The following is a 135,733-nucleotide window of genomic DNA, read 5'->3' on the forward strand; positions in this document are numbered from 1 at the left end:
TGATACAATGAATCAAATTGAGCTGATAAACTGAACGTAGCTGAGTTGATACTGTGAACCAAGTTGTGCTGATACTCTGATCAAGTTGGCCTCTGATACAGTTAATCGATCTGACCTGAAGCACAAATCACGTTGAGTTCTGATACAGTGAATCAAGATGAGCTCTCACTCACTGAATCAAGTTGAGTTCTGATAGAGTGAATCTATTGAGCTCAGATACAGTGAAGCAAATTGAGCTCTGATACAGAGGATCAAATTGAGCTGATACACTGAACCAAGATCAATTCTGATACAGTGAATGATGTTGTGCTGATAGACTGAATAAAGCTTAATCCTAAAGAGTGTATCAGGTTGAGCTGATGCACTGAATCCAGTGGAGCTTTGAGACTGTGAATTAAGTTGAGATCTGATACACTGAAGTTGAGCTGATATACTGAATCCAGTCAAGCTGATACAATGAATCAAATTGAGGTGATATGCAGAATCAAGTTGAGCACTCATACAGTGAATCTCCCTCTCTTTACCTCCTGCCAATCAGTCGATGCTCTATCCATGCTTGTAACTTTCCTGTAATATCATGGGTTCTTATCTTGTTAAGCAGCCTCATGTGCAGGACCTTGTCAAAGGCCTTCTGAAAATCAAAGTAAACAACATCCACTGATTCTTCTTTGTCTATCCTGTTTGTTATTTCCTCAAAGAATTCCAACTGATTTGTCTGGCAAGATTTTCCCTTGAGGAAACCTTGATGACTATGGAATGTTTTATCATGTGCCTCCAAGTACCCTGAAGCCACATCCTTAATAACTGATTTCAACATCTTCCCAACCACTGAAGCTGGGCTAACTGGCATATAATTTCCTGCCTTCTGCCTCCTTCCTTCTTGAAGATTTGAGTGACATTTGCATTTTGAAGTCCTCATGAACCATGCCAGAATCTATTGGTTCTTGAAAGATTGTTACTAATTCTTCTACCATCTATTCAGCTATCTCTTTCAGAACCTTGATGTAAACTCACTCTGGTCCAGGTGACTCACCTACTTTCAGTTTCACAAGCACCTTTTTCCGAGTAATAGCAACTGCGCTCACTTCTGCCTCTTGACACTCTCAAACTTCTGATATCCTGCTAGTGCTTTCCATTGTGAAGACTGATACAAAATATCTACTCAGTTCATCCGCCATTTCCTTGTCCACTATAACTACCTCTCCAGTGGTCCAATATCTACTTATGAATCTCTTTTTCTCTTTCTATATCTGAAAAAACTTTTGGTATCTTCTGTGATATTATTGGCTAGCTTATCTTCATATTTCATCTTTTCTCTCATGGCTTTTTTAGTTGCCTTCTGTTGGTTTTAAAAAATTTCCCAAATCCTCTAACTTCCCAACAATTTTTGCTCTGTCATATGCCCTCTCTGTCATTTTTACATTAACTTTGATTTCCCTTGTCAGCCACAGTTGCAACATACTACCTTTAAAATACTTCCTCTTTGCGATGCATCTTTCCTACATCTTTTGAATTGCTTCCAGAAACTCCAGCCATTGCTGCCCTGCCATTATTCTTGCTAGTGTCCCCTACCAATGAATGTTGGCGAGATCCTCTCTCGTGCCTCTGTAATTCCCTTTACTCCACTGTAATACTGATATATCTAACTTTAGCTTCTCCCTCTCAAATTGCAGAGAGAATTCTATCATTGAGATTGGGGGAGATTCAAACAAGAGGACGTGAGTTGAGAGTTAAAGGAAAAAAGTTTAGGGGTAACATGAGGGGGAACTCCTTTACTCAGAGAGTGGTAGCTGTGTGGAACGAGCTTCCAGCAGAAGTGGTTGAGGCAGGTTTGATGTTGGCGTTTAAAGTTAAATTGGATAGATATATGGACAGGAAAGGAATGGAGGGTTATGGGCTGAGTGCAGGTCGGTGGGACTAGGTGAGAGCAAGAGTTCGGCATGGACTAGAAGGGCCGAGATGGCCTGTTTCCATGCTGTAATTGTTATATGGTTATATTATGATCACTATCTCCTAAGGCTTTCTTTACCTTAAGCTCATTTATCAAATGTGGCTTATTACACAACAGCCAATCCAGAATAACTGATCCCCGGTGGGCTCAACCTCAAGCTGCTCTAAAAAGCCATCTCCAAGGCATTCTACAAAGTCTCTCATGGAATCCAACACCATCTGATTTTCTCAATTTACCTGAATATTGAAATCCCCAATGACTATCATAATAAATGATTATCATAACATTTTTGACATGCTTCTTCTATGTCCCATTGCAATTTGGAGCACATATCCTGGCTACTGTATATAACTCCCATCAGGATGTCTTTACTCTTGCAGTTTCTTAACACAAGGATTCTACATTTTCCGAACCTATGTCACCTCTTTCTATTGATTTGATTTCATTTTTTATCAACAGAGCCACCCCACCCCCTCTGCCTTCCTGCCTGTCCTTTCAATACAATGTGTATGCTTGGATGTTAAGCTTACAGCTATCATCTTCTTTCAGCCACATTTCAGTGATGCCCACAACGTAACACCTGTCAACCTCTAACTACGCGACTTCATCTCCCTTATACCACTCTATGCATTCAAATATAACACCTTCAGTCCTGTATCGGTCGCCTTTTCTGATTGTGTTCCACTTTAACACTGAAACATGCCCCACTGACTGCAATGTTGTTCTATCATCTGCCTGTCATTTCTGACAATCTTACTACACACTGCTTCTGCTTATAAACCCATTACCCCACCCTCAGCCCTATTACTCCAGTTCCACTCCTCCTGTCAAATTCATTAAACCCTCCCCAACAGCAAACCTGTCCACAAGGATGTTGGTCCCTGCGGGTTCAGGTGTAACCCACCCCTTTCGTATAGGTCATACCTTCCCCAGAAGAGACTCCAATGATCCAGAAATCTGAACCCGGTGCCCCTGCACCCATTTTTCAGCTGCACATTCATCTGCCAAGTCATCCTAACCTCACCCTCATGTTCTTCTTCATTTTTGACTTCTTTTTCCACTATTAAGCAGCCTCCTGGGATTGAAGCTGGTTTTCAACCACTCCAGTTCTGAGGAGGTTGAGGAGGCCAATATGGGACCTGCAGGGAAAGGTTTGAGCAGTTCTGATGTGTCAGTGGGGATGTTCTTAGAGAAAATCCAATCCTCCACAATAAAAAGTGACAGGGAACTTTGCAAGTTTATGATCCATCCCCTTCTGAAGAACTGAAATGCGTCAGATGTGATTAGATGTATGCTGTTGCTGGTCTGTAGCATGCTCATCTCAATAACAAGCGGCAGATAAAGTCTTTGAGAATAAACTGCGTGTTAAAAAAGTGGTCCCAATACCAATAATTGCATGGTAAAAGGTCCGGAGGACTGGAAATTTGCAAATATCACTCCACTCTTTAAGAAGGGAAGGAGAGTCAGTGGATGTTGTTTACTTAGATTTTCAGAAGGCCTTTGACAAGGTGCTGCATTTGAGGCAGCTTACCAAGATAGGAGCCCATAGTATTACAGGAAAGATACTGTAGTAAATAGAAGATTGGCTAATTAGCAGGAGGCTAACAGTCCTAATAAAGCAGGCCTGTTCTAGTTGACTGCCGGTGACAAGTGGTGTTCTGCAGATGTTGGTATTGGGACCACATTTTTTAATGATATATGTCAATAATATGAATGATGGAACTGATGGCTTTGTGGTTAGGTTTACAGACAATACAAGGGTAGGTGGAGAGCAGGTAGTGTTGAGGAAGCAGGGAGTCTGCAGAAGGACTTGGACAGATTGGAAGAATGGGCAAAGAAGTGGCCGTTGGAATATAGTGTAGGGAAGTGTATGGTTATGCACTTTGGTAGAAGGAAAAAAGGCTTAGACTATTTTCTAAATGGGGAGAAAATTCAAAAATCAGAGATGCAAAGGGACTTGGGAGTCCTTGTGAAGGATTCCCAAAAGGATAACTTGTAGGTTGAGTCGGTGGCAAGGAAGGCAAATGCAACGTCAGCACTCATTTCAAGAGAACTAGACTATAAGAGCAGGGATGCGATGCTGAGACGTTATAAGGCACTGGTCAGACCACACTTGAGTCAACTCTTCATTCCTACCCCTTGAAGAGGGTCGCACTCCGGACAATCAGAAAACTGTCTCCAACACCATTATTGACCTCATCAACTCTGGAGAACTCCCATCCACTGTCACCAAAAATAGTTTCCTTACCCTGTACCTCCCATCCAGGATCCATAAACCAGACTGTCTGGGTAGGCCTATTGTCTCTACCTGCTCCTGCCCCACTGAACTCATGTCCTCATACCTCGATTCCATTCTATCCCCCTCAGTTCAGTCCCTTCCCACCTACATCCACGACACCTCTCATGCTCTCGATCTCCTCACTAACTTTCAATTCCCTGGCCCTGACCACCTCATCTTCAAAATGGATGTTCAGTCCCTATACCCTTCTATCCCCATCAAGAAAGCCTCAAAGCTCTCCGCTTTTTTCTTGACAAAGGAACCACCAACTGCCCTCCACCACCACCCTCCTCCGTTTGGCAGAACTGGTCTTCAGCCTCAACAATTATTTCTTTGGATCCTCCCACTTTCTCCAAACTGGAGGGATGCCCATGGGCACCCATATGAGCTCTAGCTATGCCAGCCTCTTCATTGACTATGTAAAACAGTCCATGTTCGAAGTCCTCCCCAGTAATACTCCCCACCTCTTCCTCCACTGCATTGATGACTGCATTGGTGCTGCTTCACGCACCCGTGCTGAGCTCCTCAATCCCATCAACTTTGCCTCTAAATTCCACTATCCCCTTAAATTCACTTTGTCCCTCTCTGACACCTCTCTCCCCTTTCTTGATCTCTGTCTCCATCTCTGGAGACAAACTGTCAAGCAACATCTTTTTATAAACCTACTGATTCCCACAGTTATCTTGACTATTACTCATCCCACCCTATCTTCTGTGAAGATGCTATTTCCTTTTCTCAGTTCCTTCACCTTCACTGCATCTGTTCCCAGGACACAGCTTTCCACTCCAGGACATCAGAGATGTCCTCCTTTTTTAAGGAATGGAATTTCTCTCCCTCCACTATTGATGCTGCCCTCACCCACATCTCTCCCATGTTCTGTACATCTGATAGAGTCCCTCTTGTCCTTATCTACCACCCCATGGGCCTCCGCATGCATTTTCCGCAACTTCCACCATCTCCATCACTAAACATATCTTTACCTCCCCATCCCTCTCTGCTTTCTGCAGGGATTGCTCCCTCTGTGATCTTCTTGTCCATTAGTCCCTCCCCATTAATCCCCCTCCTGCACTTATTCCTGCAAGCAGCCTGGATGCTACACCTGCCCATACACCTCCTCCCTCACCCCAGACAGTCCTTCCAGGCGAGGCAACACCTCACCTGCAAATCTGCTGGGGTTGTCTACCATGACCGGTGCTCCAGATCCGGCCTCCTCTACGTTGGTGAGACCCATCGTAAATTGGAGGATCGCTTCGTTGAGCACCTCCGTTCCATCTGCCACAAGCAGGTTTCCCGGTGACCAATCATGTTAAGTCCAATTCCCATTCCTATTCCAGCCTGTCAGTCCATGGCCTCCTCTTGTGCCACAATGAGGCTACCCTCTGGGTGGAGAAGCAACACTTTATATTCCGTCCTGGTAGCCTCCAATCTGATGGCATGAATATCAATTTCTCCTTCTGGTAAGAAATTTTTCCCTCTCCTCCTCTCTTCTACCCCACTCTGGCCTCTTAGCTCTTCTCACCTGCCTATCATTTCCCCCTGGATCCCATTCTCCTATGATCCACCCTCCTATCCTACTAAATTCCTTCTTCTCCAGCCCTTGACCTTTGCCACTCAGCTGGCTTCACCTATCACCTTTCAGCTGCCCACCTTCCCTTCCCATCTACCTTTTTAGTCTGACATCTTCCCCCTTCCTTCTCAATCCTGGAGAAGTGTCTCAGTCTGAAATGTCGAGAGTTTATTCATTTCCATTGATGCTGCCTGAACTGTTCAGTTCCTCCAGCATTGTGGTGAGCAGTTTGGGGCCCCTGACATTGGAGAGGGTCCAGAGGAGGTTCATGAGAATGATTCCAGGAATGAAAGGGTTGATAGGTTCTTGGTTAATCAAAGGTTCCAGAGAGAAGACAGGAGAATGGAGTTGCGAGGAGCAAACTCAATGGGGTGAGAGGCCTGATTCTGCTCCTATGTCTTATGGGTTTTTCTGAGAGCTGACGCAGACTCAGTGTTGTAAAGAAAATATATTAAAAAATGAGAAATACTGACTGGATGAAAAGTGGAATTTGTGAAGTGTGTAAATCTACATTTACTATATAGCTGCACTCAGGCGTGAGAAAAGCACCACATCACCCCTAATCAGAAAGAAACTGATGTAAAATTCAACTAAACCAACATCGAGCTGAGATAGAAGGAAGTTTAAAGGTACTGAAATATTCATGTCAATTTGTCATATTTTTGAAAAATGAGACCAATAAACTGATCTTGGACTAATGTAAAGTCCACCACTGAGAAAAGCCACTATGGCCCAGCATCAGGCAAAGGTGGAGAGAGAGGGGCGCGTACCAGACACAGCAGTAACAGACCTGAGGATCACCAAGCACAATTTAGTCTCCAGCGGATTTGGCTGGAGGAAGCCAAGTCAAGAATTTCAAGCAAGAGGAGCTGGTGTTGTTTTCTTTAGAGTGCAGTTTACTGGAATTGATTGGAGATGTTCAAGATCATATCTGATAGGAGAAATTGCATTCAGTGACAATACTCAGTGAGGAATGACACAGTTATAGATGGAACCTGAGAAGCAGATATATTTTATGACAAAATGGGTTCCTTAATCTTTAAAAGCATAGATTTTAAATTAACATATAATTCAAACTGCAGAGCTACTTAGGTGGGATTTTAACTCCTAACTGTGGTAACTTCAATAGTGCATCACCATTATGATGGCACCTTTTTGCTGATTTTATCCACCAACCCCCTACCATCGTGCTGTGAAAGTACTTGAAAAACATTTAGAAAAACTGAAAAACAGGAGTCATTTACGAATCGAGTATGTCATTATGATAATAATAAGATGAAGAAGGTAGCTAGGACAATGCATAATAACTGTCTGGATACGATATTACAGGATAAACAAGCAAGAACAACTTATTCAATAGATGCAGCCATTCCAAGCACACATAACTTACAGAAATCAATGTGAAAAACACCAGAAATATGCTGAATTAAGAGAGGAAATTGAAAGACTATGGAACATGAACAAGGTATACATTATCCTGATAGTAATATCTACAACTGGTGTCATCCCAAAATCACCACACAATAGCATTAAACAATTAGGCTGACACAGTAATATCTATGTAAATCTGCAGAAAGCCACAATACTAAACATCACGCTAGTCTGAAAGTTCCTAGCGATTGAGAAACGAGTGTGTTTGGCTATGCCCATACCTCAGGTTTTTCCAGCCTGAGCTGAGAAATAATAAAAATACAATATGATATATTATAGTCCGTCTTAATAAGTCAATAAAATGGTAAATGATTTTTGACTGCCATGATTAAGTTCCATGCAGTAACTCGAATTTGTACAACATCACTCACAAACACAACATCCAAGATGTTTTACAGCTAAGACACTGTCTATGAAGTGCACTGTCATGCTGTAGGAAGCACAAAACAACTAGTTAAGTCTCTTTGAGACACAGATGTCACAGCAAACACAGCATTCCCTGTGATGGTGGTATCACGCTCTTCCCTTCCATCCTCATGTGGTTGTGATAGGGACGGCCACATTGAAGGAGTCAAGGAGGCGTAAAGCAGACTTGATGTGTGCATGGTCACCTTGATTAATTCTCACATTCCATTGCAGATATTTTGAAAACTGATTACAAATTATGAAACAGTCTAGATTTGAATTCTCTTTCTCTGCAGAATCAAAGTCTCAGCCTGTAATCTAAACACGCCACCACATTCCTGTAGCAATGTGCTCATGCCAGATCCTAGAGACAGAAGGGAGCCAGACATGGAGGTAGTTTGCTTTGCTGATGTTGTGCGGGGAGAAGCGAGGGAACTAAAGATCAGTCCTGGGACAGGATGTCCCTCCTCTCATTCTAGAAATTCACAGCAGCCGAACATGTGGAGATCTAATTTCCACTCAAGAGCCAGAACCCAAGACCTCCTGTGCAACCAACTCAATTTCTAGCAATGCTGGAACTGTTCACTTAATGAGCACTGTCTATAATTTAATTGCTGTTAAAGTCATTCTCTCTCACACACAGAGTAGGTGTGATGATGGGAAGAGGGGGTGCACACACACACACACAGACACACACACACGTATATACATAGAACATAAAACATAGAATAGTACAGCACAGTAACAGGCCCTTCGGCCCACAATGTTGTGCCAACCCTTAAACCCTGCCTCCCATATAACCCCCCACCTTAAATTCCTCCATATACCCATCTAGTAGTCTCTTAGACTTCGCGAGTGTATCTGCCTCCACCACTGACTCAGGCAGTGCATTCCACACACCAACCACTCTCTGAGTAAAAAACCTTCCTCTAATATCCCCGTTGAACTTCTCACCCCTTACCTTAAAACCATGTCCTCTTGTATTGAGCAGTGGTGCCCTGGGGAAGAGGCGCTGGCTATCCACTCTATCTATACCTCTTATTATCTTGTACACCTCTATCATGTCTCCTCTCATCCTCCTTCTCTCCAAAGAGTAAAGCCCACTTCTGCATCCTATCAATGTCTCTCCCTTAATCTCTGATCATAATGCACACTCTCTAAACCAGGCAGCATCCTGGTAAATTTCCCCTGTACCCTTTCCAATGCTTCCACATCCTTCCTATAGTGAGGTGACCAGAACTGGACACAGTACTCCAAGTGTGGCCGAACCGAGTTTTATAGAGCTGCATCATTACATCGCGACTCTTAAACTCTACCCCTCGACTTGTGAAAGCTAACACCCCATAAGCTTTCTTAACTACCCTATCCACCTATGAGGCAACTTTCAGGATTCTGTGGACACGTACCCCCAGATCCCTCTGCTCCTCCTCACTACCAAGTATCCTGCCATTTACTTTGTACTCTGCCTTGGAGTCTGTCCTTCCAAAGTGTACCACCTCACACTTCTCCGGGTTGAACTCCATCTGCCACTTCTCAGCCCACTTCTGCATCCTATCAATGTCTCTCTGCAATCTTCGACAATCCTCTACACTATCCACAACACCACCAACCTTTGTGTCGTCTGCAAACTTGCCAACTCACCCTTCTACCCCCACATCCAAGTCATTAATAAAAATCACGAAAAGTAGAGGTCCCAGAACAGATCCTTGTGGGACACCACCAGTCACAACCCTCCAATCTGAATGTACTCCCTCCACCATGACCCTCTGCCTTCGGCAGGCAAGCCAATTCTGAATCCACCTGGCCAAACATCCCTGGATCCCATGCCTTCTGACTTTCTGAATAAGCCTACTGTGTGGAACCTTGTCAAACGCCTTACTAAAATCCATATAGATCACATCCACTGCACTACCCTCATCTATATGCCTGGTCACCTCCTCAAAGAACTCTATCAGGCTTGTTAGATACGATCTGCCCTTCACAAAGCCATGCTGACTGTCCCTGATCAGACCATGATTCTCTAAATGCCCATAGATCCTATCTCTAAGAATCTTTTCCAACAGCTTTCCCACCACAGGCATAAGGCTCACTGGTCTACAATTACCCAGACTATCCCTACTACCTTTTTTGAACAAAGGGACAACATTCACCTCCCTCCAATCCTCCGGTACCATTCCCGTGGACAACGAAGACGTAAAGATCCTAGCCAGAGGCACAGCAATCTCTTCCCTCATCTCGTGGAGCAGCCTGGGAAATATTCTGTCAGGCCACGGGGACTTATCCATCCTAATGTATTTTAACAACTCCAACACCTCCTCTCCCTTAATATCAACATGCTCCAGAACATCAATCTCACTCGTATTGTCCTCACCGTCATCAAGTTCCCTCTCATTGGTGAATACCGAAGGAAGTACTCATTGAGGACCTCACTCACTTCCACAGCCTCCAGGCACATCTTCCCACTTTTATCTCTAATTAGTTCTATCTTCACTCCTGTCATCATTTTGTTCTTCACATAATTGAAGAATGCCCTGGGGTTTTCCTTTACCCTACTCGTCAAGGCCTTCTCATGCCCCCTTCTTGCTCTCCTCAACCCCTTCTTAAGCTCCTTTCTTGCTACCCTATATTCCTCAATAGACCCATCTGATCCTTGCTTCCTAAACCTTGTGTATGCTGCCTTCTTCCACCTGACTAGATTTTCCACCTCACTTGTCACCCATGGTTCCTTCACCCTACCATTCTTTATCTTCCTCACCAGGGCAAATTTATCGCTAACATCCTGCAAGAGATCTCTAAACATCGACCACATGTCCATAGTACACTTCCCTAAAAAATCATCATCCCAATTCACACCCACAAGTTCTAGCCTTATAGCTTCATAATTTGCTCTTCCTCAATTAAAAATTTTTCTGTCCTCTCTGATTCTATCCTTTTCCATGATAATGTTAAAGGCCAGGGAGCGGTGGTCACTGTCCCCCAGACGCTCACCCACTCAGAGATCTGTGACCTGACCTGGTTCATTACCTAATACTAAATCTAGTATGGCATATACACAAACAGACACATACAAGCACAAAAACACACCCACACGCACACAAAAACAGACACACACAAACACAGACACATATAGACACACAAACACAGACACATACACACACACACAAACACAGACACATACACATACACAGACACATAAGCACACACAAACACACACTCATACACACACAGAGACACACAAACACACACAAACACAGACACATACACACACAGACACACACACACAAACACACATACACACACACACAAACACAGACACATACACAAATACACACACACTCAAACACACACGAACACACACAAACACAGACATGTATACACACACACACACACACACACACAAACACACACGAACACACACAAACACAGACATGTATACACACACACACACACACACACATACAGAGACACACACAGAGACACACACACAGAGAGACACACACATACAGAGACACACACACACACAGACACACACACCCCAGAGCGATATTGCAGCCCTGCTTCCAGCAGGCAGACCTTTGCTCCGACCAGCGCAGTTTGGAGTTAGGTGCTGTCTGAGAACCAACCTGTTAGTCTGCATCAGTGCCTCTTGAGCTGTCCAATGTTTCAGCAGGGACTTCAAGCCAGCATCGGGCGAGTAGGTCAGATGACCCGACTAACTAAGTGGATGAGTTTACAACCAAGCTTTTGAGTGTCTGTCCTGCAGATGGGTGCTGTGCTGCAATGTGTTTCCCAACAAGTGCCCATCACATGCCTCAGCGTGCTCTCTCTCTCTCTCTCTCTCTCCCCTCTCTCTCTCCTCTCTCTCTCTCTCTCTCTCTCAGTCACTCTCTCACACACACACTCTCTCTCTCTCCCCCTCTCTCTCTCTCCTCTCTCTCTCTCTCTCACTCACTCTCTCTCTCTCACACACACACACACACACACACATACTCTCACTCTCTCTCCCTCTCTCTCTCTCTGTCTGTCTCTGTCTCTGCCTCTCTCTCTCTTTCACACACGCACACATTCTCTCTCTTTCTTTCTATCTCTGTCTGTCTCTCTCTCTCTCACTCACTCTCACTCTCTCTCTCTTTCTCTCTCACTCTCTCTCCCCTCTCTCTCACTCTCTCTGTCTCACTCTCTCTCTCCCCCTCTCTCTTTCTCTCTCTCTGTCTCTGTCTCTCTCTCTCCCCCTCTTGCGCGTGCTCTCTCTCTCTCTCTCTCTCTGAGTTCGTGCCTGGCTCCTCCCCTTCTGCCTTTCATCCAACTCTACGGTCAGTCTCTCTGTCTGTCTTCTCTCTCTCACACACACTCTCTCACTCTCTCTCTCTCACACACTCTCTCACTCTCTCTCTCACTATCTCTATCTCTCTATCTCAAACACACACACACACACACACACACACACAGAGGCAGAGCCACGAATCACAGCCAAGAAGCAGCAGATTCCTCTGCCTCCCTATTCAACGCAGTTCTCAGATTCAGAAGCCTGCAGTAACAAGGCAGGAAGACCTAAAAGGCAAGAAGGTAATGCGAGAATTATAATCCCTGAACTGACATTAAACAACAAGCATCCTATTGAATCTCCGGTCAAAACTTAATCTCCAATGCACAGACCAGATCTTGACCCAGGCCAAGGCAAATAAAACTCTAATAATCAGTTACCTTAATATTGGGAATGCCAAAGGTTGCAGTAACTGGTGGTGAAGTTTACAATCTCACCACTACTCAACAGGATTCCTGTTGTAGCATTTCCTTCACACAAAACGAGTTCAATGGAAAAACTATAAAATTGTATAACATAAAACAAATGAATTCCCGTACCCTGTGACCTGGTTTCTTTCTCATCCTGAATTCCCCATCACCTTCAAATTCCCCACTGGGTCACCCCTTCTGCATTCCCCATCACCCTCACATTCCCCACTGGGTCTTCCCTCCTGCATTGATCTTCACCTTCACATTCCCCCACTGGGTCTCCCCTCCTGCATTAATCTTCACCTTCACATTCCCCCACTGGGTCTCTCCTCCTGAATTCTCCAACACCCACACATTCCCCACTGGGTCTCCCCTCCTGATTGATCTTCATCTTCACATTCCCTCACTGGGTCTCCGCTCCTGCATTGATCTTCACCCTCACATTCTCCCACTGGGTCTCCCCCCCTGCATTCCCCATCACCCTCACATTCCCCACGGAGTCTCCCCTCCTGCATTCCCCATCACCTTCACATTCCCCACTGGGTCTCCCCTCCTGATTGATCTTCATCTTCACATTCCCCACGGAGTCTCCACTCCTGCATTCCCCATCACCTTCACATTCCCCACTGGGTCTCCCCTCCTGCATTAATCTTCACCTTCACATTCCCTCACTGGGTCTCTCCTCCTGAATTCCCCAACACCCACACATTCCCCACTGGGTCTCCCCTCCTGATTGATCTTCATCTTCACATTCCCTCACTGGGTCTCCGCTCCTGCATTGATCTTCACCCTCACATTCTCCCACTGGGTCTCCCCTCCCTGCATTCCCCATCACCCTCACATTCCCCACGGGGTCTCCCCTCCTGCATTGATCTTCACTCTCACATTCTCCCACTGGGTCTCTTCTGAATTCCCCATCATCTTCACATTCCCCACGGGGTCTCCCCTCCTGCATTCCCCATCACCTTCACATTCCCCACTGGGTCTCCCCTCCTGATTGATCTTCATCTTCACATTCCCCACGGAGTCTCCACTCCTGCATTCCCCATCACCTTCACATTCCCCACTGGGTCTCCCCTCCTGCATTAATCTTCACCTTCACATTCCCTCACTGGGTCTCTCCTCCTGAATTCCCCAACACCCACACATTCCCCACTGGGTCTCCCCTCCTGATTGATCTTCATCTTCACATTCCCTCACTGGGTCTCCGCTCCTGCATTGATCTTCACCCTCACATTCTCCCACTGGGTCTCCCCTCCCTGCATTCCCCATCACCCTCACATTCCCCACAGGGTCTCCCCTCCTGCATTGATCTTCACTCTCACATTCTCCCACTGGGTCTCTTCTGAATTCCCCATCATCTTCACATTCCCCATGGGGTCTCCCCTCCTGCATTGATCTTCACCCTCACATTCCCCACGGGGTCTCCCCTCCTGCATTGATCTTCACCCTCACATTCCCCCACTGGGTCTCCCCTCCTGCATTCTCCATCACCTGCATATTACCCCACTGGTTCTCCTCTGTTCTTCCCCATTCCTATCTGCCAAGCTGGCCTCTTTATCTGGTTTCACAGTCCATCTTGTTTTTCTATTAGATTTCATCATCTGCAGCCTCCACCTTTCACCTCCCTGCTTCTAAAGCTTTCCTGTCTCGCCGTGCCTGTATCTGTCAATTCTTCTTCACCTGAGTCCACCTTGGCAGCTCCTGCCCGGCGACTCGCCCCTCACCTCCTTACCCTGGTTATCTGCCCTCTTTCAGTCTAGGTGAAGGACCTGTCCATTTTCCTCCTTGTGTGATGCATTTTCAGCATCCCTGCAGGATGAGCAGAGGCTTACTCATGGTGTTGATGGCAATCACCATCAGATCCACCAACATCGCTCTATGTTCTTCTCGAAGTACTGCAGTCTGATGTAGAAGTTGAATATCAAGCTGCCTGCTCCTGACAACATCTAGCAGCTAAAGAAGGATCTCAGAGGTTGGAGAACTGGGAAGTCCCTCTTTGACTGTCCAATTCACTGGGTGGGAAGCAACCAAGGAGAACTTCAGGAACCACTTGTAAAACAGGAAGGCAGCAGAGGGAATTGTGACTTTCTCAACTCCCCATGCAGGTGGGGTGGATGTGAGAGGAGAACTCCAAGATGTTACGAGTTCCGTTCTTTCCCTCAGAGCTCCGTAAGATCTTCAGATGTCCTTCTAGAACAGGATGAGACATGCTCAGGCTTCTTCGTTTAAAAGAGCTCACAGACAGAGCTCTGTGATCCACAGCGTTAAGGAAGAGGAAGGCTTAGACGTATTGAGGACATGCAGATCTTTCTATGCTGTTCTGTATTACAAAAAGGCCACAGACAGCACATCCTCCCAGAAATTCTTGTCCCCTTTCATGGATGACGTACAACAGCAAGCGGGAGAGCCTGGAGGAGTTGACTGGCTCCATCCGTTTTCTTGGAATGAATAAATCTCCCAGAAATGGTGGGCTTACCAGCCAGGTTGTATTCACCTCTGGGATTGGATTAGCATGGGCCTGCTGACATTGTACAAGGCTATGCTTCAACCATGACAAACTCTATAAGGAAGGACATACTCATCTTCTTCAATAAGGAGAAGGGGTCGAGGGAGGGCAGTAGTAATTGGAGACCTATTTTGCTGTTGAATGTCCATTATAGAATCCTGTCCAAAGCCATCACTGACTGAGTCAGATCTACTCTGCAACAGATGAACCTTTGGGACCAAACCTGTGCTGTACCCACCCAGGAAAATATTTGAGGCTTTGCACTGCGCAGGGATAAAATCACTTTGTATGTAGAACAGAGGGTTGAGTGTTTGCCTGGTCAACTTGGACCAGCTTCAACAGGAGGCCTTCAACAGAAATGTGGCAAATGTTCACAGGATATTTGCATGGGGTTCTGCGTAGATATGTTCCAATGAGACGTGGAAAGGATGGTAGGGTACAGGAACCATGGTGTACAAAGGCTGTTGTAAATCTAGTCAAGAAGAAGAGCTTATGAAAGATTCAAAAACTAGGTAATGATAGAGATCCAGAAGATTACAAGGCTGGCAGGAAGGAGCTTAAGAATGAAATTAGGAGAGGCAGAAGGGGCCATGAGAAGGCCTTGGTGGGCAGGATTAAGGAAAACCCCAAGGCATTCTAGAAGTATGAGAAGCACAAAAGGATAAGACGTGAGAGAATAGGACCAAGTATGATAGTGGATAAGTGTGTCTGGAACTGGAGGAGATGGCAGAGGTATTTAATGAATACTTTGCTTCAGTATTCACTACGGGAAAGGATCTTGGAGATTGTAGGGATGACTTGCAGTGGACTGAAAAGCTTGAGCATGTAGATATTAAGGAAGAGGATGTGCTGGAGCTTTTGAAAGCATCAAGTTGGATAAGTCACCGCAACTGGACGGGATGTATCCTAGGCTACTGTGGGAAGTGAGGGAGGAGATTGCTGAGCCTCTAACAATAATCTTTGCATCAATGAATGAGGATGGGAGAGGTTCCAGAGGATTGGAGGTTGCGGATGTTGTTCTCTTCTTCAAGAAAGGGAATAGGGATAGCCCAGGAAATTATTGACCAGTGACTCTTACTTCAGTGGTTGGTAAATTAATGGAGAAGATCCTGACAGGCAGGGTTTATGAACATTTGGAGAGGCATAACATGATTAGGAATAATCAGCACGGCTTTGTCAAAGGTAGATCATGCCTTACGAGCCCGATTGAATTTCTTGAGGATGTGACTAAACACATTGATGAAGGAAGAGCAGTAGATGTAGTGTATATGGATTTCAGCAAGGCATTTGATAAGATACTCCATGCAAGGCTTACTGAGAAAGTGAGGAGGCATGAGATCCAAGGGGACATTGCCTTGTGGATCCAGAACTGGCTTGCCCACAGAAGGCAAAGAGTGGTTGTAGTTGGGTCATATTTTGCATGGAGGTCGATGACCAGTGGTGTGCCTCAGGGATCTGTTCTGGGACCCCTACTCTTCGTGATTTTTATAAATGACCTGGATGAGGAAGTGGAGGGATGGGTTAGTAAGTTTGCTGATGACACAAAGGTTGGGGGTGTTGTGGATAGTGTGGAGGGCTGTCAGAGGTTACAGCGGGATAAGAGGAGAAGATGGCAGTGCGACGCAGCGTGCACAGCTGTACGGTGAAATGATATCGTATCTGTTAAATAGGGGCCGTGGACAATTCTGATTTGATGAAGACAGACGTGGGAAGCACAGAGGAACATCTGGAGAAATTTCTGAAATGCCCGGTTCGCTGCCACTGCTACTGTGCGATCGAGAATCTCCAGAGGGAAGGCCCCAAAATCCCCGGCTTTGACTGCTGCTGACGACCGAGGCTGAGGTCGAAGCATTCGGATAGAGATGGTGCTTGGTACTCGGTGTCGGAGGGCTGATCAGAGCTCGAAGTTTTCGGACGACTCAGAGTCGGACTGTGGTCGGGCATGGCGGGAGAGTTTTCTTCCTTCTCCCGTCTGCGTGAGATGTGGGACTTTTGAGAGACTTTGAACTTTTTTACCGTGCTCATGGCCTGTTCTGTATCAAGTTATAGTATTGTTGCACTGTTGTAACTATAGGTTATAATTATGTGGTTTTTGTCAGTTTTCCAGTCTTGGTCTGTCCTATGTTTCTGTGATATCACACTGGAGGAATATTGTATCTTTTCTTAATGCATGCATTACTAAATGACAATAAAAGAGGACTGCGTGTCCTCATAATCTAAATATTGATAGGATGTAAAACTGGGCTGAGAAGTGGTAGATGAAGTTCAACCCAGATAAGTGTGGGGTGGTTCATTTTGGTAGGTCAAATATGATGGCAGAATATAACATTAAAGGCAAGACTCTTGACAGTGTGGAGGATCAGAGGGATTTTGGAGTCCGAGTCCACAGTTCACTCAAAGCTGCTACGCAGGTTGACTCTGTGGTTAAGAAGGCATGTGGTGCATTGGCCTTCGTCAACCATGGGATTGAGTTTAAGAGCCGAAAGGTAATGTTGCAGCTATATAGGACCTTGGTCAGACCCCACTTGGAGTACTGTGCTCAGTTCTGGTCGCCTCACTACAGGAAGGATGTAGAAACCATAGAAAGGGTGCAGAGGAGATTTACAAGGATGTTGCCTGGATTGGGGAGCATGCCTTATGAGAATAGGTTGAGTGAACTCAGCCTTTTCTCCGTGGAGCGACTAAGGATGAGATGTGACCGGATAGAGGTGTATAAGCTGAGAGGCATTGATTGTGTGGGTAGTCAGAGGCTTTTTCCCAGGGCTGGAATGGCTAGCATGAGACGGCACAGTTTTAAGGTGCTTGGAAGTAGGTACAGGGGAGATGTCAGGGGTAAGTTTTTATGCAGAGGGTGGTGAGTGCGTGGAATAGGCTGCCGACGGTGGTGGTGGAGGCGGAAATGATAGGGTCTTTTAAGGGACTCCTGGATGGATACATGGAGCCTAGAAAAATAGAGGGCTATGGGTAAGCCTATGTAGTTCTAAGGTAAGGCTAAACACAAAATAATCTGCAGATGCTGGGGTCAAAGCAACATTCACAACATGCTGGAGGAACTTAGCAGGTCGGGCAGCATCCATGGAAACCATGAGTCGACGTTTCGGGCCGGAACCCTTTGTCAGGACTGAAGGGGGAAGGGGCAGAGGCCCTATAAAGAGGGTTGGGGGAGGGTGGGAAGAAGAAGGCTGGTAGGTTCCAGGTGAAAAAACAGTAAGGGGAAAGATAAAGATAAGGTAAGGGCATGTTTGACACAACTTTGTGGGCCAAAGGGCCTGTATTTTGCTGTAGGCTTTCTATGTTTCTAACAGGATATCACACATGTACGTAATGAACGTGCGTTTCAAAATGGTTTTGGGGAGGGAATCAGGAAGTGGATCCAACTGCTCTTCATTGAGCCATTTTACTCGGTGGTTGATTGGAACAGGACTGCGCAAACGCATGTAAGTCAGTCCGTGAGACAGCGGGAGTATTTAAAAGAGAGCAGTTTGACGGAGCGGGCAACGTTGTAGCGGGCGATGGAGTAGAGGGAGACAGAGTAGGAAGGCTTTGTCTTGAGAGGCTTCAGCAAGCAGAGGCTGAGGACGAGCTTCACTCCAAGTGAGGTAAGGCCGGGTAAGTTCCTTTAAAAGGAGAACGGTCTGCAGTGGTATTTTATTTGAAGCAAGGAAGGTGGCAAGTCTGTAGTGTCTTGGGTAGGTCATGACAGCTGAGATCGGCCCCGTGGTTTGTTCCTCCTGCAACATGTGGGAAATCCCGGATACGTCTAGTGTCCCTGACGACTATATGTGCAGGAAATGTGTCCAGCTGCAGCTTCTGGCAGAACGCATTGAGCGGCTGGAGCTGCGACTGGATTCATACTGGAGCATCCGCGATGCTGAGAAAGTTGTGAATGGCACGTTCAGTGAGTTGGCCACACAGCAGGTAAAGGCTACACAGGCAGAAAGGGAATGGGTGGCCACTATAAACAGCGTAGCAGTAGGCAGGTAGTGCAGGAGTCCCCTGAGGTCATCTCCCTCCGAAACAGATATACTGTTTTGGATACTGTTGGAGGAGATGTCTCATCAGGGGAAGGCAGCAGCAGCCGAGTTCATGGCACCATGGGTGGCTCTGCAGCACAGGAGGGAAGGAAAAGGAGTGGGAGAGCTATAGTGATAGAGGATTAGATTGTAAGGGGAATAGATAGGCGTTTCTGCGGCTGCAAACTATACTCCAGGAGGGTATGTTGCCTCCCTGGTGCAAGGGTCAAGGATGTCTCTGAGCGGCTGCAGGACATTCTGGAGTGGGAGGGTGAACAGCCAGCGGTCGTGGTGCACATAGGTACCAACGATATAGGTAAAAAACGGGGTGAGGTCCTACAAGGTGAATTTAGGGAGTTAGGAGATAAACTAAAAAGTAGGACCACAAAGGTAATAATCTCCAGATTACTACCAGTGCCACTTGCTAGTCAGAGTAGAAGTAGGAGGATATTTCAAATAAATACGTGGCTTGAAAACTGGTGCAAGGGGGAGGGATTCAAATTTCTGGGGCATTGGAACCAGATCTGGAGGAGGTGGGACCGGTACAAACAGGACGGTCTGCACCTGGGCTGGACTGGAACCGATGTCCTAGGGGGAGCGTTTGCAAATGTTGTTCAGGAGGATTTAAGCAGGGGGGTGGGAACAAGTGCAGAGAGACAGAGGGGTGTAAAATGAGGGTAGAAACAAAAGTAGTAAGGTGAAAAGTAAAAGTGGCAGGCCGGCAAATCCAGGGCAAAGATCAAAAAGGGCCACTTTTCAACGTAATTGTATAAGGGCTAAGAGTGTTGTAAAAGCGAGCCTGAAGGCTTTGTGTGTCAATGCAAGGAGCATTTGTAACAAGGTGGATGAATTGAATGTGCAGATAGTTATTAATGAATATGATATAGTTGGGATCACAGAGAGATGGAGAAAGATCGCATGGATGAACTACAATTGTTCATCCCAGTTTGGCAGAAGAATAAACCAGGGAAGGTAGTGCACCCGTGGCTGACAAGGGAAATTAGGGTTAGTATCAATTCCAAAGAAGAAACATACAAATTAGCCAGAAAAAGCAGCACACCTGAAGACTGGGAGAAATTCAGAGTCCAAAAGAGGAGGGCAAAGGGCTTAATTAGGAAACATAAAAAAGATTATGAGAGAAAACTGGCAGGGAACATAAAAACTGACTGTAAAAGCTTTTATAGATTTGTGAAAAGAAAAAGATTGGTTAAGACAAATGTAGGTCCCTTACAGTCAGAAACAGGTGAATTGATCATGGGGAACAAGGACATGGCAGACCAATTGAATAACTACTTTGGTTCTGTCTTCACTAAGGAGGACATAAATAATCTTCCGGAAATAGTAGGGGACCAAGGGTCTAGTGAGATGGAGGAACTGAGGGAAATACATGTTAGTAGGGAAGTGGTGTTAGGTAAATTGAAGGGATTGAAGGCAGATAAATCCCCAGGGCCAGATGGTCTGCATCCCAGAGTGCTTAAGGAAGTAGCCCAAGAAATAGTGGATGCGTTAGTGATAATTATTCAAAACTCTTTAGATTCTGGATTAGTTCCCGAGGATTGGAGGGTGGCTAACGTAACCCCGCTTTTTAAAAAAGGAGGGAGAGAGAAACTGGGGAATTATAGACCGGTAAGCCTGACATCGGTGGTGGGGAAAATGCTAGAGTCAGTTATCAAAGATGTGATAACAGCACATTTGGAAAGCGGTGAAATCATCGAACAAAGTCAGCATGGATTTGTGAAAGGAAAATCATGTCTGACGAATCTCATAGAATTTTTTGAGGATGAAACTAGCAGAGTGGATAGGGCAGAACCAGTGGATGTGGTATATTTGGATTTTCAAAAGGCTTTTGATAAGGTCCCACACAGGAGATTGGTGTGCAAACTTAAAGCACACGGTATTGGGGGGTAAGGTATTGATGTGGATAGAGAACTGGTTGGCAGACAGGAAGCAAAGAGTGGGAATAAACGGGGCCTTTTCAGAATGGCAGGCAGTGACTAGTGGGGTACTTCAAGGCTCAGTGCTGGGACCCCAGTTGTTTACAATATATATTAATGACTTAGACAAGGAAATTAAATGCGGCATCTCCAAGCTTGCGGATGACACAAAGCTGGGCGGCAGTGTTAGCTGTGAGGAGGATTCTAAGAGAATGCAGGGTGACTTGGATAGGTTAGGTGAGTGGGCAAATTCATGGCAGATGCAATTTAATGTGTATAAATGTGAGGTTATCCACTTTGGTGGCAAGAACAGGAAAACAGATTATTATCTGAATGGTGGCCGATTAGGAAAAGGGGAGGTGCAACGAGACCTGGGTGTCATTATACACCAGTCATTGAAAGTGGGCATGCAGGTACAGCAGGCGGTGAAAAAGGCAAATGGTATGCTAGCATTCATAGCAAGAGGATTCGAGTACAGGAGCGGGGAGGTACTACTGCAGTTGTACAAGGCCTTGGTGAGACCACACCTGGAGTATTGTGTGCAGTTTTGGTCCACTAATCTGAGGAAAGACATTCTTGCCATAGAGGGAGTACAAAGAAGGTTCACCAGATTGATTCCTGGGATGGCAGGACTTTCATATGATGAAAGACTGGGTGGACTAGGCTTATACTCGTTGGAATTTAGAAGATTGAGGGGGGATCTGATTGAAACGTATAAAATTCTAAAGGGATTGGACAGGCTAGATGCAGGAAGATTGTTCCCGATGTTGGGGAAGTCCAGAGGGGTCGCAGTTTGAGGATAAAGGGGAAGCCTTTTAGGATCGAGATGAGGAAAAACTTCTTCACACAGAGAGTGGTGAATCTGTAGAATTCTCTGCCACAGGAAACAGTTGAGGCCAGTTCATTGGCTATATTTAAGAGGGAGTTAAATATGGCCTTTGTGGCTAAAGGGATCAGGGGGTATGGAGGGAAGGCTGGTACAGGGTTCTGAGTTGAATGATCAGCCATGATCATACTGAATGGCAGTGCAGGCTCGAAGGGCTGAATGGCCTACTCCTGCAGCTATTTTCTATGTTTCTATAGATATTTGTGGTGCAGTTCAAATCAACAGATGGGAAACAGCTTTCTCATCAAGTCTGGAGTCAGGCAAGGTTGCTTACTCTCCTTGCCTTGCTTGTGTGTTATACAGAACTCTTTGCTGAATTCATCAGGAAGGGCGAGAGCATAGGAGGAGTGACATTGCAGGCAGTAGAGACACCCAGCTCAAAACCTCCCTGTAAATGGCACCATTTTCTGCTTAGGTTCATGGTCATTTTGCAGACTGATCAGTGTCAATTTGAGTTGGCATCAGATCAGAGTCAACTACAGGAAGATCGAGGCCATACTCTTTGGCAGCTGGCCTGATTGATTCAATGTCCTCTACACTGTCAGGTCTGACTACCTGAAGGTGCAGGGCATATGTTTTGTAGAGGTTGAGGTGTGTAACAAGAAATGTCTGAGTGGGTAGGAACGGTCAAGCAACAAATCACTGTAAACAACGACAACAACAACTAACATCAACTAAAGTAAAATATTCCCATTCTCATTTAGGATACCCTGAGTAATTCCAAACATCTTCCTGGTGCCCTTGCATTCTTTCTCCAGGGATACCTGGCATGAACACACCCCCAGAAGATTGCCAGGCAGTCAGGCCTTGACTACCTGTCCCCATTATCTGCAGATAGTCAACGTGGTCAACCCCAGGAGCGTCCTTCTCCTGCACCCCCTCCATTATAGGTGGCCAAGTATGAAGAGGGTGAAATGCAACCAGAAGGCTGGTGGCAGCCCCTTTGGATGCAACTAGGGGCTTTCAGCCTTACATACTCCATGTACAAGGGGTACACAGTCTCTTCCAACCCACAGAGGCAACGAGCAGCTGGGAGATCTGGATGGAAGAACAGCAGAAGTGTGATCTAGTATACATTAGATTGCAAGGACATTGTGTAGGGCAAGAATCTGTCCTGTCTCAGGACAACATCTGGCACCCCAACAGTGTCCTGTGGCCTGCTAACCTACACTGTTGACTTCATGTTGAGAAAGCTCAGGACGTTTGCAGTAAAGGATGTCTGCTGCTTCCTCCACTGTAAGGGATCACCTTACATCAACCTATCTGTGGCCAGCATGGAGTGGTGGATCTAACAAGCCAATTAAGAAGGGAGCACAAAAGTGATTATTTTGTATAATTATAGTATTATATTTTGGTTGCCTTAAAATATCACCATTTTTTCCATTGTGGATTGCATAAATATGGTAATAGTTCTCTTTTCATGAGATCATAGAATTTTATGCTACAGGGGAGTAAGGCTGAGGAGGAGAAAAATGGATCAGCCATGATTGAATGATGGAGCAAACTCGATGGGCCAGATGGCCTAATTCTGCTCCAATGTCTTATGGTCTGTTCAGCCTATCCTGTCCCTGCTGGGCATCAGGGAGCTATGCCCACTTAGAGCAACTCACTTGTTATAATCTGTATACCTGGGTGAGTACTCTTTGGTATCTCTTGTAAGAAAGTGTTCGCTTGCCTTTGCTTCAAAACTGCAAATATTGCAAGCTTTAATAAAGGTCTGTGTCACTCGACAAAGTGTAAGAGAAAACAGAAATCCTTCAGCCATATTGTTGAATGTATCTTAAGGTGAAGCCATCACCCAGGTCTTATTCTCATAGGCCCACAGATTTGAGGAAAACTTACTTTTTCTGTAGTTGGGCTCCCAGGTGGCTGATGTGGGACGCACAGATTGTCACAGAAGACCAGGAAGTGCATTACAACAGGGTGGGGGGTGGGGGGTGGGGGGTTTGGCAGACTAGGTCGGTTGTGGGCCCTTCAGTTGAGATTATAGCTTGCCTACCATTATGAAGCTGATGAATGAGGCAAGTTTCTCCAGGTAGACAAATATGAGAAAGGTGAAACACTGACCCACTCAAATGGCTTTTGGCTCACTGTAGGTTCTCATGGCATTGTTGCAGGGTGAAGATTATGCCCATTGTGCAATTAGATGGCTAAGACAAATATCATGTAGGACACCAGACAGTACAGATTTCCTGAACCTGTCTTAACCCATCTCCCTGTAATGCTTTGTCTTTCTCCTCATTCCTTGCCTTAGCTCTGCTTTGAAAACTTTAAACTCTCTACTCTTTTCCCAGTTCTAAGGAAGCATCCCTGACTCATCGTGTTGAATAGATTTCCCCTCCGATCTCTCATGTTATGCTTTAGATTGACTGGTTCAGTTTTTCCAGCATTTTCTCCTTTTGTCTCAGATTTCAGCATCTGTATTTGTATTTCTATTTCAGTTAAGCATGAGGCAAAACATCTGACTTTGTCTGCAGAGCATTTATTGTGGGTCTGAAGACCTGCTGATCCAGGTTTGAGACAGCGTCCCATTGCAAGTCATAAGCAGTTTCATAAATGTTTGTCAAGAGCAGTATTGATTATAATGGAATCTGTCTGGTAAATATACTTCAGTAGCTCAGGTGGAGATAAGAGTTCAGCCATGTAATAAATATAGTAAAGAATGGAACAGAGCAATAGATGGCAATGTAGCATGGTACTTGGAGTACATTCGTCAAGTTGCCAATATCAATCTCACACAAGGACACAAATTTCAGCAACTGATTAACACAAAGATTGAAGCAGATGAACAAACAGAAAGCAAATGGAACCCTTACATAAACATTAGGCAAGGTGATTTAAAATGAGTTCTTCATGATGTAATTTATCCTTTTAATTCTGTGAAGGGTGACTCCTTTAACTGATACATTCATATATATTCATACAGTTTTTATTATGGTCATCAGCCTGTCCAAAGTTTCATGTCATGGTTCCAGGAGCATCATAGTTCACAAGAAAGGATAAAAATCGTTTAAAAAATCAAAAAAGGAAAGACCACTGATCTCTGAGGGAACTGTTTGGTTTAATGCCTCCATAATAGCACAGGATGGCCAGGTGAACTCCACAGCAAAACCACAAACTATTTATTAATGAAACTAGGTCCAATATAATGCTCCTCAGGAATTTTCTCCCATAGGGTAGCATGATTGCTAAACAGGATCATAAACTGCTTAAACAAAATTGAGGACAAATGCAGTCTTCAGGAGACGAGGACACGAGAGATAGGGTGATGGAATCACAGGTGGGTCTGGTGTCATTGACCTGAAAGAAGTACTTCTGTCTAATTGTGAACAAGACGACGTCAGGGGTTACAAAATGTTCAACATTTGAGCTCCTTCCAAATCTTTTTTTTACTATCCTCAGGTGACTGAAAAAGTCTTAAGGGACATGCGCAGTGAATTACAGTCGCAGCCCATGAATGTTACAGCAGTCTGTTTTCGGACACAACACAGCCGTCTTCTGCCGAGCGAACACGGGGCAGGGGCAGGGGCGGGACAGGGGCAGGGGCAGGGGCAGGGGCGGGGCAGGGCAGGGCAGGGGCAGGGGCAGGGCAGGGGCAGGGGCGTGGCAGGGGCAGGGCAGGGCAGGGCAGGGGCAGGGGCAGGGCAGGGGCAGGGGCGTGGCAGGGCAGGGGCGTGGCAGGGCAGGGGCAGGGGCAGGGCAGGGGCAGGGGCAGGGCAGGGGCAGGGGCAGGGCAGGGGCAGGGGCGTGGCAGGGGCAGGGCGTGGCAGGGGCAGGGCAGGGCAGGGGCAGGGGCAGGGGCGTGGCAGGGCAGGGGCGTGGCAGGGCAGGGGCAGGGGCAGGGCAGGGGCAGGGGCAGGGCAGGGGCAGGGGCAGGGCAGGGGCAGGGGCGTGGCAGGGGCAGGGCGTGGCAGGGGCAGGGCAGGGCAGGGGCAGGGGCAGGGGCGGGACAGGGGCAGGGGCGGGGCAGGGGCAGGGGCAGGGCAGGGGCAGGGGCGTGGCAGGGCAGGGGCAGGGGCGTGGCAGGGCAGGGGCGTGGCAGGGCAGGGGCAGGGGCAGGGCAGGGGCAGGGGCAGGGCCGGGCCGCGCCGCCTCCAGCACTCCGGTTGAACGCCCGACTCCGAAGCCGGCCTTGGGCAGCCGCAGTCGCGGTTTGAGGCCTGGTCCTCACTCCAACCGACCGGTCCCATCCAGGGTGGGTCCGACTCCACTACTCCGCCCTGTAAGTGTGGCCAACTCTGGCGTCTGGTTGCCAGGGCGATTCCGGTCCATGGTTCCGCGGGGTCTTGTTGTCAGGGGGCGGGGTCAGGGTTAATCTCTCCGCCCGGTAGTTAGGGGCAGAGTCTGGTTGCTAGGGGCGGGGTCAGGGTTCATCCCTCTGCCCGGTAGTTAGGGGCGGAGTCTGGTTGCTAGGGGCGGGACATCGGCCTAGGGGGCTGGGCTTGTGCTCCCCTTCCGCCGTCCAGCCTCGGCTCTGGCGACAGGATGGCGGGCGCTGAGGCCGCGGTGCTGCGTTCCCCGGCTCTCCTGTGCGTCCTGGTGCTGCTCGGGGCCGGGCTCCAGAGACCGGTGGCAGGACGGGCTCTGAGATTCGTCAACATGGTGAGACCGGGAGAGGGAGCGGGTGAAGAGGGGACGGAGGGAGCGGGAGGGCTGCGGGAGGGAGGGAGGGAGCGGGTGAAGAGGGGACGGAGGGAGCGGGAGGGCTGCGGGAGGGAGGGAGGGAGCGGGTGAAGAGGGGACGGAGGGAGCGGGAGGGCTGCGGGAGGGCTGCGGGAGGGAGGGAGGGAGCGGGAGGGCTGCGGGAGGGAGGGAGGGAGCGGGAGGGCTGCAGGAGGAAGGGAGGGAGCGGGAGGGCTGCGGGAGGGAGGGAGGGAGCGGGAGGGCTGCGGGAGGGAGGGAGGGAGCGGGAGGGCTGCGGGAGGGAGGGAGCGGGAGGGCTGAGGGAGGGAGGGAGCGGGAGGGCTGCGGGAGGGAGGGAGCGGGAGGGCTGCGGGAGGGAGGGAGCGGGAGGGCTGAGGGAGGGAGGGAGCGGGAGGGCTGAGGGAGGGAGGGAGCGGGAGGGCTGAGGGAGGGAGCGGGAGGGCTGCGGGAGGGAGGGAGCGGGAGGGCTGCAGGAGGGAGGGAGGGAGCGGGAGGGCTGCAGGAGGGAGGGAGGGAGCGGGAGGGCTGCAGGAGGGAGGGAGCGGGAGGGCTGCAGGAGGGAGGGAGCGGGAGGGCTGCAGGAGGGAGGGAGCGGGAGGGCTGAGGGAGGGAGCGGGAGGGCTGCAGGAGGGAGGGAGGGAGCGGGAGGGCTGCAGGAGGGAGGGAGCGGGAGGGCTGCAGGAGGGAGGGAGCGGGAGGGCTGAGGGAGGGAGGGAGCGGGAGGGCTGCAGGAGGGAAGGAGGGAGCGGGAGGGCTGCGGGAGGGAGGGAGCGGGAGGGCTGCGGGAGGGAGGGAGCGGGAGGGCTGGAGACAGAATGGAGGGAACGGGAGGGCTAGAGGGGTTGCTTTCTTGTTTGCATGATTTGTTTTTTTTCTTGTTGTGCATTTTTAATCTCTTGCTTTGTGGTTGCCTGTGAGCAAGCAAATCTCAAAGTTATATTTTGAGTCCTTGAATGTAGCAACAAAAGCATAATAGTTTTTAATATTTTAAAATTATAAGGTCTTATGAGCCCGATTGAATTTTTTGAGGATGTGACTAAACACATTGATGAAGGTAGAGCAGTAGATGTGTTTATGGACCTCAGCAAGGCATTTGATAAGGTTCCTCATGAGATCATTGTTGTGAACCTCCTCCGAACCCTCACCGATGCCAACACATCATTTCATAGATAAGGAGCCTAAAACTGCTCACAATACTCCAGATGTGGTCTGATCAATATCTTATAAGGGCTCAGTATTACATCCTTGCTTTTGTTATCTAACCCTCTCAAAATGAATGCTAACATTGCATTTACACAACCTGCTCAATCCTGTACAGTCCCAAGTCCCTTTGCACCTCCAATTTCTGAATTTGTTTTCTGTTTAGAATCTACTTCTTTATTCCTTCTATCAAACTACATAACCATACTCTTCCCTACCATATGCTATTTTGCCCATTCTAATCCGGCCAAATCTTTCTGCAAATTCCCTACTTCCTCAACACTACACTTATCTTTGTATTGTGTACAAACTTGGCTACAAAGCCATGAGTTTCATCATCCAAATCATTGACATAGTATGTGGAGAAGCAGTCCCAAATCGGGCCCCTGCAGAACACCACTACTCACCGACAGCTAACCCCTTTAGTCCTGCTATGCATAGCCAATCTTCTATCCATGCTGGTATCTTTTCTGAGATATCATGGACTCTTATCTTATTAGCAGCCTCATGTGCAGCAACTTCTGAAAAACCACGTAAATAACATCCAATGACTCTCCTTTGAATATCCTGCTAATTATTTCCTTTAAGAATTCCAAATGATTTGTCAGGCAAGATTTCTCCTTAAATCCATGCTGATTTTTATCTATTTTATTGTGTGCCTGCAAGTATTCAAAAGCTATCCTCAATAATGGGCTCTAGCATCTTGCCAATCACTGAAGTCAGGCTAACTGGCCTACAATTTCTTGTCTTTTGCCTTCCTCCTTAACAAATGGAGTGACGGTTTCAATTTCCCAATCCTCTGGAATCATTACAGAATCTAGTGATTACTAAAGGATCACTACTAATGCTTCCACAATCTACTCAGCTAGCTCTTTCAGAACCTGAGGTTGTAGTCCATCTGATCCGGGTGACTTAACTGCCTTTAGACCTTGCAGCTTCCCCAGCACCTTCTCCTTAGTTTTTTATACAATATAATTATTAAAACATCGGCTAGTTTACCTTCATTGCTTTTTACCTTCTCTCATTGCTTTTTTGGTTGCCTTCTGTTGGTATTTAAAAGCATCCCAATCCTCCAGCTTCCCACTAATTTTTGCTATAATTAGTATGCCTCTTCCTTTGGTTTTGTACTGTGTTTGATTTTCCCCTGTCAGCCACAGTTGCCTTATCCTCCGTTTAGAATGCTGCTGCTTTGGGATTAATCAATCCTGTGCCTTTTGAATTACTCCCAGAAACTCCAGCCATTGCTGCTGCGCTCCTGTCCCTGCTAATGTCTCCTTCCAATCAACTTTGGCCAGCTTCTCTCTCATACTTCCAGAGTCCCTTTACTATACTGTAATATCGATACATCTGATTTTAGCTTTTCCCTCAAACTGCAGGGTGAATCCTATCATGTTATGAATTCACCAAGGGTTCCTTGACTTTGTGCAGCCTAATCAAGTCTGCTTCATCACACAAAACCCAATCCAGAATCCAGAACCCAATCCTTTTCCCTAGTGGGCTCAACCACAAGCTGCTCTAAAAGCCATCTCATAAAGGCATTCTACAAATTTCTTCTCTTGAGATCCAGCACCAGTTCACAATCTACCTGCATATCTCCCATGACCGGCATAACATTGTTCTTTTTATACCTCTTTTCTATCTACCTTTGTCATTTATATCCCAGTTCCTGCTAAACCCTCTACTGCACCTTTCGTTCCTGTACATTGGAACTTCCACATCAGGTGGTGTTGCAAATAGTCTGAATGCTCTCTAACATACATCTGTAGAAACTTGAAGCCTTTGGTGACATACCAAAACTCTTCAAACTCCTAATGAAGTAGAGCTGCTGAGTTGCCTTCTTTTTGATAGGTGTTCGGTCCAGTATAGATCCTCTGAGATGTTGATGCCTTGGAATTTAAAGCTGCTCATCCTTTCCAATGCTGGCCTTGTTTTGTGGATTCCCCTTTCCTGAAGGCCACAATCAGTTCCTTGGTATTGCTGACATTGAGTGAGATTGTTATTGCCACACCACTCAACCAGCCAATCATCTCCCTCTTGTGTGCCTCCTTGTTGCAACTCTGATTTTGCCAACAACAGTGGTGTCGTCTGTGAATTTATAGATGGTGTTTGAGCTATGCCTAGCTTACATAGTTACGTGTAGAGAGAGATGGCTAAGCTCACATCATTGAGATGTGCCTGTGTTGAGGAGATGTTGTCAGTGATCCTCACTGGCACCGGTCTTCCTGGTAAGGAGGTAAAGTAAGTGTGTGTAGGGGAACACTTTCTATCCAGTGATCACAATTATGAAGACTGACAGGTCCTTGGGTTGAGAATCTAAGTTGGAGAAAAGGCAATTTTGATGACATCAGAAAGGACCTGGTAGGTGTGGAGCAGGATGGGTTGTTTTCTGGCAAAGGGATGCTTGTTAAGTAGGAGGCCTTCAAAAGTGAAATTTTGGGAGTGGAGTTTATATGTTCCTATTAGAATAAAAGGCAAGACTATGTTGAGGGAATTTTGGTTTTCAAGGGTTATTGAAGCCTTGGTTGAGGAGGTGCAGAGCAAGGTAAGGCAGCAAAGAACAAATTAGGCACTTAAATGTCAGATGCACGAGAACACTTCAGAAGGAAATTAGGAAACTGCAGCTGGATGAATTCCAGATCATTTCAGAAGCTAGGGAGTTGTTCGACAGGAATTATAGAGAACTAGTTACCTAAAGGGGCAGGTAACTGAGTGACCATCAGGAGGAGGAAAGGAGCTGGGGAGTTGGTGCAAGATACTCCTGTGGCTGTTTCCCTCAATAACAAGTTGGGGGGGAGCAACTGGATACTGTTGGTGGGGGGGGGGCAACCTAGCAGAGGAAATCCAAAGCGGTCAGGTGTCTGGCACTGAGTATGGCTTGTGGCTCAGAGCGGAAAGGAGGTGTAGTGTTCTCGTGCAGCGTGTTGAAACTCTGACTAAAAACCAAGTTAAGCTGGACCCAATGAAGACAGTCGTAGTAAGGTTAACTATTTACTGTTCACTCTTCCACATTAACATCGTATGGTGAAAACTGTTGATAAAAAAATACAAACACATACAGCATCTGTTTCATTCTGGAGACCGCGCGCTCTCTTCTTTTAGCGGGTGTCTCCAGCTGCCCCGAGTAGTGGGTGAGGAGGGTCCCGTCAAACGGCCGCCAGGCCCGAACCCACCCCGCATTTGAAATTGAAAAGCCGACACCCACGCCACCGGAACCGCCGCTTCCTTAACAGAAACCGCGTTAATATTTTTACTTCAAATACTTCCATAGGAACTTACGACGTTGCTTCTATAATGTTTCTTTGTGGGTAGACATGGAGCTCTTCACGATCATGCTGCACGCATGGCACCCACCTTTACACCTTCCCGAACTGGAGGTTACACATAAGACGCGAAACCAGAGGTGACATCATCACATGCTGCAATATACCATAGACAATGACTTTACCTTTGTTATACTGTAACTTAATTATCAACCTTTAACTTTAACTAGAAAATAGTTACTGTGACGCTAAACCAAGCTATCGGACGATTGATGCTAATGGGAGAGATAAGAGAGACAACGGAAAAACATTCAAAATGCTAATAAGAGAGGAGAGAGGGATTAACGGAAAAGAAACACAATTCAGAATATTGACAGACCGGTTGCTTTGAACCTGAACTGTTTGAAGTTTGATGGACAGGTGATTCCCCAGCAGGGGGATAAAAAGAGCAGGTTCCCTAAGACACGGGACACCACGAGACAACGAGACCCTGGAAAGAGCGGTGTGCCCCCACAGGTGGTGAGAGTTTGGAGGTCCGGTTCACGGGAACCAACCATAGGCTCACAGGGTGTAAAGGTACGATCGGTGGGAACCTGGTGTGTGTGTCCGCCCTTGCCTGGGTGCCGGGTTCACCGCGGAAGAACGATTGTATCCGGAACGGAGGGGTCACAGTCGGTGACCACAGCGGAATAGAAGACATCAAAGGTCTGTCTGAACCAAATTGCATCCCCCCCCCCCCTCCAACGGTACAACAGTGATTACTGCAAACTGCACTAAGCTGAAATGAACTCTGCGTCACTGTAAGACTGATCATTTTACCCCTAGACTGCGATAGAGCTTGGTTGATTCCTATTACCCTAGTTCTGTGTATAGGCGTGTATTATCATTGCTAACCTGTTACATTTATATCCTTACGATGAGAGCACTATTATTTGTTTGTTTAATAAAACTTTATTAGTTCCTAATAATCCAGACTCCAACGAGTGTTCCATTTCTGCTGGTTTGGCAACCCAGTTACGGGGTAGGTAACGTAAGTGGGGATCTCATCCGGGATTTTGAACGCCAAATTTGGGACTGGGTAAATTGATTGGGTTAAATTTCCGGAAAGAAAGAAAGGGCAAACAGCAGAAATGGAGATTGAGGAATTTCTAAAGGCGCCAACCTTGGAGGCATTAGAGGATGCCATGAAATCAGAATTGGCGACTGTTGCCAAACGGTTGAATCTTTTTAAGGGGAAGCCGACAATGAGGAGAGCGGAGATGCACAGAGCTATTATTGAGCATTATGTATCTAAAGGTGTGTTTCCCCATGGGGAGCTGGAGGTGGTGTCTATGAGCAAACCTGGTGGAGAAGCAGTGCAGCTGCAGATGGAAAAATTAAGACTTGAGCACGAGTTCCGGGTAAAGCAGCTGGAACGAGAAGAGAGAGACAGGCAGTTAGAACGAGAAGAGAGAATAAAGCAGCTGGAATGAGAAGAGAGAGACAGGCAGTTAAAACGAGAAGAGAGGGAGAGAAGCAGAAGGACAGGGAATTTGAGCTGGAGAAGTTAAGGATGACGCTAGCGCAGGGCCCCATGCCGAACCAAGGTGGAGGGTTCAGGGCGACCCAGGAGGTTAGGCTGGTTCCCCCATTTGAGGAGGCTGATGTTGATCGGTACTTTCTACATCTTGAAAAAGTCGCTGCAAGTCAGGACTGGCCGAGGGATAAGTGGGCTGTTTTGCTTCAGAGTGTACTTAAAGGAAAAGCCCAACAAGCTTACTCAGCATTGTCCGCAGAAGATGCCCAGAGGTATGATGTGGTGAAAGAGGCGATACTTAGGATTTATGAGTTGGTCCCGGAGGCATACCGGCAGAGATTCCGGAATGTGAGGAAGCAGTTGGGCCGCACGTATTTAGAATTTGCCCATGAGATGCAGATGTATTGTGAGCGCTGGTGTGCCTCGAAAGGGGTCAATGGGAATTATGACAGACTGCTACAGCTAATACTGATTGGGCAATTTAAAGGTTGTGTTCCTGAAGATATGAGGCCCTATCTAGATGAGAAAGAGGCAGAAACCTTAGCTGCAACTGCTAAGTTAGCGCATGAGTATGCGTTAACACTCAAAGCAAAGTTTACCCCAAATAAAAGCTACCAGAAGGGTGGTCGAGAGGGCGGAGAGAGTCCGCCGGAAAAGCCAGAAAGTAAGCCGGGGACTAGCGAGAAGGATAAGGTAGACCGGGAGCTGTTTGGTAGGAAGTCTCCTGGGGTCGTATGCTATAATTGTGGGAAAGCCGGTCACTTTGCGTCCAGCTGCTTTGCCCCAAAGAAGGAGATGGGGAAAGGAAAAACGACGACTCTGACTGGCTGTATTGAGCCGGCAAACAAACTGCTAGGGGAGAAGAGGTCTGATAGAGTTGAGGAAGGGCGCGAGGAGTTTATTTCGGCTGGATTGGTGTTGGTGAAGGAAGGGTCAAACCGAGTTCCAGTACGGATCTGGAGAAGCACTGGGGCTTGTCAGTCATTGATCTTAAGGAGTGTGTTAAACTTTAATTCAGAGACCGAGACTGGGGAGGTTAGTGTGATAAAAGGCATTGGGAAAGGGACTGAAGCAGTATCTTTGTACCAGATACACCTAAAAAGCAACTTAGGCTCCGGACCGGTCACGATAGGGGTGAGGCCCGATGTACTAATGGAAGACGTGGAGGTCTTACTCGGTAATGACCTTGCAGGCGGAGAGGTGTATCCAACAGTAAGACTGACAAGCAAACCTGCCAGGATTGAAGACCCGCCCATGGACTCGCAGGTTTATCCCGTTTGCGCAGTGACTTGGCGCATGTCCAGAAAGGCTGCCGAAGCGAATGTAGATTTAGCTGAGACATTTTTATCAGCCTTGTGCCAAGAGGGGTTAGAAAGTGAGAAGAAGGAGCATAGTGGAGCGGAAGGAAGTGAGGGAGTTGAGGTAGATTTATCATTAGCAAGGAAGGAATTTATTCAGGCACAGGAACGAGACGAGGAGCTGATGGTTTTGACGGAGACAGCTGTCTCCAAAGCAGAAATAAAAAGGGAGCCAGTGGGCTATTATGTGAAGGAGGGAGTACTAATGAGGAAATGGAGACCAAGTACCGTGCCCGCAGATGAGGAATGGGGGGTGGTGCACCAGGTGGTAGTGCCGAAAATTTATAGGGACAAGATTTTTAACCTGGCTCACAAGATACCCCTCAGTGGACATTTTGGGGTGAGGAAGACAGTCGATAGAATTATGAGAGAATTTTACTGGCCGAACATGAAGAAGGATATTGTTGACTATTGTAGGCGATGTCATTTATGTCAGATGGTAGGAAGGCCGAACCAGATCCTGCCTAAAGTGCCCCTTTGACCGATAGCCGCTTTCAGGGAACCTTTTTCCCAAATAATTGTGGATTTTGTCGGACCCCTGCCCAGAACTGCAAGTGGGCGAGAGTATGTGATGACTATGATGTGCGCCGCCACCAGGTTTCCGGAGGCTGTGCCCCTGGCAAGCGTCAAGGCTCCCACAGTGGTAAAGGCACTTGTGAAATTTTTCACTACGGTGGGGCTGCCCAGGGAAATCCAGTCAGATCAGGGGAGTGTCTTCACGTCTCACACATTCCGACGGATGTTGGATGAGATGGGAGCAAAGCAGATTTTGGCGTCCGCGTACCACACAGAGTCCCAAGGGGCGTTTGGAAAGATTCCATGCAACATTAAAGACCATGATTAAAATTTACTGTCAAGAGAACACTTGGGGCTGGGATAATGCCTTGCCTCTTCTGCTATTTGCCATAAGGGATACGGTTCAGGAGTCATTGGGGTTCAGCCCATTTGAGCTCATCTTCGGTCATCGGCCCAGAGGCCCTCTGACCTTACTGAAAGAGCAATGGTCCAGTCCGGCAGTCCAAGTCAATGTGATTATGTTTTAAAATTTCGTGAGAGGCTTAAAAGGATCTGTGACCTTGCCAAAGAAAATCTACGACACTCCCAAACTAAAATGAAACAATGGTATGATAGGCATGCCCGTGAACAAGTGTTTCAAGTGGGCGATCGGGTCTTAGTTCTGTTCCCAGTGGTAACCAACCCCCTCCAGGCGAGATTCCACAGTGCATACAAAGTGGTTAAAAAGATAGACTCTTTGACCCTTTGAACAATGGTATGATAGACATGCCCGTGAGCAGGTGTTTCAAGTGGGCGATCGGGTCTTAGTTCTGTTCCCAGTGGTAACCAACCCCCTCCAGGCGAGATTCCACAGTCCATACAAAGTGGTTAAAAAGATAGACTCTTTGACCCTTTGAACAATGGTATGATAGACATGCCTGTGAGCAGGTGTTTCAAGTGGGCAATCAGATCTTAGTTCTGTTCCCAGTGGTAATTGACCCCCTCCAGGCGAGATTCCACGGTCCGTACTCTTTGACTTATGTTATTGAAACGCCGGACAGGCGTAAGTCCACACAATTGGTACACATTAACATGTTAAAAGCTTACCATGATCTTGGGCTATGTACACTATTGAAGTATTGGTTGCGTTCTCCTTCCCGGTATCTCTTATTTGTTCTGTTCCCTTTCCGGGTTCATGGGTCGAGCCTATCGTCAATCCTCCTTGTTGCGGGTTGACTTTAGGGTTTATGGAGTCTATTATCAATTTTGTCTCCTGGAATACTAATGGTCTTAACCATCCTATTAAAAGGAAAAAAGTTTTTAAAGTGTTCCGGTTAAAGACCCATGTGCGGAGGGGGGACAGACTACGTTTTTTTAAATTCTGGAAGGAACAACAGTTTCATTCGAACTCTAACGCTAAGATTCGAGGCGTCACTATTTTTATAGACTCCTCAGTTAGTTTTATACAACTTGATATTATCTCTGATCCGAATGGTAGATTTCTACTGGTTAGTGGTCTACTATTTAATAAAAAGGTAGTTTTGGTTAATGTTTATGCTCCCAATATGGACTGTCTGGAATTTTATAAATCATTATTCAATCCGTTCCCGAATTTGAATGAGTTTTCATTGATCTGGGGTGGAGATCTTAATACCTGTTTATCTTCAGCTTTGGACCGTTCGGCTCCTCTACGGACCTTACCTAATAAATCTGCAACTTTGATTAATTCATTCCTCTCTGATTCTGGGTCGACGGACATTTGGCGTTTTTTGCATCCTCAGGAAAAAGATTTTTCTTTTTTTTCACATGTTCACCATTCCTATTCAAGAATTGATTATTTCTTTATTGACTCTCGTCTTATTTCTTCAGTGATTAAATGTGATTATGACTCTATAACCATTTCGGATCATGCTCCACTTAAGCTTTCTATTAAAATTCAGGCCAATATACAAAATAATAGACAATGGCATTTTAATTCGCTGTTGCTTCAGGACTCGGATTTTGTTAACTTTATGAATGAACAGATTGATCTTTTTTCTTTACAATCAACTATACAGAGGATATTTCTGTGAACATTCTTTGGGATACTTTTAAAGCTTATATTCGCGGTCAGATTATCTCGTATTCTGCTGCTTTGAGGAAGAAGCTGAAGCAGGAGGAGTTGGTAATTGTGGACAAGATTAAGGAAATTGATAAGAAATATGTTACAGCTCCCTCTGAGGAGTTATATAAACAAAGAACTGAACTTCAAATGGAACACAGTTTATTACTTTCGTCCTCGATTGTAAACCAATTAAAGAAAACAAGAAGTGAATTTTATGTACACAGTGACAAAATTGGCAAACTGTTGGCTAACCAATTGAAGTCTAATTATGCTAAATCTCAAATTAGTCAGATTTATAATCAAAATGACTGACTGATACTTGATCATGCGGGGATTAATCAAACCTTCTTTGATTTTTATTCTTCCTTATATCAATCAGAGTCTCCTTGAGACTCTAAATATATGAATGATTTTTTAGATAATCTAGACTTGCTTGAGATTTCACAGGATATGTCTTCTATGCTAGATACTCCCATTACCACTGATGAGATTAAGAATGTTATTTCCTCTATGAACTTGGGGAAAGCTCCTGGCCCTGATGGGTTTACCGTAGAATTTTATAAATGTTTTGCACCTTCATTAATCCCTTGGTTCTGTAGGGTTTTCGAGGCTTCATTAAAACTTGGTAAACTTCCCGAATCTTTCAATAGAGCATCAATCTCTCTAATATTAAAGAAGGATAAAGATCCTGCTCAATGTGCATCTTATAGACCAATATCTTTATTAAATGTTGATTCTAAAATTTTTTCTAAGTTATTAGTAAACAGATTAGAAAAAGTACTTCCTTTTATTATTTCGGAAGACCAAATGGGTTTTATTAAAGGTCGTTACTCTTTTTATAACATTCGCACACTGTTAAATATTGTTTATACCCCCTCACAAAATGTTCCTGAGTGTGTTATCTCTTTAGATACTGAGAAAGCTTTTGATAGAGTAGAATGACCTTACTTATTTAAGGTGCTTGAAATGTTTAATTTTAGCTCGAAATTTATATCCTGGATCAAACTGTTATATCATTCTCCTGTGGCCTTGGTCCGTACTAACTCTCTAAGCTCACCTTTTTTCCCTCTTTTTCGAGGTACTCAACAAGGTTGTCCTCTTAGTCCTTTATTATTTGATATTGCATTAGAACCTCTTGCAATTGCCATTCGAGAATCTCCAAATATTACTGGGATAACTCGGGGCTTAAAGTCCCATAAAATATCACTCTATGCTGATGACTTACTTCTATATATTTCTAATCCTCAAAAATCCATCCCTGCTGTTTTAGAGTTATTAGCACAATTTAGTCTCTTCAGGTTATAAATTAAATCTTAGTAAGAGTGAACTTTTCCCGATTAATAAACAACTTCCCTTATATCATAACTTTCCGTTTAAATTGATTAATAATTATTTTTCATATCTTGGGATTAAAATTATTTGTAAATACAAAGATTTATTTAAGATTAACTTTTTACCCTTAATTGACCATATTATTCAACTTTCATCTAAATGGTTTCCTTTATATTTAACTTTGATTGGTTGTATTAATGCAGTTAAGATGTTTTTTCTGCCAAAATTTCTATATATATTTCAGGCATTACCGATTTTTGTTCCAAAATCTTTTTTTGATAAAGTTGACTCAAAAATTTCTTCATTTATTTGGCAAAATAAAAACCAGAGACTGGGTAAAATACATTTACAGAAAGCTAAGAGAGATGGAGGCTTAGCATTACCTAACTTTAGATTCTATTATTGGGCAATTAATATTCGACATATGAAATTTTGGTTACTTGACCAGGATATACTATCCATTCCTAAATGGGTAGCATTGAATTACAATCTGTTCAGGGCTATACACTTGGCTCTATTTTAGGTTCCTTCCTTCCTTTTGATTTGAAACGCCTCAAACAGGTATCTAACCCGATAGTTAAATATACCTTACGTATTTGGTTTCAATTCAGAAAATTTTTTGATTTTAACCAATTTGGGCTAGCAATTCCTATTTTAGGTAATATATTTTTTCCTCCCTCTTTTACGGATCGTGCTTTTCAAATTTGGAAGACTAAGGGTATTTCACGGTTTTTGGATTTATTTTTAGATGGTTCCCTGATGTCTTTTGAACAATTATCTAATATAATTTATCAAGAATACATTTTTTTAGAAATCGACAAGTTAGAAATTTCCTAAGTACTATACTTTCTTCTTTTCCAATGCTTGCTCCTACATACATTTTAGATATTATAATTAACCTTAATCCATGTCAGAAAGGTGCATCTGCTCTGATTTATAATTTTATTATGAAACTTAGGAAAGCTCCATTTGATAAGATTAGGGTAGATTGGGAACAGGAATTGGGGTCTATCATTTCCGTGGATGACTTGGGGCAGATTTTACAATTAGTCAATACTTCCTCTATCTGTGCTAAACATTCCCTAATTCAATTTAAAGTTGTTCATAGAGCACGTATGTCCAAAGATAAATTAGCTCGCTTTTATTCTCATATTAATCCTTTTTGTGATAGATGTCCAGGGCAGATAGCCTCTTTAACTCATATGTTTTGGTCTTGTCCTACTCTGGAAACTTTTTGGAGAGACAGTTTTAATATTATCTCAAAGGTATTGAATATAGATATCTCTCCTCACCCTATTACTGCTATCTTTGGACTACCTAAAATTTCCAGTAATCTTTCTCCTTCAGCCCGTAGAATGACTTTAATGGCGAAAAGATGTATCTTACAACATTGGAAAGAGCTTAATGCTCCAACCACCTTTTTTTGGTTTTCTCAGACGATATTATGCTTGAATTTGGAGAAAATTAGAAGCAATCTTTATGATTCCTCACTTAAATTTGAACAGACCTGGAGATCTTTTATTCAATATTTTCATTTAATGTAATTTTTTTCTTCTCTTTTTTTGCTCCATATTTATATACCCTTGTTTTTTTTTACTGTTTTTAATGGAGGTCGGGTTTGAGGACGTGATTTTAAGTTCTTTAACTCTACTTGGTTCCAAGTTAGCCCATTGCTTTGCTTTGCTTTTAGTTTAGTTGCACAGTGGGTTTTTTTTTCCTTTTCTCTATTGGTATATATATATATATATATATATATATATATATAAAAATTAGTATGCTATTATGTTACCTTAGTATGTTATGTTTAAATTACATTGTATCACTTTTTTTCTGTATTAATATCTCCTGTAATTTTATTATATTCTAACAGTGTATTAGTGCCTATATGGCTTACCTTTTTGTATATTTATTCAATAAAAAGATTTAAAAAGAAAGAAAGAAAGAAAAGCTTACCATGATCAGAAAGCAGATCTAGTTGGTGTTATCACGAAAGTTAATGAGACTGGGGTGTCAAATGATAAGGGGAAAACCCATCTTGAAAAGATAAATATGGTGCCGACCAGATTGGAGAACTCTATTGTTTTGGCCAATTTTGCTGATAAGGTCTCTCACCTAACCCCCGAACAGAGCGAGCCGCTGATAAAGCTAATTAACTGGCATGCAGACGTATGTCCGGATGTCCCGAGGCGATGCAAAGGGACGGTGCGTGATGTTGTTGTCACCTCAGACCAGCCTATTAAACAACACCCCTATAGGATGAACTTGGAGAAGGGCAAGCTAGTGGAGAAAGAAATTGAACACATGCTAGCCACAGGTATTACTAGGCCATCCAAATCGGACTGGGCGTCCCCCTGTGTGGTTGTCCCGAAAGTTGATGGGAGCATATGATTCTGTACAGATTACAGAAAAGTGAACGCCATCACAAAAACTGATGCTTACCCCATCCCAAGGGTAGACGATTGCATCGATAAACTGGGGAGAGCTAAGTACATCACCAAGATCGATTTGCTGGAAGGGTACTGGTGCGTTCCTTTAACCGACCGGGCTAGAGAAATCTCAGCATTTGTCACTCCATCCAGGTTATACGAGTATAATGTTTTACCTTTTAGCATGAAAAACGCCCTAGGGACCTTCCAGAGGTTGATTAATTCAGTGATAAAAGGGTTAAAGAACGCAGAAGCGTATATTGACGATTTAGTGGTCTGGAGTGACACGTGGGAGGAGCACATTGTGGTGGTAGAGGAACTGTTTAAACGGCTGTCTGAAGCCAACCTGACAGTGAACCTCACAAAAAGTGAATTCGGCCACGCGAAGGTCACTTATCTGGGATTTGTGGTAGGATAGGGGCAGCTGGCACCGATGCAGGCTAAGGTGTAGGCTATCTCTGAAGTCCCCACCCCGACAGACGAGAGCCCTGAGAAGGTTCTTGGGGATGGTGGGGTACTATCGGAAGTTTTGCAAAAACTTTGCGGATATTACCCTCCCTCTTACTAAGCTCTTGCCAAAGAATGCGAAGTTTGTGTGGGACAACCTTTGTCCACAGGCCTTCGAGAGTCTGAAGGCGATTCTGTGTCACCATCCTGTGCTGAATGCGCCTGACTTTTCAAAACCCTTCTCCCTAGCAGCAGATGCTAGCGACGAAGCGGCTGGGGCGGTGCTGTTGCAGACAGACAAAGAGGAAATTGAACACCCGGTGGCTTATTTTTCTAAGAAAGTTAATGTCCATCAGAGAAATTATTCCACGGTGGAGAAGGAATTACTGGCAATCATACTAGCATTACAACATTTTGAGGTTTATATTTGTCCAGCATGGAAACCACTGATAATTTACACTGATCACAACCCATTAGTATTTTTGGCCACTATGAAGGATAAATGCAAAAGGTTACTAAGTTGGAGCCTGGTCTTACAGGAATTTGATATTAAAATAAAGCATATAAAAGGAATGGACAATGTGATTGCTGACTGACTGTCAAGGTGTTGAAACTTAAACAGCATAGCTGATGACCCTGTATATTAGTGTGTATCTAATAATGTGCATTCATGCCCATGATTTTTACCCCGGTAAAAATCCTTTGAAGGGTAGGGGTGTGATGCCAAACCAAGCTATTGGACGATTGATGCTAATGACAGAGATAAGAGAGACAATGGAGAAACATTCAAAATGCTAATAAGAGAGGAGAGAGGGATTAACGGAAAAGAAACACAATTCAGAATATTGACACAAACAACAGGAATTCTGCAGATGCTGGAAATTCAAGCAACACACATCAAAGTTGCTGGTGAACACAGCAGGTGAACCTCTTCCTAGAGATGCTGCCTGGCCTGCTGCGTTCACCAGCAACTTTGATCAGAATATTGACAGACCAGTTGCTTTGAACCTGAACTGTTTGAAGTTTGATGGACAGGTGATACCCCAGCAGGGGGATAAAAAGAGCAGGTTTGCTAAGGCACGGGACACCACAGGACAACGAGACCCTGGGAAGAGCAGTGTGCCCCCACAAATGCTGGGAGTTAGGAGGTCCGGTTCGCGGGAACCAACCATAGGCTCACAGGGTATAAAGGTACGATCGGTGGGAACCTGGTGTGTGTGTCCACCCTTGCCGGGGTGCTGGGTTCACCGCGGAAGAACGATCGTATCCGGAACAGAGGGGTCACAGTCGGTGACCACAGCGGGATAGAAGACATCAAAGGTCTGCCTGAACCAAATTGCATCCCCCCCCCCCTCCAACGGTACAACAGTGATTACTGCAAACTGCACTAAGCTGAAATGAACTCTGCATCACTGTAAAACTGATCATTTTACCCCTAGACTGCAATAGAGCTTGGTTGATTCCTATTACCCTAGTTCTGTGTATAGGCGTGTATTATCATTGCTAACCTGTTACATTTATATCCTTACGATGAGAGCACTATTATTTGTTTCTTTAATAAAACTTTATTAGTTCCTAGTAATCCAGACTCCAACGACTGTTCCATTTCTGCTGGTTTGGCAACCCATTTACGGGGTACATAACATTCCAAACAAATCATTTAAAACGTAGACCCAACAAAGTCAAATAAATGCCTTAAGGGCAACACAGGAGGTGAAGAGGAGAGAGGTAGTGATGGGGAATTTAATAGCTAAGGAAACAGACAGGAAATTTTGTGGATGTGGCTTCCAAGTGTCTGGGTCAGGGATGTCTCAGGTCAAATCCACAGCATTCTTAAGGGAGAGGGTGAGTTGTGAAGTTCTGGTACATATTGGTACCAATGGCGTAGCTAGGAAAAGGGATGAGGACCTGAAGAGAGAATATCGAGAGATGGTTCGTTTGTTATGTGCTGTGTTGTATGACATAGGTGGTCATAGTCTTTCCATAACCATGATTGTTTTTGGCAGAAGCGGTTTGCCATTGCTGCCTTCTGGACAGTGTCTTTACAAAATGGGTGACCCCTGCCATTATCAATATCCTTCAGAAATTGTCTGCCTAGCACCAATGGTCGCATAACTAGGACTTGTGATATGCACCAACTACTCGTACAACCATCCACCACCTGCTCCCATGGCTTCATATAACCCTGATCGAGGGCTAAGCAGGTGCTACATCTTGCCCAAGGGTGGCCTGCAGACTAGCAGAGGAAAGGAGCGTAACATCTCCTTTAATAGAGACACACCTTCACCCTGCCACTCACAGGGAGAAGGGTAGGAAGCAGAAAAGCAGGACCTCCAGGGTAGTAGTCTCTGGATTGCTGCCTGTGCCATGTTCCAGTGAGGGTAAGAATAGGGTTGTTTTAATGAGAGAAATATCAGGAGCAAGGGTGATGAACTTTGGGCATGGATCAGTACTTGTGGTCATTACAGAGACTTGGCTGTCACAAGGGCAGTAATGGCTCTGGATGTGCTGGGATTTAGATGTTGCAAAGGAGATGGGGAGGAAGGTAAAAGAGGTGGGAAAGTGGCACTGCTAATCAGGGATAGTATCACAGCTGCAGAAAGGGAGGAAGTCCAGGGATTGTCAACTGAGTCAATGTAAGCACCAGGAAGGGTACAATCACTCTATTAGTATTCTATAGACCCTCCCAATAACAACAGAGCCACTGAGGTGCAGATTGGTAGGTAGATTTTGGAAAGGTGCAAAAATAACTACGTTATTGTCATTAGTGGCTTTTATTTCCCTAATATTGGTTGGCATCTCATCAGTACAAATGGTTTATGTGGGGCAGAATTTTAAGTGTGTCCTGGAAGGATTCCTTACTCAGTGTGTAAACGGGTGATTAGGGGAGAGGCAGTGAACCTGCTTAGGTGACAGATACCTTAGGAGAGGATTTTGAAAACAGTGATCTTTACCATAGCCTTGGATAGAGGTGGGATCAGATGGTATGGGGAAAGTGCTTAATTGGGTGTGGGTGAATTATGATGCTATTCGGCAGCAACTTGGGAGCATAAATTGGGAACAGGTGTACTAGGGAAATGCACACCATTAATGTGGAGGTTTTTTTAGGGAGTACTTGCATAGAGTTTTGGATAGGTCCAGGATGCTATCATCTGGCATACCCATTGTGTGATCAACAGAGGTCAGAATTAACTCCCACCTCACTGTATTACTCAATCTTGTTACCTCACTGTGCCATCTAACTTGGGAACATAAACAATGCCTGCAAACCAATTAGTAGGTCCAGTCACTCTAGTTATGATGTCAAGTGCCTCCATTCACTCAAGTTCAGCTTTGACTTTGTTCATCAATGGGACTGGTATACACCTCACTGTGGTCAGAGGTCACTCCTGGCCTTATTTGGATAAGGTATTCTCAGTATCCCCAGCCCTGCGAACAACTCCGGGTACTTTTCCTGCCACTGAACATTGTTTAGGGAATCCAACCTTGCAATGAGGTTCAACTTCTTGATGGCATGTCATCCCAGTAGTGGTGAGAAGAGATTCTGAACAACATAGACATCCTCTTTTTACAAATGGAAGTAGTAAACATTCCCTTCACACTGAGCCTGTGTTTTCCTCCTCCTCTCTGCCCAGATCCTGTTCACCCGCTCATTGCAGTTTGTTTCCTGCTTAGTTATCATGCCTGTTAGGCTAAGATTAAGTTATGATAAATCCAGATTACATAGAGTAGATTTTATTAGCAATGACTTGTTTCCTCAGATCTATCGTCATGGTGACCGATCTCCTATCCAAGCGTATCCAGCCGATCCATATACAGAGAAAGACTGGCCTCAAGGCTTTGCACAGCTTACTGTGGTAGGAAATGCCTCCTTATTGGTGCTTTGCACCCCTCTGCCTTTTCCCCTCCATCACGCTACTCTTGCATCTTGCCATTTTTCACTTCTGTCTGCTGAAAATGCTCCTCCTTAAATCGGTCTGTTGCTCATTTAGTCCTTTGTTCCTGCCCATCCTGTAAGACTGCTACTGTCTCTCTTCAGGTTCTCTCTAGGCTGCCATATGTCAGAAGTCTGATGTGTCCAGTGGCCTAGCTAGGAGCCTAACAAGTTTTGTTGTCATGAATTCTAACGAAGGGTCTTGGCTCAAAATGTTGACTGCTTATTGCCCTTCATGGATGACCTGTTGAGTTCCTCCAGCATTTTGTGTGTGTGTGTGTGTGTGTTACTTAACATTTCCAGCATCTATAGAATCTCTTAGTCTGTTGCCATGTCTGTTTATTTCTGTTTTCCAGTTCCTGTTGTTACCCAGGGTATACAGTAACTTTCATGGTGATTTAAGTCCCTCTGTTATTATTTCGGAGGATTTGTCTTGGACCCAGCACGTAAGTTCAATTGCGGGGAAAGCACATCAGCACCTCTACTTCCTTAGGAGTTTGCAGAGATTCAGCATAACATCTAAAACTTCCACAAACTTGCTGCATCACAGCCTGGAATGGAAACACCAATGCCCTTGAATGGAAAATCCCACAAAAAGTAGTGGATACGGCCCAATCCATCACAGGTAAAGCCCTTCTGACCATTGAGCACATTGGCATGAAATACTGTTGCAGGGAAGCAGCATCCATCATCAGGGATCCCGCCAGCCAGGACATGCTGTCATCTCACTGCTGCCATCAGGGAGCCTCAAAACGCACATCACCGGGTTCTGCAACAGTTATTCCCCCCTCAACCGTCAGGCTGTCGAACCAAAGGGGATAACCTCACTGATCTCCACTTGCCCCATCATTGAAATGTTCCCAGAACCAATGGACTCACTTTCAAGGACTCTTCACCTCATGTTCTCGATATTTAGCACTTGTTTATAGTTATTAGTTCTTTCTGTATTTGCACAGTTTGTTGTCTTCTGCACTCTGGTTGACTGTCCAGCTGGGCAGTCTTTCATGAATCTGTTATGGTTATTAATCTATAGATTTATTGAGAATGCCCACAAGAAAATGAATCTCAGAGTTTTATATGGTGACATTGTAGTCGCGCGTAAACGCGCTACTGAAGAAACACATGGAGGCAGAGAGGGCTGAACTCAGGATGCCTTTACTGATTCAAAAACGTGCACTTAAATCTCCCCTCCCATGGGCCCCTGAGACCCGCGGGGCGGATGTGACATCAGACTGTCCCCGGAAGGTCCGCCCCGAGCAGGTAGTTCCAAACACGCTACTGCGTGTCTGCCCGCGGCTCCCGATGGCGGTTCGAGTCCCGCGCATGCGGGCCGCCGCCTCCCCGGAAATGTCCATCGGTGGAGTGGAGTCCCTTGCCTGGGTGGCCGGCCTCGCCAGCGTGGTGCGGGTACCCTCACTGGTTGCTCGGTTTGAGGCCGTCCACTGTAAAAGTCTCTTCCCAGCCACCCACCTCCACGACACACGTGGTTCCATTGTGCTGGATCACCTAGAAGGGTCCCTCATACGGCCGCTGTAGAGGTGACCTGCGCATGCCCCTGCAAATAAAAACGTACTCACAGTCTCGGAGGTCTTTAGGGTGAAGATGGCGTGGGACCATGCCTGGAGGTCGGGACCGGTGCCAGGGTCCCTACCTTGTCCCGCAGCCTCGTTAACACCGCTGCTGGAGTTTCTTCCGAACCTCAGGCCTCTGGTACAAACTCTCCTGGGACCGTCAGGGGGGCGCCGTAGACCAATTCCACTGAGGAGGTGCCCAGGTCCTCCTTGGGGGCTGTGCGGATGCCCAGTAGGACCCAGGGAAGCTCACCTGTCCAGTTGGGGCCCCTGAGGTGCGCCATCAGGGCCGACTTGAGATGCCGGTGGAATCACTCTACCAAACCATTGGACTGGGGATGGTACGCTGTGGTGTGATGCAGTTGGGTGCCCAGGAGCTGCACCAGTGCTGTCCACAAACCAGACGAGAACTGCGCCCCTCTGTCAGAGGTGATGTCCGTCGGGAGGCCGAACCTGGCGATCCAGTTTGCAATGAGCGTCCTGGCGCAGGACTCAGTGGACGTGTCTGCCAGCGGTACGGCTTCCGGCCATCTGGTGAACCTGTCTACCATGGTAAAGATATACCTGGCGCCCCGGGAGACTGGCAGGGGGCCGATGATGTCCACGTGGATGTGTTGGAACCTCCTGTGCGTCGGCTGGAACTGCTGGAGGGGAGCCTTCATGTGCCACTGGACTTTGGCGGTCTGGCAGTGTACGCAGGTCCTGGCGCAGTGTCTGACCTGTTTGCGCAAACTGTGCCAGACGAATCTGTCCACTACCAGCTTGATGGACGCCGGGATGGACGGGTGGGCCAGGTCGTGCAGCGTGTCGAACACCCGACGCCTCCATGCTGCGGGTACCACGGGTCGGGATTTGCCAGTAGACACGTCGCACAGGAGTCGATCCGCTGCCGGGCTGATGGAAACATCCTCCAACTAGAGCCCCAAAACGGCGGTGTGGTAAGCTGGGATCTCGGTGTCCAACCGTTGTGCTTCTGCCAGTGCTGCGAGGTCTGTTCCTGAGGACGATATCCCTACTGAGTGGAGAAAGGGGCGAGACAGTGTGTCGGCGACGACGTTGTTCTTCCCTGTGATGTGGCGGACGTCCGTGGTGAATTCTGAAATAAAGGACAGGTACCTCTGCTGCCGAGCCGACCATGGGTCTGATACCATGGCCAGTGCGAAGGTGAGGGGCTTATGGTCCGTATACACGGTGAACTCACTTCCCTTGAGGAAGTACCGGAAATGCCGGACAGCCAGGTAGAGCGCTAGCAACTCCCTGTCGAAAGCGCTGTACTTCACCTCTGGCGGCCATAGGTGCCAGCTGAAGAAAGCGAGTGGTTGCCACTGGTCCTTGATGAGCTGCTCCAGGACTCCGCTGACTGCCGCGTCGGAAGCGTCGACTGTGAGTGCCGTGGGTACATCGATTCTCGGGTGCACTAGGAGGGCCACCTTTGCCAGCGCCTCCTTGGCCTGCTCGAGTGCCTCCGTGAACTCCGCGTCCCATGCCACCTCTTTGGCCTCGCCGGCCATCAGGCTGAGCAAGGGTCTCATGATGCGTGTCACCGCCAGCACGAACCGATGATAAAAGTTGGCTATCCCTGCGAACTCCTGCAGGCCCTTGACCGTGCTGGGCTTGGGGAACTGGCGGATGGCCTGGACCTTGTCCGGTAGGGGAACTGCGCCATGTCGGTTGACTCTGTGGCCCAAGAAGTCGATCTCCATCAGCCCAAACTGGCATTTTGCTGGATTGATTGCCAGTCCGTGGTTGCTCAGGCATTGGCAGAGCTGGCGCAAATGTGCCACATGCTCTTGGTGCAAACTGCTGGCCACCAGGATATCGTCCAAGTAAATGAAAACGAAATCCAGGCTGCGTCCCACTGAGTCCATGAGCCTTTGGAATGTTTGGGCTGCATTCTTGAGACCGAAAGCCATCCTCAGGAATTCGAACGTGCCGAATGGGGTGATGAGGGCTGTCTTGGTCATGTCGTTGGGGTGCACTGGGATCTGATGGCATCCCCTGACCAGGTCGATTTTAGAGAAGATGGTCGCTCCATGCAGGTTTGCCGTGAAGTCCTGGATGTGGGGTACCGGGTATCTGTTGGCGGTTGTGACGTCGTTGAGGCCTTCTGTAGTCTCCACAGGCCCTCCATCCTCCTGCGGACTTGGGCACCGTGTGCACGGGGATGCCCTCAGACTCTGAGCGGCATACAATTCCCATCTCTTCCATCTTACGGAGCTCCTCCTTGGCGAGGTGAAGCTTGTCGGGTGGGAGCTGCGAGCTCGGGCGTGCAGCGGCGGTCCTTGCATAGGGATGTGGTGCTGCACGCCGTGCTTGGGGTCAGCCATGGAGAACTGCGGGGTGACTATGGAGAGGAATTCCGCCAACACCCTGGCGAATTTGTTACCCGAGAGGGTCACGGAATCCGGGTGGAGGGGCGGTAGCTTGGCTTCTCCGAGCTGGAAAGTCCGGAACATCTCGGCGTGGACCAAACGCCAGCCTTTTAGTTCGACCAGGAGGCAGTTGGCTCGTAGGGAATCTGCCCCTAGTAGTGGCTGTGACACCGCTGCCAACGTGAAAGTCCAAGTGAAATGGCTGGACCCGAAATGCAGTGAGATAGTTCACGGGCCGTATGTCTGAATACTGGTGCCATTTGCAGCGGTGAGTTCGGGGCCTGGGACCGCGTTACAAGTGTCCATGTTTGAGGGGGGGAGTACGCTGACTTCGGCCCCGGTGACTACCAGGAAGCGCAGCCCGGAGTGTCGGTCCCAGGGGTACAGGAGGCTGTCTTGGTGGCCAGCCGTTGTAGCCCGGAAAAGCACATGGTGGACGGCAGTGGTGTGCGCCTGAGCCCCATCTTTGGTGATAGAAACACCATTGTTCTGAACTTCCGTCTTTTTCCCCCATGGGTCTCGATGGCTTCGGTTGCGGAGCCTGGGCTTTGGGGCGTGCAATCATGGCTAGGCCAGTGGAGCCTGCTCCATGTTGCTTGCTCTGCCAAAGGACGTCTGCTTTGCCGCAACCCTACATGGCTCGCTGAAATCGTCACTTGTGAGGAGGAGGCGGATGTCCTCTGGCATTTGCTCGAGGAACAGCTGTTCAAATAAAAGGCACGGCTTATGGTCGTCCATGAGCGTCAGCAGATCATTCACGAGCTCGGATGGTGTGCGGTCGCCCAGGCCGTCCATGTGTAGGAGCCGCGCGGCCCGATCGCGGCGGGAGAGCCCGAAGGTACAGATCAGGAGCGCCTTAAGCTCAGTGTACCTGTCCTCCATTGGTGGCTGGCGTAGGAAGTCGATGATCCGGCCTGCCGTCTCCTGGTCGAGCGTACTGGCCACGTAGTAGTACCGTGTGGCATCGGCCGTGATGTCTCTGATATTGAACTGGGCCTCAGCTTGCTCGAACCAAACATGGGGCTGAGTGGCCCAGAAAGTCAGGAGCTTCAGAGAGACTGCGCTGTGCGAGTTGCTCAAACTCATGGCTGGTTGCTGAGTCGCTGGGGGGTCACCAATGTAGTCACGTGCAAACACGCTACTAAAGAAACACCATGAGGCAGAGAGAGCTGAACTCAGAACGCCTTTTTGATTCAAAATCGCGCGCTTAAATCTTCCCCTCCCAGGGGCCCCTGCGACCCACGGGGTGGACGTGACGTCACTGTCCCTGGAAGGTCCGCCCCGAGCGGGTAGTTCCAAACACGCTACTGCGTGTCTGCCCGCAGCTCCCAATAGCGGTTCGAGTCCTGCATGTGCAGGCTGCCACGACATATATATTCTTTGCTAATAAATTTACTTTGAACTTTGATACTATAACTTTATATTAGTAACTATGATCTAGTCACCCTGATCATTAACACACAAAATCCTACTCCGCTCAATTTTGCTTTTTGTCCTCTATGGGATTGTCTTTGGAAAAGGTGCCGCTACACGTGTTCGTTCCCCAAATGCCAGCTCCAGATGTGTTGGGAGTGCAGGTGAACCTACTGTGTGATGCACTGCTCAGGCGGTATCACACAATAAGTGTCTGAGCTGCGGTAATTAAAGCAGTCACCATCTACTCTGGGGCTTATTCTGACACCCCAGTCACTGTGTTGGCCATGAATAATTACTGAGATAGAACTAGGTCTTGTTGATGCCTAATTCATACATTATACACATTTACCAAGCTACTGGTGGAGTGGCCCTGAAATAGGTGGGACTGGATTTGGGTTTTCAAGCTGACAGGTGCTGAGCTGGATCTCACTGTTGGAATGTTACAAATCTAGAATCGGCATTTGGGGAGTGAACACACGTGTGGCAGCACCTTTTCCAAAGACAATCCCATAAGCGTGAGTACATCCATGTGAGGACATTAAAGCAAAACTGAGGGGAGTAGATTTTGTGTGTTAGTGGTCAGGGAGACCGCTTACTAATATAAAGTTATAGTATCAAAGTAATGTCTTTACCTTTGCTGCTCTTTCTCCTCTGTTAACGGCTGGGATTTTCTGCCACTGCTGTGTAGGTTGGAATGAAGCAGCACTATGCCCTGGGCCAGTATTTACGACATCGCTACAGTACCTTCCTCAACTCCTCTTATGACCGGCATGAGGTGAGCAGCTGATTAAAGAGGCAAAAGGTTGTGTGGGCTTTGGGGCCTGGGAGGTATTACTGTGAGCCTGGGTGGGAGAGGGGAGAGGGAGGTGGGCATAGGAGAGGAGAAATGGGGAGGGGAACACTGGAGCCAGGGGTGAGGCAGTTGAGAAAGTGGGAGAAAGGGACTGGAGGTGCGGGGGAGGAGGGGGAGCAAAATGCAAAGGGCTCAGGCTAGAATTTGGTGAGTGTGTAACTGGAGAATTTTTGGAGTTACGGGATGAGTTGTGGGTTGAGCTACTTGAGACCGTGTGTGGAAAGTGAACAGAACTGTATGTTGGGGTAGCAGAGGGTGTGTTCTGAGGGGAATGGAACTAGAAAGTGAACATCGAACATTTGACAGCACCAGAATAGGCCCACGCCCACAATGCCAATGCCAACCATGATGCCACATCGAACTACTCCGATTTGCCTGCACGTGGTCCATCTCCCTTCATTCCACGCTTGTTCATCTGACAGGGTGGTAAAGAAGTCTTTTGGCCACAGTGTTGAGTACAAGAGTTGGGACTTCATGTTACAAATGTGTAAGATGTTGGTGAGGCTACACTTGGAGAAGTGTATTCAGTTATAATTGTCCGGCTATTGGAAGGATACTATTAAGCTGGAAAGGTTTCAGAAACGATTTTCAAGGATGATAGGAGGAGTGAAAGGCTTCCGTTATTATGTGAAGCTGGTTAAGCTGGGGCTTTTTAGCTTGGAATATATAAGGCAGAGAGGTGACTTTATAGAGACGTCAAATCTCGAGGGATAGATAAAGTGAATGGCTAGTCATTTTCTCAATGGAATGAATGGAGCCCAAAACTTGAGGGCACAGGCTTAAGGTGTGAAGGAGAGATTTAAAGGGGATCATGGGGGGAGCATCTTTTGCCGCAGAAGGTGGTGGGTAAATGAAATGTCCTACCAGAAAAGGTGGTAGAGGTGGATATAGTTTCAACATTTGGACAGGTACCTGTATTAAAAAACGTGGGGAAATTTAGTGCCTGTTACAGGCTCAGGTGGGCAACTTGGATGGAACAGACAAGTGGGCCAAAGAGCCTGTCCTTGAGCGGTCTAACTATGACTGGGACGATCTCAGTCTCAGCTCCTTTGAGTGGGCTTTCTTGGGTGTAGGTGTACAGGTATTAGGCATAGTTCCTTTTACCACGTCAGCCAACTGCTGGGTTATTGAGAGCATGTGTAGTATATATCTGTGTGATTTTTCTCTCTTTGTAGGTTTATGTTCAGAGCACAGATATTGACCGGACTCTGATGAGTGCTCAGGTGAATCTGGCGGGTCTGTACCGTCCGCAAGGGCATCAGGTCTTCCATCCTGACTTAAAGTGGCAACCAGTTCCTGTGCATACAGTGCCTGTGGAACAAGACAAGGCAAGTGTCATATGGAGTATAAGGAAAGCAATGTTGAGTGTGGAAGGATTCATGTTGTGGGGTAACGTGAGATACACTATCCATAGGACAAGGTTATTCTCACTATAGTATGTGTGCTCCATTCCTTGTGCCATAATTCTTAATCCTGTAATACTCACTGGGGTGGTGTAGGTGGTTGCTCTTTAGGGCAGGTTTGTGTGTTCTTCCATCAGCTTACTTTGGCATAACTTAAGTCTTTAGCCACTTTCATCTAATGAATATTTGAATATGTTTTGTTTTCTTTACCCCCCCCCCCCCAGTTTCTCAAGTTCCCACTAAAAAACTGTCCCCGGTTTCAAAAGTTGCTAGAAGAGACGATGAACAGCAGAGAAGTTCGCGAAAAAATACAGAAAAATACGGCAAGTGTCAAAGACGTGTCATGAACATATTAGTATCTAATGCATATATGTGTCTGAGCATTATGTGCAAATTTTCAGCTTGATCAAGTAGTTTTGCACTTGTACAATATACAACATGCTTCATGCCCTTTGCACTTAAACAGTCAATTAGGTAGATTTTAAAATAAAGTAGGCATTGTTGTAGTTAAGCCCCTTGACGCCTGTAAATTACGTGATCACTAGTTTGCTCAAGCATATGCAAGGAAGCCAGTCAAATATTGAGCTTAAAAATCACAACTTGGTAATTATTGTACTCTGAAAATAGTTAAATATGAAATGCATCATCCAGTTCTAAAGTGAGGAGAAAGATGAGTGAGGTTTGCTGAGTTCCTCCAGAGGAACAGGCATGAAATGCTGGGGAGCTCAGTAGGTCAGGGAGCATCTATGAGAATGAACAAACAGTTAACATTTTGGACCATGGCCCTTTTTCAGGACTGAGAAGGAAGGGGGAAGCCAGCAGAATAAAAAGGTGGGGGAGGGGAAGGAGGCCAGCTGGAAGGTGATAGGTGAACTCAGGTGAGTAGGAAAAGTCTAGGGCTGGAGAAGAAATCTGATAGGAGAGAGAGTGGACCATAGGAGAAAGGAAAGTAGGGGGTGACCCGGGGGAAGTGATGGGTAAGATGAAAAGAGGTAAAAAGTCAGAGTGGGGAGTAAAGGAGGGGTGGGAGAGAGGGAGAGAATTTTTTTTTTTAAATCAGAGGGAGAAATTGTTATTAGTTTGGAGGCTACCTAGGTGGAATATATGGTGTTGCTTCCTGTACCCAGAGCATGGCCTCATCTTGGCACAAGAGGTGGCCATGGACTATCATGTCAGAATGAGAATCAGAATTAAGATGTTTGGCCACTGGAATGTTCTGCGTGTGGCGGATTGTGCGGCGATGCTCAACAAAGCAGTCCCCCAATTTTCGACGGGTTTCACCAATGTAGAAGAGGTTTACATCGAGAGCACCGGGTGCAATAAGTCACACTAGCATATTCACATATGCAGTGTTGCCTCACCTGGAAGTACAGTTTGGAGCCCTGAAGGGAGGTGAGGAAGGAGGTGAATGAGCAGGTGTAGCACTTAGACCACTTGCAGGGGTAAGCACCGGGAGGGAGGGAATGAACAACAACTGTTTATTCACTTCCATTGATGCTACCTGATCTGTGTTCCTCCAGTATTTTGTGAATAAGCATCAACTGTTTATTCACTTCCATAGAAGCTGCCTGATCCATATTTCTCCACTATTTTGTGTGTGTTGCTTTGGATTTCCAGTGTCTGTAGAATTTCTCATTTTGATTTCCTCCAGGTGCTTCCTGAATTGAGTTCCTTATTTTTTACTGGCCAACTGAAAATCAGGATCAAATCATAATTAAAGATCTAATTAATCATGCCACATTTCTTCTAAGGTCATTTGTATTCAACAAACCACTTATTTGCAGCTACATTTTATCCTTTTAATCATGTTTTCAAAACCTTTCAACTCACCCAAAATCTTGTTTTGTTGTTTTTTAATCTTGTGTCCTGTAGCTATTCCTGCCTACCTGAAGCCAAAGGATCAGTTAAGCCTCTCTCACAAACCTCCACCTGAAATGCATTGGGTGATACTTTAAAGACAGCTATAATCCTATGATCTTGTATGTTTAAGAAAGCATTCCAGTGGACTGTTTATTTATTATTATTCTACTCCTACCATGTTTGATTTATTTTCTAGGACGGGGCATTTTTTTGTTGAATATTCCACCAGCTCCATCAGCATCTTGAGTGCTGTAAAAACATTCTAAAAATACTCTTTAACCTTTCAAGCTGTTTGGGAATGAAACTGAATTTGTTTCATGGATGACCTTTCACCATAACTAGGAAATGTAAGAATCTAGGGAAAGAAGAATTGGGATGAAGGGAAAGAGGGATTGAGAACTGGAGAGGGAAGTTCATCAACTTGGATAGAAAGTGGGGGAAAAAATGAATGCTGAAATTGATGGCGCTAACTGGAGGAGAAAGGTAAGAACTACTGAACAATAAATGGTGAGTATGGGGCATTTGTAACAAAGTCTAGCTGTAGTATGTGACATCCACTTACAAATTGTAATCCCATCGCACGTCAAAATCCAAAGTTTGAAGGCTGACTGTTCACCATAACACCAGGAAGAAGTTTGCTACTTGCAATTGAACGATGCCTTAGAGTCTTTTTTACATTCAAATTTGAGACACTAGCAGTCTCCGTTTAATGACAACACCAAAGCTGCTTCCTTGGTAGACATCCTGAAATTTGTGGTCTGGAATTTAAGTACATAATTTCTGGATTTTCTGCATGACTATTCATGTTGGGCCACAGGTCATGCATATTTGAGGCAATATTTGTCCTTTGGATTGATAGATTGATATGCCAGATACAGGTTTTCCCCTGCCACCCGAAGGTAGAGCGTTCCTATGAAACGGTTCGTAAGCTGGAATGTCGTAAAGCGAAGAAGCAATTACCATTTATTTATATGGGGAAATTTTGTGAGCATTCACAGACCCAAAAATAACCTACCAAATCATGCCAAATAACACATAAAACCTAAAATAACCGTAACATATAGTAAAAGCAGGAATGATATGATAAATACACAGCCTATGTAAAGTAGAGATACTTTTCCACAATCATTGCCGGCACTGTTCTCCGTAGCGAAAATCTCATGCAAGCACCGTCGGCAAAAACACAGCGCATGTGCTCTCCAGTAACCTTTAAGCTATGAAGCTGCCAAATCATACCAAATAACACGTAAAAATACACAGCTGATATAAAGTAGAAATAATGTATGTACAGTGTAATATCACTTACCAGAATTGGGAAAGTGCAGAGCACACTGATGATGGTGTGTTAGACTTGTCGGAGTTTGGGTGGTGCAGTGGCCCCCACCCTCCAGGCCACCGAGCAATACATTGCCACGAAGCCTGCAGTGGTACAGCAGTAGCCGGGACGTATCCAGCACACCTTTAAGAAAAGAGCCAAAATAAACAAGCAAATTAATTAGGTGCCGCCCGGCATGTAATCGTCGACCCAGATCAGTGCCGATTGCATCGCCTCTGAGCTGGACCGACAATTACGTGTCGGGCGGTACCTAATTAATTAGCATGTTTATTTCGGCTTTTTTCTTAAAGATGTGCTGTGTGCCTCCCGGCTACTGCTGTATTCTCCGCGAATCGGTATCTGTCTGTGGCCTGGGTGGTGGGACACTGGGGTGTCATCTCATCGTTGATCAGGGCAGGCAGCTCATCTTCTTCTATCTCTGCCCGCCTCGATGTCGAAGGTCAAGGTTCGTCGTCTGCTGTGGCTGATGTGGAAGGCTTGCTTGACTGCTGAGCCTCGTGCATTTTTATATCATACAGTTCTTTGTAAGCACTCAAACCATCCTGCAAATATGCCTTAAACCAACGTACCCTTTCAAAATTTAAGTCGTACTTTATCATTACTCATTCGGTTTCGATTGTTATCCTTTCCTCTTCCAATTGCATCAGCTTCTTCATCTATCAGTTCTTGGTCATGGGATGCCAAAACCTCTTCAACATCATCTTCGTCAGCTTCCACAAGCCAAACTCACTTAGTCCTTACTTCGTTCACCACGATCAAAACGCTTAATTATGTCTAGTTTTACACTAAGTGTCTTTCAGGCGTTTCTGATACCATAGAACTCATCTTGCAAACGGCTGCTCACAGGCACGTGTTTAAGCAATGCCGGCGAGAATGCAGTTCCGAATCCGGGGGAGAGCGGCTGCTAGGGGTGCACGGTGTTTATTGCGCGCTGATTTTTTTCGCGTACTGCCTTTCTTCGTAACAGTGAAAATATCTTCAGTTAGCGAAAACAGGGTACTAATGTAGGTCTTTCGTAACAGTGAGGTTTCGTAAAGCGAGCGTTCAAAAAGCCGGGGACATCTGTAAATGAAACAGTCCACCTCTTTTCAGTTGCCGACTTAACATAGAATGTTCTTTTCCCTGCTCTGGAGGAGAAGAGCAAAAGTTCCTTTTATATTTCTGGGACAGTGATTCAGCATCACCTGTCTAGTTGTGGCCACCTCTTTTTGGTGGATTGTTTTCACTAGTCCTGGAAAGGAGATGAATAAATGAATCAGCTTCCTTGGTGTATTACATGCCTGTACAGGATTCTCCATCTGCAATAGACTGCTCTATGACACTGAATCCAATTTTCACACGGTTTGTTTTATTTTAAAGAATACACTTTAATGTGTCTCTTACAGTTATTATATTTTACTATATCACAGTGTATTTTAGCATGAGGACTGTCTGTTCTTTTGTTTTTAATATCTCGTTCTCACTGTTGCTGTGTGACTTCATCTTTTGTAAATTGTGGTGAAAATTGTGGTTTAATATCTCCTCCCAACTGTGAGTGTAAACTCCTCCAGTGCTCCTTTTAATTGTCTCTCCATTCCTGCACTATGAATAATTATTCACTTCCTGTGAATAGTTATCAGAAAGTATCAAAAGTTTCTTCAGACTTCAACCATAAATCCAAACCTTATCTCCTTCCATTTCACTGCCCCCTGAAGCCCCCTACCTGATATTATAATGGAAGCAATGAGATTCCTTTCTCCCTGGTGGCTCTCAGTGCTCTGATAAGTTAAAATGCCAATTCGCTGCTCTGGATCACGTTAACCTTATGGAATTTTCACGTAACTGTGTCGTCTGAAACCCATGCAGTTCCACCATTTATTTCCTTGCACTGCTTCTGTTGTACATTACCAAAGATATTTGCACACTTGTTACTATTCTAGTATGAGGCCACAACTATCACAAGCCACCTAGTGGCACTGAAGTGTCCTTGCTTAAAGATTAGAGAAGGTAGAAAGGTTTGCTTATATTAACAACTTCATCTGTATTCATCAGATATCAAAGTTCAGAGGAAATTTATTCAAAGTAAATTTATTATGAAAATATGTTTGTCTCTATATATATCTTGAGATTCATTTTCTTGCAGCATTAAAAGGAAAATCAAGGCATACAATATAAATTGTGAGAAATTATGACAAAATGCAAAAGACGACAAATTGGGCAAATAATTTTTTTTTTAAATGAAGTAAATAATACTGAGAACATAAGTTGCAGGATGCTTGAAAGTTGTAGGTTGTGGAGACCCTTCAGCAGGACTCAAAAGATCCTCACCATCCAGGCCATGTTCTTTTCTTGCTGCTGCCATCAGGTAGAAGGTACAAGAGCCTCAGGGCTCACCACCAGGTTCAAGAATAGTTACTACCCCTCAAACAAAACTACACTCATCTATTGAAATGTTCCCACAACCAATGGTCTCACTTTAAGGACTCTTTATCTTATTTCATGCTCCGCTATTTATTGCTATTTATTAATATTTACATTTGCACAGTTTGTCTTCTATGCTCTTGCTCTTTCATTGATCCTGTTTACAGTTACTGTTCTATAGATGTGTTGAGAATACCAACAGAAAAAGAATATCAGGGTTGCGTGTTGTATGTACTCTGATAAATTTTATTTCGAACTTTGATCCCGTCTTGGTCAAGTCTGTGTACATGCCAGCCGCCTCCTCGTAATCTCACCCCAGTAGGTGAGCTTAGACAGCTGTGTTATTTCAAAAAGCAGAAGGGTGCGTCTAAAGTTCTTGAATTATTGTTTATACACATGTTACTAAAACCCGATGTTTATGATTGCACCGCTGTTTTAGGGAGGTTACTGTGCACAAACCAGCCACAATGTTTCTTGCATTACAGTATTTGAATTGTACAGCAAGACAGTTATGTCAGAATGAAAGAGTTGGGCTCTTTAGCTTCCTAATTATCTTCCTGAACTCGTCCCATTTGCCTGTGATTAGCCCATGCCTTTCTAAACCTTCCTATCCATGCACCTGCAAAATGTATTTTAAAATTTGTAATAGTACCCATCTCTGCCACTTTCTCTGGCAGCACACTCTTATTCACATCATTCTCTGTGTGGAAAAAGTTGCCCCTCAAATCCCTTTCAAATCATTCTCTCTGGTCTTAAATCGATGCCTTCTACTTTTAAACTCCCCTACCCTAAGAAAATGACTGACAAATTCACTTTATCTCTGCCCTTCATAGTTTTATACAATTCTATATAAGGTTATCCCTCAGCCTCTTGCGTCTGGTGGGGAGCAAATCCCAGCCAATCCATACATATATATATATATATATATATATATATATATATACACACATACACACACACACACACACACACACACACACACACACACACACACACACACACACACACACACACACACACACATACACACACACACACTTTCCAGCCCAGTTCCGGTAACATTCTTAGGAATCTTTTCTGCACCTAATACAGCGCAGTGAGATCCTTCCTATATTAATATTCCTATTCTCAAAGTAATCTTGCTTCCAAATTTAAGTTTAATTGGCTATAAGCAGTGTATGCATTCCTGAGATGTGAGTTGTGTGTTTTGAGCACCTGGCATTTAAGTGCTGATGACATGTTCAGGAGTTGGCAGTTCAGTCAGAGAAGTGATACTGGATCCTGGTGCCTCAGTGATTCCATCTCACCCCCATCACTTTTCTGAACAGTCCGTGAGCGCGACCTCAGTCAGAGAGGCGATACTGGAGCCTGGAGTCTCAGTGATTCTATCTCCTCCCCATCAGTTTTCTGAACAGTCCGTGAACGCTACCTCAGTCAGAGAGGTGATACTGGAGTCTGAAGCCTGGAGTCTCAGTGATTCCATCTCCTCCCCATCACTTTTCTGAACAGTCCGTGAACGTGACCTCAGTCAGAGAGGTGATACTGGAGCCTGGAGTCTCAGTGATTCTATCTCATCCCCATCAGTTTTCTGAACAGAACGTGAACACGACCTCAGTCAGAGAGGTGATACTGGAGCCTGGAGCCTCGGTGATTCCATCTCACCCCATCACTTTTCTGAACAGTCCGTGAACGCGACCTCAGTCAGAGAGGTGATACTGGAGCCTGGAGTCTCAGTGATCCCATCTCACCCCATCAGTTTTCTGAACAGTCCGTGAACGCGACCTCAGTCAGAGAGGTGATATTGGAGTCTGGAGCCTCGGTGATTCCATCTCATCCCATCAGTTTTCTGAACAGAACGTGAACGCGACCTCAGTCAGAGAGGTGATATTGGAGTCTGGAGCCTCGGTGATCCCATCTCATCCCCATCAGTTTTCTGAACAGAACGTGAATGCTACCTCACTATCCCTTTTTTGCGTTATTTTGTCACTATTAATTTTGTGATTTTTGCACAGTACTGCTGCTGCAAAACAACACATTTCATGTCATCAAAGTCAATGATTAAACAATCTGATTCCAGCATTTTTGGCAAAGGACAGTGCTGATCCTGAATACACAGGACAAATCCATATGAAAGAAGCAACTACTAAACCAGCCTATTTGGTTTCCCGTTCAGTACTGACTAACCTAGTAACTAATTCCCTCTTGACTGACCTGGGCTAGTTCTTAATTCCCTCACAGAACCAAGGAAATGTTAGCATTTTTAAGAGGCTGTTGAGTCTGGGTCAGTATGTTGACTAGGTATATGGATCAGCTTACTGATGGGTGAGCTAACTGTGATCCTCTCTGTGATCTTCCTCTTGTGAAGTGAGTTTTACTGTTGATCCTCTTGGCAACATTTTCCACGAATGAAGCAAAATATGACAGTGACCTCTCTGAGGCCCCCCTCCCCATTACTAAACAATGGATTGCTGCACTTTCTGACATTTCATCATTGATTCCATCTAGGATTTTCTGAACATGGTATCCAATAACACCAAGATGAAGGTGACGATACACAATGAATGGGAGGTTTACGACACTCTATTTTGTGAGGTGCGTATTGTGTCCGTGCATGCAGGCCCTCTTGCTGTTTGTCTCACCAGCCTGTGGCAGGAAGCTGCTTACATTGAGGAAATGAAGCTTGACTCTACAACAGTATCTCAGTTGCCCCAAGGGCATGCTATAGATTTTGCTACTTACAGTGACCTTGATCAGCTGACCTGACACCAACCTTTGGCCGTCACTCATTAATGTTCTGAGCTAAATCTCACACAGTACACTGGAATGAGTGAAATAATTTCAGCCACCCAGCTTGCATCCAAATACTTATCTTTCTCAACCTCCACTTTCCCTTCCCCCTTTTACCACGACCTCTCATCTGTTCCTTTTGCTTAGGTTTGCAATAATACTATTCACAAATAATTCACTATCAAAAGCAGATCTTATGGATTAGCAGATGCATTTGAAAGCTCACCTCTAATACATGTACTTTATTGTATTTTAATCCTACTTTGGCAGAAAACTCACAATTTCACTTTGCCTTCCTGGGCTACACATGAGGTGATGTCTCGTATGAGAGAACTGAATGACTTTGGCATGGAAATATTCTTTCAACTTCACAAGACACAAGAGAAATCAAGGCTGCAAGGGGGTGAGTGTGTGTTTGGAGTGTCATGCATGATGGAAGGGGGCAGTTGATGCAGTTACAGAACTGGAGATTCCTTGTTTCTGACATGTGCCCAGCATTCTCCCCGCCCACTGCCAGCCAACTTATCAAGCCAGCTAAAATGGTACTTGACCCTCAGACAGCAGCGTGGGAGATGTGAAAGTGTTCAGAAGAGAAAGCAGCTTCTGACTTATTTCCCTAACAAACAGGAAGCAAACTGATCTCCTCCACCTGGATCTCCCACTCTGATTAATTTGCTCTCTAACTTTTCCCAAGTTGCAAAGTGGTGCTGAATTAAGTTTCTAAATTTTTAAGAAGACTGGGACTGAGTTGCAAGTTGGTGCTGAATTAAAAAGAAAATGCATTTCCATGGGTATAGAAGAGGAGGGTTAGAGGCTGGAGGGATTGGGTTTGCTGAGACATTGGGAAGAAGCTTTAATGAAATGCAACTCACTCCACTGAATATTAGTCAATTGGCAATAATATTTGTTGATATGGATATAGTTCTCTGTATTGGGATAGGATCTGTGATGTTGTCAGCTGCACCAGGTTATAGCAGAGTCATGCTCACTACTTGCCTTGTCAGTTGCAGACAAACAAAAGTATTTGGTTTTGATTTGTAGAGACCAATATAGTATTTGTCTAATGATCGTCATGTATATGTAGTGGAGTTGTCTATGCTGGTGAGGATCTGGTCAGTACCTTGCATAGCAAATGGGTTGCTTTGACAGGGATAACAATGGGTCTCTTGGCAAACAATACATGTATATGCTCTAAGGAATGTTGCTAAATGAAATTATATTAAAGGCTATAGGTGCTGTTGGAGAATAAATAGGAGTTATTGTCTGAACTTGCAATCAAAAGGATAGAACGGTAATTCAACAGCTAATAACAAAGATGATTATTTTGGAGAAAACTAAAGAGTTGTCTCTAAAGCAGTGGTTCAGAATCTTCTTTATACCATGGAGCCTTACCATTAGCCAAGGAGTCTGTAGACCCCTAGGTTGTTATTGGAAGAAATGGGAGGTAAGGACCTCGATAAAATCACTGTCACTAAAGAGATAGTGATGAGCAAACTAGAGGGCCTGAAGGTAGGTAAGTCCCCTGGTCCTGATGGGATGCATCCCAGGGTGCTGAAGGAATTGGCGGAGGTTATAGTGGACACGTTGGTAATAATTTATCAAAACTCTTTTGACCCTGGGTAGGTCCCGGCGAATTGGAAAACAGCAAATGTCATGCCACTTTTTAAAAAAGGGATGTAGGCAAAAGACGGGCAACTATAGGCCAGTTAGCTTAGCATCTGTAGTTGGGAAAATGCTTGAAGCTGTTATTAAGGAAGAAATAGCGAAACATTTAGAACATAGAACAGTACAGCACAGTACAGACCCTTTGGCCCACAATGTTGTGCCGACCCTTAAAGCCTGCCTCCCGTATACCCCCCCACCAACCTTAAGTTTCTCCATATACCTGTCTGGTAGTCTCTTAAATTTCACTAGTGTATCTGCCTCCACCACTGACTCAGGCAGTGCATTCCATGCACCAACCACTCTCTGAGTAAAAAACCTTCCTCTAATATCCCCCTTGAACTTTCCACCCCTTACCTTAAAGCCATGTCCTCTTGTATTAAGCAGTTGTGCCCTGGGGAAGAGGTGCTGGCTGTCCACTCTATCTATTCCTCTTAATATATAATACCTCTATCATGTCTCCTCTCATCCTCCTCCTCTCCAGAGAGTAAAGCCCTAGCTCCCTTAATCTCTGATCATAATGCATACTCTCTAAACCAGGCAGCATCCTGGTAAATCTCCTCTGTACCCTTTCCAAAGCTTCCACATCCTTCCTATAGTAAGGCGACCAGAACTGGACACAGTACTCCAGGTGTGGCCTAACCAGATTTTTATAGAGCTGCATCATTACCTCGCGACTCTTAAACTCTATTCTTCAACTTATGAAAGCTTAACACCCCATAAGCTTTCTTAACTACCCAATCTACCTGTGAGGCAACTTTCAGGGATCTGTGGACATGTACCCCTAGATCCCTCTGCTCCTCCACACTTTCAAGTATCCTGCCATTTACTTTGTACTCTGCCTTGGAGTTTGTCCTTCCAAAGTGTACCACTTCACACTTCTCCAGGTTGAACTCCATCTGCCACTTCTCAGCCCACTTCTGCATCCTATCAATGTCTCTCTGCAATCTTCGACAATCCCCTACACTATCCACAACACCACCAACTTTTGTATCGTCTGCAAACTTGCCAACCCACCCTTCTACCCCCACATCCAGGTCATTAATAAAAATCACGAAAAGTAGAGGTCCCAGAACCGATCCTTGTGGGACACCACTGGTCACAATCCTCCAGTCTGAATGTACTCCCTCCACCACGACCCTCTGCTTTTTGCAGGCAAGCCAATTCTGAATCCACCTGGCCAAACTTCCCAGGATCCCATGCCTTCTGACTTTCTGAATAAGCCTACCTTGTGGAACCTTGTCAAATGCCTTACTAAAATCCATGTAGATCACATCCGCTGCACTACCCTCACCTACATGCCTGGTCACCACCTCAAAGAACTCTAGGCTTGTTAGAAAGGAGTGGTTCCATTAGACAGACGCAGCATGGATTCAGAAAGGACAGGTCCTGTTTGACAAACTTACTGGAGTTCTTTGAGGACATAATGAGTGCAGCGGAAGATATGGATGCATGGAGTCGGAGGAAGTGTATTGGCGTGGATAGTCGATTGGTTAACCAGTGGAAGGCAGAGAGTTGGTATAAATGGGTGTTTCTCCGGTTGGCAGTCTGTGGTGAGTGGGGTGCCACAGGGGTCGGTTCTGGGCCCGCAGCTGTTTACCATTTACATTGATGATTTGGATGAGGGGACTGAGTGTAGTGTAGCAAAATTTGCTGATGACACTAAACTGAGTGGAAAAGCAAATTGTACAGGGGATGTGGAGAGTCTGCAGAGGGATATAAATAAGTTAATTGAGTGGGCCAAGGTCTGGCAGATGGAATACAACATTGGTAAATGAGAGATTATCCACTTTGGAAGGAATAATAGAAGAGCAGATTATTATTTAAATAGTGAAAGATTGCAGCATGCTGTTGTGCAGAGGGAATTGGGAGTGCTTGTGCATAAATCGCAGAAAATTGGCTTGCAGGTACAACAGGTTATTACGAAAGCAAATAGAATGTTGGCCTTCATTGCTAGAGGGATTGAATTCAAGAGCAGGGAGGTTATGCTGCAGCTCTACAGGGTACTGGTGAGGCCGCACCTGGAGTACTGTGTGCAGTTCTAGTCTCCATACTTGAGGAGGGATATACTGGCTTTGGAGGCAGTGCAGAGGAGGTTCACCAGATTCCAGAGAAGAAGGGGTTAACCTATGAGAAGAGATTGAGTTGCTTGGGACTATACTCTCTGGAGTTCAGAAGAATGAGAGGGGATCTTATGGAAACATACAAAATTTTGAAAGGGATAGATAAGATAGAAGTAGGAAAGTTGTTTCTATTGATAGGTGAGATTAGAACTAGGGGGCATTGCCTCAAGATTCAGGGGAGAAGATTTAGGACGGAGATGAGGAGAAACTGTTTTTCCCAGAGAGTGGTGAATCTGTGGAATTCTCTGCCGAAGGAAGCAGTTGAGGCTTCTTCACTAAATATATTTAAGGTACAGTTAGATAGGTTTTTAAATAGTAAGGGAATTAAGGGTTATGGAGAAAAGGAAGGTAGATGAAGCTGAGTTTACGGTCAAATCAGCCATCATCTTATCGAATGGCACAGCAGGCTCGTGGGCCAGATGGCCTACTCCTCCTATTTCTTATGTTCTTATGTTGGGAATTCCTGCTCTAAAGGAAACAATGGTATCAGGTTTTGACTCAAGTATTTGCCTCCTGTGTGATTTACAGGAGTGGCATTTCCCTATTTACCCTCTATGCAAGTGTTTCTATCCAATGGGACCACAGCTGATTCTTGATTGAGCTCCTAGCTCCAGTTGTTACATCCAGAAGAAAGTTGTATGCCAAGCATTTTAGGTTGAGATCCTGACTCAGGACTGAGTATCGAGGGACAGTAGCTATTATGTAGAACTGAGAGAGTGGGTGAGAGAGGTTGGTAGGTGATAGATGGAACTGGACTGGCGGGGGGAGGGGGGGGGGCGTGGATTAGGGATCCCGCCAAATCCAGATGAGGGAGAAAGGGTGCTGATAGGTTGATAAGTGGAAATTCATCAGGGGAAAATGCATTGGGTAGATAAAAATATGTGGGAGAGGGTAATGAATAGGGAATGAGGGGATTTTCAGCTATCCTGATGTTCACTGGGATGGTACCAGGCAGCTCCTTGAGTTTTGTTGGTCTCACAGTGATGCAACTAGCAATAGACAGATGGGGAGTTGAGGGGTGCCACGGTAGCATAATGGTTAGTGCAACACTATTAGAGCTCGAGACAGCAGAGTTTGGAGCTGGATTCCAGCGCCGTCTGTAAGGAGTTTGTAAGTGTGCCCAGTGACTGCATGGGTTTCTTCTGGGTGTCCCAGTTTCAATTAGTAGGTGAGTTGGTGATTGTAAATTGTTGTATGATTAGGATAGGGTTAAATAGCTGGGTGACGTGGCTCATTGGGCCGGAAGGATCTGTCCCATACTGCTGAGTCTCTATTGGTTCCTCCTGAAGTATCTGGTCATCCCCATACTGAGCTATCCTCTGTATACTCCCACTGTGCACATTCAGTAATTATCTACCCAATAACCTTAAACTTATGAACTCCTAAGCTGAGCTGCAGTTGTTTTTTTTTGTCCTCTGTCTTATTCTTTGTTCTTGTTCCAGGTGTCCTTCTCAAACGAATTCTGCAAAATATTAATCAGGCAGTAAATGAGTCTACTCCCATGCCAAGTCTCAAATTAATCATGTACTCAGCGGTGAGTCATTCTAGATTGCTCTGTTAACTGGAGGTGGGCAGAGTAGATGAAATGTAAATAACTGACAGTTGGGAATGCAATTTCCAACTGCTGTCCAGACCCATGTGTGTTGTGTTGGCAGAGAAGCTTACATAATGCACAGCCAGCAAATTATTGTCTGCATCCCTATTTCCTGATTGTTGGAAGCATTTGGATACAGTGTAGTAACAGAGCTTGCAACTGATCTGGAGTCTCAACAGTGGTCTTTACCCAGCTTGTTTCCTGGCTAAAGTTGTGGGCTGAGCTGTACTGGCTGACAGCCACCTCTTTGAGTCTCAAATGTGAGGCGAGGGTGGAGAGATCGGACTTGTACAATTGTCTACCATTTCCACATTTTCAGTGGCAGGTTTGTTGGTGTGAAACTGTGAGCTTTCACAGAGATCTGGATATAGAATTGTTTAGGTAGTGCTCATTCAATGTACTCAAAATGTTGAGAGAACAGTCCCTTCCAGGCCACCGAGCCGTGCCACCCAACAGCCCATCCATTTTAACCCCAGCAAATTACCCTACGCAGCTACGACTTTGGACTGTGGAAGAAAAGCGGAGCACCCAGAGAAAATTCATGCGCACATGGGCAGGAACGTACAAACCTGCTTACAGAGGATGTAAGAATTGAACTCTGATGCCCTGAGCTGTAAAAATGTCACGCTAACCCCTACACTACTGTGCCAGCCCAGCACGGTTGGTGTTTGATACCTGTGGTGATGCTTGCTTCAGGCAGGATGCTGGCATTTCTGTGGTCTTCTCAATTGATAGTGGTGGTGCCAAAGCTACTGTTTCAATTTCTGTCAATGTTTCTGATATCTGCCGGTATTTGGGGAAAAAAGCTATCTTCATTAGCATCTTCTCCACATGCTCCAGTACTTGGGGATCATTCATGATGCATGGCAGGGGAGTGACTGGGTGATATAATATCTTTTTATCTTCAATATTGATACAGTATGTCCATGATGTTTGAAGTTTCTGACACTGCGTGTCTTTGTGTATGTTAGAATGGCACAGTTTTCAGCAACCTTTACTTTAATGAACTTTGGCCTCTTGTACTTAGCATGCAGGTGGATGGATTGAAAAGTTTCCCTCTGCATTTGGTATGAAGGTCACCCCTACCTTGCACAGTAGGTGGGGGAGTCAGTCACAGATGAGGAACAGGATTGGTTGCATGACAATTTTTTTAAATGTTTGTGGAGATAAGAAATCACTTCAGCACCAGAGCTGAAACACAGTCATATGATTAGAAGAGAACATAAAACAGTAAGGCACAGAACAGGCCCTTCAGTCCACGATGTTATGCCAACCTATACAAGCCCACTCTATGATCAATCTAAACATTCCCTCCCACACAGCCATAACCCCCCCCCATTTTTTTTCTTGCATCCATGTGTCCATCCAAGAGTCTCTTAAATGTCCCTATTACGTTAGCCTTTAGCACCACTCCAGGCAGTGGTCCAGGTATTCACTACTCTGTGTAAATGATAAACTTTTGAGAATAGCCAAACTTGAGCAGCAGCCACTACAAAACCTTGCATTTAACAGGGTAAAAGCTTGAGAGAGCCAGACGGATGGTACTGTTACTCAGATTCCTCAGGTCAGAATCTCTGCATGATTCCAGATATTAACTATATGCTACTATATGCAGAGATTCTGACCTGAGGAATCTGAGTAACACTACCATCCGTCTGGCTCTCTCAAGCTTTTACCCTGTTAAATGCAAGGTTTTGCAGTGGCTGCTGCTCAAGTTTGGCTATTCTCAAAAGTTTATCATTTACACAGAGTAGTGAATACCTGGACCACTGCCTGGAGTGGTGCTAAAGGCTAACATAGTAGGGACATTTAAGAGACTCTTGGATGGACACATGGATGCAAGAAAAAAAATGGGGGGGTTATGGCTGTGTGGGAGGGAATGTTTAGATTGATCATAGAGTGGGCTTATATAGGTTGGCATAACATAGTGGACTGAAGGGCCTGTTCTGTGCCTTACTGTTTTAAGTAATCAAAAGCTGTCCTCTAGGGAAAACCATCCAGATCAATTATCTCATTGGTATGACCAAGCTGTCCAGGAGAAGCAGATGTGGATAAATCATTTTGTTGGGTGTTTTAACTCCTGATTAGGAACTTTGTGAAGTACTTTCCCTTGTGTTTCGATGAGTTAGTTGTTCTTGAAAGAGATACCACCCTGGGATCATAAGTGCATTTAACTACAAGATCTCAACCTTGGTAGCAATAAAGGCATTGGCAGGACATCACGGCAGAATGTCAGATTTCCCTTGACTTTGATCTTGATTTTGAATGAACGTTTGTGTGCCTTAAATTGCTGTTGTGCACATAACTTGATTTGCAAAGGTTCAGGTTGTATAGCCAGCAGGAAAAGACCAAATTAAATTGTCTTTTGCTCAGATAATTTCATAGACCAGCCATTTTTATCTTCCGACCAATGCAGTTGGTGTTAGATGGAGCTTAAGGGCTCAGTGCTTTCCTTGTGGATGTCTGTTTTCAGGGACATTATTATCATTTGCAAGTTCTTTGGCCAAGCTTTGTTGTAGTCCCTTATGTTTCTTCAGATTTTGGAACAGTAATGTTATTTCATTTGGGTGTTGTTTTCTGTGTGTGTTGTATTGGAACCCTTTCTAATAGACCATACAAACTGATGATTAGTCCAGTAGGTGACAGTAATATTTGCTACTCTGATGTAAGTGTCCATCAGGTCCTGACTGCTATCGGATCTCCCAAAATCGACACTGTAGGAGCGTCTTCACTAGAAGGACTGCAGTATTCAAGAAGGTGACTCATCATCACTTCCAAGGGACAATTAGGAGTGGGCAGTAGATGCTGATTTCACCAGCACATCCTGGATCACGAAGATCTAGGAGGTGCCAGTGGTCTGAACTTGGGTGTTTCCATGTGGCCTTCTTTTATCACCTGTCAAAATATGAAACTGATAACAATTATCTTTCTGCCAGTTTTGATGCTGTCCTTTTTTCCATTCCTAAGGAAAATGGAAGTATCCTTGTAAAGTTTGGCTTAACAGATGTATGGTCGTGGATCTCTGGGCCAATTGGTAGAGGAAGTAGGAATCCTCAGTTAATGGAACTGAAAAGGGTATATTACAAAAAAGGGACTGATGGACTGTTTGGGGCAGGATGTTCTTCTCCCTCTGTTGAGAGGATAATATGAGAATAAGATGCACCCATCCACTGTCTAGCTTCAGACACCTAGCTAATGGAGTGTGACTTCTTGAGCAGGAGGTTATGGTATGATATTAAGGTGCAAGTCGACCACTCCCCATTTGCATGTTAATGGCTCTGCTATGCAGAGTGTGAGAGCACAAAGCTCCTTAGAGTGCACATAACGGACCATCTAACTTGCACCCACAACACCTCATTAGTCAAGAAGGCACAGCAGCGTCTGCACTTTTTCTGAGGCAGTCGAAGCATGCAAGGCTCCCCACTCCCATTCCAATATCCCTCAGGAGCACCAAAGTGTCCTGTCTGGCTGCGTTATTTTCTAGTACAGAAACTGCATGGCATCAATCGTAAAAACCTACAGAGGATAGTTAAAAAAAAACCACTGAGAGGATCACCGAACTCTCCCCCCACACCCCCATTTGCCCATTTGTGACATTTGCCACAGGTTTTGTATATGAACGGCTCAAAGTATTGTTGAGGATCCCTACCATCTATCTCACAATCTCTTTGACCCACTACCATCAGGGAGGAGGTACAGGGGCATCAGGGCTAGGACTGTCAGACTGGGTAACAGCTTTTTCCCTCAGGCTGTGAGACTAATGAATACCCTGCCACCACCGAGGTCTCGTCACTAGGACAGCGAGCTGTTTGTTTACTGTCTGCCTGTGCTGTGCACTACATAAACTTTGAATTATATCCTATTAAGTTATTTGTGGTAATATTTTGTTTTATATTCACTGTATGATATGTTTTCTGGGTACACTGTGGTCCACAGGAATGTTGTTTAGTTCGATTGTATATTTGTACAGTCAGATGATAAACTTGAATCATGTAATTAAGGATGCCTGCCATCCTGGCCTCTTCCTTTTCCCTCTTCTACTTACCGGGAAAAGATATAGGGGCTTGAAAATCCAGACAGCAAGACTCAAGAACAGTGCTCTTCCAACTTATGAACTGATTTTCTCTTTCATATCCCCTTCCCGGTTGTACTGCCACCTTCTTGAACTTGTAATTCTACCTTTCGTGGTTATTCTGTTATTGTCACTTTGCTGCAGTACAATCTTTGCACCTTGTGTTTTTGTGCCCATCACTCTGTTTACTGTTGTATTTATTATACTGTTTACTCCGTGAGCGAAGAATTGCATTGCACCCTGATGTATGTGACAAAGTCTGATCTGGTGGAAGAGGATTTAGAGTACAGCTTCTAACCATGTAAAATTAAAATAATTTTTCCACAGCATGATGTGACACTCATCGCTCTGCAAATGGCACTGAATGTGTACAACTATATTATTCCCCCGTATGCCTCCTGTTTTATGTTTGAGCTGTATGAAGAAGATGACAGGTAGGTGCTGGGGCTCTGTCCATAACATGCATCCTGCTGCCTCCTCTTCACAGAAGCATTTCTTCCACCCAGGGAACATTACTGGTGAAAGGCTACACTGTTTGCTGCTACTACTGCTATTTATCCAGTCCAAATGCTTGCCTGTCATCTGATCATTTCTGAAATCTCACTCGTGATTTCTGTGAGATCATCATAGACTTCTGTGTTCTAAAGGACAGTGCTTCTGTTCTGTGATTGTTTCTGTCTGTCTCTTTCCTCATCTATCAAGTTTTCTTTCTCCCTCTGTGCTCACTACCTCTGGAGCTACTTTGATGAGACATTGGTGGAGATTAGCGAGCTTCATTCAGTTATTCTGACACAGGTCCGGAGCTGCCAGCTCACCAGGGCTGTGGGTTTTAATCTACAGAGCATTGTAGATCAGAATCAGGCTTAACATCACCAGCGGATGTCATGAAATTTATTAACTTTACAATGAAATACATGATAAATATAGAGGGAAAAATTAACTGAATGTCTATTAAATAGTTAAGTTAAAATAACGACTGCAAAATAACAAATAAAATAGCAGTGAGGTGGTGTTCATATTTTCAGTGTCCATTTAGAAAATGTATGGCTGAGGGGAAGAAGCTGTTCCTGAATCACTGATTGTGTACCTTCAGGCTTCTGTACCTCCTTCCCGATGGTAACAATGTGTAGATGCATTTTAAGGATGAAAACCACGGGACCAAAGCCAACCTGAATAAGGGCACTTGTAATAGTACGATGGTGTTGCTTGTGGTGGACTAAGAAAATAAGTTTAGAGATAGGTCAGTAGATGAACCGCAACAGATCCTCAACACTCAGCAGAGATATATCCCAACTGGAACAAGGAATTCATGAGAAAGAGGCAGGTAGTCACACCGGGGCCTCGAGACACAGATAGGTGGATAAGAGTCAGGAGAGGGAAAGGCAAGAGTACCCCTGTGGCTGTCCCCCTTAACAATAAGTACTCCTGCTTGAGTACTGTTTGGGGGGGGGGAGGGGGGGAATGGCCTACCTGGGGGAAGCAACAGTGGTCGGGCCTCTGGCACTGTGGCTCAGAAGGGTAGGGAAAGGAAGAGAATGGCAGCAGTGACAGGTGACTCTATAGTTAGGGGGTCAGACAGGTGAATCTGTGGATGCAGGAGAGAAACACGGATGATAGTTTGCCTGTCAGGGTCTGGGATGTTTCTGATCACGTCCACAACATCCTGAAGTGGGAAGGTGAACAGCCAGAGGTCGTAATACATATTGGTACCAATGACATAGGTAGGAAAAGGGTGGAGGTCCTGAAAACAGACTACAGGGAGTTAGGAAGAAAGATGAGAAGCAGGACCCCAAAGGTAGTAATCTTGGGATTACTGCCTGTGTCACGCAACAGTAAGTATAGGAATACAATGAGAACTATTATTATTAATATTTTTTATAACAACTATTATCATTATTTAGTTTAATAGAGTGGAATTACAATTGCACATAAACATCTATTTAAGTACCTAATTATTTTCTATATTATCTCAATGTGCACTTGTGAATGTACAAATTAATATAGATTTACACATAAAAACTGGAAAAGGTTATATATGTAAAAAAAGTTTGTGTATTACTTGTGAATACCTTATCCAAATAAAAAAATTTTTTGAAAAAGGAATAGAATGAGGTGGAGGATAAATATGTGACTGAGGGATTGAAGCAGGGGGCAGGGATTCAGATTTCTGGATCATTGGGACCACTTTTGGGACAGGTGTAACATGTACAAAAAGGACGGATTGCACTTGAATCCAAAGAGGGACCAATATCCTGGCAGGGAAGTTTACTAAGGCTATTGGGGAGAGTTTAAACTAGAATTGCAGGGGGGTGGGAACCAAACTGTAGAGACGGAGTAAGGGGCTGTTGGCTCACAAATAGAGAAAGCTTATAGACAGTGCAAGAGGGAGGATAGGCAGGTGATAGAAAAGAGACATGCTCAGACTGATGGTTTGAGATGTCTATTTTAATGCAAGGAGTATCATGAACAAAGCAGGTGAGCTTAGAGCGTGGATCGGTACTTGGAGCTATGATGTTGTGGCCATTACAGAGACTTGGATGGCTCAGGGGCAAGAATGGCTACTTCAAGTGCCAGGCTTTAGATGTTTCAGGAAGGACAGGGAGGAAGGCAAAAGAGGTGGGGGTGTGGCACTGTTGATCAGGGACAGTGTCACGGCTGCAGAAAGAGAGGAGGTCATGGAGGGATTGTCTGCGGAGTCTCTGTGGGTGGAAGGTAGGAATAAGGGGGTCAATAACTCTACTGGGTGTTTTTTATAGACCACCTAGTAGTAACAGGGACATCGAGGAGCAGATAGGGAGACAGATTCTGGAAAGGTGTATTAATAACAGGGTTGTTGTGGTGGGAGATTTTAATTTACCAAATATTGATTGGTATCTTCCCTAGAGAGGGGTTTAGATGGGGTAGAGTTTGTTAGGTGTGTTCAGAAAGGTTTCCTGACACAATATGTAGATAAGCCTACAAGAGGAGAGGCTGTACTTGATCTGGTACTTGGTCAGGTATTGGTCTCTCGGTGGGAGAGCATTTTGGAGATAGTGATCGCAGTTCTATCTCCTTTACCATAGCATTGGAGAAGAATAGGAACAGACAAGTTAGGAAAGCGTTTAATTGGAGTAAGGGGAAATATGAAGCTATCAAGCAGGAACTTAGAAACATAGAAAACCTACATACAATACAGGCCCTTCGGCCCTCAAAGCTGTGCTGAACATGTACTTACCTTAGAAATTACCTAGTGTTACCCATAGCCCTCTATTTTTCTAAGGTCCATGTACCTATCCAGGAGTCTCTTAAAAGACCCTGTCGTATTTGCCTCCACCACTGTCGCCGGCAGCCCGGCAGCATAAATTGGAAACAGATGTTCTCAGGGAAATGTACAGCAGAAATGGGGCAAATGTTTAAGGATATTTGCATGGTATTCTGCGTAGACAGGGAAAGGATGGTAGGGTACAGGAACTGTGGTGTACAAAGGCTGTTGAAAATCTAGTCAAGAAGAAAGGAAAAGCTTACGAAAGGTTCAAAAAAATGGTAATGATAGAGATCTAGAAGATTATAAGCCTAGCAGGAAGGATCTTAAGAATGAAATTAGGAGAGCCGGAAGGGGCCATGAGAAGGCCTTGGCGAGCAGGATTAAGGAAAACCCCAAGGCATTCTACAAGTATGTGAAGAGCAAGAGGATTGTTCATCCCAGTTTGGCAAAAGAATAAATCAAGGAAGGTAGTGCACCCGTGGCTGACAAGGGAAATTCCAAAGAAGAAGCATACAAATTAGCCAGAAAAAGTGGCTCACCTGAGGACTGGGAGAAATTCAGAGTCCAGCAGAGGAGGACAAAGGGCTTAATTAGGAAGGGGAAAAAAGATTTTGAGAGAAAACTGGCAGGGAACATAAAAACTGACTCTAAAAGCTTTTATAGATATGTGAAAAGAAAAAGATTGGTTAAGACAAATGTAGGTCCCCTACAGACAGAAACAGGTGAATTGATTATGGGGAGCAAGGACATGGCAGACCAATTGAATACATACTTTGGTTCTGTCTTCACTAAGGAGGATATAAATAATCTTCCAGAAATAGTAGGGGACAGAGGGTCCAGTGAGATGGAGGAACTGAGGGAAATACATGTTAGTAGGGAAGTGGTGTTAGGCAAATTGAAGGGATTAAAGGCAGATAAATCCCCAGGGCCAGATGGTCTGCATCCTAGAGTGCTTAAGGAAGTAGCCCAAGAAATAGCAGATGCATTAGTGATAATTTTTCAAAACTCTTTAGCTTCTGGACTAGTTGCTGAGGATTGGAGGGTGGCTAATGTAATCCCACTTTTTAAAAAAGGAGGGAGAGAGAAACCAGGGAATTATAGACCGGTTAGCCTAACATTGGTGGTGGGGAAACTGCTAGAGTCAGTTATCAAAGAGGTGATAACAGCACATTTGGAAAGCGGTGATACCATCGGACAAAGTCAGCATGGATTTGTGAAAGGAAAATCATGTCTGACGAATCCCAAAGAATTTTTTGAGGATGTAACTAGTAGAGTGGATAGGGGAGAACCAGTGGATGTGGTATATTTGGATTTTCAAAAGGCTTTTGACAAGGTCCCACCAAGGAGATTAGTGTGCAAACTTAAAGCACACAGTATTGGGGTTAAGGTATTGATGTGGATAGAGAGTTGGTTGGCAGACAGGAAGCAAAGAGTGGGAATAAACGGGACGTTTTCAGAATGGCAGGCAGTGACTAGTGGGGTACCGCAAGGCTCAGTGCTGGGACCCCAGTTATTTACAATATATATTAATGACTTGGATGAGGGAATTAAATGCAGCATCTCCAAGTTTGCGGATGACACGAAGCTGGGCAGCAGTGTTAGCTGTGAGGAGGATGCTAAGAGGATGCAGGGTGACTTGGATAGGTTAGGTGAGTGGGCAAATTCATGGCAGATGCAAGTTAATGTGGATAAATGTGAAGTTATCTGAATGGTGGCCGATTAGGAAAAGGGGAGGTGCAACGAGACCTGGGTGTCATTATACACCAGTCATTGAAAGTGGGCATGCAGGTACAGCAGGCGGTGAAAAAGGCGAATAGTATGCTGGCATTTATAGCAAGAGGATTCAAGTACAGGAGCAGGGAGGTACTACTGCAGTTGTACAAGGCCTTGGTGAGACCACACCTGGAGTATTGTGTGCAGTTTTGGTCCCCTAATCTGAGGAAAGACATCCTTGCCATAGATGGAGTACAAAGAAGGTTCACCAGATTGATTCCTGGGATGGCAGGACTTTCATCTGATGAAAGATTCGATGAACTAGGCTTATACTCGTTGGAATTTAGAAGATTGAGGGGGGATCTGATTGAAACGCATAAAATCCTAAAGGGATTGGACAGGCTAGATGCAGGAAGGTTGTTCCCGATGTTGGGGAAGTCATAGTTTGAGGATAAAGGGGAAGCCTTTTAGGACCGAGATTAGGAAAAACTTCTTCGCACAGAGAGTGGTGAATCTGTGGAATTCTCTGCCACAGGAAACAGTTGAGGCCAGTTCATTGGCTATATTTAAGAGGGAGTTAGATATGGCCCTTGTGGCTAAAGGGATCAGGGGGTATGGAGGGAAGGCTGGTGCAGGGTTCTGAGTTGAATGATCAGCCATGATCATACTGAATGGTGGTGCAGGCTCGAAGGGCCGAATGGCCTACTCCTGCACCTATTTTCTATGTTTCTATAAGACATGAGAGAATAGGACCAATCAAGTGTGACAGTGGAAAAGTGGGGGAGATAGAGATACTTAATGAATACTTTGCTTCAGTATTCACTATGGAAAAAGATCTTGGTGATTGTAGGGATGACTTAGTGGATTGAAAAGCTTGAGCACATAGACATTAAGAAAGAGGATGTGCTGAAGCTTTTGGAAAGCATCAAGTTGGAAAAGTCTCCGGGACCGGATGAGATGTACCCCAGGCTACTGTGGGAGGCAAGGGAGGAGATCGCTGAGCCTCTGGCAATGATCTTTGTATCATCAATGGGGACAGGAGAGGTTCTGGAGGAGTGGAGGGTTGCAGATGTTGTTCCCTTATTCAAGAAAGGGAGTAGAGATAGCCCAGGAAATTATAGACCAGTCAGTCTTACTTCAGTGGTTGGTAAGTTGATGGAACAGATCATGAGAGTCAGGATTTATGAACATTTGGGGAGGCATAATATGATTAGGAATAGTCAGTATGGCTTTGTGAAAGGTAGGTTGTGCCTTACGAGCCTGATTGAATTTTTTTTGAGGATGTGACTAAACACATTGATGAAGGTAGAGCAGCCGATGTAGTGTATATGGATTTCAGCAAGACATTTGATAAGGTACCCCATGCAAGGCTTATTGAGAAACTAAGGAGGCATGGGATCCAAGGGGACCTTGCTTTATGGATCCAGAATTGGCTTGCTCACAGAAGGCAAAGAGTGGTTGTAGACGGGTCATTATTCTGCATGGAGGTTGGTGACCGGTAGTTTGCATCAGGGATCTGTTCTGGGACCCCTTCTGGGATCTTTGTGATTTTTATGAATAATCTGGATGAGGAGGTGGAGGGATGGGTTAGTAAATTTGATGACTACACAAAGGTTAGAGGTGTTGTGGATAGTGTGGAGGGCTGTCAGAGGTTACAGCGGGACATTGATAGGATGCAAAATTGGGCTGAAAAGTGGCAGATGGAGTTCAACCCAGATAAGTCAGAAGGCATGGGATCCAAGGAAGTTTGGCCAAGTGGATTCAGAATCGGCTTGCTTGCAGAAGGCAGAGGGTCATGGTGGAGGGAGTACATTCAGATTGGAGGATTGTGACTAGTAGTGTCCCACAAGGATCTGTTCTGGGACCTCTACTTTTCGTGATTTTTATTAACGACCTGGATGTGGGGGTAGATGGGGAGGTTGGCAAGTTTGCAGATGACACAAAGGTTCGTGGTGTTGTAGATGGTGTAGAGGATGTCGAAGATTGCAGAGAGACTTTGATAGGATGCAGAAGTGGGCTGAGAAGTGGCAGATGAAGTTCAACCCGGAGAAGTGTGAGGTTATACACTTTGGAAGGACAAACTCCAAGGCAGAGTACAAAGTAAATGGCAAGATACTTGGTAGTGTGGAGGAGCTGAGGGATCTGGGGGTACATGTCCACAGATCCCTGAAAGTTGCCTCGCAGGTGGATAGGGTAGTTAAGAAAGCTCATGGGGTGTTAGCTTTCATAAGTCGAGGGATTGAGTTTAAGAGTCGCGATGTGATGATGCAGCTCTATAAAACTCTGGTTAGGCCACACTTGGGAGTACTGTGGCCAGTTCTGGTCACCTCACTATAGGAAGGATGTGGAAGCATTGGAAAGGGTACAGAGGAGATTTACCAGGATGCTGCCTGGTTTAGAGAGTATGCATTATGATCAGAGATTAAGGGAGCTAGGGCTTTACTCTTTGGAGAGAAGGAGGGTGAGAGGTGACATGATAGAGGTATACAAGATATTAAGAGGAATAGATAGAGCGGATAGCCAGCGCCTCTTCCCGAGGGCACCACTGCTCAATACAAGAGGACATGGCTTTAAGGTAAGGGGTGGGAAGTTCAAGGGGGATATTAGAGGAAAGTTTTTCACTCAGAGAGTGGTTGGTGCCTGGAATACCCTGCCTGAGTCAGTGGTGGAGGCAGATACACTCGTGAAGTTTAAGAGACTACTAGACAGGTATATGGAGGAATTTAAGGTGGGGGGTTATATGGGAGGCAAGGTTTGAGGGTCGGCACAACATTGTGGGCCGAAGGGCCTGTAATGTGCTGTACTATTCTATGTTCTAAGTGTGAAGTGATTCATTTTAGTAGGTCAAATATGATGGCAGAATATAGTATTAATGGTAAGACTTTTAGCAGTGTGGAGGATCTGAGGGATCTTGGGGTCCAAGTCCATAGGACACTCAAAGCTGCTGCGTAGGTTGACTGTGTGGTTAAGAAGGCATATGGTGCATTGGCCTTCATCAACCGTGCGACTGAGTTTAAGAGCCAAGAAGTAATGTTACAGCTGACCCTGGTCAGACCCTACTTGGAGTACTGCGCTCCACCATCATCCCAGTGCCCAAAAAATCAGCTGTGAAGTGCCTGAATGACTATCGCCCTGTAGAGCTGACACCCATAGCCATGAAGTGCTTTGAGAGACTTGTGCTCTCACACAAGTTATACAAGTCTCACACAGGCTATAGTCCCACCTGATCTGGACAAACACCAGTTTGCCTACCGGGCAATCCGCTCCACAGAGGATGCAATCACAACAGCCCTCCATATTGCTCTGACTCACTTCTATATTGCTCTGAACACTTATGTGAGGATGTTATTTGTGGACTTCAGTTCTGCATTTAACACAGTCATCCCTCCTAAACTGGTGAGCAAACTGAACACTCTTGGCCTTGGTTCCTCCCTGTGCTCATGGGTCATGGACTTTCTCACAGACCGACCACAGCAAGTCAGAATTGGTAAGCACACCTCCACCAGCCTCATCTTAAAAATAGGCACCCTGCAGGGCTGTGTGCTGAGCCCTATGCTCTACACACTCTTCACATATGACTGCATCCCCATCTACACCTCCAACTCCATAATTAAATTTGTGGACGATACCACAGCCTGATCTCGGAGGAGGATGAAACAGCCTACAGGCTTGAGGTGGATCATCTGACGGAGTGGCGTAAGGACAACGACCTGGTCTAAAACAAAAGAGATGATCATTGACTTCAGGAGATCAAAGGACAGAGTACACCGCCCCCTCCCACCTCCATATACATAAAGGGATCGTGGAAAGTGTGAAAAACCTAAAGTTCCTTGGAGTTATGTTGTCAAAACAGCTGACATGGACCACCAACACCTCGCTGCTTGTAAAAAAGGGCACAACAAAGACTCTTCTTCCTCAGAAAGCTGGAACAGGCCAAACTCCCACAAAAGCTGTTGCTTAACTACAGAAGCACAATTGAAACCACCCTGACCAACAGCGCCACAGTGTGGTATGCCAGCCGCACAGCTGCTGAGCAACAAGACCTGCATCGCGTGGTGAAGGCGGCCCAGCGAATTGTCAGGATGGAGCTCCCAGGACTAGACACCATCTATTCCAGCAGACTCAGGAGGAAAGCAATCAGCATACCCAGAGACACCACACACCCCGGCCACTCCCTGTTTGATCCGCTGCCGTCCAGCAAAAGGTTCAGGACACCAAAAGCCAGAACAAATAGACTGAGGAACAGCTTCTATCCCAGAGCCGTGGCCTCCATCACACCACTCCCACAGAACAATGACTGAAACTGTGAGCACACTCAAGGACTCAAATACTTGCACTTTGGCACTTTGTGCATTACTGTGATCTTCTGGTGCTGCTGCAACCTGTTTTCTGCTACTTATCTATTTAATACTGTTTTCTGTTACTGTCTTTTGCTTTTTAAATCTTTTTATTGAATTAGTACACAAAAGTAAACCATGTAGACACTAATACACTGTTGCAATATAAATTTGCAAAAGATATTAATACACAAAAAAAGTTAGTACAAACAGTGAAGTTTAGATATAAAATAACAAGGTAATATAATAGTATACTAATTTTGCATACATATCAGTAAAGAGAAGAAAAAACCCAAAAAAAAACCCACCGTGCAACTAATCTAAAAAGCAAAGCAATGGGCTAACTAAGTAACAAGTAGACTTAAACAGCTTAAAACAATCACATCTTCAAACCCGACCTCCATTAATAACAGTTAAAAAAGCAAGAAGGGAATGTAAATATGGGCAAAGAGAAAAAAAAATTACATTAAATGAAAATGTTGAATAAAAGGTCTCCAAGTCTGTTCAAATTTAACTGAAGTATCATAAAGATTACTTCTAATTTTCTCCAAATTTAAACATAGTATCGTCTGAGAAAACCAAAAGAACGTAGTTGGGGCATTAATCTCCTTCCAATGTTGTAAAATACATCTTTTCGCCATTAAAGTAAAAAATGCAATCATTCTACGGGCTAAAGGGGAAAGATTACTGGAAATTTTAGGTAATCCAAAGATAGTGGTAATAGGATGGGGAGAAATATCTATATTCAATACCTTTGAAATAATATTAAAAATGTCTTTCCAAAAAGTTTCCAAAGTAGGACAGGACCAAAACATATGAGTTAAGGAGGCTATCTCCCCATGACATCTGTCACAAAGAGGGTTAATATGAGAATAAAAACGAGCTAATTTATCTTTAGACATATGTGCTCTATGAACAACTTTAAATTGAATTAGGGAATGTTTGGAACAGATAGAGGAAGTATTGACTAGTTGTAAAATATGTGCCCAGTCATTCACTGAAATAATAACACCCAATTCCTTTTCCCAATCTGACCTAATCTTATCGAATGGAGCTTTCCTAAGTTTCATAATAGTATTATAAATAATAGCCGTTACACCTTTCTGACATGGGTTAAGGTTAATTATAGTATCTAAAATATATGTAGGAGGTAACGTCGGAAAGGAAGAGTATAGTACTTAGGAAATTTCTAACTTGGAGATTTCTTAAAAAAAAATGTATTCTTGGTAAGTTATATTTGTTAGATAATTGTTCAAAAGACATAAGGGAGCCATCTAAAAATAAATCCAAAAACCGTGATATACCATTAGTCTTCCAAATTTGAAAGGCACGGTCCGTGGAAGAGGAGGGAAAGAATATGTTACCTAAAATAGGAATCGCAAGCCCAAATTGATTAAGATCGAAAAATTTTTGGAATTGAAACCAAATACGTAAGGTATATTTAACTATCGGGTTACAAACCTGTTTGTAGCGTTTCAAATCGAAAGGAAGAGAAGAACCTAAAATGGAGCCAAGTGCATAACCTTGAGCAGATTGTAATTCCAATACTACCCATTTAGGAATGGATAGTGTATCTTGGTCAAGTAACCAAAATTTCATGTGTCGAATATTAATTGCCCAATAATAAAATCTAAAGTTAGGTAATGCCAAGCCTCCATCTCTCTTAGTTTTCTGTAGATGTATTCTACCCAATCTCGGGTTTTTATTTTGCCAAATAAAAGAAGACATTTTAGAGTCAACTTTGTCAAAAAAGGATTTTGGAACAAAAATCGGTAGTGCCTGAAATACATATAAAAATTTTGGCAGAATAAACATCTTAACAGCATTATATGACCAATCAAAGTTAAATAAAGTGGAGACCATTTAAATGAAAGTTGAGTAATGTGATCAATTAAAGGTAGGAAATTAGTCTTAAATACAGGTTTACAGGTCATTTTAATCCCAAGATATGAAAAGTGGTTATTAACAAATTTAAACGGGAGGTTCTGATATAAGGGAACTTGCTTATTAATTGGGAAAAGTTCACTCTTACTGAGATTTAACTTATAACCTGAAAAAAGACTAAATTGTGCTAATAAATCTAAAGCAGTAGGAATAGATTTTTGAGGATTAGAAATATATAAAAGTAAATCATCAGCATAAAGTGATACTTTATGAGACTTTGAACCACGAGTTATGCCAATAATATTTGGAGATTCTTGAATAGCAATTGCAAGAGGTTCTAATGCAATATCAAATAATAAAGGACTAAGAGGACAACCTTGTCTGGTACCTCGAAAAAGAGGAAGAAAAGGGTGAATTTAAAGAGTTAGTACGAACTGAGGCCATAGGAGAATGATATAACAATTTGATCCAGGATATAAATTTCGGGCTGAAATTAAACATTTCAAGCACCTTAAATAAGTAAGACCATTCGACTCTGTCAAAAGCTTTTTCAGCGTCTAAGGAAATGACGCATTCAGGATCATTTTGTGACGGGGTATAGACAATGTTTAACAGTGTACGAATATTATAAAAAGAGTAACGACCTTTAATAAAACCCGTTTGGTCTTCCGAAATAATATAAGGAAGTGCTTTTTCTAATCTGTTGGCTAATAATTTAGAAAAAAATTTTAGAGTCAACATTTAATAAGAATATTGGTCTATAAGATGCACATTGAGCAGGATCTTTATCTTTCTTTAATATTAAAGAGATCGATGCTCTATAAAAGGATTCAGGAAATTTACCAAGTTTTAATGAGGCCTCCAGAACCCTGAATAACCAAGGGATTAATGAGGATGCAAAAAATTTATAAAATTCCGCGGTAAACCCATCAGGACCAGGAGCTTTCCCCAGGTTCATAGAAAAAATAACATTCTTAATCTCATCAGTAGTAAAGGAAGAATCTAACATAGAAGATATATCATGTGAAATCTTTGGGAAATCTAGGTTATCTAAAAAGTCATGCATATGTTTAGAGTCTGGTGGAGACTCTGATTGATATAAGGAGGAATAAAAGTCAAAAAAGGATTGATTAATCTCAGCTTGATCAAATATCAGTTGATCTTTTTGATTATAAATCTGAAATTTGGTATAATTAGACTTCAACTGATTAGCCAACAGTTTACCAACTTTGTCACTATGTATGTAAAATTCACTTCTTGTTTTCATTAATTGATTTGCAATAGAGGACGAAAGTAATAAACTGTGTTCCATTTGAAGTTCAGTTCTTTGTTTATACAACTCCTCAGAGGGAGCTGTAGCATATTTCTTATCAATTTCCTTAATCTTGTCCACAATAGCCAGCTCCTCCACCTTCAACCTCTTCCTCAAAGCAGCAGAATACGAGATGATCTGACCATGAATATAAGCTTTAAAAGTATCCCAAAGGGTGTTCATGGGTATATCCTCTGTACAGTTGATTGTAAAAAAGAGATCAATCTGTTCATTCATAAAGTTAACAAAATCCGAGTCTTGAAGCAGCGGCGAATTAAAATGTCATTGTCTATTGTTTTGTGTATTGGCTGATATTTTAATAGAAAGCTTAAGTGGAGCATGTTCCGAAATGGATATAGAGTCATATTCACATTTAACCACTGAAGAAGTAAGATGAGAGTCAATAAAAAAAATAATCAATTCTTGAATAGGAATGATGAACGTGAAAAAAAAGAAAAATTTTTTTCCAGAGCATGCAAAAAATGCCAGATGTCCGTCGATCCGGAATCTGAGAGAAATGAATTAATCAAGGTGCAGATTTATTGGGTAGGGTCCGTAAAGGAGCCAAACGGTCCAATAATGGGGATAAACAAGTATTAAGGTCCCCGCCCCAGATTAGTGAAAACTCATTCAAATTCAGCAACAAATTAAATAATGATTTGTAAAATTCCGGACAGTCCGTGTTAGGGGCATAAACGTTAACCAAAACTACCTTTTTATTAAAAAGTAAACCACTAACCAATAGAAATCTACCATTCAGATCAGAAATAATATCATGTTGTACAAAAGTGATTGAGGGATCTATAAAAATAGAAACTCCTCGAATTTTAGCGTTGGAATTCGAGTGGAAGTGTTGATCCTTCCAGAACTTAAAAAAAAAAACGTAGTCTATCCCCCCCTCCACACATGGGTCTCTTGTAAAAATAGAATATGTGCTTTAAGTCTCCGGAATACTTTAAAGACTTTTTTCCTTTTAATTGGATGATTAAGACCATTAGTATTCCAAGAGACAAAATTAATAATAGACTCCATAATCCCTAAAGTCAACCCTCAAATAAAGGAGGATTTACAATAGGTTCGACCCATGAACCCGGAAAGGGAACAGAATAAACAAGAGATAATGGGAAAGAGAATGCGACCAATACTTCGGTAATATAAGTAGCCCAAGAAGAAGGAAAAACTAAAAAGTGAAGTCCCCCCCACCCTGTACCCTCAAAGCTAAATCTAAGATAGACCAGCCAGAAAGAAGCAAGCACTAGAGCTTCCCCCATGACTTCCGATAGACGCTCACTTAAAAAAAAAGTGTATATATAAAAAGATCAGCTAAAGTTACAAAACTGTAAAGGAATAAAAAAAAAGTACACCGATTAAGACGAAAACAATATAATACAAAAAAAGCAGGTACATATAAAGAAAACAGTTAACCTACAACAGACTAAATAGGGAATAGCCATCCAGAATCCCCAGGGAAGAAGAAAGAAATGAAGCAGTTGAAAAAAAGTTTGGCAACCAAATTAATTAGACCGAAAAAAAACTTTTCTGCCCTCATATAAAGCAAAAAAAAAATTAAACCCAACAGATTAACTGCCTCCAATCAGACAGAGGTAATTTAATAATGTGATTAAGATGTTGAAGGCAAAAGAAAGAAATGACGCAGTTTAAAAAAAGTTTGGCAACCATATTAATTAAACCGAAAAAAAACTCTTCTGCCTTCATATAAAGCAAAAAAAAAATTAAACCCAACAAATTAACTGCCTCCGATCAAACAGAGATAGTTTAATAGTGCGATTAAGATGTTGAAGGCAAGAGTTGATCTAGGTAACTCTGGGCTTTCGATGGAGAGTCAAAAAAACGGGAAGACCCATCAGACAATCGAATCTTCAAACGTGCGGGATAAAGCAACACTGGTTTTAAATCTATATTGTAGAATTCCAACACAGATCTGTAACAGACAAGTTGATCGCGAATCTGTTTACTGAAATCTTCCACCAAGCAAAAGCGAAGATCCGAGAAATCAATGTAACCCTTCGGGTGAGCAAAGCGAAGCAACTTCTCCTTGTCTTGAAAATAATGAAATTGTAAAATAGCATGCTGAGGTTTATCTGACTTGGGCGAATATAATGGGACTCTGTGAGCCCGATCCAACAGTGGTGGTTGATCAGAAAATAAGGTGGGAAATGAATCTTTTAAAAGTTGAGAGAAAAACTTTATAGGGTCACCAGATCCAGCAGCTTCACGAATACCAATAATTCGGATGTTCTGTCATCACATTCTGCATTCTAAGTCAGAATTTTTAAAGGTCAAAAAGTCAAGTTTTTTCTTCATTACAGTAATTGTTTCTTCAATTTTCCCCATCTTGAGTTCATTTTGTTGCGTGGTTTTTTGGAGATTAGATATAGCAGTCTGATGTTCCGTAATAGATTGGAGGAACAACACCTTATATTCTGTCTGGGTAGCCTCCAACCTGATGGCATGAACATCGACTTCTCTAACTTCCGCTAATGCCCCACCTCCCCCTCGTACCCCATCTGTTACTTATTTTTATACACACATTCTTTCTCTCACTCTCCTTTTTCTCCCTCTGTCCCTCTGAATATACCCCTTGCCCATCCTCTGGGTCCCCTCCCCCCCCCCTTGTCTTTCTTCCCAGACCTCCTGTCCCATGATCCTCTCGTATCCCTTTTGCCTATCACCTGTCCAGTTCTTGGCTCCATCCCTCCCCCTCCTGTCTTCTCCTATCATTTTGGATCTCCCCCTCCCCCTCCAACTTTCAAATCCCTTACTCACTCTTCCTTCAGTTAGTCCTGACGAAGGGTCTCGGCCTGAAACGTCGACTGTACCTCTTCCTAGAGATGCTGCCTGGCCTGCTGCGTTCACCAGCAGCTTTTATGTGTGTTGTTTGAAATTCCAACATCTGCAGAATTCCTGTTGTTTCCGTAATAGATGTTTTCATTTTATCAATTTCATGGATAATTTTCTGTAGTTTAGTTGAAATTTCCGCACGAATCAGATCCGATATAGTAGTTGAGACTTCCACATGAATCAGTTCCGATATAGCTTGCATAGTTACCGCTGGTTCAATCGGAGGAGGGTCGGTAACTTTCGGTCTAACCGGAGGTTTGCCGTCTTTCCCGTTCTTAGACATAGCAGATCTTAAACGCATCCAAATGTATAATAGGAATCCACCGCAAGGTATTGTAAAAATTGTTGCCTTAAAAGTTAGCTTAAATGATCATAGGATAAAGCTCAGAGGTAATGGAGCGAGTCAAGAACACGACTTCACTCCATGAGCTCTACCGGAAGTCTCTATTTTCTATTACTGTCTTGTTTTTATCTACCGCTTTATTTAATTGCCTGAGAGAAAGCCAAACAGAGTTTCATTGTGCCTGTGTATAATGACAATAAAGATCATTCAATTCACCTCACTACAGGAAGGATGTGGAAACCATAGGGTGCAGAGGCGATTTACAAGGATGTTGCTTGGATTGGGGAGCATGCCTTATGAGTATAGGTTGAATGAACTCGGCCTTTTCTCCTTGGAGTGACAGAGGATGAGAGGTGACCTGATAGAGGTGTAGAAGATGATGAGAGGCATTGATCATGTGGATAGTCAGAGGCTTTTTCCCAGGGCTGAAATGGCTTACATGAGAGAGCATAGTTTTAAAGTGCTTGGAAGTAGGTACAGAGGAGAGGTCGGGGTAAGTTTTTTACGCAGAGTGGTGAGTGTGTGGAATGGGCTGCCGGCGACAGTGGTGGAGACGGATGCGATAGGGTCTTTTAAGAGATTCCTGGATAGGTACATGGAGCTTAGAAAAACAGAGGGCTATGTGTAACTCTAGGTAATTTCTAAAGTAAGTACATGTTGGGCACAGCTTTGTGGGCGAAAGGACCTGTATTGTGCTGTAGGCTTTCTATGTTTCTAGTCTGTGCTTAATAACGGTGTGGGGGGGGGGGGGGTCAAGGATAATAATTCGAAAGTGGAATGCAAGTGGCAAGGACTGGTGGTAGGCCAGAAAAGTGGGAAGTTTTTAGGATCAAGCATAAAAGGCAAAAGTACTCATAAGAAGAGAGAACACTGATTCTAAGAGAAAATGTGGATGTAATATCAAAACAACTAATAATTTCTCTGGATTTCTGTGTAGGAAGAAAGGCAGCAAAGGCAAATCTGGAACGTTCAGGATGTTTCTGGGGCTGGAGGGTCTGAATTACAAGGAAAGGTTGCATAAACTAGGGACTTTACTCTTTGGAATGTAGGGGATTGAGGGGTGATCTGATAGAGATGGACAAGATCAGGAAGGTAGGGGATTGAGGGGTGATCTGATAGAGATGGACAAGATCAGGAAGGTAGGAGATTGAGGGGTGATCTGATAGAGATGTACAAGATCAGGAAGGACATAGACAAGGTTAAAAACACACCATCTGTATCCCAAGAAAGGGGGTGTAAAAAAAAAGGGGGTGCTATCGGTGTAAGATCAGAGGGAAGAGATTTAAAATGGACATTAGGAGGAGTTACTTCAGGCAAAGGGTGGTAAATATTTTGAAAGTGCTGCCAGAGTATAGTAGTTGAGGTGAACACATCAGAAACATTTAAAAGCCATCTAAATAAGTGCCTGAGCTTTGGAGGGCTATAGGCCCAACACTCGGCAACAAGTCCACCATGGACAGGCTGGTCTGAGAAGCCTGGCTCTAAATGGCAGATGTGTTGAATCAATTGTTTGACACTGCAAAATGTCTCCAAGAAAACAGACTAATTTCAAATTAGTTTGTAAACTTCCCAACCACAAAGAAAGAGGTTTCAGAGAAACTCACAAAAAAGTTGGACAAATCACCAAGACATGATGGCAAGCACACAAAGGTTTTAGAGGAGGACGCAGAGACAGTTGACCCTTTGAAATTTTATCAAAACTTGCTAAATTCCACTATGGTGCCAGAAGGAAGGAGGACAGGAGGTGGGAACTATAGCTTAACGTTTACTGTTGGCAAGATCTCTTCTAACTTTGAGGAAAAGATGTAGGAACTTGAAAGCCCAGATGACTAGACTAAAGAACATTTTCTTCCCCACTGCTATCAGACTTCTGAATCAATCACCTCTTCCTGTTAGTGCTGGCGCATTCTCAGACTCTTAACTCTATATCGATTGGTTATTGTCACCTTGGCATTTGCTTTTCTGTTACTTCAGTTTTTACAGGGTTAGTAAGTTGTGAGCATTGCTATGTCGTCAAGTCACTTTTTATTGTCATTTCAACCATAACTGCTGTTACAGTACACAGTAAAAATGAGACAACGTTTTTCAGGACTATGGTGTTACATGAAACAATACAAAAACTACACTAGACTACAGACCTACCCAGGACTGCATAAAGTGCACAAAACAGTGCAGGCATTACAGTAAATAATGAACAAGACAATAGGCACAGTAGAGGGCAGTAGGCTGGTGTCAGTCCAGGCTCTGGATATTGAGGAGTCTGATGGCTTAGGGGAAGAAACTGTTACATAGTCTGGTCGTGAGAGCCCAAATGCTTCAGTACCTTTTGCCAGATAGCAGGAGGGAGAAGAATTTGTACATAGGGTCCTTCATAATGCTGTTTGCTTTACGGGTGCAGCGTGTGGTGTAAATGTCTGTAATGGCAGGAAGAGAGACCCTGATGATCTTCTCAGCTGACCTCACTATCCTCTGCAGGGTCTTGCGATCCGAGATGGTGCAACTTCCGAACCAGGTGGTGATGCAGCTGCTCAGGATGCTCTCAATACAACCTCTGTAGAATGTGGTGAGGATGGGGGGGTGGGAGATGGACTTTTCTCAGCCTTCGCAGAAAGTAGAGATGCTGCTGGGCTTTCTTTGCTACGGAGCTGGTGTTGAGGGACCAGGTGAGATTCTCCGCCAGGTGAATACCAAGAAATTTGGTGCTCTTAACAATCACTACGGAGGAGTAGTCGATGTTCAGCGGAGAGTAGTCGCTCAGTGTGCTCCTGAAGTCAACAACCATCTCTTTTATTTTGTTCACATTCAGAGACAGGTTGTTGGCTCTACAGCAATCCGTTAGCTGCTGCACCTCCTCTCTGTTTGCTGACTCATCGTTCTTGCTGATGAGACCCACCACGGTCGTGTCATTGGCAAACTTCATGTGGTACGAGCTGTGTGTTGCAGCACAGTCGTGGGTCAGCAGAGTGAACAGCAGTGGACTGAGCACACAGCCCTGGGGTTGGTGATGGTGTTGGAGGTGCAGCTTCAGATCCAGACTGACTGAGGTCTCCCAGTCAGGAAGACTAGGATCCAGTTGCAGAGGGAGGTGTTCAGGCCCAATAGGCTCAGCTTTCCAATCAGTTTCTAAGGAATGATTATGTTGAATGCTGAATTGAAGTCTATGAACAGCATTCGAACATACGTGTCTTTTTTGTGCAAGTGGGTTAGGGCCAGGTGGAGGGTGATGGCAATAGCGACGTCTGTTGAACGATTGGGATGGTACACGAACTGCAGGGGGTCCAGTGAGGGGGGCAACAGGGTCTTGATGTGCCTCATGATGAGTCTCTCGAAACACTTCATGGTGAAGGATATGAGTGCAACAGGACAGTAGTCATTGAGACAGGACACTGAAGACTTCAGCACAGGGATGATGGTGGTGGCCTTGAAGCACGTAGGAATGACGGCGCTGCTCAGGGAGATGTTGAAGATATCAGTGAGAATATCTTCTAGCTGGTCTGCACATCCTCTAAGCACTCTGCCAGGAATGGCGACCCTTGCAGACTTCCCCCAGTACTATCTTCACTAACATGATATGACACAGGTATCACATTTCACTGTATGCTTTGTACAAGTAACAAGTAAAGCTAATCTTTGCAACATTGTTATTTTGTGCTCATTGTATTTGTTATTGCCACGTATAGTGTTTACTTTCTGAGTTTCACATGAGCAAGCAATCTCATTACTCCCTGGTGTCCGGGACCGGGAATCTCATTACTCCCTGGTGTCCGGGACCGGGAATCTCATTACTCCCTGGTGTACGTGACAGGGAATCCCATTACTCCCTGGTGTCCGGGACCGGGAATCTCATTACTCCCTGGTGTCTGGGACCGGGAATCTCATTACTCCCTGGTGTACGTGACAGGGAATCTCATTACTCCCTGGTGTCCGAGACCAGGAATCTCATTATTCCCTGGTGTCCGGGACCGGGAATCTCATTACTCCCTGGTGTCCGGGACTGGGAATCTCATTACTCCCTGGTGTACGTGACAGGGAATCTCATTACTCCCTGGTGTCCAGGACCAGGAATCTCATTACTCCCTGGTGTACGTGACAGGGAATCTTATTACTTCCTGGTGTACGAGACAATAAATTAAACGATGAAATAACTAATCATTTTGGAAGCTGAATGTAGTTAAACAAAGTCAACATAGTTTTATGAAACATAGAAAATCTACAACACAATACAGGCCCTTGTTGTGCCAAACATATCCCTACCTTAGAAATTACTAACCTTCTCCATAGCCCTCTTTTTTTCTAAGCTCCATGTACCTATCCAGGAGTCTCTTAAAAGACCCTATCATATCCGCCTCCCCACTGTTGCCAACAGCCAATTCCACGCACTCACCAGTCTGCGTCGAGAAACTTATCCCTGACATCTCCTCTGTACCTCCTCCCCAGCACCTTAAACCTGTGTCCTCTTGTGGCAACCATTTCAGCCCTGGGAAAAAGCCTCTGACTATCCACATGATCAATGCCTCTCATCATCTTATATACCTCTATCAGGTCACCTCTCATCCTCCGTTACTCCAAGAAGAAAAGGCCGAGTTCACTCAACCTGTTTTCATAAGGCATGCTCCCCAATCCAGGCAACATCCTTGTAAATCTCCTCTGCACCCTTTCTATGGCTTCCAAGGTAAATCTTGTTTGACAAATTTGCTTGAATTCTTAGGAGAGGAAAATGTAGATGTGGTGTGTTTAGATTTCCAAAAGACATTTGACAATGTGCCACATTAGGAGGCTGATGCACAAATTTAGACCCTGGGGTATTGGAGGAAATGTGTTCACGTGCATTGAATACTGGCTGTCATACAGCTGGGGAAAAAATGAGTCCTTTTCAGACTGGAAGGACATAAGGAATGAAGTACTACAGGAATACACAAAATGCTGGAGGAGCTCGGCATCTATGGAAAAGAGTAAACAGTCAACATTGTGGGACAAGACTAGGGAAAAAGGATGAGAAGTTAGAGCAAGAAGGTGGGGAAGGGGAGGAAGAAGTTCAAGGTGATGGGGAGAACAGGAGGAGTGAAGTAAAGAGCTGAGAAACTGGTAAGCAAAAGATGAAAGGCTAGATAAGGGGGAATCTGACAGAAGAGGGCAGAGGATCATGGAAGAAAGGGAAGGAGGAAGAGCACCAGGGGGAGGTGATGGGCAGGTAAGCAGATAAGGTGAGAGAGGGGAATGGGGAATAGTGAAGGGGGGGTTGTTCGAGATATTGATGTTCATGCCATCAGGATGGAGGCTTCTCAGACCCAATATGAGGTGTTGCTCCTCCAACCTGAGTATGGCTTCATCGCGACAGTAGAAGAGGCCATGGATTGGCATGTCAGAATGGGAAGTAGAATTGAAATAGGTGGCCACTGGGAGATCCCACTTTTACTGGCAGATAGAGTAGACTCACAAGTGAAGTGTTGCCTCACCTGGGAGGACTGTTTGGGCCCTGAATGGTAGTGAAGGAGGAGGTGTTGGGGCAGATATGGCAATTGTTCCGCTTGCAAGGATAAGTACCAGGAGGGAGATCAGTGGGGAGATAAATGGACAAGGGAGTTGCATAGGGAGCAATCCCTGCAGAAAGTGTGTGTGGGGGGGTGTGGGGTGAGAGGTAAAGATGTGTTTGGTGGGATCCCGTTGGAGATGGAAGACGATATGGCAAATTATGTGCTGGGACATGGAAGTGTACAACTTACTTTAATGATCCAGAGAAAGGAAATTTAAGCATGCCATTGATATGAAAATAGCTTTGATGAGGCTAATTGCATTGTGACATACTGTAGATAGGGTGAGAATGAAATCCTGGCAAATAGCTTAATGTGGGGAAGTGTGAAGTCATGCCCATCAGAATTAGGTTTAATATCAGTGGCTTATGTCATGAAATTTGTAGTTATGTAGCAGCTGTACATTGCAGTACATAATAAAACTGTAAATTACAGTAAGTATATACATTAAAGTTAAGTAAGTAGAGCAATGAGTGAGGTTGCATTCATTGGTTCAGAGTAGATTCAGAAATCTGATGGCAAAGGAGGAGAAGCTATTCCTGAATCGTTGAGCCTGTGCCTTCAGGCTCCAATAGGACTATCCTGAGTGATGGGGTCCTTAATGATGAATGCCACTTTATTGACATCGTTCCTTCAAGACAGCCTGTATGCTGGGGAGGCTAGTGCTTATGGTGGAGCTGACTGAGTTTACAACTTTCTGCTGCTTATTTCAATCCTGTGCAGTGGCCCTTCCGCCCCTCTTACCAGACGATGATGCAGCCAGCTAGAATATATCTGGTGAATATTAGTGAATATCTTTGGTGACGTACCAAATCTCCTCAAACTCCTAAAGAAATACAGCTGTTGTCATGTCTTCAGTAAGAGGAATCAAAAGGTCGATTGTTGTCTAAATGCAGAAAGATTACAGACAAGTGAAGTTCAGAGGTGTTGTAGCATATTAATCACAGAGTTAGCCGGCAAGTCCAACCAGTAGTTAAGAAAGTAAGGGACATGTTGGACTTTATTGTGAAAAAATAGAGAGGCTTCATTAAAGGTATTTGTGAGGCCTTTTTTGGAATACTGTGTATATTTTGGCCTCCCTTCCTAAAAATAGGCAGTCCAAAAGAGATTGACTTGGTTAATTCCTGGGATTAGAGGGTTGTCCTATCAAGAAAGACTAAACAGTTTATGTTTGAATTTCTTGGAACTTAGAAGAATGAAGGGTGATATTCAGATCCCAAAGGGGATTGATAGGGTAGATGTTAAGATTATTTTACCAGTGGGAGAGTCACAAACGAGGCAATATGTTTGCAAATTACGGGCTGTACATTTAAAACTGTGTAGAAATTTCTTCATACATGGTAGTGAGTCACTGGTGTTCTCTGCTTCCAAGAGTAATGAAGGCCAGATCATTGAGTATATTTAAGATGGCAATGGATAAATATCTGGAAGATCATTTAAGGGGAATAGAATATAAAAACAAGGAGATAATGCTAAGGCTTTATAAGACACTAGTCAAGTCGTATTTGGAATATTGTCAACAGTTTTGGGCCTTACTTAAGAAATGTGTTGTCATCAGAAAGAATCTGGAGGAAGTTCACAGGGATGAATCCAGGAATGAAGGGGTTAATATAGGACCGTTTGGCAACCTGGGGCCTGTACTCACTGGAACTTAGAAGAATTGAAACCTACTCGTTGCAACCTACTGAATGTTGAAAGAACTAGATAAGGTGGATGTGGAGAAGATTTAATGGAAGGAATATTGTAACGTAAGGCCAAGTCAGAAGAATTGGTTAAAAGTGGGTGAGGAAGTCGTCGTCGTCGTGGCTATCCCTCGAGGTCGAGGATGATGGTCTTCGTTCTGTTGATCTACTTATGGGCTCTCAAGTGACTTATGAGTCCAATCTTGGCTTTGAAAGTTCTTCCGCATTCAGGACAGGTAGTTCCAGATGGTAGATCGGGCTTTGGTTGTTGCTGCCTCTTTCCATTTTCTTCTCTTTTCTTCTAATTCGGCACATCTGTTGGCTTCGAAAGTTGCTGTTCCTTCTTGGATGATGGCTTGCCAGAGTTTTCTGTCCTTGGCATTGGTTTCCCAATTGATGTCAATGTTACATTTCTTCATGTTGGCTTTCAAGACGTCTTTGGATCTCTTCTGTTGTCCGCCTCTTTTACGTTTGCCTTCTTTAAGCTGGGAGTAGAAGATTTGTTTCGGCAGACATTCGTCTTTCATCCGAACAACATGACCGCTCCATCTTAGTTAGTTCTTGATGACGTAGGCTTCAATGCTTGTTGTTTTTGCTTCATTTAGCACACTGACGTTGGTTCTTCTATCTTCCCAGCTGATATTTAAGATGTTTCAAAGACAGCATTGATGGAACTTTTCAACTTTTCATACCTTCAGATGTCGTCGGTATGTTGTCCAGGTTTCTGATGCATACAGGAGCATTGGGATTACCACTGCTTTGTACACTAACATTTTGGTGTCTGTTCGGATGTCACGATCTTGAAAGACTCTTGTTCGGAGATGTCCAAAAGCTGTTCCAGTGCATTTAAGACGATGTTGGATCTCGTCATTAAGGTCGACGTTGGAGGAGAGGTGACTTCCAAGATACGGAAAGTGGTCCATGTTTTCCGGGGTTGTTTTGCCAAGTTGAATTGATGTTTCTATCCGATTTGTCTCAGTTGGTGACGGTTGATAGATGATCTGAGTCTTGGAATTGATGGTAAGTCCAAGTTTTGTGTATGCACAGTTGAAGGCAGTCAGAATCTGTTGTAGGTGGTTTTCTGAAAGAGCTGCAACACTGTTGTCATCTGCGTATTGGAACTCGATGAGAAAACTCATGGGTGTCTTCGTTTTGGATTTGAGACGGACAAGATTGAAAAGCCTGCCATCTGTTCTGTAGACAATTTCGATTCCTTGGGGTAGGTCATCCTTGATAATATGGATGATTGTCGCAAGATGGTGAACAAAGTTGGGGCAATCACGCATCCCTATTTTACTCCTGATCTAACTTGAAAAGACTCACAGTTACTGTTGCTGACCATGACTGTGGCAAGCATGCCATCGTGGAGGAGTCTCAGGATTCGAATGTACTTTTCAGGGCATCCATAAGTGGATAGGACATCCCATTGGAGTTCCCTTGATACTGAGTCAAAGGCTTTGGTGAGGTCAATGAATGCCATGTACAAAGGCTGAAGTTGTTCACGACGTTTTTCTTGTAGTTGTCGCAATGTGAAGATCATGTTGATTGCTCCACGTGATGGTCTAAAACCGGCTTGTGTCTCCGGAAGGATCTTCCCAGCTAAAGGCTTGAGACGGTTGTTCATGATGCGGGTGAGGATCTTTCCTGCTGTTGCGAACAGGGAAATTCCACAATAATTTCTGCATTCGGATAGATCGCCTTTCCTTTTGTAGATGGTAACAATTGCTGAGTCGCTAAAGTCTGCTGGTACGTTTTCATTTATCCAGATCTTGATGAGAAGTTGATGCAGTTGATAATGAGGCCGTCCAATTTTGTAGACCTCGGCTGGTATTCCATCGAGTCCAGCAGCCTTGTTTTTCAAGGTTTTGATGGCTTCCTTGACTTCTTCAAGTGTTGGTATTTTGCTTAGGGAGTCGTCAACGGGCTGTTTTGGAATGTTGTTACGTAAGCCTTCCTCAATGGGGTGGAGTGGGATAATAAATCAGCCATGATGGAATGGTGGAGCAGACTCGATGGCCAGAATGGCCTAATTCAGCTCCGACGTTTTATGAAAATTGGTAGTTGTAGTTTCATCCCGTGTCCCTGCCTCTCCTTGCACAATTCCTGGGTTAGACCCTCAAGGTAGTGGAGTATGGATAGAAATGAGGGGCGGCCTTGGGAGTACACATTAATCCAGTTACCAAGTTTCATAGACTCTGTCACCTACAGAAACAGGAAAGACTCCCCCTACTGTTGTCACTCTTCAGTGGATGGATTATGCTGCTGTTTTCCACTCAAGGTGCACCGAGAACGCATGGACATAATGTGTGTGGGAGAGACTAACCTCCATCAATAAACAGTGCCTTGGTAGTACTATCACCAACCGAAGTGGGTCTTCACCAGATGATAAGTGAACTCACAGAAGGATATACCCACGGTGGAGATGTATCCGTCCACAACAGCACTGGTATTAATATCAGCATAAAATCCTCTCTTCCCTTCGCAGTGTTGTTTGGTAGAATAGGTCTGGCAGCGCACACTTGGGTCTCCACCAGGCACTGTGGGCCATTAACTGGAGGGGACTGCTCCACTGCAAGCATATCCTTCATTTAGTCTTCACAGCAACCAGTCAACTTTGATTCGATGAAGAGTTCACGAGGAACCTACATAGTGAAATTCAGCAAAGGACTAGGTGTCCTAACCAGCAGAAGCATCTCGATAGACAGCACAAAATGGCAAAGGCTACAGGTCCAAACATCTTGGTTGTAGCATTGAAGACGTGTGCTCCAGATTTAGCTGTGCCCATAGCCAGCCTGTTCCTGTACACTTAGAACAGAAGCATCTGTCTACCTCACAGTGTGGAAATTGTTCACACAGAAGAAATCGAATCCATAATTATTCCACATGCCTGCCCTACTCCCCCCTCCCTCCTCCCACCACCCCCCCACCCCCAGGTACTGTCCACGAAGTGCACGGTTCAACTGCTCTAAATGCACATTCCAAACCTGCTGCCACCACCGTCATAAAAAGACAAGGGAAGAAAACAACACAACCCTCCAACTGGCACCCATCCTAACACTGAAAAATATCCCTTGCTGGGTCTAAATCCTGAATTACCTGTCCTAAAGCACTCACCAAAGGACTACAGTGGTTCAAGAAGGTGGCTCACCACCACACTCTTAAAGGCAACTAGGGATGGGCAATAAAACTGTCTTTAGTCAGCCATCTAGATCTTGGGTCTGGTACTTTATTTTAAATATTAACAGTACTGAGATTTTGGGTGCTTGGAGGTTATCGCCGTATAACCACACCTATCCAAGTTTAAATTGTATGGCCCTATACGAAGTTGCCTTTTCATTCAATTTCTGTAAAGCTAGGATTGAATAGAATTCAATGTACATATATGTGGTTTCTTTAGGTCCTTCACATTGGATATGTACTTCAGGAACCAGTCTGATTCTGAGCCACATCTTCTGACTCTTCCAAATTGTACTGAACACTGTCCCTTGCAAGACTTCATCCGCATCACCAAGCACTTGATCGCTGACAACTGGGAAGAGGAATGCAAAATCTCCAGTGACTCTAACCAAACAGGTAACATTGGAGCAAATGAGAGCTTGTCAGCATTTGATCATGGGATGTCCCCTCAACTTCCCACTATCAGTTATCCCACCTGTGATAACAGAGTGACTTGTACCCCAGAAAATGATTCCAAGTCCAAGGATCTCAGAGATTTATGGGCATTCACCTGGCTGTGCATTAGAGATGGGACATTAGGATGGAACATTTTAAGCTGCTGGTGGATATAATTCTGGGTATCCCTAAGTCTTGTTACTGTACCTGTTCAGCAGTCCAAAGAAGTCTTGATGTGGCTAAATCTCAGTGTTGTGTGTTTTTGGATTTATGTAACAACAGTGCTCACAATGGAGTGTCAAAGTGATGGAATTGTATAAATGAAAATCCTTCCTCCTGTCTTGCCTTGGAATCAACTCAAAGGCAAGTATTGAACCCTTTACAACCTAGAATCACTCATACAGGTAGTGTAGTGGTCAGCACGACGCTTTACAGTACCAGTGACCCAGGTTCAATTCCCACCACTGCCTGTATGTTCTCCCTGTGATCATGTGGGTTTCCTCCGGGTGCTCCAGTTTCCTCCCATAGTCCAAAGACTATGTAGGTTAAATGGTCAGTGTAAATTGTCCCATGATAAGGCTAGGATTAAATCGGGGGTGGGGTGGGGGGCAAAGGGCCAAAAGGGCCTATTCTGTGCAGTATCTAAATAAATAAACAAATCCAGCCCTTCAGCCCTGCTGGTTCAAGACTCTATTGAAGCTGGTCCCACTTGCCCCTGTTTTCCCTATATTCCTTTAACATTTCTATCCATATTTTTAAATGTTATTAATGTACCTGCCTCACCTGCCACTTCCTCTGGCAGTTTGTTTCATATACTGACGACCCCCTGCATGGAAAAAGTTGTTCCTCTGGTTCCTGTTAAATCTATGCCCTCTAGTTCTTGATTTCCCTGATGCTGGGGAAAAGACTGTATGCATTGACCCTATGTATGCTCGTCATGACCTTATACAACGGTAAGCTGCCAGTACTTAATTGAAGGTGACACTGGGAAGATCATGAGCAGATAGCGGCATAATGAGCCAGGGTTACAGTTCCTTTCAAAGACCTGCTTTAGACTTTATTCAGGGACTGGCCCATGGACACGTCAGGTAAGATATAAACCATTTGATAATGGGATCCAGGAGCTGAAGACATATTGTTAGATCAAGTACTCAACTTCAGGATGAGGGAGCTAAAGGTTCATGAATGCAGGGGTCAGAATATGGTGCAAACAGTGTGGGGTTGTTCTTTTTCTCTATCAGCAGTCCTGCCCTTAAAGTAGTGATGAAGCACCTCTCAAATGGCCAGCGTCTTTTGTTGAAGGTACTCCCACAACTCCTTTAGATAGTGTTTTGGGTTTTAAACTCAGAGGAATAGCAATATTTTTCCATATTGGAAGGGTGGAGGGAAACCTGTGATGGTGGTGTTCCCATGTGCCTGCCTCCCTTGAACTCTGGGCAGTGAGAGTTGTGGGTCAGTGAGTTGCTGTTGAAGAGCCTTGTTGACTTGCACACTGTAGGTGGTACACAAGGCTCTGGGTCTGCCAATGGTTAAAGGTGGGGATGGAGGATAGGGTGCTGGTCAACTTTACTCCAAAGATGATGTTGAATTGCACTTGAAGTCATTAGGGCACGAAAGAAAACCATTCAACCAGTTGGGTTCAATGATGGTCTCAACCAGTATTGTCAAGTGATGACTCACTAGTTAAGTGGTACAGTGAGAGGGGTCTTCAGGCAATGATTTTGCTTTACTTTCAGTATCTTTTTTTAAATGTTGCTTTATCTTTAAGATAATTCAGAAAATGGATGGGCGTCCCGTTTTTACATAGCCTGTCTAAACTTAGAGAATGTCCCAGAGCAGCACAGTGCCTCATGTGGCCAATCTAGTGGAAACAATCTTGTACGCCAACAGTGAATGTTAATGGTGAAATTGTACATATTAGCAACGTTGTAGAAAGTCAGTACTATAGAGCTGCTTCTCCATATGAGGACTTTACCTGGCCATGTAAGAGTGGATGTGGCCTTGCTTTTAAAGAGTCAGCCAAAGGAAAATTAACTGAGTCTCTGGGGAAGGTCCTATGTGCATTGAAACCAGTGTCGCCTTACTGTGGGACCGTATGAGCCAGTGGATGTTGTCTTTTTCAGGGCTGGCGCTGGCTGCGGCATTGAGCGTGTGCTTTGTCCTGTTGATCGTGTTGGGGATGACACTGTACTGGTGCTGGAACTGGAAAATATCACGACTCCATGTGCCAACCAGCAGCGACGAGCTGGCCTGACTATCGATGGGCTTGCTCAGCCTGGACGACCAGGAAGAGTGCTGACTAGGCTCACATTCCATCTATCCAGGTCAATGGCTGCTGGAAGAACCTGGAGATGTGAGCTTACCATGCAGTCTCCTTGTGTACTGCAGTGTTGTGGGGAAGGTCATTGGTATCAGCCCACCCATGCTTGGCAAACATACTTTCTGCCTTCTCTCCACAATGCTCAATACCGCTGTCCTGTCCAGCAATTTTGATTTTTGGAGTGCTCATCCACTCCATGGTGTCCTCCCCTCATTACCATCAGCCCCCATAACCTCTGTTCTTTGTCCCCCACCTCTGGTCCAAAGCCTGGAACTCCACACCTGGATTCCTCCTTCCCTCCCTCCTGGCCCGGAGCCTGCATACATTCTCCTCGCCACTGGTGGAGTATCTAGGCCTAGTTTTAAACACGATTCATGTGACTTTAACTGCCACTTACCTGATCTGTGGTAGCATCAAATGTTCTGCCCCTTCCGTCCTCTTTCATAACTAGACAAGATACCTCAACCAATGGGACCAAATGCTTTCTGTCCTTTTACAAGTCACATTTTGCTAAAACCATGATTTTAGTTTAAGCTGATGTAAATGTTGCAACGTGTTGTGGAAATTATTTTAAGTCAGGTGGTTCCAATCGAACAGCCAGCATTGGAGAACCTCCGGTTTAGAATTCTGCTGTGATACAAATTTACAGCTTAGCTGCTTTGCTGTGATTTCCCTTCCAATATTTGATGTATTTATCCTTGATGAATCAGTCAGCAGAGTGGGAGCCTGACTCGTGACCAGTGAATGATCTGTAACTCAGTCCCCTTTCCCCTGCCTCCGACTGCAAGGAAAAGACAGTGCTGATGTTGCTCAGGCTGAGCTGTTTAACGTTGGACACTTGGTGTGTCAGTGTCATAGGCTGCATGTTGTTCAAACATGCAATTGTTCCCAGGAATCCTTTGATACATAGACCCTTCTTAAAATGTATCTGTGACAATTTTCATTGAGGCCACAGGAGTACAGTGCAGCATGCAAATTAGAATACAGGACCTCGGCTTTGTTTGTGTCACTTTAAATGAAATTGGATCAAACTAATGCAACCTCCTCACCTCCACAAACTCTCATTGTGATGGAAGGTCAAAGGGGGAAACTAGGATTTACCAAATGAACCAGCAAGATTGCCCTGCCCTGGAGCGAGGGCAGAAATGGGCACTGGCGTAATGTCTCAGGTCAACACAAACTGGAAATGGTCAGGCAACATGCTGTACATATGTAAAATGCTTGTGCTAATAGACAATATGTCTAAACTGATGTATTCACGGGTCAGGAATCCCTTGAACACCTGAGCTCCACAATGGATCAGTGTGTATTGTACAACAGGGGTCCCCAACCTTTTTTGCACTGTGGACTGGTTTAATATTGACAATATTCTTGTGGACCGGCCGACCTGGGGGGGGGGTGGGGGGTAGGGTTGCCAACGGACAAGAGTAGCAGTCAAATATGTTGCGTTTACCCCGAAAAGACTACAATGACCATGAAGCCTTGCACGGGCACCAGTGCGCATGCGTAACCTGCGTATGTGTGCGCCTGCCAATTTTTTTTTCCCCTGCAAATTGGTTTTGGCGATTCTGTTCGGTTGGGTGGGAGTGGGGTGTTAATCACGTCTGGAATATAAGTGATAAGTGGCTAATACACTCAATTTCGTTTCTAAAAGGGTTTATCTAACAAATGTAATATTAAACACACAGCACATATTTTCCTCGCATGAATACAGTGATAAGTCAATTATCAGGGGAGGACAGGGGAGCTTGAAGTAAGTGTTGAACGAACTTCCAGTAGAAGTGGTAGAGGCAGGTTTGATATTATCATTTAAAGAAAAATTGGATAGGTATATGGACAGGAAAGGAATGGAGGGTTATGGGCTGAGTGCAGGTCAGTGGGACTAGGTGAGAGTAGCGATCAGCACAGACTAGAAGGGCAGAGATAGCCTGTTTCCATGCTGTAATTGTTATATGGTTATATAAGTCAATAGCATCATAACATTTCAAGTAACGTTTGGATATTAAACACACAGCACATATTTTCCCCGTATGAATGTATAAAATCATTGCAACACACCAATATCGCTGAATCAGTGGGAGCCCTGGGCTTGTTTCCCTGCAACAAGACGGTCCCATCGAAGGGTGACGGGAGACAATGATACTCGAAGGGGGTTCCTTATGTCCAGTCTATTCTGCAGTTTAGTTTTCATTGCATTCATTGCAGAAAACTCCGCTTTGCAGAAATATGTTGGAAGCAACGTTTTCGGTGCTTTTGTGGCTATCTCAGGATATTTAGCCTTGACTTTGATCCAGAATGCCGGCAGAGATGTTATGTCAAACATACTTTTCAGCCCGCCGTCATTTGCAAGCTCGAGGAGTTGATCTCCTTGCCGCGCTGACACAGATAATGAGCTCGCATGTGTAATGGCTCAACAGTGACTGTGACAGGGAATGAGGAAAGGTGCAGCTGATTCATATCGCCAAAGCATATCGTTTCCTCACGGCCCGGTACCACAGGCTTTGCGGCCCGGTACCAGTCCGCGGCCCGGTGGTTGGGGACCGCTGTCGTACAATATAACCTTTACCAAATGTGCCTCTGTGCCAAATAATCTATAATTAATTCTAATCAAGAGGAATCTTATGTGTAATATCTCTGACCAAGATGTGTGTGTTGTAGGTATTAATCATCAATAATAATGATCATTTAGGCACAGAGAGAATCTGAACCAATCAAAGTATTTGTCAGTTAATAGTTAACAACAAGCATGTAAATTTACAAAACTAATTGCCTGTGCATACACCCACTAGGTTTTCCTGAACCTCCCTAAACAGTCAAAGAATAAAAAGGAATCTATGCTAGCCAGACATCCTCCTTGACCTCAATGTAATCTCCACATTTCCTATGTGGATGGTTGTTCTCCAAAGATGTCACTGCCTGTACTGAAATTCTTCACTTTTGTAGGCTCAGACTCATCTGACTCATCTGTGTCAGCGTCTCATTAGATCTGGCCCATGGCCCAAGCAGTCTGCTTGTTTATTTATTCATTCCAACTCAGACCAGTTCAAACCAGTCTAGTCAGGTCAGCTAAACGCAAACAACAGGAATTCTGCAGATGCTGGAAATTCAAGCAACACACATAAAAGTTGCTGGTGAACGCAGCAGACCAGGCAGCATCTCTAGGAAGAGGTGCAGTCGACGTTTCAGGCCGAGACCCTTCGTCAGGGCTAACTGAAGGAAGAGTGAGTAAGGGATTTGAAAGTTGGAGGGGGAGGGGGAGATCCAAAATGATAGGAGAAAACAGGACGGGGAGGGATGGAGCCAAGAGCTGGACAGCTAATAGGCAAAAGGGATACGAGAGGATCATTGGACAGGAGGCCCGGGAAGAAAGACGGGGTGGGACCCAGAGGATGAGCAAGGGGTATATTCAGAGGGACAGAGGGAGAAAAAGGAGAGTGAGAGAAAGAATGTGTATAAAAATAAGTAACAGATGGGGTACGAGGGGGAGGTGGGGCCTTAGCGGAAGTTAGAGAAGTCGATGTTCATGCCATCAGGTTGGAGGCTACCCAGACGGAATATAAGGTGTTGTTCCTCCAACCTGAGTGTGGCTTCATCTTTACAGTAGAGGAGGCCGTGGTTAGACATGTCAGAATGGGAATGGGATGTGGAATTAAAACGTGTGGCCACTGGGAGATCCTGCTTTCTCTGGCGGACAGAGCGTAGATGTTCAGCAAAGCGGTCTCCCAGTCTGCGTCGGGTCTCGCCAATATATAAAAGGCCACATCGGGAGCACCGGATGCAGTATATCACCCCAGCCGACTCACAGGTGAAGTGTTGCCTCACCTGGAAGGACTGTTTGGGGCCCTGAATGGTGGTAAGGGAGGAAGTGTAAGGGCATGTGTAGCACTTGTTCCGCTTACGCGGATAAGTGCCAGGAGGGAGATCAGTGGGGAGGGATGGGGGGGACGAATGGACAAGGGAGTCCCATAGGCAGCGATCCCTGCAGAATACAGAGAGGGGGGGACAAGGGAGTTGTGTAGGGAGCGATCCAACCTGATGGCATGAACATCGACTTCTCTAACTTACGCTAATGCCCCACCTCCCCCTTGTACCCCATCTGTTACTTATTTTTATACAAACATTCTTTCTCTCACTCTCCTTTTTCTCCCTCTGTCCCTCTGAATATACCCCTTGCCCATCCTCTGGGTGCCCCCCCCCCCCCCGTCTTTCTTCCCGGACCTCCTGTCCCATAATCCTCTCGTATCCCTTTTGCCTATCACCTGTCCAGCTCTTGGTTCCATCCCTCCCCCTCCTGTCTTCTCCTATCATTTTGGATCTCCCTCTCCCCCTCCAACTTTCAAATCCCTTACTCACTCTTCCTTCAGTTAGTCCTGACAAAGGGTCTCGGCCTGAAACGTCGACTGCACCTCTTCCTGGAGATGCTGCCTGGCCTGCTGCGTTCACCAGCAACTTTTATGTGTGTTGCAGGTCAGCTAAACACTGGACTCAGACCACTGACTGTTCTTTCGAAAGCTTGCCATATCTACGCAATGGAATAAACAGCTCTTAGTTGTAAATTTTCTCAGATTTAGCAGATTATCAACAGGAAACTCAGCGTGTCCAGTTTCAATTGCACTGATTTAAGCCATCCCTGAGCAAGAACCATTTCACTAGACTTCACACCATCCATTCTTTCAACCACAGAGACATTTCAGGAACAGAGACCGTTTGCTTTGTCTGTTTCCACTGCCCTTGGTTCATTCCTGTTCACTGCTTTGCAGATATTAGTTCTTGGCCAGAGATTATGTTGTAGTTTAAAAAAAACAGACCCATTGTTGTATCCAGTCATATTTGCTCTGCCGGGAATTGCAGAACCTGGAACAGCTGTAATATGAGGCAAAACCAAAATGTTGATGACCTTTGAAATCTGAACTATGAACTACAGATAACACAACAAGTCATTTAGTATCTGTTGAAAGGAACATAGAGCCCAGTTTCATGCTAACTCTTCTCTCTTTCCCATGGGTACACGTGAGCTTTTCATTATTTCCAATAGGTGAGGAAGGAAAATGCAATGTCAGCACTCATTTTGAGAGGACTAGAATATAGAAGGAAAGATGTCATGTTGAGGTTTTATAAGGCACTGGTGAGGCCTCACTTGGAGTATTTATGAGTAGTTTAGGGCTCCTTATCTAAGAAAGGATGTGCTGATATTGGAGGGGGTTCAAAGGAAATTATTCCAGAATTGAAAGGCTTGTCATATGAGGAGCGTTTGATGGCTCTGGGCCAATATTCACTTGAATTCAAAAGAATGAAGGGCAACCTCATTGAAACCTATCAAATGTTAAAAGGGCTCAGTAGAGTGGATGTGGAGAGGATGTTTCCTATGGTGAGGGAGTCTCAGACCAGAGGGCACAGCCTCAGAATAGAGGGGCATCCTTTTGTAACAGAGAGTGGTGAATCTGTTTAATTTGTTGCGACGGGTGGCTGTAGAAGTCAAGTCATTGGGTATATTTAAGGTAGAGGTTGATAGATTCTTGATTCATTGAGACATGAAAGGATATGGGGAGAAGGCAGAAGATTGGGACTGAGAGGGAAAATAGATCAGCCATGATGAAATGGAGAAGATTCAATGGTGAAATTCTGCACCTGTATCTTATAATCTTATGGTTTCTGCTTTTCTTAAATTTAAGGGAGTAAAATCAGGAATCTGAAAGTCTGGGACGGAGGTTCTTGTTCAGTAATGATGCTGAGGGGTAGAGGTTGAAATGTTGAAGTACAGATTAATCTAGAGTGACTGGAAAGCCTATCCCGGTCCTTTGATTAAAAACTGTAATATTAAATATATCCATCGTAGCTTAAACCACACCTTTAATCTGCACCTGATTGAATTCTATGAATTTTGTGACCTAAAGTCATACAGCACGGAAACAGGTCCATCGCTCCAACTGGTCTACACCAACCAACATTCCCAAACCTTTCCTGTGATGAGCCACAATGGTGATCCTCTCCCATCCGCCCTTGTGTTGGCTGAAGCCTTGAGTTATCGAAGGACCACTTCCTTGAAGGGAATGGAAGCAGAGACAATGGCTGGTAACTCTGTCTTCCACGGATGATCTCATATTTATAAATGATGACCACCCTAACCACCACCACCATCAATATGATACATGACATCCTTTCTTGGCCAATGTAATATTGGAAGTATTATCCATGTCTTTCATGTTACTTTTGTATTAAAAGCACTTTAAGAAATAAATCTGGTAATCCAACAAAGTCTGCTGCTAATTTGTGTATAAATCTTGATTTATATATCCAGTCTATATGACATGTGATTTTTACTCTCTAAAGGGATCGGATGGACGTTGTTCCCAATTCGATGGAGTTACTGTGCCAATGAGACTCATTTCTGTATCTGAGAAATACTGAATTTCTAGCAACATCTACACTCAACAAATGGTCCACGAACCCATATACTGTAATATTCCTTTTTGCAACTAATAGTAATTCTATATATTTGCTGCTGCAAAACAAATTCACTATATTTGCTGCTGCAAAACAAATTCACATTATCAAAGTCAATGATAATAAATCTGATTTTGATAATTGTTTACAACTTATCTCCATAGTCACCTCCTTTTTAGTCCATCAGACGTTATCTTCCCCACAGCTTAGTGAGCTGATTTGTCTCCTTTCCAGTTTCTGACAAAGCATCTTTGACCTGAAATGTTAATTGTCTCTTCGTAGATGCAGCCCAACCTGCTTAGTTCCAGCATTTTCAAATTTAGTCTCTGCAGATATTTTAAATTTTTTCATGTAATTGAAGCAAGATATACGCTTCTCAAATTCTCTGCAATAATTGTTTCCAATACATAAGACCATAAGACATAGGAGCAAAATTAGGCCATTCAGCCTATTGAGTCTGCTCTGTCATTCTATCATGGCTGATCTTGGACCCCATACACCCGCTTTCTTACCATATCCTTTGCCCTGACCGATCAGAAAACCAATCAACTTCCACTTTAAATATACCCATGGACTTGGCCTCCACTGCAGTCTGTGGCAGAGCATTCCACAGATTCACTACTCTTTGGCTAAACAAATTCCTCCTAACCTCTGTTCTAAAAGGTCACCCCTCAATTTTGAGGCTGTGCCTTCTAGTTCTGGATAACCACACCACCACCACCACTGGAAACATCCACTCTAACTGGTCCTTTCAACGTTAGGTAGGTTTCAATGAGATCCCCATATATTCTTCTGAATTCCAGTGAGTACAGGCCCAAGGTGGCCAAATGTTCCTCATGTTAACCCCTTCATTCCCAGAATCATCCTTGTGACTCTCTCCAATGGCAACGCACCCCTTCTGAGATGTGGGGCCCATAACTGTTGGCAATATTCCAAGTGTAGCCTGACTAGTGTCTTATTAAAGCTCAGTATTACTTGCTTGCTTTTATATTCTATTCACCTCAAAATAAATGCCAACATTGCATTTGCCGCCTTTTCCACAGACTCCAGTTTTCAAGAAAGGAGGGAGAGAGAAAACAGGGAATTATAGACCAGTTAGCCTGATGTCAGTGGTGGGAAAGATGCTGGAGTCAATTATAAAAGATGGAATTATGACACATTTGGATAGCAGTAACAGGATCGGTCGGAGTCAGCATAAATTTACGAAGGGGAAATCGTGCTTGACTAATCTTCTGGAATTTTTTGAGGATGTAACTATGAAAATGGACAAGGGACAGCCAGTGGATGTAGTGTACCTGGACTTTCAGAAAGCCTTTGATAAAGTCCCACATATGAGATTAGTGGGCAAAATTAGGGCACATGGTATTGGGGGCAGAGTACTGACATGGATTGAAAATTGGCTGGCTGACAGGAAATGAAGAGTAGCGATTAACGGGTCCCTTTGGAAATGGCAGGCGGTGACCAGTCGGGTACCACAGGGTTCAGTGCTGAGACCGCAGCTGTTTACAATATACATTGATGATTTAGATGAAGGGATTAAAAGTAACATTAGCAAATTTGCAGATGACACAAAGCAGGGTGGCAGTGTGAAATGTGAGGAAGATGTTATGAGAATGCAGGGTGACTTAGGCTGGGTGAGTGGGTGGATGCATAGCAGATGCAGTTTAATGTGGATAAATGTGAGGTTATCCACTTTGGTGGTAAGAACAGATTATTATCTAAATGGAGTCAAGTTAGGAAAAGGGGAAGTAAACGAGCTTTCGGTGTTCTTGTACATCAGTCACTGAAAGCAAGCATGCACGTACAACAGGCAATGAAGAAAGCTAATGGCATGCTGGCCTTTATAACAAGAGGAATTGAGTATAGGAACAAAGAAGTCCTTCTGCAGCTGAACAGGGCCCTGATGAGACCACACCTGGAGTACTGTGTGCAGTTTTGGTCTCCAAATTTGAGGAAGGACATCCTTGCTATTGAGGGAGTACAGCGTAGGTTCACAAGGTTAATTCCTGGGATGGCAGGACTGTCATATGTTGAAAGATTGGAGCGACTGGGCTTGTATACATTGGAATTTAGAAGGTTGAGAGGGGATCTGACTGAAACACATAAGATTATTAAGGGATTGGACACGCTGGAGGCAGGAAGCATGTTCCTGCTGATGGGCGAGTCCAGAACCAGAGGCCACAGTTTAAGAATAAGGGGTAGGCCAGTTAGAACGGAGTTGAGGAAAAACTTTTTCACCCAGAAGGCAGTGGAGGCGAAGTCTCTGGATGCTTTCAAGAAAGAGATGGATAGAGCTCTTAAAGATAGCGAAATCAAAGGTTATGGGGATAAGGCAGGAAATGGATACTGATTGTGGATGATCAGCCATGATCACAGTGAATGGTGGTGCTTGCTCGAAGGGCCAAATGGCCTACTCCTGCACCTATTGTCTATTGTCAATCTGTAAATTAACCTTCTGGGAATCTGGCGTGAGGAATCCCAAGTCCCTCTGCACCTCTGATGTTTGAACCTTCTCTCCATTTAGATAATAGTCTGCACTATTGTTCCTTTTACCAAAACGCATCATCGTACATGTCCCAATACTGTATTCCATCTGCTACTTTTTTGCCTATTCTTCCAATTGGTCTAAGTCCTGCTGTAATCACGTTGTTTCCTCAGCTGTACCTACCCCTCCACCTATCTTTTGTATCATCTGCAAACTTTGCCACAAAGCCATCAATTCTATTATCTAAATCCTTGACAAACAATGTGAAGGATAACAGTTCCAATACTGACCCCTGAGGAACACCACTAGTCATTGGCAGCCAACCAGAAAAGGCCCCTTTTATTCCCACTCACTGCCTCTTGTGTTACATGCTCAAGGAGATCTGTTTTTTTTTGTGAGAATGATGTAATGGTCTTTTGGAGGTCACCTGATATGATTTTCCCACCGATGTGAGGTCACGTGATGACATGTGCCCCGTGACTATATAAGGGTCGACTCAGGTGACACAGTAGGTTTTTGAGTTTGTAGATTTCCAGGTAGAACGTGTTGTGCCTCCGTTTCTGTTGCGTGTTTGTTTTTGTGACGCAGTTGCATTTTTAAAATGGTTGTGCGTTCTCTTACAAGATAGGGTATTTGGACTGGAAATTTGTGGCTGGAAGTGCCAATTTACTCAATTCCGACAGTTTTGAAGGGAGAGTGAAGAATTCATGGAAATGAAGGATCGAGAGGAGTTGGCATCGTTGGGCAGTTTAATAAAGAATCGACCTTATTGAGTCTTTGTTGAAGAGAACCTGCATTGAGATAACTCTTGCAATAGCGCAATGAGTTCATGCAAAAAGGCTCTCTCTCTCTCTAAAAGGAATTTAAGGTCAGTCGATTTAAACTGTTTATTTTCAGCATCGGGAATCCTCTGGACGGAACCAGCAGTAAAGGTGCGTTGGTGAAGAAATCTTTCTCCAGAGAAGTCTCTCCCAATTGAATGTGTAAAACTGTTGGACTTTCGAAGTTATCGGTTTAAGAACTGTATCTGACTGTATCGCTTTAAGAACTGTTTTCACATTTAACATTTTAAGAACCAGAGCCGAGTGGCGAGTTGGTGAACAGCTGCGTACCTGTTAACCTCCGGTTAACGTTTTCCTTTGTTTTTTTTTTCCCTTATCGTTTATATGTGTTTAATAAATGTTTGGTTGTTTTCATAAAACCTGTCTCGATTAACATTCATTGTTGCCGGTTATGTAACATAATTTTGTGGGGGCTCGTCTGGGATATGTTCCGATTTTGAGTTTAAGTGCTGGTAATTGCCATTTTGATTTGGAAAAGGGGAATATCCAATTTTTTTTTGGTTTGATTGGTGTGTGTTGTATTTGGCAACAATGGATGTTAACGGGTTTTTGAAGACACCTGACTCGGGATATTTGGAGAATGCGAGAAAACCTGTGGTATTGAGGATTGCTAAGAAGTTGGATATTAAAGGAATTACGAGAAATTCTACCAAGGCTTTCATACAAAGGAAAATTGCTGAACATTATATTAATTTGGAATATTTTGAGGAGGAGGTGTTAGAGAAGTTTCCAATGAGTAATCTGGAAATGCAGTTGCATCTTGAACAGTTAAAGTTTGAAAGATTTAAGGTGGAAATGAGAGAAAGAGAAACTGAAAACCAGAGGAAATTTGAGCTAGAGATGGAGAAAATAAGGTCTGGGAATCAGTCTTCTGGTTCTACAAAACAATTTATTGCTAGTCGTCAGGTTGTTTTGGCTCCTCCATTTAATGAAGCTGATGTGGATGCATATTTCCAACATTTCGAAACAGTTGCTCTGAGTTTAAAGTGGCCGAAGGACCAATGGCCAGTGATGTTACAAAGTGTAATTAGAGGCAAGGCACAACAAGTTTATACAGCTTTAAATGCTGAGCAAGCACTGGATTATGATATTGTTAAACAGCATATATTAAAGGCATACGAGATGATTCCAGAAGCGTATAGAGAAAGATTTAGAAGTTTAAAGAAATTGGTGGAAAAAACATGTGGAATTTGCCTACAAGAAATCTGTGTGTTTTGAGAGATGAGTTTCCTCTAAAAATGTGAATGGGGAGTATAATAAATTGAAAGAGCTGATTTTGCAGGAGGAATTTAAAAGAAGTATTCCTGTTGAAGTGAGAACATACTTAAACGAACAGGACACTGCTACATTGCAGGAGATTGCTAAATTGGCTGATGAGTATGTTTTAATTCACAAGAATAAATTTTCTTCAGGTAAATTTTTAAAAGGAAAACTAGCACAGAGAGTCAAGGTAAGTCAGACATTAAATCTGAAGTTAGTGAGAAAAGTAAGCATGAAGGGAGACATGTGAAGGAAAGACATTTTGGTATTATTTGTAATTATTGTAAGAAACCTGGACATGTAGCGGCTAATTGCTTCCGATTGAAACGGAAAGAGAAAGAAGTGGCCCCAGATGCTTGTGTGCAGCATATTGGAAAACCTGTAAAACCACAGGGTTTAGAAAATGGTAATGAAGATGTGTCAGAGTCTGACCAAGTTAAGAAGGGATATGAGGCTTTTTATAACAGAAGGATTTGTATCCTTGAAAGAAGGATCCAATGCAGTACCAATAAGGATACTTAGAGATACTGGAACTTCACAATCACTAATATTAGATAGTGTGTTAAGGTTTAGTGATGAGTCTGACATTGGTGAGGTAAATTATATGAGGAGTAGGGAGTGCCCTTATGCCAGTACATTTACATAGAGTAAATTTAAGGTCAGGATTAGTTACAGGGGTTGTTAAAGTAGGACTACAATCCAGTTTACCTGTGAATGATGTTTCTCTTTTGTTAGGGAATGATTTAGCAGGTGGACAAGTTTTTCCTGAAGTGCATTTGACAATAATTTCAAATTCTTAGGAACCACAGAGGGATTCTAACACAGATTCTTCCTGTGTTGTAACAAGAGCTATGGCTAAAAAGATTGATGTAAAGGATGTGGTTGTTACCCATGACAGTTCAAATCAAGAGTTGAATTTTGTGGATGTATCAGAAATTTTCTTACCTGCCTTATTTGATCAGGATTTTGGTGGTAAGTCTGATCAGGAAGATTTGTCTTCATCTCGGAAGGAGATGATAGCAGAGCAGGTTAGGGATCCTGAGATAGTTAATTAAAAGAACAAGCTCTTCCAGATGGTGAAATTGGAAAAGTACCAGTTGGATATTATTTTGAAAAGGGGGTATTAATGAGAAAGTGGAGATCGCCTACAATTCCTGCTAGTTAGGAATGGGAAGTTAATCATCAGGTTGTTGTTCCTAAAATTTACCAAAATGAGATTTTGACTATGGCTCATAGTATTCCTTTGGGTGGTCATTTAGGGGTAAAGAAAACTATGAACAAAGTTTCTAAACATTTTTATTGGCCTAGTTTAAGACAAGATGTGGCGACATTTTGTAGAACGTGTCATACATGTCAAATCGTTGGTAAACCTAATCAGGTTACTCCAGTGGCCCCACTGCAACCAATTCCTGTATTTGGTGAGCCGTTTTCAAAAATCATTGTAGACTGTGTAGGTCCTTTGCCAAAAACTAAAACTGGACATCAATATTTATTAACTATTATGTGCACAGCATCTAGGTTTCCAGAGGCAGTACCTCTTAGGAATATAACAACCAAAACTGTGACAAAGGCTCTTATAATATTCTTCACTTATTTTGGTTTGCCTAAGGAAATACAATCAGATCAAGGAAGTAATTTTATGTCTGGGTTGTTTCAGCAGATAGTTTATAAACTGGGAGCAAAGCAGATTATTTCCTCAGCCTATCATCCGGAATCACAAGGAGCCTTGGAGAGATTTCATTCTACATTAAAAACTATGATGAGGACATATTGTGTAGAAAATGAAAAGGATTGGGATGAAGGTATACATTTACTACTTTTTTGCAGTAAGGGAGGCAGTACAGGAATCATTAGGTTTTAGTCCTTTTGAACTTGTGTTTGGACATAAGTTTGAGGACCTTTGGCTTTGTTGAAGGAACGGTGGATTAATAAAAAAGTACATACTAGTTTGCTAGATTATGTTTTGAAAATTAAAGACAGATTGTACAAAGCTTGTAGTTTGGCCAAGGAAAATTTAAAGTTAGCTCAAGAGAAGATGAAGACGTGGTATGATAAGGAAGCTAGGATGAAGTCATTTAAGCCTGGAGATGAGGTGTTGGTTCTTTTCCCAGTGCAAACAAACCCATTACAAGCAAAATTCCATGGTCCTTATGAGATTAATTCTAAGGTAAATGAAGTGGATTATGTGGTTAAAAACCCCAGATAGGAGAAAGACAGCACAGCTGTGTCATATAAATATGATAAAACCGTATTATGAGAGAGAAGTTGCCACTGTGACTGTTAAGGAAAAGTGTTAAGGAAATTAAACTCCGATTTAATGATCTAGTTTAGTGTTACAGGAGTACAATATTTTGATCACTCATGTCAAGGGTAAAGATAATATGATCGCTGACTGTCTAGATGTTAAATGTACAATGAAAAATTTTTTTTTGGTGTGATATTTTATCATTTGTAACACTCCTACTGTACATTAGTTTGCAAAGGGCTGAAAGACAAGATTGTATATGTTGTGTATTTTGTAAATTTTATACCTTTGTATTTTTTTTGTATAAATTGTTAAATTTTTGTTCTTCAAAAGACCAAAAATTTTTTTTTGGAGGGAGATGTTACGTGCTCAAGGAGATCTGTTTTTTTTGTGAGAATGATGTAATGGTCTTTTGGAGGTCACCTGATGTGATTTTCCCATCAATGTGAGGTCACGTGATGACATGTGCCCCGTGACTATATAAGGGTCGACTCAGGTGACGCAGTAGGTTTTTGAGTTTGTAGATTTCCAGGTAGAACGTGTTGTGCCTCCGTTTCTGTTGCGTGTTTGTTTTTGTGACACAGTTTCATTTTTAAAACGGAAGGTGCGTTCTCTTACAAGATACTGTATTTGGACTGGAAATTTGTGGCTGGAAGTGCCAATTTACTCAATTCCGACAGTTTTGAAGGGAGAGTGAAGAAGTGAAGGATTGAGAGAAGTTGGCATCGTTGGGCAGTTTAATAAAGGATCGACCTTATTGAGTCTTTGTTGAAGAGAACCTGCATTGAGATAACTCTTGCAATAGCGCAATGAGTTCATGCAAAAAGGCTCTCTCTCTCTAAAAGGAATTTAAGGTCAGTCGATTTAAACTGTTTATTTTCAGCATTGGGAATCCTCTGGACGGAACCAGCAGTAAAGGTGCGTCGGTGAAGAAATCTTTCTCCAGAGAAGTCTCTCTCAATTGAATGTGTAAAACTGTTGGACTTTCGAAGTTATCAGTTTAAGAACTGTACCTGATTGTATCACTTTAAGAACTGTTTTCGCATTTAACATTTTAAGAACCAGAGCCGAGTGGCGAGTTGGTGAACAGCTGCGTACCTGTTAACCTCCGGTTAAAGTTTTCCTTTGTTTTTTTTTTCCCTTATCGTTTATATATGTTTAATAAATGTTTGGTTGTTTTCATAAAACCTGTCTCGATTAATATTCATTGTTGCTGGTTACATAACACTTGTCTGTCAGCCATTCCTATATCCCTGCCAGTATCTTTCCTGTAACATCATAGGGTTTTATCTTGTTAAGCAGCCTCATGTATGGCACCTTATCAAACACCTTCTGTAAATCCAAGTAAACTTCATCCTTAATAATAGACTCCAACACTTCCTCAACCACTGAGGTTAGGCTAACTGGCCTATAATTTACTTTCTTTTGCCTTTCTCCCTTCTTAAAGAGTGACATTTGCAATCTTCCAGTCCTCTAGGACCATGTCAGAATCAAGTGATTCTTGAAAAATCATGACGAATGCATCCATTATCTCGTCAGTAACCTCTTGTCAGCACTCTGGGATGTAGTCCATCTGGTCCAGGTGACTTATCCACCTTAAGACCTTTCAGTTTGCCTGGCACTTTTTCTTTTGTAATAGCAATGGCACTCACTCCTGCTCCCTGACACTGACAGACCTCTGGCACACTGAAGACTGCTCAAAGTTCTTATTAAGTTCATGTACCATTTCTTTGTCCCCCATTACTATCTCATCAGCATCATTTTCCGGTGGTCCAATATCAACTGTCACCTCCCTTTTACTCCTTATATAACTGAAAAAACCTTGGTATCTTGGTTAGTCTGCCCTCATGTTTCATCTTTTCTCTTCTTGTAGCTTTTTAGTTGTGTTTTGTTGGATTTTAGAAGCTTCCCCATCATCCCATTTCATCCTTATATGCCTTTTCCTTGGTTTTTATGCAGTCCATAATTTCCCTTGTTAGCCACAGTTGCCTAGCCCTGCCATTTGAGAACAACTTCTGTGGGACATATCTACCCTGCATCTTGTGAACTATTCCCAGAAACTTAAGTCATCTCTGTTCTGCCATCATCCCCACCAGTATCCTCCTCCAATCCACCTGGGCATTAACTTGCAGTGATTGCATACAAGGACATCTGAATCCCTCGACACCACACCTTTCAATCACGCCATGTAAAAATATACTCCACAAAACATATGCCCTGTACCTTCAGGTAGTCAAACCCGACAGTGTAGAGGACATTGAATCAATCAGGCCAGCTGCCAAAGAGAATGGCCTCGCTCTTCCTGTAGTTGACTCTGACCCCTGATGCCAACTCAGATTGACGCTGATCAGTCTGCAAAATGACACGAATCTAAGCAGAAAATGGACGGTGTGACCAGAAGTGTCTATTTCATGCTGTATCTCAGTAAACACACACAACTATTTCCCTGGAAAACTTCCCCTCCCTCTTCACAATTACCACCCAGCTTCATCTCATCAGCAAAATTTGATGCATCCCCTCCAAACAAATCAGCTGTGGCCTAAACACTGATCATCCGTGAACATCCTAACTTGGGTGTTTTTGCTGAAGCTAACCAACCCTCAATTCAGGCAGTGTATTATCCCCAGTCCAGTGTGCTCTCATTTTGTCTAATGATCTCATCTGTGACGTCTTAGAAGGTCTTAAAAATAGTTTCAAATTTTAACTTTAATACAATTACAAATACATCACATTCACATTTAATTCAGCTGCTGATAAATCATCGAGTCATAGAGAAATGCAGCATTATTCAAGCTGGGGAGAGAAAAGGCGATCTTTATTGCAAGCAACGTACAAAATGCTGAGAAATTCACACTTTGTTTGAGTACACTGTACCTTTCAATAGAAATGGTTCTGAAGTATAACAAAAATAAAGCCCCATACAGTCAGAAAGAGGAGCTGGAAGGTGCCTGCCCTTTGGCCAGTCAGTTCGGTGAGTTGTGCTTTGAATTTGCTTTTGCCTTCTGACCCTTAGTTACCTGTACCCAATCAAAACCTTGCCACTTTGCTAAGTTCCAACATTAAGTAGTATCCCCTCACTTTTGGAGGAGAATTATAGACTCTGTCATTCTTTATGGAAAAGATATCCACTTAAATGTTTCGATTAGTCCCATCTTGTGGAGGACCAGTCCCTTCCAAAGGAGGAACTGACCTTAATGTGACTGTTATTAATATTTAACTTATCAAAGAGTGTAATTATAGCTTTAATACTGAAAGAGCAGCAGTATAGAACAAAAAGGATGTCACAATGGATTTTTGTCAAATTGCCTCAATTTTCTGATCTCCAGTTATACAAGTGCTAATAGTGAAGGACAAGTTATTTCTGAAGGAGAACCAGCGGATCTTGAGCAACACATAAAATACTGGAGAAACATCAACTGTTTATTCCCCTCAGCATCGACAGAGAGGAATAATCAGCTGACATTTCAGGACTGGGAAAGGAAGGGGGCAGGAGTCAGAATAAAACTGTGTGGGGAGGAGGGGTTTCATCAAGTTCAGCAATTACATTCTGATATTAAGGGAACAGTAGTGAACTGTCTTTTAATTCATACACTAGGCAGCTGGTTAAACCACTTCACACTGGGTAAGGGTCACTGAAGGTCATTTGGGTTTTCACAACAGCACAGCATCTTCAGTCACTCTCTCTCCCTAGCCTTCCAGCTGGAAGTGATAGAGCAATACAGCATGGAGGCCCTTCAGCCCAACCTGTCCATGCTGACCCACCAAAATACACACTAGCTAGCCTTGACGTTTACACATAGAACTGAACCAGCAGACTAAAGAGAACAAATTTTAGAGAGAATACCAGCTGAGGAGAAAAGAGAAGGGTAAAGGGATCTTCCATGAGAACTTGCATTTCCTATCACTACAAGCAAGTAGTTGTGGAATATCTCGATTCTCTCTCTCTCCTACACTTTCCCTCCCAGCTGTGCGGAGACAATGCAAACTCACTTAGCATCACAGGCTGGCTTTTTTTAAAGAGCTATATATTAAAAAATCAACATTTCCAAATAAAAGCAGCAGGTGAATTTCCTAATGGAAGGCAAAAGAAGCACACATGTAAACATTTGCACTGGATGTAACTATTCCCACCAGAACACAAAACTGACACTGAGAAAAATATTGATACCCATGCAACAAATCCCAGGACTCAAGAGGTAGAGATGGGTTAGTGAAAAAGACCAAAAGCAATCCTTTTTGTCCCAAACATTATTCAAACAGAACATAGAGCATTGTTTGGTTGCTTTATCTCATGGCTGTCCAGGATCTGGTTGTACATGACTGGAATGTAGAGAAGCTGCAGCCAATGGTACAATACCCCCACGCGCATCTTTCACACCAATGGATTTCCACAGGCAGCCTCAGGTTTGCAGGGATGCAGCTTGTGTAACATAATGAGACTGACCTGGCAACTCTCAGAGGTGCCAGAGACCACAGCGATGGGCTGCCTCCTTGTGTCTACTGGAATGGTTATGGGACAGAGGTCACTGTTCCCACCCAGCTTTACTAAAGAATCAAGTATCCAGTGCAGCTTTCCTGCCTACCTTCCCCTTTACTCAAGGTCTTTTTTCAAAGAGTATTCCTTTTCTGCAGAAATTACACTTCAGACAATGTAAAGAGTGGAGTTGAAATTGCACAAAACAAAACCAATTTAAAGTAACCAACACAAAATGCTTGAGGAGCAGGCCAGGCAGCATCTAGGGAAAGAGTACAGTTGACATTTTGGGCCAAAACCCTTCGGCAGGAGTGGAGAAAAAAACTGAGTGGATTTAAAAAGGTGGGGGGAGGGGGGAGAGAAGCAGAAGGTGATAGGTGAAATCTGAAGGGTGACAAACCAGAGGGAGTCACAAACAGGAGAAAATCTGTAGATGCCAGAAATACGAGCAACACACAAAATGCTGGAGGAACTCAGCAGGCCAGGCAGCATCTAGGAAAAGTAAGCTGCCTCAGCTATGGTCAGACTGCTCCCCACTCCCCCAGTCACAGGGCCTCTCTTTATTCTGTGCCCTGATCAGATCAAAGTCCTCTCAGTCCCCTCATTTTCCTCAGCCACTTTCTGGTAGCCCAAGTATTGATCTTTGTTCCGGCAAAGGAGCAGTATAATCAGCATAATGAGGAGCAGGGCAAGACAGCAGCCCACAGCCAGGCCCAGGATCAGCTCTGTGAAGAGAGGGAGAGAGCAGAGAGTCAGGGAAACCACCGTATCGTCTGGAGACCGTGCTTGCAGCCTGCACCTGCGCACTTTGATGGACCCCCATCACCACATGGACTTCACCGTGCACTTGAATCAAAGTGTAGAAACAGGGTATTTGGCCCATCTAGTCCATGCCAACCTATCATACTACCTATTCTCGTCAACCTGAAGCAGGACCATACCCCTTCTATCCATGTACCCAACCAAATTTCTCTTTGATATTGAAATCAAACCCACTGGAAGCTCATCCCACAATCTCACCACCCTCTGAGTGAACAAGTTCCCATTCATGTTCCTTTAAACATTTCACCTTCCACCCTTTTCCATGACCGACGGTTGCAGTCTCACCCAACCTCAGTGAAAAAAGCCTGCCTGCGTTTACCCTATCTATACCCCTCATAATTTTGTACACCTCTATTAAATCTCCCCTCATTCTCTTAAACTCCAGCGAATAAAGTATTAACCTATTCAACCTTTCCCTATAACTGAGATCAAGTCCTAACAGCATCCTGTAATTTTTTTCTGCACTCTTTCAATCTTTCACTCTTTTGCACATGGTTGTGCATCCACAGGAAGCAACAATTAGCCTGCAGCAATGCAGTTTGTGTCACACAACACAACGGACAGTGCAAGGTTACAGGAACATACCAGTACAGCACTGATTTCGGCAAAACTCACCACTGTTCATGAATCTGACGGCATGGGACTTAAAGCTTCCTGCCAGAAGGAAGCTGTGAGAAGGGGACATGGCTTAGATGGTGAATCTTTAATGATGGGCTGGATAGCACCTCCTGTAGATACTACCGATGGAGGGGAGGAATGTGTCTACGGTGTATTGAGCCAAGTCCACTTCTCTCTGCAGCTTCTTACACGCCTGCACATTCAGACTGGCATACCAGAGCATGATGCCAGTGAGGGTACTTCCAACCATCAAATAAATGATGGCACCTAGCAACGGAGGGCATTGGGACTTCCAGAAGATTGCTGTAAAGGGGCTTCAAATAAGGTTATCGACTAAGGTTTCATAAGGTTAAATGAAAGCGCGTGGGAGAATGTAATGTGGATTGAGCATTCTGTGAATAGACAGAAAATGGTTGAATAAACCCATCATTTTTGTTTCAGGAGGCTGCTTCAGGCCGCAAAAACGTTTCCCAGTTCCGTCTCCATTATAATGCAGTCTCCGCTGCCAATCCACAGTCTCACATTAAAAGGGACATATTTTTGCTTCTCCCCTGGCCCTTGCCCACTCACGGCCACCCCCATGACCCAACCTATTGATGTTGGGCCAAGGGGTCACAGTTCCAATGCAAGTTACTGGCCCTCTCCACTGTTGGGACCAACTCCTAACATCATTAAGCTGCTTCTGAACTTCACATTAAACTGGATGGGAGAAGCATTGCTGAGACTTGAAGGGATGATCGCCAGCTACTCAGTCGGGGTCAGCTGCTACCAACACTGCAGCTCTCTGTCAGAGACTTACCGATTTGGCAGTGGTTACTGCGATGGCCACATTCCTTTCTCCAGTCATCAGGTACCACTCTTTTGGCAATCTGGATGAACTTATCCAAGGGACACTTTTGGGTGCAGGCTGGAAGAGTTAAGGGGTATGGTGCAGAAGAACTTTCATTTCTGTAGTACATCTCCACAGTGAAGGACCTGTAGAACAGCAGGTAATTTTGTACTTATCTGTGCCCTCTGGTCCTAGACTCCCCCACTGTAGGAAACATCCTCTCCACATTAACTGTATCTGTGCCCTCTGGTCCTAGACTCCACCACTGTAGGAAAGATCCTCTCCACATTCACTCTATCTGTGCCCTCTGGTCCTACTCTACCCCACTGTAGGAAACATCCTCTCCACATTCACTCTATCTGTGCCCTCTGGTCCTACTCTACCCCACTGTAGGAAACATCCTCTCCACATTCACTCTATCTCTGCCCTCTGGTCCTACTCTAACGCACTGTAGGAAACATCCTCTCCACATTCACTCCATCTGTGCCCTCTGGTCCTAGATTCCCCCACTGTAGGAAACATCCTCTCCACATTCACTCTATCTGTGCCCTCTGGTCCTACTCTACCCCACTGTAGGAAACATCCTCTCCACATTCACTCTATCTGTGCCCTCTGGTCCTACTCTACCCCACTGTAGGAAACATCCTCTCCACATTCACTCTATCTCTGCCCTCTGGTCCTACTCTACCCCACTGTAGGAAACATCCTCTCCACATTCACTCTATCTCTGCCCTCTGGTCCTAGACTCCCCCACTGTAGGAAACATCCTCTGCACATTCACTCTATCTGTGCCCTCTGGTCCTAGAATCCCAAACTGCAGGAAACATCCTTTCCACATTCACTCTATCTCTGTCCTCTGGTCCAAGACTCCCCAACTGTAGGAAACATCCTCTCCACATTCACTCTATCTGTGCCCTCTGGTCCTAGATTCCCCCACTGTAGGAAACATCCTCTCCACATTCACTCTATCTGTGCCCTCAGGTCCTAGTCTACACCACTGTAGGAAACATCCTCTCCACATTCACCCTATCTCTGCCCTCTGGTCCTACTCTACCGCACTGTAGGAAACATCCTCTCCACATTCACTCCATCTGTGCCCTCTGGTCCTAGATTCCCCCACTGTAGGAAACATCCTCTCCACATTCACTCTATCTGTGCCCTCTGGTCCTACACTACCTCACTGTAGGAAACATCCTCTCCACATTCACTCTATCTGTGCCCTCTGGTCCTACTCTACCCCACTGTAGGGAACATCCTCTCCACATTCACTCTATCTGTGCCCTCTGGTCCTAGACTCCCCCACTGTAGGAAACATCCTCTGCACATTCACTCTATCTGTGCCCTCTGGTCCTAGACTCCCAAACTGTAGGAAACATCCTCTCCACATTCACACTATCTGTGCCCTCTGGTCCTACTCTACCCCACTGTAGGAAACATCCTCTCCACATTCACTCTATCTGTGCCCTCTGGTCCTACTCTACCCCACTGTACGAAACATCCTCTCCACATTCACTCTATCTCTGCCCTCTGGTCCTACTCTACCCCACTATAGGAAACATCCTCTCCACATTCACTCTATCTGTGCCCTCTGGTCCTAGACTCCCCCACTGTAGGAAACATCCTCTCCACATTCACTCTATCTGTGCCCTCTGGTCCTACTCTACCCCACTGTAGGAAACATCCTCTCACCATTCACTCTATCTCTGCCCTCTGGTCCTACTCTACCCCACTGTAGGAAACATCCTCTCCACATTCACTCTATCTGTGCCCTCTGGTCCTAGATTCCCCCACTGTAGGAAACAACCTCTCCACATTCACTCTATCTGTGCCCTCTGGTCCTACTCTACCCCACTGTAGGAAACATCCTCTCCACATTCACTCTATCTGTGCCCTCAGGTCCTAGTCTACACCACTGTAGGAAACATCCTCTCCACATTCACTCTATCTCTGCCCTCTGGTCCTACTCTACCGCACTGTAGGAAACATCCTCTCCACATTCACTCCATCTGTGCCCTCTGGTCCTAGATTCCCCCACTGTAGGAAACATCCTCTCCACATTCACTCTATCTGTGCCCTCTCGTACTACACTACCTCACTGTAGGAAACATCCTCTCCACATTCACTCTATCTGTTCCCTCTGGTCCTACTCTACCCCACTGTAGGAAACATCCTCTCCACATTCACTCTATCTCTGCCCTCTGGTCCTAGACTCCCCCACTGTAGCAAACATCCTCTGCACATTCACTCTATCTGTGCCCTCTGGTCCTAGACTCCCAAACTGCAGGAAACATCCTTTCCACATTCACTCTATCTGTGTCCTCTGGTCCAAGACTCCCCAACTGTAGGAAACATCCTCTCCACATTCACTCTATCTGTGTCCTCTGGTCCTACTCTACCCCACTGTAGGAAACATCCTCTCCACATTCACTCTATCTCTGCCCTCTGGTCCTAGACTCCCCCACTGTAGGAAACATCCTCTCCACATACACTCTATCTGTGCCCTCTGGTCCTAGACTCCCCCACTGTAGGAAACATCCTCTCCACATTCACTCTATCTGTGTCCTCTGGTCTGAGACTCCCCACTGTAGGAAACATCCTCTCCACATTCACTCTATCTGCGCCCTCTGGTCCTAGACTCCCCCACTGTAGGAAACATCCTCTCCACATTCACTCTATCTGTGCCCTCTGGTCCTAGACTCCCCCACTGTAGGAAACATCCTCTCCACATTTAATCTGTCTGTGCCCTCTGGTCCTACTCTACCCCACTGTAGGAAACGTTCTCTCCACATTCACTCTATCTCTGCCCTCTGGTCCTAGACTCCCCCACTGTAGGAAACATCCTCTCCACATTCACTCCATCTGTGCCCTCTGGTCCTAGACTCCCCCACTGTAGGAAACATCCTCTCCACATTCACTCTATCAGTGCCCTCTGGTCCTACTCTACCCAACTGTAGGAAACATCCTGTCCACACCAACTCTATCTGTGCCCTCTGGTCCTACTCTACCCCACTGTAGGAAACATCCTCTCCACATTTAATCTGTCTGTGCCCTCTGGTCCTACTCTACCCCACTGTAGGAAACGTTCTCTCCACATTCACTCTATCTCTGCCCTCTGGTCCTAGACTCCCCCACTGTAGGAAACATCCTCTCCACATTCACTCCATCTGTGCCCTCTGGTCCTAGACTCCCCCACTGTAGGAAACATCCTCTCCACATTCACTCTATCTGTGCCCTCTGGTCCTACTCTACCCCACTGTAGCAAACATCCTCTCCACATTCACTCTATCTCTGCCCTCTGGTCCTACTCTACCCCACTGTAGGAAACATCCTCTCCACATTCACTCTATCTGTGCCCTCTGGTCCAAGACTCCCCAACTGTGGGAAACATCCTCTCCACATTCACACTATCTGTGCCCTCTGGTCCTACTCTACCCCACTGTAGGAAACATCCTCTCCACATTCACACTATCTGTGCCCTCTGGTCCTAGACTCACCCACTGTAGGAAACATCCTCTCCACATTCACTCTATCTGTGCCCTCTGGTCCTACTCTACCGCACTGTAGGAAACATCCTCTCCACATTCACTCCATCTGTGCCCTCTGGTCCTAGACTCCCCCACTGTAGGAAACATCCTCTCCACATTCACTCTATCAGTGCCCTCTGGTCCTACTCTACCCCACTGTAGGAAACATCCTGTCCACACCAACTCTATCTGTGCCCTCTGCTCCTACTCTACCTCACTGTAGGAAACATCCTCTCCACATTCACTCTATCTGTGCCCTCTGGTCGTAGACTCCCCCACTGTAGGAAACATCCTCTCCACATTCACTCTATCTGTGCCCTCTGGTCCTACTCTACCCCCTTGTAGGAAACATCCTCTCCACATTCACTCTATCTCTGCCCTCTGGTCCTAGACTCCCCAACTGTAGGAAACATCCTTTCCACATTCACTCTATCTGTGCCCGCTGGTCCTACACTACCCCACTGTAGGAAACATCCTCTCCACATTCACTCTATCTGTTCCCTCTGGTCCTAGACTCCCCCACTGTAGGAAACATCCTCTCCACATTCGCTCTATCTGTGCCCACTGGTCCTAGACTCCCCCACTGTAGGAAACATCCTCTCCACATTCGCTATATCTCTGCCCTCTGGTCCTACTCTACCCCACTGTAGGAAACATCCTCTCCACATTCACTCTACCTGTGCCCTCTGGTCCTACTCTACCCCACTGTAGGAAACATCCTCTCCACATTCGCTCTATCTGTGCCCTCTGGTCCTACTCTACCCCACTGTAGGAAACATCCTCTCCACATTCACTCTATCTGTGCCCTCTGGTCCTAGACTCCCCGACTGTAGGAAACATCCTCTCCACATTCACTCTATCTGCGCCCTCTGGTCCTAGACTCCCCCACTGTAGGAAACATCCTCTCCACATTCACTCTATCTGTGCCCTCTGGTCCTAGACTCAGCCACTGTAGGAAACATCCTCTCCACATTCACTCTATCTGTGCCCTCTGGTACTACACTACCTCACTGTAGGAAACATCCTCTCCACATTTAATCTTTCTCTGCCCTCTGGTCCTACTCTACCCCACTGTAGGAAACGTCCTCTCCACATTCACTCTATCTGTGCCCTCTGGTCCTACTCTACCCCACTGTAGGAAACATCCTCTCCACATTCACTCTATCTGTGCCCTCTGGTCCTACACTACCTCACTGTAGGAAACATCCTCTCCACATTCACTCTATCTGTGCCCTCTGGTCCTACACTACCTCACTGTAGGAAACATCCTCTCCACATTCACTCTATCTGTGCCCTCTGGTCCTACTCTACCCCACTGTACGAAACATCCTCTCCACATTCACTCTATCTGTGCCCTCTGGTCCTACTCTACCCCACTGAAGGAAACATCCTCTCCACATTCACTCTATCTGTGCCCTCTGGTCCGACTCTACCCCACTGTAGGAAACATCCTCTTCACATTCACTCTATCTCTGCCCTCTGGTCCTACTCTACCCCACTGTAGGAAACATCCTCTCCACATTCACTCTATCTGTGCCCTCTGGTCCTAGACTCCCGCACTGTAGGAAACATCCTCTCCACATTCACTCTATCTGTGCCCTCTGGTCCTACTCTACCCCACTGTAGGAAACATCCTCTCCACATTCACTCTATCTCTGCCCTCTGGTCCTACTCTACCCCACCGTAGGAAACATCCTCTCCACATTCACTCTGTCTGTGCCCTCTGGTCCTACTCTACCCCACTGTAGGAAACATCCTCTCCACATTCACTCTATCTGTGCCCTCTGGTCCTACTCTACCCCGCTGTAGGAAACAGCCTCTCCACATTCACCCTATCTGTGCCCTCTGGTCCTACTCTACCCCACTGTAGGAAACATCCCCTCCACATTCACTCTATCTCTGCCCTCTGGTAGTACTCTACCCCACTATAGGAAACATCCTCTCCACATTCACTCTATCTGTGCCCTCTGGTCCTACTCTACCCCACTGTAGGAAACATCCTCTCCACATTCACTCTATCTGTGCCCTCTGGTCCTACTCTACCCCACTGTAGGAAACATCCTCTCCACATTCACTCTATCTGTGCCCTCTGGTCCTACTCTACCCCACTGTAGGAAACAACCTCTCCACATTCACTCTATCTGTGCCCTCTGGTCCTACTCTACCCCACTGTAGGAAACATCCTCTCCACATTCACTCTATCTCTGCCCTCTGGTCCTACTCTACCCCACCGTAGGAAACATCCTCTCCATATTCACTCTGTCTGTGCCCTCTGGTCCTACTCTACCCCACTGTAGGAAACATCCTCTCCACATTCACTCTATCTGTGCCCTCTGGTCCTACTCTACCCCGCTGTAGAAAACAGCCTCTCCACATTCACCCTATCTGTGCCCTCTGGTCCTACTCTACCCCACTGTAGGAAACATCCTCTCCACATTCACTCTATCTCTGCCCTCTGGTAGTACTCTACCCCACTGTAGGAAACATCCTCTCCACATTCACTCTATCTCTGCCCTCTGGTCCTACTCAACCCCACTGTAGGAAACATCCTTTCCACATTCACTCTATCTCTGCCCTCTGGTCCCACTCTACCCCACTGTAGAAACATCCTCTCCACATTCACTCTATCTGTGCCCTCTGGTCCTAGACTCCCGCACAGTAGGAAACATCCTCTCCACATTCACTCTATCTGTGCCCTCTGGTCCTAGACTCCCGCACTGTAGGAAACATCCTCTCCACATTCACTCTATCAGTGCCCTCTGGTCCTAGACTCCCCCACTGTAGGAAACATCCTCTCCACATTCACTCTATCTGTGCCCTCTGGTCCTACTCTACCCCACTGTAGGAAACATCCTCTCCACATTCACTCTATCTGTGCCCTCTGGTCCTACTCTACCCCACTGTAGGAAAGATCCTCTCCACATTCACTCCATCTCTGCCCTCTGGCCCTACTCTACCCCACTGTAGGAAACATCCTCTCCACATGCACTCTATCTCTGCCCTCTGGTCCTACTCTACCCCACTGTAGGAAACATCCTCTCCACATTCACTCTATCTGTGCCCTCTGGTCCTAGACTCCCCCACTGTAGGAAACATCCTCTCCACATTCACACTATCTGTGCCCTCTGGTCCTACTCTACCCCACTGCAGGAAAGATCCTCTGCACATTCACTCTATCTGTGCCCTCTGGTCCTACTCTACCCCACTGTAGGAAACATCCTCTCCAAATTCACTCTATCTGTGCCCTCTGGTCCTAGACGCCCCCACTGTAGGAAACATCCTCTCCACATTCACTCTATCTGTGCCCTCTGGTCCTAGACTCCCCCACTGTAGGAAACATCCTCTCCACATTCACTCTATCTGTGCCCTGTGGTCCTACTCTACCCCACTGTAGGAAACATCCTCTCCACATTCACTCTATCTGTGCCCTCTGGTCCTACTCTACCCCACTGTAGGAAACATCCTCTCCACATTCACTCTATCTCTGCCCTCTGGTCCTACTCTACCCCACTGTAGGAAACATCCTCTGCACATTCACTCTATCTGTGCCCTCTGGTCCTACTCTACCCCACTGTAAGAAACATCCTCTCCACATTCACTCTATCTGTGCCCTCTGGTCCTAGACTCCCCCACTGTAGGAAACATCCTCTCCACATTCACTCTATCTGTGCCCTCTGGTCCTAGACTCCCGCACTGTAGGAAACATCCTCTCCACATTCACTCTATCTGTGCCCTCTGGTCCTACTCTACCCCACTGTAGGAAACATCCTCTCCACATTCACTCTATCTCTGCCCTCTGGTCCTACTCTACCCCACCGTAGGAAACATCCTCTCCACATTCACTCTATCTGTGCCCTCTGGTCCTACTCTACCCCACTGTAGGAAAGATTCTCTCAACATTCACTCCATCTCTGCCCTCTGGCCCTACTCTACCCCACTGTAGGAAACATCTTCTACACATTCACTCTATCTGTGCCCTCTGGTCCTACTCTACCCCACTGTAGGAAACATCCTCTCCACATTCACTCTATCTGTGCCCTCTGGTCCTAGACTCCCCAACTGCAGGAAACATCCTCTCCACATTCACTCTATCTGTGCCCTCTGGTCCTAGACTCCCCCACTGTAGGAAACATCCTCTCCACATTCACACTATCTGTGCCCTCTGGTCCTAGACTCCCCAACTGCAGGAAACATCCTCTCCACATTCACTCTATCTGTGCCCTCTGGTCCTAGACTCCCCCACTGTAGGAAACATCCTCTCCACATTCACACTATCTGTGCCCTCTGGTCCTACTCTACCCCACTGTAGGAAAGATCCTCTCCACATTCACTCTATCTGTGCCCTCTGGTCCTACTCTACCCCACTGCAGGAAACATCCTCTCCACATTCACTCTATCTGTGCCCTCTGGTCCTAGACGCCCCCACTGTAGGAAACATCCTCTCCACATTCACTCTATCTGTGCCCTCTGGTCCTAGACTCCCCCACTGTAGGAAACATCCTCTCCACATTCACTCTATCTCTGCCCTCTGGTCCTACTCTACCCCACTGTAGGAAAGATCCTCTCCACATTCACTCCATCTCTGCCCTCTGGCCCTACTCTACCCCACTGTAGGAAACATCCTCTCCACATTCACTCTATCTGTGCCCTCTGGTCCTACTCTACCCCACTGTAGGAAACATCCTCTGCACATTCACTCTATCTGTGCCCTCTGGTCCTACTCTACCCCACTGTAGGAAACATCCTCTCCACATTCACTCTATCTCTGCCCTCTGGTCCTAGACTCCCCCACTGTAGGAAACATCCTCTCCACATTCACTCCATCTGTGCCCTCTGGTCCTAGACTCCCCCACTGTAGGAAACATCCTCTCCACATTCACTCTATCAGTGCCCTCTGGTCCTACTCTACCCAACTGTAGGAAACATCCTGTCCACACCAACTCTATCTGTGCCCTCTGGTCCTACTCTACCCCACTGTAGGAAACATCCTCTCCACATTTAATCTGTCTGTGCCCTCTGGTCCTACTCTACCCCACTGTAGGAAACGTTCTCTCCACATTCACTCTATCTCTGCCCTCTGGTCCTAGACTCCCCCACTGTAGGAAACATCCTCTCCACATTCACTCCATCTGTGCCCTCTGGTCCTAGACTCCCCCACTGTAGGAAACATCCTCTCCACATTCACTCTATCTGTGCCCTCTGGTCCTACTCTACCCCACTGTAGCAAACATCCTCTCCACATTCACTCTATCTCTGCCCTCTGGTCCTACTCTACCCCACTGTAGGAAACATCCTCTCCACATTCACTCTATCTGTGCCCTCTGGTCCAAGACTCCCCAACTGTGGGAAACATCCTCTCCACATTCACACTATCTGTGCCCTCTGGTCCTACTCTACCCCACTGTAGGAAACATCCTCTCCACATTCACACTATCTGTGCCCTCTGGTCCTAGACTCACCCACTGTAGGAAACATCCTCTCCACATTCACTCTATCTGTGCCCTCTGGTCCTACTCTACCGCACTGTAGGAAACATCCTCTCCACATTCACTCCATCTGTGCCCTCTGGTCCTAGACTCCCCCACTGTAGGAAACATCCTCTCCACATTCACTCTATCAGTGCCCTCTGGTCCTACTCTACCCCACTGTAGGAAACATCCTGTCCACACCAACTCTATCTGTGCCCTCTGCTCCTACTCTACCTCACTGTAGGAAACATCCTCTCCACATTCACTCTATCTGTGCCCTCTGGTCGTAGACTCCCCCACTGTAGGAAACATCCTCTCCACATTCACTCTATCTGTGCCCTCTGGTCCTACTCTACCCCCTTGTAGGAAACATCCTCTCCACATTCACTCTATCTCTGCCCTCTGGTCCTAGACTCCCCAACTGTAGGAAACATCCTTTCCACATTCACTCTATCTGTGCCCGCTGGTCCTACACTACCCCACTGTAGGAAACATCCTCTCCACATTCACTCTATCTGTTCCCTCTGGTCCTAGACTCCCCCACTGTAGGAAACATCCTCTCCACATTCGCTCTATCTGTGCCCACTGGTCCTAGACTCCCCCACTGTAGGAAACATCCTCTCCACATTCGCTATATCTCTGCCCTCTGGTCCTACTCTACCCCACTGTAGGAAACATCCTCTCCACATTCACTCTACCTGTGCCCTCTGGTCCTACTCTACCCCACTGTAGGAAACATCCTCTCCACATTCGCTCTATCTGTGCCCTCTGGTCCTACTCTACCCCACTGTAGGAAACATCCTCTCCACATTCACTCTATCTGTGCCCTCTGGTCCTAGACTCCCCGACTGTAGGAAACATCCTCTCCACATTCACTCTATCTGCGCCCTCTGGTCCTAGACTCCCCCACTGTAGGAAACATCCTCTCCACATTCACTCTATCTGTGCCCTCTGGTCCTAGACTCAGCCACTGTAGGAAACATCCTCTCCACATTCACTCTATCTGTGCCCTCTGGTACTACACTACCTCACTGTAGGAAACATCCTCTCCACATTTAATCTTTCTCTGCCCTCTGGTCCTACTCTACCCCACTGTAGGAAACGTCCTCTCCACATTCACTCTATCTGTGCCCTCTGGTCCTACTCTACCCCACTGTAGGAAACATCCTCTCCACATTCACTCTATCTGTGCCCTCTGGTCCTACACTACCTCACTGTAGGAAACATCCTCTCCACATTCACTCTATCTGTGCCCTCTGGTCCTACACTACCTCACTGTAGGAAACATCCTCTCCACATTCACTCTATCTGTGCCCTCTGGTCCTACTCTACCCCACTGTACGAAACATCCTCTCCACATTCACTCTATCTGTGCCCTCTGGTCCTACTCTACCCCACTGAAGGAAACATCCTCTCCACATTCACTCTATCTGTGCCCTCTGGTCCGACTCTACCCCACTGTAGGAAACATCCTCTTCACATTCACTCTATCTCTGCCCTCTGGTCCTACTCTACCCCACTGTAGGAAACATCCTCTCCACATTCACTCTATCTGTGCCCTCTGGTCCTAGACTCCCGCACTGTAGGAAACATCCTCTCCACATTCACTCTATCTGTGCCCTCTGGTCCTACTCTACCCCACTGTAGGAAACATCCTCTCCACATTCACTCTATCTCTGCCCTCTGGTCCTACTCTACCCCACCGTAGGAAACATCCTCTCCACATTCACTCTGTCTGTGCCCTCTGGTCCTACTCTACCCCACTGTAGGAAACATCCTCTCCACATTCACTCTATCTGTGCCCTCTGGTCCTACTCTACCCCGCTGTAGGAAACAGCCTCTCCACATTCACCCTATCTGTGCCCTCTGGTCCTACTCTACCCCACTGTAGGAAACATCCCCTCCACATTCACTCTATCTCTGCCCTCTGGTAGTACTCTACCCCACTATAGGAAACATCCTCTCCACATTCACTCTATCTGTGCCCTCTGGTCCTACTCTACCCCACTGTAGGAAACATCCTCTCCACATTCACTCTATCTGTGCCCTCTGGTCCTACTCTACCCCACTGTAGGAAACATCCTCTCCACATTCACTCTATCTGTGCCCTCTGGTCCTACTCTACCCCACTGTAGGAAACAACCTCTCCACATTCACTCTATCTGTGCCCTCTGGTCCTACTCTACCCCACTGTAGGAAACATCCTCTCCACATTCACTCTATCTCTGCCCTCTGGTCCTACTCTACCCCACCGTAGGAAACATCCTCTCCATATTCACTCTGTCTGTGCCCTCTGGTCCTACTCTACCCCACTGTAGGAAACATCCTCTCCACATTCACTCTATCTGTGCCCTCTGGTCCTACTCTACCCCGCTGTAGAAAACAGCCTCTCCACATTCACCCTATCTGTGCCCTCTGGTCCTACTCTACCCCACTGTAGGAAACATCCTCTCCACATTCACTCTATCTCTGCCCTCTGGTAGTACTCTACCCCACTGTAGGAAACATCCTCTCCACATTCACTCTATCTCTGCCCTCTGGTCCTACTCAACCCCACTGTAGGAAACATCCTTTCCACATTCACTCTATCTCTGCCCTCTGGTCCCACTCTACCCCACTGTAGAAACATCCTCTCCACATTCACTCTATCTGTGCCCTCTGGTCCTAGACTCCCGCACAGTAGGAAACATCCTCTCCACATTCACTCTATCTGTGCCCTCTGGTCCTAGACTCCCGCACTGTAGGAAACATCCTCTCCACATTCACTCTATCAGTGCCCTCTGGTCCTAGACTCCCCCACTGTAGGAAACATCCTCTCCACATTCACTCTATCTGTGCCCTCTGGTCCTACTCTACCCCACTGTAGGAAACATCCTCTCCACATTCACTCTATCTGTGCCCTCTGGTCCTACTCTACCCCACTGTAGGAAAGATCCTCTCCACATTCACTCCATCTCTGCCCTCTGGCCCTACTCTACCCCACTGTAGGAAACATCCTCTCCACATGCACTCTATCTCTGCCCTCTGGTCCTACTCTACCCCACTGTAGGAAACATCCTCTCCACATTCACTCTATCTGTGCCCTCTGGTCCTAGACTCCCCCACTGTAGGAAACATCCTCTCCACATTCACACTATCTGTGCCCTCTGGTCCTACTCTACCCCACTGCAGGAAAGATCCTCTGCACATTCACTCTATCTGTGCCCTCTGGTCCTACTCTACCCCACTGTAGGAAACATCCTCTCCAAATTCACTCTATCTGTGCCCTCTGGTCCTAGACGCCCCCACTGTAGGAAACATCCTCTCCACATTCACTCTATCTGTGCCCTCTGGTCCTAGACTCCCCCACTGTAGGAAACATCCTCTCCACATTCACTCTATCTGTGCCCTGTGGTCCTACTCTACCCCACTGTAGGAAACATCCTCTCCACATTCACTCTATCTGTGCCCTCTGGTCCTACTCTACCCCACTGTAGGAAACATCCTCTCCACATTCACTCTATCTCTGCCCTCTGGTCCTACTCTACCCCACTGTAGGAAACATCCTCTGCACATTCACTCTATCTGTGCCCTCTGGTCCTACTCTACCCCACTGTAAGAAACATCCTCTCCACATTCACTCTATCTGTGCCCTCTGATCCTAGACTCCCCCACTGTAGGAAACATCCTCTCCACATTCACTCTATCTGTGCCCTCTGGTCCTAGACTCCCGCACTGTAGGAAACATCCTCTCCACATTCACTCTATCTGTGCCCTCTGGTCCTACTCTACCCCACTGTAGGAAACATCCTCTCCACATTCACTCTATCTCTGCCCTCTGGTCCTACTCTACCCCACCGTAGGAAACATCCTCTCCACATTCACTCTATCTGTGCCCTCTGGTCCTACTCTACCCCACTGTAGGAAAGATTCTCTCAACATTCACTCCATCTCTGCCCTCTGGCCCTACTCTACCCCACTGTAGGAAACATCTTCTACACATTCACTCTATCTGTGCCCTCTGGTCCTACTCTACCCCACTGTAGGAAACATCCTCTCCACATTCACTCTATCTGTGCCCTCTGGTCCTAGACTCCCCAACTGCAGGAAACATCCTCTCCACATTCACTCTATCTGTGCCCTCTGGTCCTAGACTCCCCCACTGTAGGAAACATCCTCTCCACATTCACACTATCTGTGCCCTCTGGTCCTAGACTCCCCAAATGCAGGAAACATCCTCTCCACATTCACTCTATCTGTGCCCTCTGGTCCTAGACTCCCCCACTGTAGGAAACATCCTCTCCACATTCACACTATCTGTGCCCTCTGGTCCTACTCTACCCCACTGTAGGAAAGATCCTCTCCACATTCACTCTATCTGTGCCCTCTGGTCCTACTCTACCCCACTGCAGGAAACATCCTCTCCACATTCACTCTATCTGTGCCCTCTGGTCCTAGACGCCCCCACTGTAGGAAACATCCTCTCCACATTCACTCTATCTGTGCCCTCTGGTCCTAGACTCCCCCACTGTAGGAAACATCCTCTCCACATTCACTCTATCTCTGCCCTCTGGTCCTACTCTACCCCACTGTAGGAAAGATCCTCTCCACATTCACTCCATCTCTGCCCTCTGGCCCTACTCTACCCCACTGTAGGAAACATCCTCTCCACATTCACTCTATCTGTGCCCTCTGGTCCTACTCTACCCCACTGTAGGAAACATCCTCTGCACATTGACTCTATCTGTGCCCTCTGGTCCTACTCTACCCCACTGTAGGAAACATCCTCTCCACATTCACTCTATCTGTGCCCTCTGGTCCTACTCTACCCCACTGTAGGAAACATCCTCTCCACATTCACTCTATCTGTGCCCTCTGGTCCTACACTACCTCACTGTAGGAAACATCCTCTCCACATTCACTCTATCTGTGCCCTCTGGTCCTACACTACCTCACTGTAGGAAACATCCTCTCCACATTCACTCTATCTGTGCCCTCTGGTCCTACTCTACCCCACTGTACGAAACATCCTCTCCACATTCACTCTATCTGTGCCCTCTGTTCCTACTCTACCCCACTGTAGGAAACATCCTCTCCACATTCACTCTATCTGTGCCCTCTGGTCCGACTCTACCCCACTGTAGGAAACATCCTCTTCACATTCACTCTATCTCTGCCCTCTGGTCCTACTCTACCCCACTGTAGGAAACATCCTCTCCACATTCACTCTATCTGTGCCCTCTGGTCCTAGACTCCCGCACTGTAGGAAACATCCTCTCCACATTCACTCTATCTGTGCCCTCTGGTCCTACTCTACCCCACTGTAGGAAACATCCTCTCCACATTCACTCTATCTCTGCCCTCTGGTCCTACTCTACCCCACCGTAGGAAACATCCTCTCCACATTCACTCTGTCTGTGCCCTCTGGTCCTACTCTACCCCACTGTAGGAAACATCCTCTCCACATTCACTCTATCTGTGCCCTCTGTTCCTACTCTACCCCGCTGTAGGAAACAGCCTCTCCACATTCACCCTATCTGTGCCCTCTGGTCCTACTCTACCCCACTGTAGGAAACATCCCCTCCACATTCACTCTATCTCTGCCCTCTGGTAGTACTCTACCCCACTATAGGAAACATCCTCTCCACATTCACTCTATCTGTGCCCTCTGGTCCTACTCTACCCCACTGTAGGAAACATCCTCTCCACATTCACTCTATCTGTGCCCTCTGGTCCTACTCTACCCCACTGTAGGAAACATCCTCTCCACATTCACTCTATCTGTGCCCTCTGGTCCTACTCTACCCCACTGTAGGAAACAACCTCTCCACATTCACTCTATCTGTGCCCTGTGGTCCTACTCTACCCCACTGTAGGAAACATCCTCTCCACATTCACTCTATCTCTGCCCTCTGGTCCTACTCTACCCCACTGTAGGAAACATCCTCTCCACATTCACTCTATCTGTGCCCTCTGGTCCTACTCTACCCCACTGTAGGAAAGATCCTCTCCACATTCACTCCATCTCTGCCCTCTGGCCCTACTCTACCCCACTGTAGGAAACATCCTCTCCACATGCACTCTATCTCTGCCCTCTGGTCCTACTCTACCCCACTGTAGGAAACATCCTCTCCACATTCACTCTATCTGTGCCCTCTGGTACTAGACTCCCCAACTGTCGGAAACATCCTCTCCACATTCACTCTATCTGTGCCCTCTGGTCCTAGACGCCCCCACTGTAGGAAACATCCTCTCCACATTCACTCTATCTGTGCCCTCTGGTCCAAGACGCCCCCACTGTAGGAAACATCCTGTCCACATTCACTCTATCTGTGCCCTCTGGTCCTAGACTCCCCAACTGTAGGAAACATCCTCTCCACATTCACTCTATCTGTGCCCTCTGGTCCTAGACTCCCCCACTGTAGGAAACATCCTCTCCACATTCACACTATCTGTGCCCTCTGGTCCTACTCTACCCCACTGCAGGAAAGATCCTCTGCACATTCACTCTATCTGTGCCCTCTGGTCCTACTCTACCCCACTGTAGGAAACATCCTCTCCAAATTCACTCTATCTGTGCCCTCTGGTCCTAGACGCCCCCACTGTAGGAAACATCCTCTCCACATTCACTCTATCTGTGCCCTCTGGTCCTAGACTCCCCCACTGTAGGAAACATCCTCTCCACATTCACTCTATCTGTGCCCTGTGGTCCTACTCTACCCCACTGTAGGAAACATCCTCTCCACATTCACTCTATCTGTGCCCTCTGGTCCTACTCTACCCCACTGTAGGAAACATCCTCTCCACATTCCCTCTATCTCTGCCCTCTGGTCCTACTCTACCCCACTGTAGGAAACATCCTCTGCACATTCACTCTATCTGTGCCCTCTGGTCCTACTCTACCCCACTGTAAGAAACATCCTCTCCACATTCACTCTATCTGTGCCCTCTGGTCCTAGACTCCCCCACTGTAGGAAACATCCTCTCCACATTCACTCTATCTGTGCCCTCTGGTCCTAGACTCCCGCACTGTAGGAAACATCCTCTCCACATTCACTCTATCTGTGCCCTCTGGTCCTACTCTACCCCACTGTAGGAAACATCCTCTCCACATTCACTCTATCTCTGCCCTCTGGTCCTACTCTACCCCACCGTAGGAAACATCCTCTCCACATTCACTCTATCTGTGCCCTCTGGTCCTACTCTACCCCACTGTAGGAAAGATCCTCTCAACATTCACTCCATCTCTGCCCTCTGGCCCTACTCTACCCCACTGTAGGAAACATCTTCTACACATTCACTCTATCTGTGCCCTCTGGTCCTACTCTACCCCACTGTAGGAAACATCCTCTCCACATTCACTCTATCTGTGCCCTCTGGTACTAGACTCCCCAACTGTCGGAAACATCCTCTCCACATTCACTCTATCTGTGCCCTCTGGTCCCAGACGCCCCCACTGTAGGAAACATCCTCTCCACATTCACTCTATCTGTGCCCTCTGGTCCAAGACGCACCCACTGTAGGAAACATCCTCTCCACATTCACTCTATCTGTGCCCTCTGGTCCTAGACTCCCCAACTGTAGGAAACATCCTCTCCACATTGACTCTATCTGTGCCCTCTGGTCCTAGACTCCCCCACTGTAGGAAACATCCTCTCCACATTCACACTATCTGTGCCCTCTGGTCCTACTCTACCCCACTGTAGGAAAGATCCTCTCCACATTCACTCTATCTGTGCCCTCTGGTCCTACTCTACCCCACTGCAGGAAACATCCTCTCCACATTCACTCTATCTGTGCCCTCTGGTCCTAGACGCCCCCACTGTAGGAAACATCCTCTCCACATTCACTCTATCTGTGCCCTCTGGTCCTAGACTCCCCCACTGTAGGAAACATCCTCTCCACATTCACTCTAACTCTGCCCTCTGGTCCTACACTACCCCACTGTAGGAAACATCCTCTCCACATTCACTCTATCTGTGCCCTCTGGTCCTACTCTACCCCACTGTAGGAAACATCCTCTCCACATT

The 135,733-nt window shown here is 45.2% G+C and overlaps 1 protein-coding gene and 1 long non-coding RNA gene across 4 annotated transcripts; one reads left to right on the plus strand and one right to left on the minus strand.

The window, feature by feature from the left end:
- Positions 1-26,174: 26,174 nt before the first annotated feature.
- Positions 26,175-113,176, plus strand: LOC140205043 (lysosomal acid phosphatase-like). Of its 3 annotated transcripts, XM_072272133.1 has the most exons (11): positions 26,175-26,310; positions 44,252-44,347; positions 50,472-50,558; positions 51,812-51,964; positions 52,264-52,362; positions 60,141-60,227; positions 60,693-60,825; positions 65,650-65,741; positions 70,201-70,307; positions 96,179-96,354; positions 98,517-101,841. In XM_072272133.1, the coding sequence occupies exons 1-11, from the start codon at positions 26,194-26,196 to the stop codon at positions 98,645-98,647; spliced, it is 1,278 nt and encodes a 425-aa protein (XP_072128234.1). In that variant the 5' UTR covers positions 26,175-26,193; the 3' UTR covers positions 98,648-101,841. The 3 variants fall into 3 exon arrangements, with proteins under 3 accessions (XP_072128234.1, XP_072128236.1, XP_072128235.1); XM_072272135.1 differs by lacking the exons at positions 96,179-96,354; positions 98,517-101,841 and adding an exon at positions 108,540-113,176; XM_072272134.1 differs by lacking the exons at positions 96,179-96,354; positions 98,517-101,841 and adding an exon at positions 78,465-79,220.
- A 1,607-nt stretch (positions 113,177-114,783) lies between these two features.
- On the minus strand, positions 114,784-118,926 carry LOC140205490 (uncharacterized). The gene is made up of 2 exons (XR_011887856.1): positions 118,703-118,926; positions 114,784-117,188 (listed from the first exon to the last, which is right to left on the minus strand). It is a non-coding gene; the product is annotated as an uncharacterized lncRNA (long non-coding RNA).
- Positions 118,927-135,733: the final 16,807 nt, after the last annotated feature.

This window comes from Mobula birostris, chromosome 11 (assembly GCF_030028105.1).
Source record: "Mobula birostris isolate sMobBir1 chromosome 11, sMobBir1.hap1, whole genome shotgun sequence".
In the NCBI taxonomy this organism is placed as follows: Eukaryota; Metazoa; Chordata; class Chondrichthyes; order Myliobatiformes; family Myliobatidae; genus Mobula; species Mobula birostris.

Bases quoted from the DNA above. Each gene is read 5' to 3' on its own strand.
- LOC140205043 (XM_072272133.1), top strand. From the start codon at position 26,194: ATGGCGGGCGCTGAGGCCGCGGTGCTGCGTTCCCCGGCTCTCCTGTGC. The intron at 60,826-65,649 runs GTGAGTGTGTGT...TTCTTGTTCCAG, and splicing joins GAAATCAAGGCTGCAAGGGG to GTGTCCTTCTCAAACGAATT. The intron at 65,742-70,200 runs GTGAGTCATTCT...ATTTTTCCACAG, and splicing joins AATTAATCATGTACTCAGCG to CATGATGTGACACTCATCGC.